Source organism: Poromitra crassiceps (assembly GCF_964638095.1).
Source record: "Poromitra crassiceps genome assembly, chromosome: 1".
In the NCBI taxonomy this organism is placed as follows: Eukaryota; Metazoa; Chordata; class Actinopteri; order Beryciformes; family Melamphaidae; genus Poromitra; species Poromitra crassiceps.
In genome coordinates, this window is record NC_139623.1 from 21053516 (window position 1) to 21197694 (window position 144179).

The following is a 144179-nucleotide window of genomic DNA, read 5'->3' on the forward strand; positions in this document are numbered from 1 at the left end:
GGTGAACATTCCACAATGCTTTTTTTAATATCCAATTTTAGAAATTAGTAGCCGCTTGTATCCAAATCCAATAGGCCTATGTATATAAGCAAAGATCTTAAATTGTAATAATAACTTTAATAACCATAATTTAGGCTCACATCGAACTCTTTAGGTTTGGATTAAAATATGCAGGGTAGAGCTATCCTACTACAGTATAGTAATTGATATATAGGTCTAATTATATATTTATTTATTATTTGTTATAGCCTATGTAGCCTATTTAGACAATATGTATGTAAACATTATTTGTTCCAACTTTAATTTGGAAAAAAAATTGTGGATAATTTGTGGATTACAGGAGGAACAAAGCCCCACCTTCCCCCATCACCCTGGGTGACTCCCCAGTCAACACTGTGGAGTCCTTCCGCTTCCTGGGGACCATCATCAGCCATGACCTAAAATGGGAGCTGAACATCCGAGCTCTCACCAAGAAGGCACAGCAGAGGATGTACTTTCTATGGCAGGTGAAGAAATTCAAAGTGCCAAAGGCCATGATGGTGCACTTCTACACCTCCATCGTAGAGTCCATCCTCACCTCCTCCATCACCGTCTGGTATGCTGCTGCCACTCTCAAAGACATTAACAGACTTCAGCGCATCATCTGCTGTGCTGAGAAGATAATCAGATGCAACCTGCCATCCCTCCAGTACCTGCAGTCTACCTCCAGTCTCGCAAGATCATGGCCAACCCCTCCCACCCTGGCCACAAACTCTTTAAGACACTCCCCCACCGCAAGAGGCTGAGGTCTGCCAAGACCAGAACCACTCGCCACAAGACAAGGGCTGCGTTCCAATACCCATACTTGTACTTCTTTCTTGTAGTATGTACTGCCGCTGCCCTCACAAAGTATGGATTGTAGTGTGTAGCATGCATGCAAAATGCATACTATTGGGACACACTACATCTGTCGTCACGTGAGCTTCCTGAACTCCGACCTCTTGCTCACTTCCGCCGACGTCCGCAGCGCCACATTTGAGTATTTTATTTTTTATTTTTTATTTTTTTATTCAATAAACAAAGTTTGGCAATAACAAACAGTAGCCTACATTATACAAAAAATTCAGACTAAGCATTTACAAAATTGGAACAGACAATCAAATAAACAAATTGCTGTTATATTGTAATGTATGTTGTTTCTAATAAACTGATGTGATGATACTTACATGCAGTCTCATTCTTAACAGTATAATAACGTGCATATTTCTGTCAGTGTTTTAATCATAGTTATTGACGTGTTCACGGCATCATGGAGGTGGGCGTGGATTATACATGCAGCTCAGTCAGTGCGACGTAACTCCAGTAGGTGGCGGCAATGCACAAAAAGTTGTTTGCCAACCACCATAAAACATTAGAAGAAGAAGAACTTCCGCTGCGCAAAGGATTGTGGGGAAGTTTGGCTGGAGCAGCATGCATCGATGCATACTCCGAAATAGGAGCTGATGTAGTACAACATCCTGGTACTCTTGGCATACTGCATCTGACATACTATGTATTGGGACATACTAATTCTTTTTTTGCCTACTAAATTGTATGGAAGTATGGGTATTGGAACGGGGCCCAGCTTCTTCCCAACCGCCATTAGCCTCATCAACAAGGCCCGGACCTCACCAACAACCCCCCGCCCCCACACACACACACACACACACACATACCCACTACCTCCTCCCAAACTCAGCTGATACCCCCCATAAAACATATCTAAATTCACCGCTTATTTAATGCCTATTTAACTTAGACTGTAAATGTCATGTACATTCAATGTAAACTCATATTTAACTCCGACTGTACATTCATGTAAATTCACTGCCTATATGCCTATTTAACTCAGTCTGTAAATCTAATGTAAATTCCATGTAAATTCATATTTATTATCCACGGAACACTTCTCCACTCATGTACATATTGTATAAATTATATTTACTCGATTTGATTGCACTTGCAACGTTTGATTTTAGCTAGCTTTCCTATAATTCTTCTCTCTTTGATCTGACCGATATGCTGCATACAGACACTAAGACAAATTCCTCGTATGTAACTTGCATACTGTGGCAATAAAAGTGATTCTGATTCTGATTCAGAGTCTATCTTAGGCACCTGGCACTGGAACAGCTAAACAGAATGGAAGCATAATTAATGGTATTTGCGTACAGCTGCTTTACTTCTTGCATTTACCACCTCAAAAGGGTTGCTGTGAAATGGGTCCATAAAGGTGGTCACTATTGGATACTGAAATGATTGGTGTGTTTCATTGACATTGCCTGCATGTGTAATGTGGTAATGGTTCATTGTTTTTGGCATTCAATAGACTATCATGAGTCTGATCGCTCGTTATCATATCGTTAAGATAAATAAATGGACATTAAGTAGCCTACCGCTATTCACATCCGCGCATAATATAACAGTCAGCCAATGTTTCAACAATTTACCCCTACTGGAAGCTGGATGCAGGCTGTGTCTGACGTCTGACCGGTCTCTGATGCTCCTCTGCTTGTTGTTATCATAGACATATATAAAGGCTAGATGGCTTAAGGCGGAGTCACCAGCGTCGTTGAAGCGCCGCCATCTTGCTACGGCAGGCTTTCTGGTACGTTCTATGGTAGCTGTTGGAGGGTGCACAGACAAAAATACTCATAACTCGCTGAAATCTTGACGGATTTACAAACGGTTTGGTTTATTACAAGCATATTCCGTTCCCGAGATATGGCAACAAAAAAAACTAAAAAACTAAAAACACTATTTTTTTGATGGGCTCCAAATTACACCAAAATTAAACCGAAGCATCTATGCCATGAGAGGGATTCAGGCACAAAGTTTCATGCAGTTTCATCCATTTCCCTAGGAGTTATGATCATCTGATGTGATAATACTAACCCAACAACAGATGCTCATAGCTCCTAGCAAAATGGATGAAACTGCATGAACTAGGTGCGTGAATTCATCTCATGATGATGATGCTTCGGTTTAAGTTTGGTGTAATTTGGAGCCAAAAATAATAATAAAATGTTAGCGTTTTTTTAACCCATAGATATATATAAAGCTGTGGTGCCGTAGCAAGATGGCCACCATGCGACGACGTCGCTCTCCATTGACCGGCAGCGCGGGTAAGCCATCTAGCCTTTATATATGTCTATGGTTGTTATAGTGCAGGGGTCCCCAAAATTTTCGGACCAAGTACCACTACGTACCAAACCAAATTTCCCAGGGACCAATCCCCACCCCCCATAAAATCACATTTGCTGATTTATGCAATAGCAGCCGAAAGGCTAAATAATATAAGGCTACTAGCTGGTTGAAAACGGACACACACACACACAAACACACACACACACACACACACACACACACACACACACACCTGCCAACAGGCTGTGAAAAATAGTTTAATGTTTTTTTTTCCCTCGCCAATTTAGCCTTAACCTTGCTTGCAAGATGGATAACCTCACGAGATCAAAAGAGATTCTCTCGACGTATCCATCTTGTCATGCACAGGCAGTTAAGATGATTGGTCGAACCATGCCGGCCCGACGAATCAGCGGCAGCCGTAGGCGGGCTCAGGCTCGTCTGGGCAAGTAGTGGGTACATGGTCTTTGTAGTTCTTTTCACTCGTCAACATGGCTGCCACCGCGGAAGTGACAGGCAGTCTGAATAAAATTGAATGTAACGTTCCCAATTCTATGTATTAAATTCTAAAAAACGACCCTCAACATTTGGGAAGGCTAAGCCACACAACTAGTTCGTTATAATCTAACTAAATGCTTCAAAGGTGACTTTACGACCGTGAGGACTCAATCAATGAATACCACGGAGATCAGACAGGCACAGGCACCTTCGGCGATCTGATTGGTTGAAGTTAACACCCACCAGCGGTGATAGACAGATGAGTCATCCAATCACCTGCCAAGTAGCTTGGAAAAAGTGCCCGCCTCCGTCAGCGGGTCTGGTTACTGCATTCCCAGATCGACTGGTTTAGTGAAATGTATGTGGAGCTATACCGTCCATCTGACATATATTATATTTTTAAATGTGTATGTGTGACAGGGAGTGGCAGCCTCCACTTCTCTGCACTGCGTGCCATATATGGTAACAGGAAAGCCCTTATATGGCAACACCAATCAACCAATTTGATGGGCACCAGGTGCTATAAATAGGAGTTCTCACAGAACCCCCATTCTCCTGGCTGCACTTGGTCGTTACCCTTGGTATGTAGACTGCTACAACTGACAGTTCATGTTTAATGTGTTTTATTGGTGTTTTAATGCTTGTTGTTTCTGCAGCCTCCTGCTGATTGTGCCCATGCTCCTGCCTCGTTGGTAGTACATCCGTTGCAGTGAGGTACTGTTTAATCTCAACATCAATCTGTAATGCAACTGTGACTGTGACTTAGCCATGCTACAATGCTTGTATTTTGTTAATTTGTTGTAGTCCTTGGCTGGTGGCCCTCTGCTCATTTGGCGGTTACCACTCCCTGATGTATGACTGTGGTCAGCTCAGTTATATCTGGTAAGCAGGGTGATTAAGTATCTCGAAGTAAGTTTCCTACTTTCGATCAAACATGGAACTTAACATCGTCCTCTTATACTTTGTAGGTTCTGCCATGCTGCTGTTTTGCCTATATTAGGAATTATCATGGTTACTATATTATTGCATTTCCTTGTTGTGGCCTTGTTGTAAACCAACTGGTGTTTGTCTTTTAGGAGCTCTTCCTCTAGTGGCCTGCAGTGGAGTGAGTGCCAACAAGTTAGGGGTTAGCTTTCCCCTCACTGCACGCTGAACACCCTAGTTTTCTCTGCCGTGGTTAAGTTTGCCGTGGGTTGTGTTTTTGCTGTGTTCCCTAGTGTGAGAATTGCACCCCCTGGGCTCTGCCTATTTATCTACCTCTTAACTACATTGGCCCTCACCCACTGCAGCGTTACACTATTTTATTTATGCTCCGTTCCTTGTGCTAGTTTTTATCCATTGTCCATTGTTAATCCCACTTTGGGAAATGATTAAAAAGAGTTTGTGCTGTAATAAATATAACGTTCTATAATCAGTTTATGACTGTTATTACATGCATAACTCTTTTTCCGCAGCTCCTTTTATTTCTGATCAAATAAATTCTTGGTTTTATGGAGAAACACGTCTCTGTCTTCCGTGGTAACTGAATCTGTGCTATTTGGTTTTAAGTCAGTGGTATTCCTGGGGTGCAACTCCCCAGGTGGCGTTGTCGAGTATATTGACCTGGTCACATATGTTATAGCCTATATGAGCAAAACGACTAATTAATAGGCTACTAATTCCAAAAGCATCAATTTTCATTATGAATCCGAACTGGTTCATCCTCCAATTCTCTCCTTCTCTTGTCCCCCCCCCCCTCTCTCTCCCTCTCTCTTTTCTCTCTCTCTCTCTCACTCTGTCACTCTGCTTGCACTGAGCAAGAAAGAAGCTGCTGTCACAGACGTGATGGCGGTGACGCTGTGGCTTTTAAGGGGAGTGATCTCACCTTGTGAATCCTGTTATGGGCATAAACATGCCTATGGAGGTTTGCGCCGAGATGACTTGAATCGCAGCAGGCCGACACGCCCACAATTGGCTTTGTGCGGCGCTATTCCAGCGCAAAACGGGCGCTAACGCAAAATTACCGCCATTGCAAAGATAGGGCCCATAGTGTGTGACCACAGCGGAAATATCTGAAACAGTGGCCGCCATGACAGTCTCCCCGCATCTCCGTAAAAAAAACCGTTAGTTTATAGCCACAATATTGTTTATCTATTATTTATATAATATCAACAACTACAGTAGCCATATCAAAGCTGGTGGGTTGGCTTTATGGAAAGAGCGTGACTCAAACTGGTCAACAGTTATTATCGGCCATGTTTTGAGCCTGGCAAACACGGCTAACAGCTAGCTAACGCCAGAGGCTGATGCTAGCTATTTACTGTACATACTATATTATCTGTCTATCATACATCAGTCGTCAGAACACTACAATGTCTGACGTCATCATCCGTTTTTACCAACAGCTTATTTTTAGGACTCAGTCTGAGCAGGCCGCCTCTGTATATTATGCTTCTTAGAGGTTTGGAGTAGAGCATGTTTACTTCATATGAAGCCAGACAGCGCTGCCTACAGAGACTCTCAAACAGGATAGAGTCCTGCAGCGGGCCACGCCTCCAGGTACTCTCAAATAGGATAGAGTCCTGCAGTGGGTCATGCCTCCAGAGACTCTCAAACAGGATGGAGTCCTGCGGCCCACGCCTCCAGAGACTCTCCAATGGCCCATTTCCACCGCTGGTATCAATGCGGCCCCGCACAGCTCGTCTCGCTTTTTTGTCTCATTCCACTGAACAAAAACGTGGACAGCCCGGGTTGAGTCTGGGTTGAGTCGTGCTGCTTTTGGTCCCTGCTCTGTTGAGGTTCTAGGGCTGTGGACCCGGTACCATACGGTGACGTGAAAACACTGCAGACGACTGATTGGTCAGGCAGAATCGTGTTTACTGTAGGCATCTACTGTCAATGCTGGATATCAGTTTAGTGGGGCTTACCTTCTCTTCTGTTATTTCCAGAAGTTATTTCTTTTGTGTTGCTGCCTTCGGCTATGGTGAAATAAAATCAATCTCCTTGCTCAGCTTTAACATGACGGTGGTTTTCAATTGTTTTGAGAGAGAAAAAGTCCGCTAGGCCGCAGGCGGGGGTTTAGCGAAGCCGCGGTCTTGCCTGGTGAGTTGCAGCTGGGGTTCTCCCCGTAGCGCCTCTCCCGTCCCCCGCGCAATGCATGCATGTGAGTTTGAGTAACAACAAAGTGATATCCATTCTCCTAGCCGATTGTCACATTTGCCCATGTACACTGTCATTTAGAGGCACCAGTATTTCATAATCAGTTCTGTGTATGGATTTAATTTTAACGTTTTATAGCCTACTTCGGCTATGGGCGGAGGGCAGATATGCGGTTACTATGACGACCAGGTGTGGGCGGAGGCGAGTAAACTTGCTATGGAAACAGAGTCTATATCAAGTAGAGCCGAGTAAGACCAGATCGAGTAGAGCTGTACTGTGCTGTTATATGTGGTGGAAATGAGCCAAAAGAGGATAGAGTCCTGCAGCGGGTCACGCCTCCAAAGCCTCTCAAACAGGATAGTCCTGCAGTGGCCCACACCTCCAGAGACTCTCAAACAGGATATAGTCCTGCAGCGGGCCATGCCTCCAGAGACCATCAAACAGGATATAGTCCTGCAGCGGGTCACGCCTCCAGAGACTCTTAAACAGGATAGTCCTGCAGCGGGCCACGCCTCCAGAGACTCTCAAACAGGATAGAGTCCTGCAGTGGGCCACGCCTCCAGAGACTCTGAAATAGGATAGTCTTGCAGCGGGCCATGCCTCCAGACGGGCCCGGCGCCACGAGGGGGCGCCAGGGGGCTTTGCACCCTCAGTTCAATTTTCTGCCCCCTCACTTAAAAAAAAAAAGAAGAATAGAATAGAATAGAATAGTTATAAAGTAATAAAGGCCAGTTAGGCAATGTTTGTACCTGGCATGTTTCGGTTGCTGTTTCTGCAGTGTTCATCAAATTTGATCAGTTTAAGTTGATGTAGGCTACCCCCTATGAACATAGCTCTGTTGTTTCAGAATTGGCAGGGAAGCGCTATTTGCTGTGCTTTGGTTGTCACAAGGTGTCAGAGATGTAGCTATTTATTAAATTTTAACCTCACTGCATGTTGTAGTGATCATGACGTGATTAAAACACACACACACACACACACACACACAGAGAGAGATAAATCAGCTGCACCCAAGCACACAGCATGCCATGAGCAGAAAGATGGAGACAACGCATCTGATCACTTTATTTCTTTAATTTAATGAACCTGGCACTGACTGGCTATTATTTTGTTTACTTTCTTGTCGATTTTTGCAGCAATTGTTTATTCTATGACTTTTCATAAAGACATATATGTTCAGAGTGCTCCAGACAGGTCCCGCATTTCACGTTATGCAAAGCTCAGCTCTATTAATGCCTTAAATGATGGCTTTACCGTGGTGAATATGAAGATCTATTAAATGTAATGCACCTATGGAGTTGGAATCCGTTGAAATTTTTAAAATTGGTCGTTTCTACACAGAGAAATCAAACAAAACCCACTCTGTGGGGTGGGGTGGGGGGGGGAGGGGCAGTTGCAGGAGGCAGAAATCCTCCACTTCCCACAATGCACTGGGCTCATGGTTTTCCAGTCCACGCCCAGCCCGCAGGCCCTGGGGGAAAACTCCTGTAGGTGGCGGTAATGCACAAAAAGCTGATTACCAACCGCCATAAAACAATAGAAGAAGAAGAAGAAGAAGAAGAAGAAGAAGAAGGCCCTGGGGGCGCTGGCTACAAAACAACATTATTCACGCAATCTTGCTACTACTCTACTTTACTTCGTTCATCAAACGATAATGGCAAGGGTTAAATGTGTAGTTAGCTCGTGCATGGCGAAAAAGAGGAGAGAAGCAGAGGAAACGGGCAAAGCGTTTGCATTGTTTCCCAAAAGATTGAGCGCTACGGCTAGCCTAGGTAGCTAGCATTAGCATAGGGCTCCATTAGCTGGGACTAGGCCCAGAGTTTGCAGTATTCATTTCAAAGAGGACTATCAACATTCTTTTCTAGCCGAAGACAGCTCAGAGTCGGAAAAGATTGGGGGAAGACTGCTTGCAATAAAAATCTACAGCTCTATGTCGATAGCTGCAATGTATATTTTTATTCATTTTGATTTCATTTTAAAATGCTTGATTTTACCTGTCTTGTCTTTTCACCATCATCGCTGGCCAGCCTCCCCTCGCTGTCTACATTTTCACTTTCCAGGACTTGGCATATATCGTCAATTTCAATTTGTGAATTATAAAGTTATATATATAGATATATATTTTTTCATCCATCACTTACCACAGCAAGTCAAGGATTTGAAATCATTCAAATATGTTTTCATTCAGATGTGAATTCAATCCATAAGTAACACAATGACAGAATGTGGCTATTTTAGTCATGGGTTTCATACACTTTCTGTAATAAAACATCTAAAGCAAAAATCTTATCAGATGGGGTGCTCTCGGACATAATCTTATCAAATGAGGGTCAATGGTCTAATTTGGCACCGTTTAGGGGTCCTTGACATGAAAAGTTTGAGAACCACTGTCTTAGAAAATGCAGTAGGATTTCTATTACAAATTTATGGAATGAAGACATTTTATAGGTTGGTGCAATCAACAGCTCTGCATCCCATGTGTTTATACTTTATTTTTTACAACAGTAAAAAGTTTGCGTTTCTTTGGTTAACACAGTAGTAAGTATTGATGCAGGTGCAGAATGAATAGATGCCAGCAATAACTGCTCAAAGACCTCTAATCTATTGCATCTAATGTAAATATCAACCTGGCTGCAGCTTTTACAACCCCATAGTGGCAAATAACCAAACTACAAGCAACATATATTTGAAATTGTAATACAAGTTCTGACAATATGTAAACACTATGTACAATGACAAATGGATGTTCAAAAAGCATAGTTCAAAGAGTTCTAATCTGCATTGTCCAAGATGTAGCCTACAGATAATGAAAAATGTATGCCTAATTTTAAGAGTTCAAATAGTTCTTCTGTGTCATGGATTGTTTGCTGGAAGCCACGGTATCCATCAGGTGAAGGGTACACAGATCGCCTGCACAGCACACGCTGGCAAAACAATAGGACGATGTCTCCCTCTCTCGCCGTGTAGAATAGGCTATCAGGCGACACTGTCAGCATAAAAACAAAAACAAACAGAAAAAACATTCGAACGAACGGCACGCCTATTTTCAGTGTAATGTTTGACGTTACATACAAATGTTCTGCTAAATAGTAGGATGCAAAAAACGATTGGTTATCATCATAATCTACTGCAAGCTATCAGGACTAACGTTACACAGACACCAAACCAGTATAGTAACGTATTTTTATTGTTACACGTATGGTTGTATCGCTATGAAAAACATCATCACATAATTATTTAATTTATTCCCAGATGCCACTATAAGACCAAAACAGTATAGTTACGTATTGTTACACGTATCATTGTATCGCTATGAAAAACATCATCACATAATTATTTAATTTATTCCCAGATGCAACTCTTCTAACACCAAAACAGTATAGTTACGTATTGTTACACGTTCTGCTATTACTTACTCGATGCTGCTGGCATGGCCTCGTTCCTCGGTATATTCAGCGACTTCTTCAAGAAGTAATTGGCCTCTCGCTGTAGCACAGCGATCCATCGGAGCACATTTGCAGCAGCGGCACGATGCAGAATGTCTCCCCGCACGGCGAGCCTCGGGGCCCCGGCCTCTGGTTCGTCTTCGGCGGCCTGTTCAACTGCCTCTCCTTCCATACAATTCCGCAATTCCTCTGCACTGGAGTCTGGCTCATATGGCATTCGGTAGCCCTGAATGTCAGAGTTTATTAGCACACTTTGGAAATCGTCTTGATCCATATCAAACTCTTCAATTTCACCAGAAATATTTCTTCTAGCCATGGTTCTTTGCAAGGAGCTAGGGGAGCTAACGTTAGCTAGCCTCGGCTATGTGGTGGAAAAAGATGGCTGCCCACTGTTTTGGTTTTGGAGCTGTGGAGGGGCGTGGAGGCCCTCTAGAGGCGGGACCATGGCGGCACACCCACACAAGACTTGTAGTTTAAAGCTGCTCATCTTCCGCAAGTGTGGTACACCGCGCAACTACTAACATTGTAATGACACAAATCTGGTTGAAAATCAGGAAAGCCGGCCTTTAATCTGCTGCTGCGAAATAAATGTTTTATTTGATTTTGAATAGTAGTCTTTCTTGTGTTGATATTGCGCTTTTCAGAGGTTATTATGGTTAAAAAGTCCAGAAATAGGCATAGCGGCTATATAACCTATGTTTTACGATATAAACATATCATATAAAAAATAAAAAATAAATGAAAAAAAGTGAAGAAAAAAAAATCTGCCCCATCCCCAGTTATAACCGCCCCCTAAGTCATTTCATCCTGGCGCAGGCCCTGCCTCCAGAGACTCTCAAACAGGATAGACAACTGAAGCGGGCGACACCTCCAGAGACCCCCAAACAGGATATAGTCCTGCAGCGGGCCACGCCGGCAGAGACTCTCAAACAGGATATAGTCCTGCAGCGGGCCACGCCTCCAGAGACTCTCAAACAGGATATAGTCCTGCAGCGGGTCACGCCCCCAGAGACTCTCAAACAGGATGGAGTCCTGGAGCGGGCCACGCCTCCAGAGACTCTCAAACAGGATGGAGTCCTGCAAAGCCACTAACCTAATGTGCTGGAAAACAAATAAGCATCCATGAGGTGAGGGGGGCATAAAAATGAATGAATTCCTTGTAGGGGTCACTGTGTGTGTGTGTGTGTGTGTGTGTGTGTGTGTGTGTGTGTGTGTGTGTGTGTGTGTGTGTGTGTGTGTGTGTGTGTGAGAGTGTGAGTGTGTGTGTGTGCGTGCGTGTCAGTTAATGAACCCTCCAGAGCTGTGGCAAGAGGCCATCACCACTCCTTTACAAGATCATTTTACAGCTGCTGTGAATCTCCAAGAAAGCCAATGTGTGTGTGTGTGTGTGTGTGTGTGTGTGTGTGTGTGTGTGTGTGTGTGTGTGTGTGTGTGTGTGTGTGTGCATGCATTTTTTATTTGTGCGATTCCCTGAGATAGAATAGTCTGCCTAGGTATGCTGTATTCAGAATGTGTGTGTGTGTGTGTGTGTGTGTGTGTGTGTGTGTGTGTGTGTGTGTGTGTGTGTGTGTGTGTGTGTGCGTGTGCGTGCGTGCGTGTGACCTGAGACTGTGTCCTCCCATTTTACTGTCTGCAGTGGTGCTTTCCAACAAAATTAACAACAACCCTAAAATAGGGTGTCAGGTGGGAGCAAATGAAATAGTCCAATCCTACGATCCTACTCTGTCCTCTGAAAGCCAATCCTATGATCCTACTCTGTACTCTGAAAGCCAATCCTATGATCCTACTCTGTACTCTGAAAGCCAACTAAATCACTCCAATGATATGGATTTTCCCTGAATATAAAGTTAAACATTTCTAGAATTGATTGAAATGGTATGGGTGTGGCTACATTCTGTAATGTTCTCAGTAAAAGTGAATAGTCTGACAAGATGGATTTGTTTCTAAATGTAGATTACTGTAAGCCATCCTGTCTTGAGAAAGCTTGAAAATAGTCAGTTACTGTAATTATGTCATCTGAATGAAGTATCCATCCATGAAGTAGAGTGCACATGGACACAAGTGAAAATTGTGATTAACGTATTACAGTCCCTCATGAAATAGTGTCGTGGGTCGAGACTGATTTGTGACTTTGGGTTGGGAATAGACTATGTAGCCAGAGGGAATTGATGGTGTATGGTGTACTGTGTCTGGGGGGGGCGCTGTATTTGACTAACCTTGACTCCTAGGTGATCCTCCCTCCGCCCCGTAGGAGAGGTGCCGCCATACCCATAAAAGGAGAACGCCGAGATGGCCCATTAGACCGGGGGAGAAGCAGACGTGACGGTGTGAACAACGGAGCCTGTGAGACGCTACTCAACGCTCGCTATGCTGCCCAAAAGGGACGGTCATATCCTGGATCATAATGAGAGTGGCGTGTCTATTACGCAGCTACGTTTTTGATTAGTTCCCTGCTCTGTGTCTCTAAAGCCCGTTGCTGGTGCCGCTGTGGGTTTCCTCCTGTGTGCCGGCCGCTCCTGCCAGCCGCCCACCACGGCGGACCTGTGGCTGTGACCTGCTGTCCCGGGACTGACGTTCTCCGCCTCGCATCCTGGTATCACGTGACCGGGTCCCTGCGCCTAGCCACTGCTGCTGCGGCCTCCTGTCCCGTCCTCGCGCCGCCGTGGGGGATTGGATAGCCAAAGCCTGCGGATAAAGCCTGACTCCTCGCTCATGTCCTGAAGAGGGATAAGTAGCATTTATATTCTCCCAACTCACCCGAGGAAGAAGAGAGCGCGCGCTCTCATAGCTGTGAGTTGGGACGGACGTTTTAATCTATGACTCTTTCTTTTGTTTCTTGTTAGTGATTGTCTCTATGTAAATGCAGCCACACTCATTATAGTGTGGTGATCCTGGGTTTTCGCTAGGAACTGAATGTGGGGTTGTTCCTGGGGAACGGTGGGTGAGTGGGACTTACTGTCTGAGTGTGATGCGAGTCAAGAATAAGCGAGGGAGCTGGGAAGCTGTGTGTGAAGCTAGGAGCGTAGCAACCGCCAAGAGTTGTGTGTGAAGCTGTGAATAAAAGCCTGTACCAACCATAAGTCTCCTGTTCCTTGACGATATCGGAGGTCGTAACATTGGTGTCAGAAGTAAAGCTTGAAGTATCGCCTCCGTGGTCGGCCAAGAGGGGAAAGAGCAAGAAGGAACGGAGGAGAGGTTGGAATTGACGGCTTGGAGGCTTGAGCTCGACCTGGCGGTAGCGGTTAGCTGTCTGTGTGCTAGCTGCTACGAACACCACGTGGGATGGTGGGCGACGGGGGACGCCCGTCGGTGAACGGAGGGGAAGAGGAGCTGACTCCGGAGTTCAGCTCGGTACTTGCTGGCGTGGAGGCCCGCCTGAAGCAGGAGTTCAGCTCGGTACTTGCCGGCGTGGAGGCCCGTCTGAAGCAGGATATCAGACGGGTGTTGGAGGTGGCGCCTGCCTGGGAAGAGGAGCTGATGCGGTTGCTGCGGGAGGTCACGCAGCATGGAGAACGGCGGACGGAGGAGCCGCAAAGACTGTGTTGGACTTGTTGAGGACATGGTCACCTGGCGAGGTGGTGCCACAGCATTCCCGGGGGGCAGACCAGGGACTCGGAGCAATGGTTCTGGGGGCGCCCGGGTGTCTGCTGGTCGTGTGGGGCATTCGGGCATCTAGCCAGGGAGTGTCGGGAGGCTGTCGAGGACCAGAGGACAGCGCAAGAGGAGAGACGTGCAGGCGGCTGTCAGGTGAGACTCTGCTGGTCATGTGGGAGGCCTGGGCATTTGGCCAGGAACTGCGCTGAGACTTTGGAAGACGGAGGATGGAGACGGGCTGGGGAGAGTGTGAGCAGTGGGAGGGAAGAGAACGTTAGTCGGGAGAGCGGTGCTCGTGTTTACAGGTGAGTGGGAGGGGTTAATGCCGGAGAAGCCGGCCCAGCCTAGCTGCTCTTCACCCCCCACGGTTGCTGTGCAGAAAACCGAGGTGGAGATCGCTATCGGTTGTGTTGTCCCCTCTGACCTGAACACGCCGCCCCCTGGGGGAGGGGGACGGGAGGACGAGCGAGTGCAAGAGGTGGAGGAAGAGGAGTACTGTTCAGATGTGGACCTGGAGGACGACGACATGACCATCATGGATGTTGACGTGGGTGAGTGGAAACGCAGGCAGGCGGACGACGCGGACATCGGTCCGGTGCTCGCGTGGGTGGCGGCCGGACGCCGGCCCCCTGTGGAGGAGATTCACGTGTGTTCCGGTGCCACGAAGGGACTGGGGAATATGTTTTCGGACCTGCATCTGTGTGAATATGGGATTTTGGAGAGAAAGGGGCACGGGAAAAGGGGCTTCCAGACGATTGTACCCAGCTACCTGCGGGGATTGGTGCTACGGTGGGCACACAGGGCCCCCAGATCCGGTCCCCCCGGATCCGGTCATTTCGGAGCTGAAGAGACACTCCGCCGTGTTTGTGACCTTTTCTACTGGGGCAAACACAAGGAGGATGTGCGGAGCTACTGCAGTGCGTGTGATGACAGTGGAGCACAGGGGGGGGGGGGGGGGCTGAAGAGAGTCACCCTGCGGAGGACTGACCCCACTGGGGGGTGAGAGGGACTAGTGTGCTGCTGGTGGGAAAGAAGCTTTGACGGTCTTGAGTTTAATTTAAATGTATGGGAAAGAACAGTTCCAGAATGTTATTGAAAAGTTGGATGATGTGAAGTAAGTGACGGTGGTGGTGGAAAGGAAAAAATGAAGTGGTGTGTTGAAAGAAAGAAAATACTATTTGGGGGGAATGTTGTTGGGGAATTGAAAGGGTCTGTGGGGGTTGAGGGGAATGGAATTTGATGTGGTGGTGACGGGAAAAAAGTTGATGTGTTATTGTTTGGTACAGGTGTATGTGTTTTGCCAGCGTGGGCGCTGGCTTTGAAGGGAGGGGGTAATGTGGTGATCCTGGGTTTTCGCTAGGAACTGATGTGTGGGGTTGTTCCTGGGGAACAGTGGGTGAGTGGGACTTCCTGTCTGAGTGTGATGCGAGTCGAGAATAAGCGAGGGAGCTGAGAAGCTGTGTGTGAAGCTAGGAGCGTAGCAACCGCCAAGAGTTGTGTGTGAAGCTGTGAATAAAAGCCTGTACCAACCGTAAGTCTCCTGTTCCTTGACGATATCGGAGGTCATTACAATAGCCTATTACAGGACATTGTATTCATTTAATCTATGGGGTTTGCTCTTCCTAAACCCACCTCCTCTTGTCACCTGTTTGCTGTGCCCGCCATAATTGATGTTGCAGTGATTTCTTTTGCAGCGTGGCTGCCGTAACCTAGCAGTGTGAAGTGATCTCCTGAGCAGTGTGTCTGCCATAATTATCGTGGTTTTCAATTGTTTTGAGAGAGAAAAAGTCCGCTCCTCGGGAAGCCGCTTGGCTTGGCTCCGCTAGGCCGGAGGCGGGGGTTTAGTGAAGCCGCGGTCTTGCCTGGTGAGAGGCCGCCGGGGTAGAGGCTTCTCTTCTCCCTGTACCGCAACTCCCGTCCCCCACGCAGTGCATGCATGTGAGTTTGAGTAACAACAAAGTGATATCCATTCTCCTAGCCGATTGTCACATTTGCCCATATACATTGTAGGTAATTTAGAGGCACCAGTATTTCATAAACAGTTTAAAAGTTCTGTGTATGGATTTAATTTTAACATTATACATTATAGCCTACTTCGGCTATGGGCGGAGGGCAGATATGCGGTCGCTATGACGACCAGGTGTGGGCGGAGGCGAGTAAACTTGCTATGTAAACAAGAGTCTATATCAACTAGAGCCGAGTAAGACCAGGTCGAGTATAGAGCTCTACTGTGCTGTTGTGGTGGAAATGAGCCATTAGAGTACGTCAGATAGCCTAGGTTGTGTTTGTTTGTAAAAATAAATAAATAAATAAATGTTTGTCTGTTTGCATAGGTACTGTATGTGAGAAGAGATGAGGAATTACTCCGTTTTACAGTAAATGTCAGGACTTTGACCTGGATTCATCAAGAACAGCAGAATTTCAGCAGAATAAAGTGGAAAAAGTGTTGAGTATCTCTTTGTAGTATTTAGTAGTTTAGGTTTAGTCTAGTAGTATGTCTGGTAGTACGTCAGATAGCCTAGGTTGTGTTTGTTTGTAAAAAATAACCCAGCAAACATTTTCACGTATAACGACCGTCTGCTGCACGTCAAACCACTACATCTAGTCAGGGTCTAAAAATATATCCGGAATGGAAATCGTAGCGACATAATTCGTCTACTTCCCCACTACGTTGAAATATGCCGCCCCCATAACGGCTATATTCAGATATTCAGATACAAAACTGCACAGTGTGCATGCAGCAGCGTTGCATATAGCCTACTGTATCTCCAGATTCAACGATTTTTGCTACATCGAAAGAAAAAAAAATACAATCTAATCAGGGATTCAATCCTGCGGCGCCCGCTTCAGAGTCCTGTGTCTTAACCAGTTGGCTACAGATTTAGTTAGAAATAATATGGATTTGGTCATATATAGAGATACTTAGCATTGAGAACTTGGCATTTTGACATGACGGTCCCTACTGGAAGTTGCATTGCTAGGCTAGCTGCCTCGCTAATTCTGTTTCATGATTTCAACCAGCGATGAGACAGGTATATTTATATCATTTACGATAATGTAACCAACGTGACTTGACCATTTTAGCAGACAGCATAGCACATCCAAAACCCACAACACTGCGTTTAGTTACGGCAAGAGAAATGGGACAATACACCAGGATTCAGGAAGTTTGTGACACTTGCTATGGGCACTTATATGACATAAACGTGTTTTCATATTAAAAAAAGAAAAGGGCGTTCAATAAAAGTCGTCATTGCACGTGGACTGCATGTCACACTGTGACTATCTGATCACACAACAGGTAAATTGTCAATCAAATGTAATTTTATTCAACAAAAACACAAAAGACACCTACTTGTGGTGTTTTCAAAGCAATATGAGATCAATATTTTTTAAGTGACAGTCTAAACGTTACTTTGGAGGAACGTGGAGAGAACGTCAGACTTTCTGGGTAGATGCCAAACCACAATTATATCGTCTGGTGACGTCGCGGTCAAGACGATGTTTGCTGGGAAATGTTCGTCTGTTTGTTCAGTTGAGTTTAGTGGCCAGTAGGGCAGCACCGGTGTCACGGCCACCACCAGCAATACGTTGTGTTTTATGTGAATATTTCGGCTGGTTAGAATGCATTTCAAGAAACTGCTCTAGCTAGCTTTCATTGCAAAACTTCGGCCAATGCTAATTAGCCGACTGTCTGCCTGCATCACGCTAGCATGTTAGCCAGGCTAATATGCTTGAGGCTAATTAGCCTCGAGCTACACTGAATAACACATATCCCGACAGCTTTGACTGGTGTTGGCTCACTCCCCAGTGGTCCCGACCATCCATATACTTCTACTACCTTCAGATAAAGGTTGTAAGTTCACCTGTAACTATCGGTGACAATAGGCTCATTTGAGTTGACTGCCGCCTCGCCTGGAAAGCAGACGAGAGCAGGCGAGCACAGTCAGGCGAGGCGTCAACAAGTCGAACACCCCCGCAGCACACTCACTACACTTTCACAACAATGAACAAGGCTCATTCAGGCTTAGTTTTATAACTTTTACCTGCTGCTTCTGCACATAACAGCACAGGCTAAATGATGCGACATAAATACATTATGTAAAGTCATTGCATAAATGTGTTTTTATTGAAAAAGTGGCATCAAGTAAGCAAGTCTTGTTGGAGTGGATATCACAGTGTGCAACCATGTTACGTTACATGTTACAAACTACCCATTTCACTATTCACGTTGTATTCGTGAGGATGTGTGCGGTGGATGTGGGTTTCTCTTAGGCTGGCTTTACACGGTGAAACTTGCACGCAACTAGTTGCAGGTTGCAAGTTGCATGCAACCCAATTTCCATGCAACTTCACAGTTACACAAAGCAATTAAAAAATAATCAAGTCTCGTGCAACTTGGCAGTTTCTTCCAGCAAAACTAGCTAGCTAGATTGGTCATTTTTCATCTATTGTATGGTTTTCTTCTTTTTTCAAGTGAGAATTGTCATTCTGCATCTTTGTATCGTATTTCATATCGTTTTCTCGCTGGAAAATATCAATTCGGACTCGGAGGTGTTGTATCGGTTTTTCTTCTGGCACTGGCTGGCTGGTTGGCTAGCTAGCTAGCTACTTTGTTAGATAAAATATGGCTGTCCCGGACCCCGAGAATAGGAAGAGAGCTATTAGTGCATTAATACTCATGGATATGTTGGAGGAGGAGGAGGAAAAAACACAACATGAAAAAAAAGTTAAACGTATGTGGGTGAAGGACTGGCTACTTAAAAGACATACCAGTGGATCGTTTCACACTCTTTTCAAGGAGCTTGATCCAATGAGCCTCCGGTGAGTGCATTGTTATTATTTTTCTCAAATTTATTGATTGATTCAAGGAAAATAAATAAATAAATAGCTCATTGTTGCCACCTTGTGACAACAGTATGAAATTGTAGCTTCATATATAGATAACTGATTATCATTAAAACATATATAGCATAGCATTGAACAGTTATGTGATCACTATACTTCACAACATGTTAATATTATTATTTTTAACCCATGTAGATCCTGGCTCCGCATGGATCAGAATACATTCAATGCTCTGGGACGCTCATCAAACATCTGAAGTTCGTTGCGGGTGTGACCATGTACGGCCGAGTTACAAACCGCTTTCTGTCTGGCCAGTAGGGGGCGATCTGCCTATCACTCCAAATTGTCATGTAGATGTGTTCCGGCTGGGATGGTCATCAAACATGTGAAGTTTGGTGCGCGTGTGAACATGTAGGGGCGAGTTACAAACCACTTTCTGTGTTGCCAGTAGGGGGCGCTATGACTATAAATGGATATTGACATATAGATGTCTACAGGCATGGACACTTATGCATGACACGTTTGGAGCAGATTGGACAATCTACAATAAAGTTACTCCAACTTCCTGTGTGGCCAGTAGGGGGCGCTCTGCCTATAACTCCAAATGGTCATCTAGATGTCTTCAGGCTGGGATGCTCATCAAACATGTGAAGTTTGGTGCACGTGTGAGCATGTAGGGCCAAGTTACAAACCACTTTCTGTGTTGCCAGTAGGGGGCGCTCTGCCTATAACTCTAAATGATCATCTAGATGTCTACAGGCATGGACACTTATCATGCATGACAAGTTTGGAGCAGATTGGACAATCTACAATGGAGTTACTCCAACTTCCTGTGTGGCCAGTAGGGGGCGCTCTGCCGATAACTCCAAATGGTCAACTAGATGTCTTCAGGCTGGGATGCTCATCAAACATGTGGATTTTGGTGCGCGTGGGACCATGTCCGGCCGAGTTACAAACCACTTTCTGTGTTGCCAGTAGGGGGCGCTATGACTATAAGGATATTGACATATAGATGTCTTCTGAGACTGCGCACTGATTCAGACAGCCAGAGCCTATGTGATCAGCTGACTGGTTCTCAGCATTTTGATTGGCTGTTGCATGAAACTAGTTCCACAAAGTTGAGCGCTTTGCAACTGTTGCGGCTGAGTTTCACAGAAGTTTCAAGTGAGTTGCAGAAGGATTTATACCATGCAATTCATTTGCAACTTGGTTTCACCTAAGTTTCATGCAACTAAAGTTGCGTGCAAGTTTCACCGTGTAAAGCCAGCCTTAGGGTTTCCATTTTATTTCATTTTATTTTGTCCAATATTCAAATATTCCAGAATTGCATTTTGTGTTACAAATAAGTATTATTTCTATCTAACTTTTTAGCCAGATTTGATGGTTTTCTTGTCAAAAGTCGGCCGCCTCAAAGCCTTCTGGGTAATATCAAACAATAGAGAGGCAAAGTGACCGCCTACTTCCTGCTTCAGCACTGTACCAGAGATTTTCATCTGCCATTTATTTTCCAATACACAAGCCAAACGGTACAGATATATTTAGAAACAGGGCAGATCGCATAACATCTCACTGGGACCAAAACGTAAAACACGTAAAGAAAATATTTTTACAATGTTTTTTAAAGTTTTGGTCGGAGTGAAATGTTCTATGGTCTCTCCCAATTATAGCGTTAGCTGAACCATTTGGTTCGATGAAGTAAAACGGTATGCTGGTGTTTGGACTGAGAGAGCCTGGTGATGCTTGCTGGGTATGCTGGCAGGTAGTCTCCCCAGACTCAAATATTAGATTGAATCGCTGCGCTCCGCATACTTAACTCATTCATCGCCAAAGACGTCTTTGACGTGTTATCAGGAATAGCCCTCCCCGCCAATGACGTGTTTGACCTGTTTTTGTTTTTATTAGTGCAGCGCGTAGTTCAAAGACTTCCCCAGCCTGTGACATTGTATCAGGTCCGTGGCCTCAAAGACAAAGCTGACAACACGTGAACAAACACATACCGCAGCTGTTGTTTTGAAATGGAGGAGGAGGAAAAACAGAAAACGGAGCAACGCTTCCTTGTGCAGAGAGGAGAAACGCCATTGAAACGCCCCTCGGCGCGCTGCACGAGCTGGTCGCCTTGCTGCAGGGCAGTGGACATGAATCAGTTGTTTGCGGTAGTCAAACCCGTGACCAACATGATCGATCCTGGTCCCTAGACCCCGTTCCTGTGTGCCAGCCCGAAAGAGACGAGACGGAGTCACAACTTTGTGAGGAGGAGAACAGCAGCCTCGCCACAGAAATTGCTTTCACACAGAGCCAAGCAGCACGGCCACTTTCCATGTGAGGGCGAGGAAGACTGGACTCTAATGCGACAGGACCCGGATGATCTCGCGGTAAGGAATGTGTGTGTGTGTGTGTGTGTGTGTGTGTGTGTGTGAGAGAGACTACACTGATCTCTGCATTCTATGATCGTATAGTTTACTGAGACACTAGTACACTACACTGTCTCTGTACTAAATGTGATTATATAGTTTACTGAGGATATGTTGCTTTTATTTCAGATGAGGAGCCGATTGTGAGCCCACATCTCAGAATGAGGTCAGGACGGTCATTTAGGTCTGGTAAATGACGAAATGTAATGTAATGTAAAGAGACACACATGGGCCCCGCGCACACACACACACATTCACACTCACTCACACTGAGTAAACTGTATTGTTGAATGTAAAAAAAGCACTTCATGTATATATATATATATATATATATATATATATATATATATATATATATATATATATATATATATATATATATTTTTTTTGTCACTTGTGTCATAACGAATAATATTTACATGTCTGATGTCAATACAGTTCAAAATAAAAGAATTGAGAGCGAGTTCTGCCTGAGATTGTGTCCTTTACAAAAATGCAATTTTCTGCAATTTCTCTTCTCAGAGAGACCTTTTTGGTGAAAACAGGGTGTATATAAATGGCTATAAGTAGAGTACAGAACATGCTAAAAGCTCACTTTTTTTTCTGGTGAACCCAGAGACGTACATCTTCATTTTGAGGTATTGCAAATCACTTTGGTGCTAATAGATAATTTACTGTGGGTTTTGAAAGATGACCAACAATTATGAAAATCTTTGGCCTGTGCTAAATATTGGCAGTCCTAAACTGGCCATGAATGAGTTAAGTGAGTCTGTGCCAGTTAACAGCCACTCCTGGTTTTGAAGGCGGGTTGACATTGAATGAGTGACAGGTCGTAGCACCGATGAGAGAGCGGTTCGAAAAATGGGCTGCGCCTCCCGTGTTGTCTGATCGCAAAGTCGTTACTGATTGGAGAGGACTGAAGCCATCACTGGCATATGACTGGCCAAGTGAACGGTTCCCTCCCATAACCAGCCCTGTGAGGGAAAGTGTCCCAGACCCAGAGAGAGATCTGCAGCATGCAGTATCAGTGTAAGAACTCTCATGGGTCTGGCGTTGAGACTAGCTGGCAGGGGGAAATCTTCCACCTCCAATGAGCCCTCTGAGGAGGTGTGTAAGCTGCCCTGACTTCATGACATTTTTCATGACGTCTTCTTATTTTGAAGCAGCGGGGACCACGATTTAGATGCGGGGGTGGGGGAGGTGGGGGTCACTGCTGCTAAATGTATAGGGGAAACCCTGACACAAAATCCATTCTCTGGGGATGATTTAAGTCATTGTATGATAGCTTCAGATGTTAGACCTTGTTAAGCCTTGCCCCAAATGATGTTTGAGGTACAGAAGCTTTTGTAGCAGACGGCAAGAAGGGATGAAAGGTGGCAGAGACGTGGAGAGAAGCACCCGCAGGCCCAGATGAGAGCCACTAATGCATGCCCAGAGCAGGGAACCCAGCTGAGGAACGTGTCACTTTACTTTACTTTCTTTTTCCTCACCTTCATATATCCATAGCCACTTTACTTTACTTTCTTTTTCTTCGCCTTCATATCCATAGCCACTTTACTTTAGTTTCTTTTTCCTCACCTTCATATATACATAGCCACTTTACTTTATTTTTCCTCACCTTCATATATCCATAGCCACTTTACTTTACTTTATTTTTCCTCACCTTCATATATCCATAGCCACTTTACTTTACTTTCTTTTTCCTCACCTTCATCTATCCATAGCCCCTCTACTTTACTTGCTTTTTCCTCACCTTCATCCATAGTCACTTTACTTTACTTTATTTTTCCTCGCCTTCATATATCCATAGCCACTTTACTTTACTTTTTTCCCTCACCTTCATATCCATAGCCACTTTACTTTAGTTTATTTTTCCTCACCTTATATACATAGCCACTTTACTTTCTTTTTCCTCACCTTCATATCCATAGCCACTTTACTTTCTTTTTCCTCACCTTCATATATCCATAGCCCCTCTACTTTACTTTCTTTTTCCTCACCTTCATATATCCATAGCCACTTTACTTTACTTGCTTTTTCCTCACCTTCATATCCATAGCCACTTTACTTTACTTTTTTTTCTCACCTTCATATATCCATAGCCACTTTACTTTACTTTCTTTTTCCTCACCTTCATATATCTATAGCCACTTTACTTTACTTGCTTTTTCCTCACCTTCGTATATCCATAGCCACTCTACTTGACTTTTTCCCCTCACCTTCATATATCCATAGCCACTTTACTTACTTTTTCCTCACCTTCACTTTACTTTTTCTTTTTGATCACCTTCATATATCCATAGCTTTAGCAGAGAACAAATGGCATTTTAAAGCAGTTTATGTCATTTTTTCAGCACTGCCCTGCGTCACATTCACACCCAGTTAAACACCTGGGCTTGGCAGTCAGCTACATGGAGCAGCTGGAGGTTGAGTACCTTGCTCAAGGGCACTTGATGCAAGCTTTTAAAGGAAGTGCAAAGAGTGGTACTTATTCTCTTTGCACATCTGAATTTCAATTTGAACCAGCACATTTCTGCTTATAGACCCATGTCTCACCTTGAAAAGCTTTCTTTTTAGCCTAGTCACCTGATGCTCCCTGCATCACACAGCCTGCGCTTCATATCATCCTCACAACCAATCTATTATCCATCTGACTGATCATGATCTTCAATAACAGTCATAACAAATTATCAGAGTTCATTATCAGAGAGTCATGTTACTCTCAGAGGTGGCAACGGCACTAATAATGTTCCCTAAATGATCGATCACTGAAAAAAATCCTGTATTCCTGATGATTTCAGTATAGAAACTTGGAAACTGCATGGCTGCGCTGGTCCCATTTCCACTTGGATGCGCGCGTGGATAGACAGGGCAGTGAGGGCGCACAGTGCAGACCTTTGCCGGTTTGTGATTTAATACACACACTCGCTCTCTCTCCCCCGACACACACACAGGTAGTGGCTGAGAGAAGAGGTCTTCTGTCATGTGTGTAAGTAGCACCTTGCATTTTCTGCATTGGACGTAGGCTATACGTCCAATATCCTACTGCTTGTCATCAGGCCATTATATATAGCCTAAAGCAGTAGGCTACAGTAGCGTAGCCTACTGGAATTATTGAATGATCAAAAACATTATTGTAATAAACCAGCCCGGAAAGGGCTCTGTCAGAGACCAAACAATACACAACACGGGAATATGGAAAATAGATAGGCCTACAGCTTTATTTTTTATTAATGTAACAAGGCTAAAATACGTGGAGGGAATCACAGGTGAATTACGGGGTTCGAAATGTCACTGAGGGTCTATCCCCCTGTCTCAATGCAAACCACTAGAAACTGATTAGGCGAACCACTACAAACGCAGATAGATCAAACAGTAATAGGATTACGCATAGCACAGCACACGTGAAAGGATGGCTCGCAAAGCATGCAATAAATACAGTCCACAGCAACTAAGATTCCATAGAGGGGCTCCCCAAAACGCCCGGGTTACACACATTCAACTGGGACAGTACCCACAGGTAAGTTGGCTGCCCACAGTAAAACCTACGACTCTTCTTCCTCTCCTTTTACGCACAATACAACAAATATAACATATATAACAAATACAGGGGCAGGGAGGGAATGATGCACGCAACATTTAACAAGAATGAAATTAGGGTTAAAACTGAACCCTTCCCCCCACGGTTGTGCACGGCGGCAGGGTGGACGGTGGACACAAGGAGAGCAGTGTAAGTCCTGGGCCCTGTCTGCAACGCCTTCCCCCTAAACATCTCCTCCCACAGCAGGTTTACTACATTATGTTCATGAGAGAGAGGAGTACGGCAACCATTTTAGGGCATCCTCCTACCTCAGAGTATTGGCTATCATTCCTCAGACTAAGCGTCAGCTCTTGTGTATCACAGTACACTGCAACGCGTGTGCTCTGAAATGCCTTCAGTCCTCACACGAAAACGCTGTCATTCCTCCTGCAACATGCCTCAGTTATCACTCAAACTAGCTGTCAGTCATCACTCCTCACGTCTCACACAAAAACGCTGTCATCCCTCCTGCAACATGCCTCAGTTATCATTCAAACTAGCTGCCAGTCATCACTCCTCACGTCTCACACAAAAACGCTGTCATTCCTCCTGCAACATGCCTCAGTTATCACTCAAACTAGCTGTCAGTCATCACTCCTCACGTCTCACACGAAAACGCATTCATTGTTTTTGTTCTTCCGTGTGTGATGGGGAAACCACAAGAACGCCTCCGTCAATTGAGCAACATTTTTTTTACAATTTCACTTCCAGTTATATTATATATATATATATACTGTATATAAATGTGTGTCCGTTTTTTCATGTGTGTGTCTGTGTGTGTTGGCCTGGCCTGGGTGGAGTCAAACTCCCGGCCTGAAAGATGGTCCCAAAAAAAAGAAAGAAAGAAGAAAGAGCATAGCTCTCAGTGAGACGCCCACTGTATAAATATATATATTGTAGCGAAGGGCTGCGCTCTAAAAGTGGACTGATGGGGGCAGTGTAGCGACGGCTGCACTCTGGAAGTGGGACTTCCTGTTTGTCTTGTGGTGGTGGGTTTGCTCTGCTGTTGTTGACTAAAAAAGCCGGTTGTAAAGCGCTGAGTTTTGTTGTCGTGTTTGAGTCAAATAAAGTGCGGTAAAAGAGAGAAGCCTAGCGTGTTGTGTTCCAACGCTACAGTGGTGTCAGAATCGGGATAAACAAGAAAATAAAACCCACGTCAGTATGGCTTCTCCAGGAAATAATTACGAGGAAAATCTACGAGATGTGGAAGAACAATTGCAGCGACTGGAGACAATAATCACCCAGCAATCTAGCCGCAAGCGGGGGAAGAAAAACGAAGACAGTGAGTACGATTCCAGCACTCCCCGGAGACGCTCGTTAGCCGCGGGAGCTAGCAGAGCCGGCGGTTTTGCTGTTGAAAGGCCGCCGCCAGGCGCCAGCCCTTTGTCGAGCGCCCTCGCGCCGCTACGGGCCGCCTCCACTATCATTCCTCTGCTGCCGGCCGCCACCGCCGTCGCTCAACCACCGCCAGCGGCAGCCACTGCTGTGCCTCTGCTGCCGGCAACCATGGCAGTCACCCCGCCGCCGGTGGCCGCCACTCGGTCACCCAGGACCACCTTCAAGCTGCCGCGTTATGGCGGTAGCACACCGTTAGAGCCATACCTGGCGCAAGTAAGACTGGCGGCGTTGAACAAGAACTGGAGTGCCCAGGAAACTGCTGTTCACGTTGCCCTAGCGCTAGAAAGTAACGCGCTGCAGGTGCTACTCGACCTAACGCCAACGGAGCAGCTGGACTACCAGACGTTAGCTGCAGCACTAGAACAGAGATTTGGTAAACAAGTTTCCACGGACAGCATGCGAGAGCAGATGAATCGCCGCCGTCGCCAAGAAGGGGAGACGTTGGGGAATTACGCAGCTGATGTGCGCCTATTCGCACACCGCGGTTACCCCACCTTCGATCCAGTGGCACGTGAGGAGTTAGCTTTAAGTGCCTTCATCCAGGGGGTCACCCCAGAGAGAGTGAGAGAGCACCTACGCATCATGGCACCGATAAACTTCAGTGCTGCACTGAAGGAGGCAGAAAGAGTGGAGGCGGTGATGGCACCACGCTATCAGCCAAGCCCTCGGGTGCGCCAAGCTGATGTCAGTGATGACGAAGGAGAAGGTGAGAGAAGGGCCGTCCGCCAAGCCCGTCCGTCCCCAGCTCAACCAGACTGCACACGACCGCCTTTCAGGGCCCGGACGCGCCGGTCCGACGGGCCATGCTACCGCTGTGGAGAAGCGGGGCACATAGCTCGTTACTGCATAGCACCGCAACACCCTAGCGCTCCACCGCAGGAAAACTAGGGTGGGGTGGCAACGTGGGGAGATTGCCACCCAACCTGACAAACTTTTCCCTTATTGAGAGACATCAGATTGGCAGAGTGGGCTGCGCACATGGCCTCTACCTCCTCTGCTCCATCGGAGGCCGTTCCTGCTGGGCTCTTGTGGACACCGGGTCCACCATCTCCATTGTGCGCCCTGGGCTTCTCCCAGGGACAGGGTGGACACCCACTGCCAGTAAGATCAGGACTGTGACGGGGGAACTTGCTGATATGCAGGGGAAGAGAGTACTGCCAGTAAAGGCAGGGAACACCACCACCACCCAAGAGTTCTGTTTGGCCGACATTCAGGATCCCTGTATCATCGGACTGGACCTACTGACTCGCTGGGGAGCCCTGGTAGATGTGTCAAGGAACGTCGTCCACCTCGGCACAGAGACCCTGGCCCTCCAGCGCCGTCGAGGGAAGAAGGTAGGGCGCATCCATGCCACGCCGCAGCCAGCCGCCATGGGGTCCGCCACGCAGCAGCCAGCCGCCATGGGGTCCGCCACGTCTCAGCCAGCCGCCATGGGGTCCGCCACCAGCCGCCAAGGGGTCCGCCACGCCACAGCCAGCCGCCATGGGGTCCGCCACACAGCAGCCAGCCGCCAGGGGGTCCGCCACGCAGCAGCCAGCCGCCATGGGGTCCGCCACGTCGCCACCAGCCGCCAGGGGGTCCGCCACGTCTCAGCCAACCGCCATGGGGTCCGCCACGTCGCCACCAGCCGCCAGGGGGTCCGCCACGCCGCAGCCAGCCGCCATGGGGTCCGCCACGTCGCCACCAGCCGCCAGGGGGTCCGCCACGTCTCAGCCAGCCTCCGTGTTGACACCATCAACAGACACGGTCATCGCTATCCAGAGCCTGTACCAGCGGAGCATTGAAGGGCTGGAGGCCCAGCAGAGCCAACAGTTGGGAGAGCTGCTCCAGCAGTTCAGACATTTTCGCTGCACGTGATGATGAGTGTGTACGGACCAACCTGGTACAACACACTATCGACACCGGCACAGCCAGGCCCATTCGGCTGCGACCCTACCGCTTGGCACTTGCCAAGCGCCAAGCGGCCGAGCAAATGGTTTCAGAGATGGCTGCAGCGGGGGTGATCGAGCCGTCTAACAGCCCCTGGGCTGCTCCTGCCATTCTTGTGAAAAAGAAAGATGGCACTTGGAGGTTCTGTGTGGATTATCGCCAACTTAACGACATCACATGCAAAGACTCCTATCCCATGCCACGCATCGACGACGCCCTAGATCACATCGCGGGTTCACAGTGGTTCAGCTCACTTGACCTACGGAGCGGTTACTGGCAAGTGGAGCTGGCGTCAGAGGCCAGGCCAAAGACGGCCTTTACCATCGGCCAAGGACTCTGGCAGTTCCGCGTAATGCCCTTCGGCCTCTGCAACGCCCCCGCCACATTCGAGCGATTGATGGACAGGGTGCTGGCCCGCATCCCCCGAAACCAGTGCGTGGTTTACCTAAACGACCTGTTGGTACACGCCACTGACTTTGAGCTGGCTTTGGAGAATCTCAGCCAAGTCTTCCAAGCCATCCGGGGGGCGGGCCTGCGCCTACACCCAAAGAAACGCCACCTGCTCTGGCGTGCGACAAAGTTCTTGGGCCACGTAGTGAGCGCAGAGGGCGTGTCGACCGACCCCGACAAGGTGGAGACGGTCAGGAGTTGGCCAGTTCCCCGGAATGTCAGCGAGGTGCGCAGTTTTGTAGGGCTCGCTTCCTACTACCGACGTTTTGTCCAAGACTTCGCCTCCATCGCCAGCCCCCTACATCGTCTCACTGACAAAGGACGGGAGTTAATTTGGAACGACAACTGTGCAGCCGCCTTTGCCCGACTCCGCGTCGCGTTGACGTCCACGCCCATCCTGGCCCTTCCAGAACCTGGACGCCGGTTCATAGTAGACACGGACGCCAGCAACGTGGGAGTGGGGGCAGTCCTGTCGCAGGAGGGGCCCGAGGGAGAGAGAGTGGTGGCCTATTACAGTCGCGCCTTAAACCGCTCCGAACGCAATTACTGCGTAACACGAAGAGAACTCCTGGCGGTGGTTAAGGCTTTCCGTCACTTTCGCCCCTACCTCTTATGGCCAGTCCTTCCTCCTGCGAACAGACCATGCTTCCCTGACTTGGCTGCTCAGCTTTAAGGAGCCAGAGGACCAGGTGGCCAGATGGATAGAGAAGCTTCAGAATTACGACTTCGAGATACAGCACCGCGCAGGGAGCCTCCACAGCAATGCAGACGCCCTCTCCCGACGTCCTTGCAAGGATTGCAAATATTGCCGGCGCCAAGAGGAGCGAGATGGGTGGAGTCACCATGTGGCCGCCACAGGAGACATTGAGCAGGGGGAGGATTGTTTGGTGGCAGTGGAAGAGTAGGAGTGGCAGGCAGCGCAGGAGAGTGATTCCACTCTGGCCAGGGTGGGAGAGTGGGTTGACGCGGGAACACGCCCCCCCTGGCAAGCTGTGTCCGCCTTGCCGGCGGAGGACAAGGCCTACTTTTCACAGTGGGCCACCTTGGCTCGGCATAACGGACTGCTGTACCGGGTCTGGCGGGCTCCGGGCCGGGCGAGAGACACAGGCAGTTGCTGGTGCCTAAGGAGTGGCACCAACGGGTGCTGCAGGCTGTCCACGGTGCGGTGGGGGCAGGTCATTACGGGTTGGCAAAGACCCTAAACAAGCTGCGCCAGCGCTTCTACTGGGCCGGATGTCGAAAAGACACTGAACTGTTTGTGCACTGCTGTGACGCCTGCACTGCCAAGAAGGGGCCGACCGGGCGTTCCCATGCCCCTCTACAGCAGTATCAGGTGGGGGCACCTATGGAGCGGGTCGGTGTGGACATTCTCAGGCCATTCCCCACCACGGACGGCGGGAACCGCTACGTCCTCGTCGCCATGGATTATTTCACTAAATGGCCGGAGGCGTATGCGGTTCCCGACCAGAGCGCTGTTACCACCGCGGAACGGCTGGTGTGCGAGATGTTCTGTCGATTCGGTGCGCCTGAAGAACTGCACAGCGACCAGGGGCGGAACTTTGAGGCACAGGTGTTCGCTGAGGTGTGCCAGCTTATGGGGGTGAAGAAGACTAGAACCACACCTCTCCACCCCCAGAGTGACGGATTAGTTGAGCGTTTCAACCGGACCCTCGCTACCCAACTGGCCATTGTCACCTCGCGGCACCAAAAAGATTGGGACTGCCACCTACCTCTGGTCTTGTGGGCATACCGATCGGCTGTACAGGAAAGTACGGGTTGCACACCGGCCGCTCTCATGTTCGGGAGAGAGCTGCGGACCCCTGTGGACTTAGCTTTCGGCACCCCCCCCAAGACTGACCTTCCCAGGGTCTCTGGGTTTGAGTACCTGCGGGACATTCGACACCGCTTGGCCGAGGCGCACGAGTTTGCCCGGCAACACCAAGAACAGGCAGGGGCAAAGCAAAAGCGAGCCTATGACACACGCCAGCAGGGCCGCCCCTTTGCGTCTGGAGAAAAGGTGTGGGTCTACAATCCCACCCGGAAGAAAGGGGTCTCACCCAAACTCACCAGCCAGTGGGTGGGGCCCTGTGATGTGTTGGAGCAGCTGTCGGACGTTGTGTACCGGGTGAAGCTGTGCGTCAGGGGGCGGGTGGTGGTCTTGCACCGGGACCGCTTGGCACCTTACCGCCCCTTGGCTGAGGGAGCTGCAGAACTATCCAGCTCGCCCGGTACGGCTCCTTCCACATCCACAAGCCTGCCAAATCAAACAGACACTGGGGAACAGAGACTGGGGGGACCACGGGTACGTAGAGGGCGGGGAAGGCTTCCCCCTCGCTATGACGACTTTGTTGTCGGCTGAGGACAGGCGACATACTGGTGGGGGCAGTGTAGCGAAGGGCTGCGCTCTAAAAGTAGACTGATGGGGGCAGTGTAGCGACGGCTGCACTCTGGAAGTGGGACTTCCTGTTTGTCTTGTGGTGGTGGGTTTGCTCTGCTGTTGTTGACTAAAAAAGCCGTTGTAAAGCGCTGAGTTTTGTCGTCGTGTTTGAGTCAAATAAAGTGCGGTAAAAGAGAGAAGCCTAGCGTGTTGTGTTCCAACGCTACAGTATATATATATATATATATATATATATATGCTCTTTTCTTTTATCTATTTTATGTAAACTTTGAATTGCCTCTGTGTATGAAATGTGTGTAACCAGGGCACTAAGGCCCGGACAAGAAGTAATTGCCAGACAACGCCACTCTGGGAGTTTCACCCAGAGAATACCACATCAACGTGTCAGAGAATACCCAACATCAGGTTTGATAAAAGAAAAGGGAGCAGAGACGTGCGTTTCCAGTTCAAAAGTATTTTTATTTTGATTCAGGGCAATTTCTTGATTTCAAATGATTGACCTGCAGGATACAACTTTAAAGGTTAAAATATATTTCTTTATTACAACAATGGTTAAAATGACAAAAAAAATGTCTAGAACCAGGTTAAAAGGCCATCAAACAGACCCTGTTACCAGGTACAGCAGGAGGGTGCCAGTGGAGTCCACAGGAGGTGGGATTGAGTGAGGGGAAGGGAGGGGGTCAGAGGGTTTCACCACCACGAGTAAACTGAGGCAAGCCCAAACTGCTTGCTTTCACACTGCAAGGCCGGAGCACATGTCACACTGCAAGGCAGAAGCACACAAAATTAATCAGGAACCACACAAAGCATGCACTAACCCCAGGAATGAGGCCTGCACCCAGTGACCCAAACCACCTGCAGAACTATGGCCCTCCCAACCATGCTGTAGCTGGCAAGCAGAAATCTTTTAAAATGCTAAAGCCCTTGGGAATCACTAAAATCAGATTACAGAATGAAATAAACAAAATAACCAAAACAAAATTAACAAAACGAAAAGACAAAAACTATGACAAAAACAGCAGCTGTAACCAGAGCCTCTCCTCCACCAAGTACAGCAATCTCGGCCATGTGAAAGGCCACCCAATCGTCAGGCCCCTTATTCCTTGGCCTACGAGCTACGGAGACAACCACATTCATGGTGTTGCATGATTAATCGTATCTTCTCAATATTATTGTTGTAAGGCTATTCACAGATGTATTGCAGTGTGTCATGATGATTGAGAGGCGCCGTTTACTTCCTCGGCAGTGTTAAATCTGGCCAATGAGACAGCAGATGTTAATAATGACTAATAACCACTGCATTCATCTCACTTGTTGGGGACGGTGACCATTTCATCCTATTGTAATTGCTCTATTAAAATTCAGCCGTTGGAACACATCAAGCAGTATTTTATTGTAATTACATTATAACCGCAAAAAAGTGGGACAAATCACATTTTTAATTTACAGTGATGTCTTTCCGCTTGTTGCAAAATTGCGATTGACAGTCCAATTCCATAGATGGTGGGAACCATCATTCCTAATTCTAATGCAACAGTGTATTAAAGGTATTGCTTTTATGACCACCTCAAACACGAGGTGAATATCTGATGCCTTCTCTGCTTTGCACTTTCCTCTCTTTGCCTCTTCTTTCTTTTCATTTCCTCTCTGATGGTGGTCAGGTTAGTCAAGCTTAATTTACAATTCCAATATAAGCCAAGTGGCATAAGAGTGCAGACCGTCATCTTCTCATCAAGCTTCAATACTATCTGATGAATAATCTAAGAGTGGAGCAGCCTGGCACACCTCAGACTGTACTGTAGCAGCCGTGCATTTTACTGCATGCTACTGCATACAGTGCTTCATTGCAGCACTCATTTCACACTCTGTCTACCACTTTTCTTCTTCCTTGACATTTGTGGGAAAGACTGAGTTAGAACAACGGTGCTGGAACCCCGGTGCGGTGGGTGCTGCAGCACCCCCTGGTGGCAAGAGATGAAATTTTCGAAATTGTTGAATTTGGCTCGAGTGTACTGTGTTTCTCTGCATGAGTCTGTGATGTGTAGTGGATATCTTCTCTATAGACGATCTTTGCTCAACGCAGTGGTTCTTGGGTAAATATAGGATCCACACAATAGCTGTGTCCCATTTCAGGTGCTAGACCATCTCGTTTTGCTCAACGTCTCAAGGCTGCGCACTCCCCTGACTGGTCCACGGAGAACAGACCTCTGTAGACCGCAGCTGACGGAGGCCGTGGCCGCTGAATTGGGACACAGCTAATGTGAAGCCTGCACTCCGGCCGGAAATGCTGAAGTTTTGTTTATTTAGCCTCACGTTGAAACTAGTGTTTACATAGCTGTGTTTACTTTGTTCACGGAGTCGGAGACACGCTTTGTGAAGAGAAAGAGATACGAGATGACAAGAAAAAAAGAAAGAGAAGATGGGAGGAATAGGAGGTAGGCTATCAATGTCCCTGATTCCTGAGGCTAAATTGAGTAATGCTGCAGAGAAGAGGAGAAGATACTGAATAATGACATCACAACAGTATAATCCTAATGTTAATTTAAAATGAAATATTCCTCTAAATATGGCTAAAAGTCCAAAAAACGTCAAATTTTCTTCTGCGCTGCCCTTGCAGGTAGCACCGAGAGTCCCTTCCTCACAGCACCCACTACTTAAAAGTACTTCCAGCGTGGCTGAGTTACAATGAATCAAGCAGGTAAATAATAAAATGTGGATTGATTCAACAAACTGCCTGGCTGCAACGATGATAGTGAGGGTTTAGTTTAATGAGTTTATTTATAACGGGGACCATGTACAAAATGCATTCATTTCAAACAAAGAGAAAATATGGTTGTGCTTCAACAATGGGCTTCTCAGTGGAGTGCTAAACCCAAAATCCAAAGGTCAAGGCCAAGGCCAAACGTCAAAGTCAAGCAGGACAACATACCGTACTCACATTTCACTCATTGATTTGGCTCACATCACAATAGAAAAGTGTAATTGTTGGGGCACAGAGCCACAGAACTACCAAACCTCCATAACATCTTCACCACTCGCTGTAAAAAGAAAGTCGAAAACATTATCAAAGACACCAGCTCATACCCTGTTCTCACTCCTCCCTTCCAAAAAACTTGTAAAGTTACATGCACCGGTCCAAACATAAAAACAACATAAAAACATTGGTGTGAACATACTCACGGCTTCTCTCTTCAATCTGTGGTTATAACTGGCGCTGAAATGGCATGGAGATTCCTTCAGGAAATACTTCCGTTCAAGTGCCCGCCCTCCGCCTTGTCTCATACTGGATTGCATGTTGCCAAGCTATCACTCCGATCGACACTGGCCAATAGGGACGTGCGTTACTTCTTTCTGCTGTAGCTCCCGCCCTTATTGTAACAGAAAAAGTTTTGCAAAACTCAGGTTTTGCAAACAAAACTTTTCATTTAGCAAAAGACAAGTTGAGCTTTGTAAGCAAAGGTAATGGTTTCGCAAACAAATGTTTTGGAGTTGAGAACAAAATGTTTGTGTTTGCATGCAACTTTTTTTTATTCACATTAACTCATTGAGTGCCAGCCACTTTTGGAAAACGGATGCTCCCAGTGCCAGCCCTTTCAGAGCGTTTTCAGTGATTTCTCAAGACCCACAGAATATTGTGTGATATTACTATGTAAACACCGAACACGCCCAAAGAACGATGAGAGTCTCTTGTATCATCAGAAAAAAAAAGTTTATTGATATCATTTTCCGTTCTTTAGTTATGAGCAGTAGAAGATAGGTTGGTTTCACTAAAAACAGACGTTTCAAACTAGAGCTGAGATAATGAGCCTTTTGTGAAATGAAGCATTTCAAGCACATCACTGACTCTGAAGCTAATATTTTCTGATGTAGTGACACCTCAAAAATTATTTCCTTCAATAAAACAGCGAAAACAAAGGAATTTTGATTACAAAATAATATTTTTTAGCTGCAACCAGCAGCGCTGGCCCCTGTGTGCGCAGACCCTACACCTACTTGCTGGTCTTGATTTACAGTTGGTGGGCATCAGGTATTCTAGCTTGTTTGCCAATCTGTCCATCGAGCCTGCTGTCTGGGTCGGTGTTGTATGGTGCCCTGCGTGCCCCACCCCCCTCATCTGCAAACTCCTCCGTGGGAGTGTCTCTGGTGGCTCTCTGCTGCTCTGCTCGCTCTGCTGCACGTTTTAAAGTGCGCTACACCCAGCTCTATTTTCACAGCGTTCCGCCGTTTTTGACGCTGGCTCCCAGCGCTTCCAGCTGAGAATGATTTGGCTTTTCAGAAAGACGCTGGTGTCGGGTTGTCCTTTTCTGGCAACTAATCATGTGGAGGGGCTATGCAGCGGAGACGGAGGGGCTCAATTGTGGGAGCAGATTGGCTGCTGTTCACAGCTAACGTTACAGCAATTCCGTTTCCTCACACGGCTTCTTCTACTCTTTTTTCTCATCTTTCTCTAATCCGGAGAGCACTGTCGCCACCTAATGGGTCCGTAAAATAGCTTATACACCTTCAACATCCCCCATACTTTTACAGGAGATGCATCAGGCTTTGATCCACGTCCCACCGTCAAAAAACGCAATTGACGACTTTAGTCGTCATTGGCACTCTACGTTACTATTTGAATTGATGACTTTAGTCGTCATTGGCACTCAATGAGTTAATGAAAAATCTAAAAACATTTATTTTATTTTATTTTTAAATTTTTCTTTGATTGGATTGTTGATAGTTTTGTTTTCAAATCTATGTTTTTGCTTACGGATCTATTTTTTGATTACAAAGTGGATTAATTTTCTCAGATACAGTCTTTGGTTACTGGATGTAAACTTTCAGTCACAGAATAAAGACACATATACCTCTCCATAGGAAATGGGCTGCCTCATGTTTCTCACGTGCAGCATGATCGGCTATGCAATCGGCAAAAATAAAGCAATATCTCCAATCAGCCGATCACATATTTGAGGTCAAAATCGGCCGATACAGATTGCGTGCAGATCGATCGGAGCCCCTCCAAACTGGACAAAATTATTTAGGAGTCTTTGGCCCCTATCTTCCAATCGCTATTAGGCGATAGCGCCTGTTTGCGCCGTCCACCAGGTGTTCTGCCGAGTTTTGCTCCCCCGCCCAGCATGAAAAAAGAAGCATCCCCACCTCACGGGAGCTACTTGTAATGATTTATACAGAAATGTAACTGTTTAAAAGTGATATAATTGTCTGGTAGACGTGACCTCCCTGATTTCTAAGTTAAATCAAAAGTTGGGGATGCAATTCTCGGCCGGGATGCGGAAAGGTTCACGGCACCTGTCGCAAGCGCAAATTAGAGCCATGCCAAAATCATCTGCGCCCCAAAATGCCTGCGCAAACAGGATTTGAGCGGTCTTAACTACCAGAATTATTCACAGGCGTGGCCAGGCAACAGGGGCGGAGCGACCCTATCATCCCAGAGGGGGCGAAGCTCTTAGGGGGGCCCCATCAAAAAAAAATTTTTTTTTTTTTTTGCGCCAAGAAAAATTTGCCTTTTTTGCATGTTTGAATCGGTTTTAGCCATATTTCGTGGAATATCTCATTTTAAACACACCAATGTTATTGTCTATTGATTGAATTCCTCTCACACTCACACCACTGACTTTATTAAATAAAATGAAGCCTGCGTTAGTTCATTCAAGACATGATGTCATAGGCTACGCCCCAGCTGTACCAGCTGACAGCTTCTGTTTGGTTCACCGTTTAACCAATTCTCCAATCACAGTCATTCTCACAACAAGGCGGTCCGTTTAAATATGGCAGCCTCTCACTCACTAATCTGTTCCCCACCTTGCTGATCGTTGCGGCTGCTGGCAACGCTTTGCTAATCTCACGCTGTTACTTTCATTGCTGCCGTGCTGAGTTTGGATGTCAAATCTAGCCAGGTATGAAGTTCAGTAGGATTCTTATGCTTGTTCATTGCACTTACTGTCTCTGGAGGAAGGATCTCTCATCGTAGCTCCCGCTTGGCTAGTAGCTCCTCCATTGATAAAACCGGGCAGGCATTAAGATCCTCAAAGCGTTTAGCCAATATCTCCGCATCCTGACTGGGGGCAGCCACGAAGAGCTGTTAAGTTGTGCAAAACTTTCCATCTCCAAGCACAAGTTTCAAGGAAGAACTGCACTTGCTCTGCTATTTCTCTTAGCTCCCCTGCTAAAGAGCAAGACTCCCATCATAAACGTTACGCCGGATGAAGACCAGTCTGTTCTTGCCGTGCCGATCGTCCAGTGAGAGGCATGTCCGCCTGCAGGTTTTGGAAACTCTGTCTCTCTTCCACAAAGAACAGCTTCAGGCCATGGCTGCTGGCTATGCTACTGCTAGCACGCTAATCACAACGGCAGCCGGAGTGTGCCCCTGAGTGATGTCACTTCACCGATAAGGACGCTGGGAAATGTAGTCCCATCGCTGCGTTTCTTCATTAAAAGCTGAGTATTCAGTTGTGTATGCTATCATAGGTTCAAGCATTCAGCATGTACTGTTCCAGCTGGTGGCCGAGCGCCTATATTCTTGTAGTGGTTTAAGCTATTATGTTGATGTCGTGTTTGTTCTGACTGTTTCTCAAACAGCAAAGCCAAGCCAGGGCTGTCGGCTACTGCTGCTAGCAGCTAACGTTAGCTAGCATCAACGTCAGGTGTGCGGGGGCCCTCCTGAGTGACGTCACCTCACCGACAAGGACGCTGGGAAATGGAGTTGCATGGCTCTCCATGGCTGCGTTGTTCTAAAACCTCTCTTTTGCGTCCACTGCCTCCTGCCTCTCCTGGCAGTAATATAGCTACCAACCGTAAGCATATTCATTTTGGGTTCATCAATATTAGATCGATTGCCAGTAAAGCCCTGCTTGTTAATGACATTATCTTAGAACACAATATCGACGCACTTGGTCTCTGCGAAACCTGGCTTAAGCCGAGTGATGTCTCCCCTCTTGTTGAGGCTTCCCCTCCCAACTTTACCAACTTTCACATCGCTAGAACGTCAAAGAAAGGTGGGGGGGTTGGCCTTATATCAAATTCGATTCTGGGTCTCTCTCCGGATTATAAACTTCAGCTCTCATCTTGCGAGATACTTGTTTTGCGGCCTCCTGATCTGGGTGGCCCCGGGCCCTCTTATTTAATTATGCTCTATCGCCCGCCTGGGCCCTATTCATCCTTTCTTGATGAATTTTCCAACTTTCTTTCTGATCTAATTACCCGCGCCGACAATATCATAATTTTCGGTGACTTCAACATTCGCATCAATTGCAAAACTGACCCGCTCAGCAAAGCCTTTCTGTCCCTTGTTGACACCCTAGGTTTCGCTCAGCTGGTCAATGATCAAACGCACTCTAATGGCAACACGCTTGATCTCGTCCTCGCTCGTGGTTTTATCGTGTCTGATCTTTCAGTTTTACCCTACCCCCCTGCACTGTCTGACCACTATCTAATTAAATTCAAAATTGATCAGCCTCGTCGGCAGTCAAACCCACCAGATATCTATACCGCTCGCCGTATCGATGGTTCCACGACCACGAAACTTGCTGATTTACTACCGATAACGCTTGCCTCTCTCTCAGCGCAAACTGACTCTCTTAATGATTTCACAAACAACTTCAACTCAATCCTACTCGCCTCAATTGATTCTGTTGCACCTCTTTGCACTAAGACCCGTCGCCCTAAAAAACCCACGCCTTGGTTTACTGACGACACTAGAGCCCAAAAGCAAGCTTCCAGAAAGCTTGAACGTAAATGGCGCTCAACAAAGCTTGAAGTCTATCGTCTTGCCTGGAGCGATAGCCTAATAAAGTATAAACGCATGCTATCGGCTGCTAGAGCCTCCTACTTTTCTAACCTCATTAGCTCCAATAAAGACAACCCAAAATTTTTATTTGACACCTTAGCAAGTCTGACTCGTAATCCTACCGCTACTACTGACTCCCCATTTACCGCCAACGTTTTTCTTGACTTCTTTAATTCCAAAATCAACCGTATTAGAGACAATATCAGTAACCATTTATTTGCTATGGGCCCGAACCCTCTACCCCCTGTCTCTGCTGCCCTAGCTGTCACCCCCGTACTCTCGCACTTCGAAACTATTTCATTAGATGCACTCTCCAAATTAGTACTTTCTTCCAAACCTACTTCCTGTCTATTCGACCCTCTCCCGGCTAAGCTCATTAAGGAACTTTTTTTAATACTAGGCCCCCTCGTTCTTACTATTATCAACTCTTCATTATCCACCGGTGTTGTGCCTGCCTCCTTTAAAACCGCAGTAATTAAACCACTACTCAAAAAACCAACTCTTGACCCCGAGGTTCTCAACAACTTTAGACCGATTTCCAACCTCCCCTTTCTTTCCAAGGTTCTTGAGCGAGCCGTCTCTAGTCAATTAACCGACTATTTCTCCCATAACTGTCTTCTCGATCCCTTTCAATCCGGCTTTAGATCACACCACAGCACCGAAACTGCACTCGCAAGGGTTACTAACGATCTCCTTCTTGCCCTAGACTCTAACTCCTCCTCTCTCCTAGTCTTATTGGATCTAAGCGCAGCCTTCGACACAGTTGATCATGGCATTCTTCTGCACCGCTTAGAAAACCACGTTGGTATCCGAGGTACTGCGCTCAGCTGGTTACAATCTTATCTATCCAACAGAACCCAGTGTGTCTCCTATAAAAACATTATGTCCATATTTTCCCTAGTGAAATATGGAGTTCCGCAGGGATCAGTACTCGGTCCTTTGCTCTTCGCTGTCTACCTACTGCCTCTTGGCGATATCTTCCGTAGGTTTGGCATCAGCTACCATTGCTACGCCGATGATACGCAAATTTATATCCCAATTAAACCAGATGATCACTCCCACATTTCAAATCTTGAGTCATGCCTCACTGATGTTACTGAATGGATGTCTCAAAACTTTCTGCAACTTAATGCCAATAAAACTGAATTTATAGTCATTGGGCCTAAAACCCATCTACCTCTCCTCACGGATCTTAGCCTTAACATTGATGGCTGTGTAATCACCCCAAACCTGACCATAAAAAACCTTGGTGTGACTTTCGATCCTACTCTCTCGTTTGATGTTCACATAATTGTTAAGATAGCTTTTTTTCATTTACGCAATATTTCAAAGGCCCGTTCCATGCTTAGTACATGACGAGTACTGACGCTGAAACCTTGATACATGCTTTCGTTTCAGCTAGACTTGATTACTGTAATGTCTTGTTCTCTGGCCTACCACTTTGTGGCACTAAGAAACTACAGCTTGTACAAAATGCTGCCGCCAGGATTCTGTCTAGATCTAGAAAATTTGATCATATTACTCCTGTCTTACTCTCCCTCCATTGGCTTCCTATCCATGTAAGAGCTGATTTCAAAGTTATTCTGCTAACCTACAAGTCCTTACACGGGCTCGCACCCCTGTATTTGGCGGAGCTGCTCGCCCGTTATGTTCCCACGCGAACCCTCCGCTCGCGTGACAGTGGTAACCTTATTGTCCCCAGAGTTGCCAAAAAATCAGCAGGTGGCAGGGCCTTCTCTGCCCGTGCCCCTTTTTTATGGAACCGACTTCCTTTTTTGGTCAAGGAAGCCGGTTCCATCGAAGTCTTTAAATCTTTTTTTTTTTTGAATTTCGAATTTCAATAATAAAAGTCGACCTTGATAATAACAACGATTATTCGAAAATTCGAAATTCGATGCCCATCCCTAATTGTAACTGCATCAATGCAAATCACTCAGTGCTTTCAGTGGTTGTAAATCAAGCGCAGCTCAATTTCAGCGATTAAGTTGGAAATGCTTGATCTTAACCATGTTCAGGAATATGCTTTATCAATATATTTATTGGAAGTGCTTGATTTTCATAATTGTTTTTTTCAAATGAAACTTTGAAAATAACTTCTGTCTATAAAAGGATAGATGAATGGATGGATAAAGTGCTTTGTTATGTATTCTGGAAATTAGTAAGCATTAAATAATTATGATCAAACCATTTCATCAAAGTAATATGAAGCAGCTGGTAATATATAAAGTAATGACTTGCATCATTGCTGCGGGTATAAGGGATATAAGCTTTATTTTCACATTGAATTTATAGTAATAATTAAGATGTGTCGATATAGTCTTTGAGTCTGTAAAATTTGGTTGGTACTTTTTATATTATTATAAAAAATAAAATAAAAAAGCTGCATGAACCTTTGAGAAATAATTGTGAGGATTATCGAGTTCAATAATCTCTCAGCTTCATCCAAGTTCTTGTAAGGATGATTGCCTAAGCATATGCGGCTGAATTTCACGTGAAGCTCGATAAACTTTACATCTTGGGCTATGGCAGTTAGTCCGACACAAGGGTGCGTGTTGAGCACAAGAAGCTCAATACTCTAAGGTATAACTATGTCATCAGTTTTATATTACAAGACAAGTAAGGGGTGATTCATGTCTAAGCTCGAGAAGGATTTTGGGATAATTAATATTGCTGAGTATGGCAACAGCATTTTAGTACATTGTCTCATCTGTCTAAGCAAATAATATCAAGAATCGTAACAAAGTCAGTCTGCAGGTGTAGGTTAGCTGAAAGTGATTTTAGAGGTCGGTAAAATAATTGTCTATCGTCACCTATTTTGCTGTATCAGTAAGATCAAATAAAGCTAAAAGCAGATACTTTGCAATTCTCGACTAAAATCTCATCTTCATCATGTTAAGTCCTAAATCCACTGTCATTTATGAGTCTCCTCATATAGGAGGGGTTACACCTGTAGGTGACATGTATTTCTCCACGCGACATCTCTGGACGGCCAGTCTGTTATAGAGTTCCTTGTCTGGTGAGTCCTCCTCCCTGAGGAGTATGAACAAGATATTCAACAACAAAGCTAGCGGCTAGTCCATTCTGCTGGAACACATTCATGTTGAGGATGGCTCCTCTCCTTGCTATTGTTTACTAGTTACATCATAGCATGCTGTCATGAAGGTCAAAGCTGGTAAAGTAACTTGGACATCTATAGGCCATTGTTTGGCCAGCATATGTTAAAGTTAGAAGGGATTCTGCTGGATAGGATAAAACAGTGGAACTTCTCAGATAACCATCTTGGTTTAAGTTAATCATGACTCTGCCGCTGACCTCTATCCTTAGTTATTTTCTGTATGTTTAATCATTGAAGACAGCTGTCAATCAGGAGGAAGTCAAGTCAGTTTTCTCAGTATTATTATAGGTAATAGGGCTATCATCACAAACATTCAATTAGCAGTTGATATTCATGGTTCTCATCTGCGGTCATCGCTGTCAGTTGCAAGAAATAAGATATTTAAGAATCTATTTTCAATTCAGGATGTTCCATGAGCCAGAGCGTGCATTGCGAAGTGCCAAAGACGGGATGCCGGCTGCCGCCTCAGTGAAAGCTAAGCTTGATATTTCTGCACATGGAGTATAGTTAATTAATATCAAATATATTAAATGCAGCTCATTGTTTATAGTTTAGTTTAATTCAATATCTAATATGGAAATCGCAGCTCATTATGTTCTGCCATCGGAGAAAGTGTTCAGCTTATATCTGTGCCAGGCTTATCTCTTCATAGGTAAAGTCATTTAATGTGTAAAATATTTCTCTTGGATAAAGATGCTGTGTCTTTCCGATGTTCATTCAAGGGGTAGGTCATGCTCGCTTAGCTCTCACTTGAACAAGGAAGGCTCTCAGTACCCAATGAGAATAGCAGAATGCTTGTTGCTTCTCATAGGTAAAGTGCATTTAGGGTATGCAACAGGCTAGGCTAGGCATACAGTATGGTTACTCTTGGGATGACCCTGCTGGTGCAGTACTGCTGCTGTTCCAGCAAGTAGCACCTGCTGGTGCAGTACTGCCGCTGATCCAGCAGGAAGCAAGTGTGTTTTGGGGGATTTATTTTATTTGACATAATAAAATATTCCATTGCTGTCCCAACCAGTGACAAAATACTAATTTTCTTATTCACTTTATTTTTAAACAGACAGGGATGCTAAAGGCTCATCTGTTATCTCTCAAACTAATACTTGATCTGTCTATCCTCTAAGATCCATACCACATGAGATCCTGATGTGGGGCAGGATTAACTCTGTTCCTGACTTGAGTTCGAAGGGAAGGCGACCTCCCGCTGCCGTCTCCTCTGCAAATGACGAGGACTCCCTCGTCAGCTGCTCTCTTCACTCCTGCACTGGCACGTCTACCTCTGCAGCTGAGACATCTCAGCATCTATTCTCAAAGCAATGGGACATTGGTCTTCTGCACCATACAAACGTCATATTCGGTCAATGACATCATCTCAGCTCAAAAGGCCATGAGCACTAAACACCTGAGGAGACAGCCATTATGTTAATTGCTGCATTTGGAAGTGGTTGGCTGAGTTCATCGTACTGACGTAGGTAGTATGACCTCAGGGGTTGCAGGCTTGCTTCTCTCCCAAGCGGGACGCAGCTGAGGTCGCAGCAGGTGTGCTGCTTCACTTACATAGGTAGTTCATATAATCGTAGTATGGGCCTCTTTTGAGTTACTCTGTCCTATCTCTTTTCAAGGTGATCCGAGGTCCGCAGCATGCTGCTGCTACACATAGGTTCATTTAATTGTACTGTAGTATGGCCTCTCTAGATACAGTACATGCATGTATAGAGGTCTGCAGCATGCTGCTGCTACACATAGCTTCTATAGTCTGGCTGATGCATTGCACTCATAGCTCAGGGTCGCAGGTTTGCTTTCCCCTATCTCATTGCACTCATAGCTCAGGGTCGCATGCTTGCTTCCCCCTATCTCATTGCACTCATGGCTCAGGGTCGCAGGCTTGCTTCCCCCTATCTCATTGCACTCATGGCTCAGGGTCGCAGGCTTGCTTCCCCCTATCTGCAGCATCCATGCTGCTTCTCTTAACACTTTGAGTGCCACGGCCCTTGGGCAAAAGGTGCTGTACTGTGCCACATAGGCCGCAATGCATTTTAATATAGCCATATCATTTTTTGTGTTCCTCTTATATGGACAACCAATAGCCTCAATGAAACTTTGAACCCTTCTGTTTCATTTAAAAAAAAAACTGTGTTTATAAACCGTTCCATTTTGGAAATACACCCCTCTGAAAAAGAGTGTTTTCGACCGAAAAGAGCATGCTGAAATTAGTTTCTGAGATAATCACATCTTTATGTTAGAAAGGCGACAGAATGAATTCTGCTTTGAGTTCGAGCCTGCTGCTGCCTGGGTGTGTGTGTACTGTCAATGGTTGTATGCTGTTAGTGCCCTGCGTGCCCCACCCCCTCCTCCCCCTCCTCCGTGGTGGGAGGAGTCGAGTGTCTCTGCTGCGGTTTGCTCTGAGTTTGATCTGCACTGAAAAGTCCGCTGCCTGCATCCCCCGCTTTTTTACAGCGTGTCCTCGGCTCCCAGCTGAGAATAATGTAACTTTTCAGAAAGACGCTGGTGTCGCCGTGTCGGCAACTAAATCATATGGATGGACTATCGCAGCGGACACGGATGGGGCTCAATTGTGGCAGCAGATGACTGCTGTTCACAGGCACAGCTAAGTAACGTTATGCTTCAAGCATATCAATGGCGATTTCCGTTTCCTCATGACTTCTTCTCTCTTTTCTCCTGGCCTTTGTCTAATCGGGAGGGCACTGTCGCCACCTAAGGGTTCTGTAAAATAGGTTAGACACATTCAATAGCTCCCATATTGTAAGAGGCGATGTAAGAGGCTTAGATCGACATCCCCCCGTCAAAATATGAATTTGGAGTTATTGACGCCATTTGGCGTCGCTGGCAGCCTACGGTAAATTTATCTTGACGCCATATGGCGTCGCTGGCACTCAATGTGTTAAAATGGTTCACTAATGCTAGAATGACCTTTGGTTGTAAGCTTACATCCTATTTAATTGAAAGGTCGGCAGCGGCATACTGCCTCACATAGGTAATCCACTTAATCATAGTATGGGCCTCTTTTGAGTTACTCGGTGTATCTCTTTTCAAGGTGACCCGAGGTCCGCAGCATGCTGCTGCTACACATAGCTTCTATAGTCTGGCTGATGCATTCGCATGGGCGTTTCATGCTTGGCGTTGTCGAGTTCCGTTGTTTGGGGGATTCTGCTTTCTCTCCCTGCTCGGCGTAGCATGCTTGCTGAGCCGAGTTCAGGGAGAATTTAATTAATTAAATATTAAATTAAATATTAAATTAATTCTAAGAGCGGAGCCTTCAACGCCAAACATAATTGTATGCATTGTATTCATAATACAATAAATGGTTAATTCTATGACTTGAGTGTTCTTGAATGAAGTCATTTTAAGTCACAACTGGAAAATAGCTTATAGCCCCTATATCCGAAAACACAATTTGTCACTCATTGAGCCAAGTAATATTATGTCCAAGAAAGCTTACAGTGAAGCCACTTTACAGACAAGCTTGTTCTGAAGAAGAAAAAGAAAAACACAGGTTGCCAGCCGGGCCCGGTGGCCTGGCCTGGCCTGGCCTGGCCTGCAAAAAAAAAAAAAAAAATTATGGGCCCCCCCCCTGACGAGTGGGCCCCGGGGCGGGTGCACCCTCTGCCCCGGTGTACGCTCCGCTACTGCCAGGCAAGGCTGGTCATTACATCAATCAAAACCAATCAGATTCCCGTCTGGCAATGACTGTTTGCGCGAGGCTGCTCGCCGAGGTTGAGGCATGCAATATGCTGTAATTATCTCCATGCGTAATAGAGTGTACTCACCCGTGCGAGAACAGAGAGAGCTTATTGACAGATCGTTTGTGGTGCCAACAACCCTCTGGGTGGTTATGAAGGTAAATAGCCTATGTCCATTGTCCAACAAGTTTTCTCAATTAATTTCCCTCTTTGCGATGTGATAAAAGTTTTTCAGTGAGTTATAGTTGATTGCCTCACTGAATTATCTGCTAATACCCAATTTTAGCAGTATAATTTGATGTCCTGGCATGGCAAGCCTGTGCTTAATGACATATCCAAAAGGGATTTTACTTGCACTGCGCTGCGCTGCATGGAGATTATGGTGCACAGAGAGATATTTAAGATAATGTAAGAGGTCCTTTTCAAAGCTCTTAGCGCAAAGTAATTGCGCGCTGCTGACGATAGCATAATGGCATCTATCACCACATTTTAGCGCTGAAACGCCTGCTTTGGCTTGTGGCAGCCGATGCCCAGTACAATTATCACAGGCATGCGCTTGTGTCCGCCCCCAATTTGCATTGCGCACGGCGTTAAACGAGCGCAAACGCTAAATTAGCGCTTTTGGGAAGATAGAGGCATTCACCTTCACCCACGATTCTGGATATAAGGACCGATCACAGCAGGAAGCTTCACAAAGCATTGTTTCTGGCATCACTATTAAGACCATAAGTGTGGTGCCGCGTCTATGTGCCAACAGTCCGCAATGCCGATAGCCCATGTAGTATATGAAAACACATTGGTCTAACCCCAATTTATCCTAATCCATATTAAATCATATTCAAACCATGCAGGATCCTCGGGCCTTGTCGCCGGAAGTTTTGGAGAGCAGAATGGCAGTCCTTGTTCGATCACGTCAGGGTCACCACTTCTGTCGTGTCTCAAGGTGTTTGGAAATGGTGGAAAAGCAGTAGATGAAGGAAATGCAGCCAGAGTCAAGTGCAGGTCTGACCTCAGCTTTGTGTAAGGTGACATCTTCCTGTTCTAACAACCTATCATAATCCCTGATCCTTGGCATAGTCAAAGTATGCTTGCCATGATTCAAAAGATTCCTAAGGCTATGGTGTGTCAGAATCGTCACAGGATATCCCATAGTCAAAGTCGACGCTTTCTCATACATCAAATAAACTCCTGCCATAGCCCGGTAACAGGGTGCCATACCCATTTCAACCTCTGAATATGCTACAGAGTAGTACGCTACTGGCTGGGGACTGGTACCCGTACCTGTAGGTTGTGCAAGAACAGCACAGGCATACTTCCCACCGGCTGACGATGATGGTCCCATTGCAACCTATGCTACAGAGTAGTACGCTACTGGCTGGGGACTGGTACCCGTACCTGTAGGTTGTGCAACAACAGCACAGGCATACTTCCCACCGGCTGACGATGATGGTGATGATACACGACACCCACAAGCAGAACCAGCTGACCGAGGCGGTGTGCAGCATGTCAGGGGACCGGCTGGAGCTAACCTCTCCCAGCCCCCACGCCTAAACCTAACCTCTCCCACCCCCCAGCCTAACCTAACCTCTCCCAGCCCCCACACCTAAACCTAACCTCCCGCAGACCCTAACCCTAAACCTAACCTCTCCCACCCCCCACGCCTAAACCTAACCTCCCCCAGACCCTAACCTCCCCCCCCCCTTCCCGCCTAAACCTAACGTTGGCATTGCGGGCTGTCGGCACTGCGGGTGGTCGGCATAGCGGGTGGACACCATAAGTATATGGATGACAAAAAAGGGGACATCAATTAAACAGTTTTAACCCGAAAATCAAACCCCCCAAAAACATAGTATTGAGTGTCCAGAACACGAAAAAGAAAAGATGCTTTGTACCAGATTTAGCTGAGCAGGTGAACAGAAACAATAAAACACAGGGGTGGCTGTGGCTCAGGTGGTAGAGCGTCCACTAATCAGAGGCTCGGTGGTTCGATCCCCGGCTCCTCCGGTTCACATGTCAAAGTGTCCTTGGGCAAAATACTGAACCCCAAATTGCTCCCGGTAGTTGTACCAGCAACCTCCGTAGCTTGCCGTCATTGGTGTGTGAATGGGTGAATGTAGGCGTGTGTTGTAAAGCACTTTGAGTAGTCGGTAGAGTAGAAAACGCTGTATAAATGCAGTCAATTTCACATTGACACAGCTAAACTAATTAACACATAAACTTACACAGCAAAAGCACAGAATGTCAAAAAAAGATGGACGAAGTGAGTTTGATGTAACCTGTAAAGTATTAGGGCATTTACGTCATATCTACTGTGAGTATATTGTACTGTTCAGTGTATTACGGTAAGATTCTCATAGGAGATGACGTCACCACACAATGTACACTGCTTCCTGTTTCACATACAGACAAGAAAAAGGAAAGCTTGACTCAAGGTGTGACCAAGGTGCTTTTGTAGGCTATGACAAGAACAGCCCAGCCTATTTAGTGTATTACCCAAATATGGAGAGGGTACAGAAACACAGGTTGGTAAAATTTACGACCAAGACAGCTCAGGAAAAAGAAACTCAAATACAAGAGTCATGGTGATGAGGAGGTACACCTTAGGGCGAGCAGCGCCGAAGACAATACTGCTAATGAGAATGTAGAAAATGTACAGGAGCAAAGTGTACAGGGTCAAGGTGCTCAGAGTGGTACTTATATGGCTGTGCCCGAACGGACTGGCCAAGCGCAGCCGGACATGGTCAGCAGTGATACTGTGACTAGAAGGAACCCACCTAGAAGCAAGAAAAAGCCACCTTACCTGGACGATTTCATGACTGAGGACTTTGGGGATAAACTACAAACATGCGTTGATTTCTGTTATAGAGCCGTATGTGATGTCCCTCAAACCTACCAGGACGCTATAACATCAGTCGAGTCAAAACAGTGGAAACACGCTATGGACGAGGACATCAAGTCACTGGAGGAAAACGAGACATTTGCTCTTACCACTTTGCCACCCGGCAAAAGGCCAGTGGGGGGTAGATGGGTCTACGCTGTAAAAAGTGACATTGATGGGTCAGACAAATTCAAAGCAAGATTTGTGGCCAAAGGTTATAGCCAGAAAAAGGGGATTGATTATGAGGAGACATTCTCACCCACAGCTGACATGACCAGCGTGAGAGTAGTCATACAAAAAGCAGTACAGGAGAATCTCATTCTACACCAAATGGACGCCAAGACAGCTTACTTGCATGCGCCAATAGACTGTGAGATCTATATTGAGCAACCAGAAGGTTATAAGAAAAAGTCTAATACATGTGAAGAGTTGGTATGTAGATTACAGAAATCACTGTATGGCTTAAAACAATCTGGCAGGAACTGGAATGCGATCTTGCATACATGCTTAACTTTAAGCAAAATCCTGCAGACCACTGTGTATATGCAAGGGAGAAACAAGGTGAAAAGATGATAATAATCATATGGGATGATATAATACTAGCAGCCAGTGATGAGAAAGTTCTGAAGGATGTAAAAGAGATGCTTACTGCTAGATTTAAAATGAAAGACTTAGGGAAACTGAAATATTTCCTAGGTATTGACTTTAACCAGACAGATGATTGTATCAAAATGTCTCAGGGAAGATATGTGACCAAAGTACTTGAAAGGTTTGACATGCAGAACTGCAAACCAAGGGAAACTCCCTGTGAACAAAAGCTAGAATACACAGAGAATGCTGTAAAAATGGAAGATCCCAAAAGGTACAGGGAGGCAGTAGGGAGCTTGATCTACCTATCTACTTGCACTCGACCTGACTTAAGCTTTGTAGTGAGCAAATTATCTCAACACTTCTCTGAGCCAACTGAAGAACATTGGCTCACAGTAAAACATGTATTGAGGTAACTAAAAGGGACAGCAGAGAAAGAATTGTGCTTCAGAAGAAATGATAAAGAAGGACTAGGCCTACGGGTATACACAGATGCTGATTGGGCAGCTGATGTGACAGACAGTCTAAGTGGAAACACCTCTTTGATCTCGTGGAAGACAAGAAAACAGCCAACAGTGGCTCTTTCCACCTGTGAAGCTGAATACATGTCTCTAGCTTCAGCCTTGCAAGAATATCTCTACTTAGAGCAATTAATCAAAGGTATTGATAAATATCACTATGTGAAAACAAAAGTGTATGAGGATAACCAAGGTGCCATAGCTCTAGAACCCTGTGAGTCGGCAGAGATGCAAACACATAGCTATACGGTACCATTTCATAAGGGAAATTGTCAATGGAGGAGATGTGATTCTGGAGTATTGTCCTACTGAGCAAATTATTGCAGATGTTTTGAAAACCTGTAACCAAGCTAAAGCTAAACACATTTGCCAAAGACATGTTTGGTAGTTAAAATAATTAACAGCAAGTTCATACTGTTGCGGCATGTAAAGAAAAGAAAGAAATCATTTTTTTTTTTTTTTTAAGAGCCCAGTAGACTATGAATGAGTGGGGGTGTTAAGTATTAGGGCATTTACGTCCTTATATCTACTGTGAGTATATTGTACTGTTCAGTGTATTACAGTAAGATTCTCATAGGAGATGACGTCACCACACAATGTACACTGCTTCCTGATGCCGCGCAGTCGCAGTCTGTCTGTTGTCATGTCATGGCTCTGTTCATGGGAGCTTATTCTATTCTTGAATAGCTTTAAAAGAGAAAGCAGATTGTGCAAAGGCAGAGCCTAGTTTAGGGACACTACAGTCTCCCCTTGAAGCTACAGCTGGTGAAAATTGTGTTTTCAAAACGTCAGCTTCTTTGGAATTTAGAAATGGCGTCTTGTTTTCAAACTCTTACTTTATGATGGGTTTTGGACAGGTGTCAGAATGCAAATTGATGTAGCCAATATTAGCTACAAGGCATGTCTGACAGCAGCAAATGGAGTCCCCCTACCTGCAGCTGCCATAACTTAATGAGATACTGAGATATTAACTTCATGAGACATTGAGGAAGGTCGTTATTATATAACTGCTGGCTTGCATAATGGCTGTGAATATATAAAACACCATCTCAAGTTCTCTGACCAAACTCAGATTCTTCCTATCTAAAGCAACTATGTGCTTGGTTAGGCTTACTGTAATGTGGAAGTGGCAAATCATTTGATGGGTCATTATGATCCTAAGGTTTGGGAATGTTTGTGTTTTACTCTAAACAGTATACACTTTAATGTAAAAGGGGTTTTCATGTGGAAGTTAAAGTGCACACTTTTTAAGCTCCACTAGAGCAGTGGTTCTCAAACTTTTTCACTTCAAGGACCCCTAAACTGACACAGACCCCCATTTGATAATATTTTGTCCCAGGGTTCCCCATTTGATACGATTTTTGCTTTTAGATGTTTTATTATTATGCATTATATAAATCCCATGACCAAAATAGTCATACATTCTGCCATTGTGTTATTTACAATATATGGATATAATTGCAGTGAAAATAAATGATTCCCCTTTTTGCTGAGGACCCTCTGGAGGTCCCTGGACCCCACTTTGAGAACCGCTGCACTGTATATGTACTGTACTGTACCGTACTATTACATGTTACCCTCAAACTGGAATGAGTAACTACTTGCTGTCTACCTCTGCTCCCCGGTGCGACAGTCTGGGGACAGTGAGGCTAAAGGCAGCCTCCATCATTTGGACATGCATGAAGGACGGTTGCAACTCCATAAAGCTCACAGGACTCTGCTGAGCTCCAGAACCTCCACGCAGCGTCCCCAAAGCTCACAGGACGCACGACAAAGACAGATTACCATTGAGCTTAATGTGGCGCTCATCCCGCCAACCCACAGGAACAGACACTACCCCCCCTCTTGCATCCCCTCCCCCCTTGTCACTGCCACCTAGCCCACATCCCCACATTATATACTGTTAGCTTTTATGACACGCGGCCAGCTGATGGATGGGCCTGCTTCACACGGAGCAATGAAACTATGATGTTGCAGCTCCATCTCTGTCAGGACTCCGTTTCACTCCAAGTTCACTGTGCAGAGAGAGCAGGGCACACTTCTCACAGGAGCCATCATCTAAATAAACGAGGCGGGCACAGGTGTGCAGTTTCATCTTTTAGGGCATTCATCTCTCGTTAAAAAACAAAAGAGAGAAAAAAAAATTAGGGGGGGGGGGGGGGGGTTCAGCCATGTACCTTCTGCTAAAGTGCTGATATCAGCAGATATTCAGCAGAAGATTTCTCTTTGATTAACACTGCAGCTGGAGTGCAGCTGTGTTGACCACGCAGAACCCCTGACAGTCATCCATTATTGTTAATGAACAAAAGCTGTAACTGTGGAAGCTTTCCCACAGTTATAGGTGAGGGCCTCAATGTTTATAATGAGGGGGAGGGGCCAAGCCACCACACACAAATCACAAGGTGATGTTGGAAATAAATTGCCTTTGGTTTTAGGGGTGATCAGTTACAAGGGGAGAAAACACATCCAATGATTCATTCATTCATTCATGATTTGCTTGCTACAGTTGGGATATTGAAGTCACACTGAAATGCAAAATTACTTGTTTTTGCCTTTTTAGCTCATTCAAACTATTATACCATTGACCATTTATACCAACAACTTTGTCTCAAAATCTATCGTTACGTCCTGGAAAACAAAATCTTTGGTGGTGACATCATCGTGTAGCAGGAGGTGACATAAAAGCTCCAACCAATAAAACATCACAGATCTTTGAACAGTCCCGCCCCTCCACCCTCTGCATCCTACAAAACTGCCTCAATCTAACTGATCGCATTGGTTTGCACTTCTGAATGGTACCTCCCCTATGTCCTGTCACACACCAATATCCTGTTTAAACCAGAAGTACCAACACATGCTCACTCCCCACCTGTCAAAAACTGATGTTTGGTCAGGACCCCTTGCCCTCACCTGACAGTAAATCATAATTAACACACACTTGTTTTGATCACCAACAGCTGAGAGTAATTCATAATTAACACATACAATTGTTTTGACCACCACCACCTGACAGTAATTCATAATTAACACGTAAACTTGACCACCAACACGGGACAGAAATTCATAATTAACACATAAACTTGACCACCAGCACCTTACAGTAATTCATAATTAACACATACACTTGACCACCAGCACCTGACAGTCATTCATAATTAACACATAAACTTGACCACCAACACCTGTCATTCATAATTAACACATCAACTTGACCACCAACACCTGACTACGTTATAATTAACACATAAACTTGCTGTTTTGACCACCACAACCTGACAGTAATTCATAATTAACACAAACATGCTGTTTTGACCACCACCACCTGGTCATTCATAATTAACACATAAACCTCACCACCACACCTGACAGTAATTCATAATTAACACATAAATTTGCTGTTTTGACCACCACCACCTGACAGTCATTCATAATTAACACATAAACCTGACCACCAACACCTGACAGTAATTCATAATTAACTCATTCTCTGCCAAAGACGTACCCGGACGTACTTTTAACAATGGCGTTCTGTGCCAAAGACGTACTCGGACGTACTTTCATGTTTTGGCTGTTTACATTACATCAGACACTTTCCCAGCCTGTGACATTGTTTCAAGTCAAACTGATAAAAGGAACCCGCTAGTTTAGTATTTATGGGTGGAGCCTGTGGTCGAAACAGAGTCCGATCCAGAGTTCTCGGCTGGCGACGATGGCGAGGAAGACGCCAGCGTTTTTGTTATTGCTCCACGACGGAGCGCCATGGCGACGAAGGCTCCCCTTCACAGCGTTCTGGTCTGACACAGATGAATCGGAGGAGGAGAAATGAGTGCCACTTGGAGAGAGCGATGACGATGGTAAAAAGTAGCCTATTTTTTGTATCGCGTTTGAGATGAAATGATCACACACACAACATTCGAGTATAATTGTCACGCATTGTTTATAACTTATGCCGCCGGCACTCGCTTCACGTTTCCTCTTGCCAGCTTTCCCTCTCAAGGGAGAGCTCCCTTCACACTCAAGGGAGGGGGAATCACATGGATACGTCAAACGCGTCAAACCGCGTCACACACCCGTCCCCAGCAACCAAGGCGAAACATGTGTCACATAAACATTTCAAAGTTTACAGCACTAACGTAGCTATTGTGTGATCTTCTGTGCTAACGTTAGTTATGAGAGGTAACGTGACAGCAGGTAACGTTACAGCACTCGTTATTCCTGTGTGTGTGTGTGTGTGTGTGTGTGTGTGTGTGTGTGTGTGTGTGTGTGAGAGAGAGAGAGAGAGTGTGTGAGTGTGACCACATAAGGGTTCGTTCCATTTGTTTATGCTTTTATCAAGCTAAGCTAAAAATCCACATGGCAACTGTAAAATACATTCTCTTATTTTTTATTTATTTATTTGGGAAAACAAATACTGTATATGTCTGATGTGTCACTGAGGCAAAAAATAAAAGGCTCAAAAGAGAGTTCTGCTTGAAACGGTGTCCTTCACTAAAAACGTCTTTTTCTCATATTTCTGTCCAAAGGAGGGCATTTTTAGTGAAAACAAGCTAACTAAACAAGGAAACATGGGAGAGTTTCAGTTTTTTACAAGGGGTAAGAAGAGAGTCTCTGCTTTATTCTGAGATATGTTGTGTAATTTTATTCCTAGCACAGAATATTCTGTGGGTCCTGGAAGATCAGGAAATATGCTCAAAATCCTGGCACTGGGAGCACACAGACCGAAATGACCCTGGCAGAGAATGAGTTAACAAATAAACGTGTTGTTTTGACCACCACCACCATTCATAATACACATACACCTGACCACCAACACCTGACAGTAATCCATAATTAACACATAAAACTGACCACCACCACCTGACAGTAATTCATAATTAACACATACAATTGCTGTTTGACCACCAACAACTGACAGTAATTCATAATTAACACATAGACTTGCTGTTTAGCCCACCAACACTTGACAGTAATACCACCACCTGACAGTCATTCATAATTAACACATAAACCTCACCACCACCACCTGACAGTAATTCATAATTAATACACAAACTTGCTGTTTTGACCACCACCACATGACAGTAATTCATAATTAACATATAAACTTGCTGTTTGACCACCAACACCTGACAGTAATTCATAATTAACACATAGACTTGCTGTTTAGCCCACCAACACCTGACAGTAATACCACCACCTGACAGTCATTCATAATTAACACATAAACCTGACCACCACCACCTGACAGTAATTCACAACACATAAACTTGCTGTTTTGACCACCACCACCTGACACCACCTATCGTTGTAGCTGCCTTTGCGCTGCTTTTGCGCGCCTCTTATTGCTATCGTCTGCCTCCACCATCCAGTTTTGCGCTATGATGACACAGGTGTAGGCGTGGCCCAGGCGTGTCGGTGGGCGTCTAGCCTATCATGTGTCTCGCGCAAGTGTCATTTAGCGATGTGGGGAAGATACCGTCGGTATGTGGCGAGCGCAAAGAGAGGTTTGGGAGTTGCCCGTTCCAAAATAGGCGTTCCAGTGCAATGTGTTAGAAAAAATCGCCTTGGGTGCTCTCAATTTTAACGCCAGGAAATAGCTGGTCTTAGCGCAAACGCAGACATACGCCTGAGCGCAGACAGTCTCCACATCTCCCTGGAGTGCAGGAAATCCTTGATTGGATCCATTACGCACAGCATGGATGTCACTCCACTCGTGCCTGCACACAGTCTTCTCTCCTCGGAATGCCATGTTGATTTTCAACTATTGCCTACATTGCAGAAAAAACACACCTTGATTTAAAATGAGAATTCGTTTGTCATGGTTTTATTAGACTACATAATTCCCGACCATACAGGTCTGTGGTGTAACATTCATGGCCGTAACTAGCTATGAGGCCGGGGAGGTCCGGACCTCCCCTAATATTTCAGAGGATTTTTTTTTTTTTTTTTTTTTTTTTTATAAAACAATCTGCATGGAAAAGCATGAAAAACACGGGATCGCTTTTATTTTGAAACGAAAGGCAGGTCAGGCAGGAAGTCATCTGACGCCGCGTCCGCGGTAACTTGATTCCGAGAGAGCAGCAGCATGGTGGTGAGTGATGACTGTCTGTCTGCCTGGCGAGATAATTGAAGGTGAGCGAGCTGCGAGACAGTGAGCGAGTGAACGACAGACAGTGAGTGACACTGACAGATTTTTTAGCAACAACCAAGAAAGTAAGTGTCTAGTCTGTCTCTTAAGTAATGTTACCTGTGTGACACGTTGGGATGCTACTGGCTAATCATGCATGATGCCAATTGCCAAGCTCCCGAAGTCAGGTATGCAGGTGGCTATATGCATGGTTTCAGTTTCATGACCCAATAAGTAACAAAAAGAGGTGGTGTATAGTTAAAAACAACATAATATATTTTATTTTATTTTTCAATCGTTCCTATCAGGAATAAATAAATGTCCCTCTGTATGTTTTTTTTTATTATCGATGATGACTTTGTGTGTTGTGTACGGCTTGGGTTGTGTACCTGTGTTTGTAGGTGTCATTTTGATATGAATTTGGCTAAAACAGTTTGTGTTTGTTAGTTACAATTATGTTGACAGGAGAGCTGAGCAGGTGGTGACATGAAAGAGAATATACTGAATAATGACATCACAACAGTATAATCCTATATATATCCTATTATATATTACTCTAAATATGGCTAAAAAAGGGGGAAAAAAACCCTCAAAACCTTCAAAAACCCTCAAAAATTTTTCCCTTGCGGGCGCCACCGAATCCGCCTCCCCTTGCTGGACCTCCCCTATTTCGGAACCCTGGTTACGGCCCTGGTAACATTAGATTACTTTAGGTAGGAGAGGGTAGGAGAAAATAAAAAGCAAATGTTGATCTTTTCCAACCATTCCAACCATTAATAGCACCGCAATAGCCCTCTCCACTTCCATCGTTGGGCGAGAGAGAGAGAGACACCCTCTCCCCATCAAGCAGACTGTGACGGAAGCATGTGTCTTTATGTGCGCCAAGGAGAAAATTATGGGCTAAATTGGTGGGATTCGATGTATATATATTAATAGAAACGAATAGAAAATAGCTGATTAATAAAATGTGTGCTGGTGGAACGAAATTCAACTTCAAATAGAGCAGCATCACTCATCGCTGGCTCTCAGTACGCTGTGCAATTACGCATGCAGTATATGCCCGCAACGGAGATGCAGGAGAAGAGAGCCGGAAAAGGAATAGGCTAAGCATACGTCCATACAGTCAGACGTTTGGGCAGCAGCCCTTTTTCAGCGTGTGAAATGGCAATAATACACAGGTGATTCACAGGTGGGCATGAGCGCGTTCTTTGATTTCTATGACAGCCTCACATCTCTCTCTCTCCCTCTCCCCATCTAGGCTATCTTTTCTCATGTCCCTCTTTCTCACTCTCCCTCTGAGTGAGGAGGAAGCTGCTGACGTGACGCTGTGGTTTTATGGGCATGACCACACCTCCACAATGCTTTTGGGCATAAACACGCCTATACGGAGATGTGTAGTAATTCATAATTAACACATAAACTTGCTGTTTTGACCACCACCAACGACAGTAATTCACAATTACTTGTTGTTTTGTCCACCACCACCTAGTTGCGCTGGCTCGCCGCACGGTCGCACCCTCGCTGCATACAGCTCAGCTGCCCTATTGGCATGTGCAATTGTTCAACGTCGCATCACTGATGACATCACTGTCACTGATGATGTCACAATGCCTATGACATCACTGATGATGTCACAATGCAGAGTTATTACGCTGATACACTACGTTACGGCATGCTGCAGAGCTCTCTAATGGGTCTGGGATGCTTCCCGCCAGCCGGCTGGTAATGGGAGGGAACCGTTCACTTGGCCAGTGCCAGTGATGGATACAGTCCTGCCCAATCAGTAACGACTTTTCGATCAGACAACACGGGAGGCGCAGCCCATTTTTCGAACCACTCTCTTATTGGTGCTACGACCTGTCACTCATTCAATTTCACCCCCATAGACGCGCCCTCAAACCCCAGCAGTGGCTGTGAAGTGGTCCAGACTCATTTATGTAGTATGCGGAGCGCAGCGATTCAACGTAATATTTGAGTCTGGGGAGAGACTACCCAATAAGTAAGCTTAAACTGTACTGTAAAAGGAAGCCTGGTTTGTTTCCAAGATATTACCATGTTCTTACTGTACCATATCCTTTGGAATAGAATATCCCATTGTCACTGCTATCAACACAAACTTGTACCATGTACCATGTAGATTTTGGTGGTCAAAGGTCAAAGTTCAAGGTCACTGTGACCTCAGGAACGCCATTTTCTAGTTAATTAACGGAATATCAGGAATGCCTTGCAGAATTCCTTCAAATTTGCCTCAAACATCCACTTGGACTCGAGGATGTATTGATTTGATTTTGGTGGTCAAAGGTCAAAGTTCAAGGTCACTGTGACCTTACGAATGCCAATTTCTAGCTCGTTAACCCGATATCTCAGGAATGCCTTGACCGAATTTTAGCACATTTGGCACAAACATCCACTTGTTAATGGCCGGGCCAGCCGGGCCAGCGAAGCGGTAGGGCCACTTATTTGCGTGTATTATTCTTCTTCATGCATGAAAACTAACCAAACTTTGCACAAAGGTCCAGTCCCATGGCAAACGTCTTTGACGCAAATTTGGCGCCAATAGTCCTAACAGCGGAACTACAGCGACCGTCTAAAGTTTCAAACTTTGAAAATTCAGGCATACGTGCTACAGCTTTGCAACTTTCACCGAAATGTGGGCCCAAATGAGGAGAAACTTTTGTACAATGCAACCTATGGCCAATTATGAAGTCTAAAGACCGCAAAACTGCAAAAACTGTAAAACTAATTAAACCCTACTCCTCCAACATTTTTTCTTCAAACGACACCAAACTTCAGCATCTGCATCGTTAGACTGTCCTACACAAAAGTCTCAAACAGATTTTCGATTGGTCAAAAATTGAGCCCACAGTGCATCAAAACGTTGAATTCTGCCCCCATGTACAGTATAGCCTAATTGCCTTAATTACCTAGTCAAGTCAAGTCAAGTCAAATTTTATTTATATAGCACCTTTCATACACAAAGGCAATTCAAGGTGCTTTACAAAAAAATAATCGAAAAAACAAGCAGCAAAGCAATGCACATGTAAAAAACACATAAAAAACACAGCCGACAGTTTTAGTTAAAATATATACTCAAATTTCTGTTTTAAATAAGTTACAAGGCATTCTTCAGTATTATTATTACATGCACAGTCCATTTGTTGGAAATGTACAGGAATCTTTTTTTTTTTAAATTACAGGCCGAGAGAGGCAGTAGTTTAGTAGCAGTTAAAAGCAAGAGTAAACATAAAGGTCTTTAGCTTGGATTTAAAAATAGGCAGAGTAGGGGCAGATCTAATGTGTTCAGGGAGTTTGTTCCAGTTATGAGAGGCATAGTGGGAGAACGCGGCTTCACCATGTTTTGATTTGGTCCTCGGGACAATTAGTAGACCAGTGCCTGAAGATCTCAGGGATCTGGATGGTTCATAGTGTAGAAGCATTTCAGAGATGTAGTGTGGGCCTGACCCGTTGAGAGATTTGTAAACTATTAGCAGAATTTTAAAGTCTATTCTAAGATTTACTGGCAGCCAATGCAGGGATTTGAGAACTGGTGTAATGTGTTCAGCTTTCTTGGTTCTTGTTAGAACTAGGGCAATTAGGTTGTATTTGTGATGTCATCAGTCGCTCAAGCAATTGTGATGCCATCACTGATGTCACTCGAGCAATTTTGATGTCATAATAGCTCAAAGCCTTGAGCTATTATTGCTCAAGGGTCATTGCTCCGCAGCAGCTATAATTTAATTGTTGTTATTGAGTCGATTTCTGCAATAACTGCACTTGGCTGTTTTGTCGTTTAAACTGGACAAACTTTTTTTTTTTTACAAAATAAGAATTGAATTTTGATTAAAAAATCAACGACAACTCACAGACAGAAACAAGTTGAAAGTGGAAAGTTATTGTATCGTTTAATTACTGGGTAAATACCAGTTAATTACCCGGTAAATACCTGGTAGTTATCAGGTTAATATCTGGTAAATACAGGCCGGGTAAATATCTGGTTATTACCGGGTAAATACCTGGCCATTGTCGGGTAAATACCTGGTAATTACCTGGTAAATATCTGAGTTATTATCAACCTAACACGGTCACATTTACACAAATTGATAGGTAATAGTGGAGGTTTATAATAATAATAATCTATAATTACTGGGTAAATACTAGGTAATTACTGGGTAAATACCTGGTAGTTGTCAATAAAATATCTAGTAATTACCTGGTAATTACCAGGTAAATACCCAGTAAATACTTGTAATTACCGGGTAATTTACCGGACTGTAAAATGAAGGGTTACCGAATCGGGACCCTGCTTTCGGTTCGATGATGGAAATGGAACGCTCATTTCGATCGATTTCTCGACCTGAATCGAGATTGTGACATCCCTAACACACGCACACATGCGCACACACACACACACACACACACACACACACACACACACACACACAGACACACACACACACAGTTCTTAGACCTGAGTGCATGAGGGATAGTGAGTCTATTTAAAAGCAATGGAGTTGCATCCTCCTGCCATGCTTGAGGTTGGCTCAGCAAACACAGTTCTTATGAGTGATTAGCTTTTTGCTATGGTGAAGCTTTTTCATTCTCTTAAAGCCATTTTGACCTCATGTAAAAGCTACTGCTTAAATGCTTGAAGTGTGTTTCTTAGACAAATATAAATAATGAAGTTGATCCTGCATGAATTTCTTTCCAAAGCCTTTCCATTAAGGCAAAGGATGGCTACTTTAAAATACTAGATTATCAGGGTGCTACACACCCTTCAAATCTAGTTTGGTTGGATTCCGGCCTGGTGTTGTGTTTGTTTTGTGTGTGATGTCTGTGTGTGTTTTGGGTGGAACAGCCAGACCTAAAACCACGTAAAAGCCTGACCTAAAACCAAGTAACAGCCAGACCTAAGACCATGTAACAGCCAAAACAATGTAACAGCCAGACCTAAAACATACAAGATACAAGATACAAGATACTTTATTAATGCCACAGAACAATGTTGGTGGTAATTTTTTGGTACAGCATGGTAGCTCAGCTTCAGTGCAAGAAGTAGACAAACAGACACAACACCATAAACATTACAGTACACACAGAGAAAACATACAGCAGCAGAGAAAAGTAAAAGTACAGTTTGGAGTTCTGATTGCTGTTGGGAAGAAGCTGTTTTTAAACCGGGTGGTTTTGGTGGATATGGCCCTGTAGCGTCTTCCAGATGGAAGGAGTTGGAAGAGGTGGTGAGCTGGATGGGAGGGGTCTCTGATGATTTTTGCTGCCCGGTTGGAGGTGCGTGTTTAGTGAGCTGATTGGGGGGAGGTCACGGCCGATGATTTTGGAGGCCTTGGTGACGATCCAGTCCAGTTTCTTTTTGGTGTGGGTGTTTGAGTTCAAACATGTAACAGCCTGACATAAAACCACGTTAAGAGCCAGACATAAAACCACATAAGAGCCAGACGTAAAACCACATAAGGGCCAGACGTAAAACCACGTAAGAGCCATATTTAAAACCACATACAGTATGAGCCAGACGTAAAACCATGTAGGAGCCAGACATAAAACCACGTAAGAGCCATACGTAAAACCCCGTATGAACCAGACATGAAACCATGTAACAGCCAGACGTAAAACCACATAAGAACCAGACGTAAAACCACATAAGAGCCAGACGTAAATCCACGTAAGAAACAGACGTGAAACCACGTAAGAGACACGTGTATAACCACGTAAGAGTCTGACCTAAAACCATGTAAGAGCAAGCGTAAAACCAGATAATAGCCAGACGTAAAACCACATAAGAGCCAGACGTAAAACCACATAAGAGCCAGACGTAAAACCACATAAGAGCCAGACGTAAAACCACGTAAGAACCAGACGTAAAACCACATAAGAGCCAGACATAAAACCACGTAAGAACCAGACGTAAAAACACATAAGAACCAGACATGAAACCACGTAAGAGCCAGATGTAAAACCACATAAGAGCCAGATGTAAAACCACGTAAGAGCCAGATCTAAGACCACGTAAGAGCCAGACGTAAAACCACGTAACAGTCAGACCTAAAACCACGTAAGATCATGTAAGAGCCAGACGTAAAACCATCTAAGAGCCATACTTAACAACGTAACAGAAGGCATCTGGGTAGTGTAGCGGTATATTCTCTGCCTACCAACGCGAGTGGCGCAGGTTCGCATCCTCGTGTTACCTCCGGCTTGGTTGGGTGTCCATACAGGCACGATTGGCTGGTGTCTGCAGGTGGGAAGCCGGATTGAGCAACCCAATCTCCCAAAAATTTGTAAAATAGCAACGTTTTTGGACCAACGTTACAATTTCGGCTCCGAGATTGTAAAATGGTAACACACGTTTATCCAGGGGTGGGTGTGGTTTCCGGATATTTTCTGTTTCTAACCCCTCCCCCTACCCTAACTCCTAAAATCTCAGAACGTTACCATTTTACAATTTTAGAGCCGAAATTGTAACATAGCAACGTTGGTCCAAAATGCTATTTTACAATTGTCTGTGAGACTGTTGGATTGAGTGTATCTGTCCTGGTCGCTGCACTAGCGCCTCCTCTGGTCAGTCAGGGCGCCTGTTCGGGGGGAAGGGAACTGTGCCTGAACGCCGCACCATTATAGAGGAGAGACAGAGTGACACAGCAGCTGCCTGTCAATCAAAATGCACAGAACAGAAGCCATCACGATTGCATTTCCAAAAAGGAAAGACGTCTGCTGACGTTATGTAAACATAAACAACAGTTACGTTTCTTATAAATTGCTTCTAAATTCTACAAAAGCCTGTCCATTCCCATCATGATGTCAGATCCATGGACATCGCATGCAGCAGCGCATATAGGGAGCACATGTTGTTAATTGACTGTGCAGTGTGCAGTGAGAAGGCTAAAGTGGAGTTACCCTTAATTTGTTTGCCTTCATGAAACCATGTAAGTCCTTTCACATGTCGTTTTAATGGTTATTAGTTTTCAGCAATGTTCATGATCTTTGTAATTATGGAGATATTGACACTTCAGTTTTCAACATTTTAGCGTTGCGCAAAGCCGCATTGGCTTAATTATTGGTTAATTGGCAGTTGCTTTTACATGCGGGTCGACGAGAGAGAGAGAGAGAGAGAGAGAGAGAGAGAGAGATTGATTTTACGCATGGTTTCATGACGCCTCCGATGCGTAAAAGTCCTTCATCGTTCATCCAGGAATGTTTTCAAGATGGCATTTGATTGTCTTGTCTGCCCGGTGCCCAATTCGGTGTCTGCTCTTTGATTCCTGGTGAGAATCTTTTGCCTTGGATAAGGATTTCTCTACTGACTGCATGGATTTCTTCTGTGCACAATCTACTGTGCTTTTTTCCTCTGTGCCTCCTGCATTATGAAAAGCTTTATAAATCCAAGCAGTAGGCAAATTCTCAGTAATTTACTTAGGTTACTGTATACATATTCACCTTCCAGACGGCTTCTAGAAGAAAAAAATGCTTTTAAATTAGCTGTTTGATAAAACTATTTCTAAACCTATTAATAAAAATGCTTATAAATGAGCCATTTAAATTAAATGAATTAAATTGACAAATGGAAGACTGATGCATGAATGCTGATTTGCAAAATGCAAAGTAAAATGTGCCTTTTTTAATCAATTTTCATATTCTTGCTTATTCATTTTCATATTATTTGTCCTTTCCTGTTCTCCCAGAGGGGTAGGTGTTACGTCACAACGCGACTTTAGCATACTGCGCGCGATCTCTCTCACACAAACTATCTGCGCCATTTTGTCTATTCTTTGCCATAGCAAGCTGTTTCAGGGCGAGATTCATCATGACCTGTTGGTCTGTGCTAACCATTTCAGCCCAGAATGTTTCAACAATCTGGGGCAGTACAATCAAGGTTTAGCCACAAAATTAACACTTCTAGCTGGAGTGACGCCAACTGTACGTGATCCAGCAACTGCGGAGGTGCATTCGGTAAGTCTAGGCATTTTGAGATGTCCTGTTTAGCGTAGCAACCGTTAAGTTAGCGATAGCTCGTTGCTAATATTAGTTGTGGACACAACCTAGCGTGCTGGTCCACGGACGCTAATCTGATTGGCCGTTGGGAGCCTGGGGCGGGCTCTCCCCCAGCGGCCAATGGGAACTGTTAGTTCTGAATATATTATAGAAACAGACCATTCCTGGGAAGCGACGAGATAAGGAAGTGAGAACAGCGTCAGAACGAACGGGTTTGCTATATTTTCGACAAATTAAGTCAGAATCATGTTTTATGGACCAGAGACACACGTTTTTAAGAGGTTACAGCTGCACGAATTGGGACCTTTAAAGCACAAGCAGAATTGTGCCAGACTGTATACAGGTTAATTAAGTAGGCTACTAACTTGCACAATAAATAATTAAAAAAATAATTTGCTATAGACTACATGATGTAAAAAATATGCGTGTTCAGGGACGCATGAAGCTGGGGCGGGAGGAGAACAATGACGTGATGAAGGTTGGAGTAGTAGTACCGGCAAGAATTTCAATCCACTTTCACCCCTGCACGTAAGAGCCAGACATAAAACCATGTAACAGCCTGGGCTCGGGCCACAAAATGTGACCAACACCGTCCGCCCGCCCACCTAGGCAATTTTAGAATAAAGGAGGATAGGATAAGATTGATTTGTTTCACACTTTTTTGTCACAGCAAATGTCCAGTTGTGTTATTCACCTTATGTAGCCCTGCCCACTTGACCCATTGTGTCATTACTTCCTGTTCAAAACCCGGGCTATTTTACCTGCTCAAACTACTCACCTGGTCAAACCTAGTTTGTCAAGTCACATAGGAGTGAGACTAGGTTTATGCAGTCACAGGAAGTGCAAACACAATCATAACTCCCGACTCTCTACCACCTTTCTATCCCTATAGCTATGCCCCCTTTTCCCTCACCACCACCATGCATTCCTGTGAGTGAGTCAAAGAGTGATTGAGTGAGTCAGAGAGTGAGTGAGTGAGTGTCCTGACTTTGCCATCTTCTGACGCCGGTGGGGTCTGCTCCTTGCACAAAATCGTGGTGTGTCCAAACTTGTGACTGGCAGAGTACTGGGATTGTACATTCTCCCCCTGCTCGCCTTCGACTCTTTTTCAGCCAACACTGCTTTGCACTCGTGCAGTTGCGCACATTCACACTTGGAAGTTGCCCAGTAGGAGCACAGCCATCGACCACTGGCTACTGATCAGCTCCACTGAGGCAGTCGGGGGGTTAACTTCTTTGCTCCAGGGAAAACCTCAGCCATAATTGCTGAGCGAGGGGACAGAGTGTTTCATGAACTGGTGTCCCTACAGTCACAAACCTGCTTCTCTAACCAGCAGACTCCGTCCTGCAAACTTCCAGCAAAGTTCTACAAGGATAATTAGGGCGATGTTTACCACCACCAGCGATATCAACAAAACACCAAACGGACATCAGCGATATCAACAACATACCGAATGGACATCAGCGATACCAACATACCAAACGGACATCAGCGATATCAACAACATAACAAACGGACATCAACGATATCAACAACATACCAAACTGATTAATTTTATGGAACAGCGGCTTCACGTCGCTTCAAGGTGCTTCACAGAGTAAAAAACATAAAGTAAAAACAAGCAATAATAGTAACAGTAAAAGCACATAAAACAGATCAGCTAAAAACAAGATCAGTTCACATAAAAGCAACAAATTAAAAGGCACATAAAACGGGCAATAAAAGCACAGAACATGGTAAAACTAGGGGAAAGCACAGTGGAACAGGTGAGTCTTCATCAGTTGTGATTTAAAAACAGCGAGTGAGTCTGATGCCCTAATCGTTTCTGGGAGCTGGTTCCACAGCCGTGGACCCAGAGATGAAAATGCACGGTCTCCCATGCTGGCCAGCTTTGTTCTCGGCACAGCAAGGAGGTTTGAGCTGGTGGACCTGAGTGACCGGGGTGATGATTGAGGGGTGAGGAGTTCTTGGAGATATGTTGGACCGGTACAGTTTATGGCTTTGAACACAAGGAGGAGTAGTTTGAAGGTGATCCGACTTTTTTATTGGGAGCCAGTGAAGGGAGTGTAAGACTGGGGTTATGTGTTGTGATTTGCGGTTTTGGTAAGAACCCGGGCAGCACTGTTCTGAACATACTGTAACCTCTGGATGGTTTTGGCTGGTAGACCAGCGAGGAGGGCGTTACAGTAGTCAATGCGGGAGCTGATAAAGGCATGGACCAGTTTTTCTGTGTCACGTTTACTGAGGGAAGATCAAAGTTTTGAGATGTTTCTCAAATGGAAGAATGAGGTTTGGCAGACAGATTTGATGTGTGCATCAAAAGACAAGGATGAGTCCAGTTTGACACCCAGGTTTGTGACAAGTGAGGAGAGGGGGGTAGCGTGACCATTGATGGTGATGTGGGTAATGCCGGCCTTTTTTGTCTGATGGGGGGTTCCAATGAGGATGGCTTCAGACTTGGTGCCATTTAGCTGCAGGGAGTTATTGTTCATCCAGTGATGGATGTCATCGAGGCATTTTGTAATCCGGGATAGTGCAATTTGTTTGTCAGGGGAGGTTTGTAGGTAGATTTTTGTGTCATCTGCGTATGAGTGAAATTTGATGTTGTGGCTCTTTAGTAGTTTTCCCAGGGGCAGCATGTAGAGTAGGAAGAGCAAGGGCCCCAAGACCGACCCCTGGGGGATGCCAGAGATGACATCCCTCATGGTGGAGGTAAAATTGCCACGAACAACATATTCCTGTCTTCCTGTCAAGTAGGAGTGAAAAAAGTCAAGGGCAGTTCCTGTGACTCCCACCTCCTGGAGGCGCTGATACAAGATGCCATGGTCCACCGTGTCAAAAGCAGCACTTAAGTCCAACAAGATTAGTATGCTGGGGGAGCCTGAGTCCGCAGCTATCAAAAGGTCATTTACAACCCCAGAGCAGTTTCAGTGCTGTGTGAGGGTCTGAAGCCAGATTGGAAAGTTTCATGGAGCTGGTGGGAGTGGAGATGTTCATGGAGCTGGGTGGTGATGACCTTTTCCAGGACCTTTGCTAGAAAAGGCAGATTCGAGATGGGACGGTATAGTTGAGGGAGCCTCAGGATCAAGGTTATGTTTTTTAAGTATGGGTTTGATGGCTGCCAGTTTAAGGGAGGTACTTCACCAGTAGTCAGTTTACTATGTAGGTTGCAGTGGGGATGATGGCTGGGAGACATGCTTTCAAGAGTGCTGTAGGGATAGGATCCAAGGAGCTGCTGGAGGAGTTCATTTTTAGAACAGTTTTAGAGAGCTCAGCTTGAGTGACCTCAGCAAAGCAGTTTAGGGTTGGGCCATCGTAGGGGGTATGGTCAGAGAGAGGGCCAGGTTGGTTTGGGGCAGCCAGTGCGATATTGTGGGTGATGTTTTCAATTTTCTGGTGAAAGAAGTCCATAAAACGGTTGCATTCAGCAGTGGAGGGATTGGTGGGGGAGAAGTCACTGGGCTTGAGCAACTGGTTTATTGTGGAGAAAAGGTGCCTGGGATTCTTGTGACCAGACTCAATGAGATTGGAGTAGTATGTTGACCTGGCAGCTCTCAGTGCAGAGGAGTATGATTTCTGGTGTTCTCTGAAGGAGAGTTGGTGGACAGTTAGGCCAGTTTGCCTGAGTCTGCGCTCTATTTTCCGGCCCTCAGTTTTTAGGGCTCTTAGCTGGTCAGTGTACCAGGGGGCGGAGTGGTGGAAAGACAGCAGTCGCGTTTTTTCAGGGGCAAACCTGTCTAGGCCATCACACAGAGTGCTATTGTAATGGCAGACATGCTCTTCAAGTGAGAGTGCAGCAGAGGGCTCAGGCAGCTAGGGCAGAGGACAGAGCAGATGATAGCAGGGCATGGTCAATGTCCTTTGTCTTACAGAAGGTGATGCTGCGTTTGTTGCTAGGGGCAGGTGGAAAAAAGGTTGTGTCCAATAGCACCATCCGGTGGTCAGAGAAGCCAAGATCTAGAATGTGAGAGTTGGTCACTGGAACATCACCAGTGATGGCGAGATCAAGAGTATGGCCATGGTTATGGGTGGGACCTTGTACATGTTGTGTAAGTGGGAGGCAGTCCAAAAGGTTGAGAAAGTCAGTGGCCAGGGAGCACTTGGGGGCATCCACATGAATGTTAAAATCACCAAGAACCACCAGCCTGGAAAAGGTGGGGCACAGGGTAGAGAGGAGATTTGAAAAATCACTTATGAAGGTTGCATTTGTCTTATAGGTGGTCTATAGATGGACACAATTAACAGGGGTTCTGGGATTAGGCATCTAGCAGCTAAACATTCAAACGATGGGGAATCAGGGACCTGCAACTCAGCCAAGCTGAAGGTGTGCCAATAAAACACTGCCAGACCCCCACCACGCCCAGAGCTGCGTGCCTTTTCAATATACTTGTAGCCAGGGGGAGTGGTCTCATTTAGTGTGAGATAGTCACCACTACGATGCCAGGTCTCACTAAGGCATAAAAAGTCAATGTCCTGATCACACATAAAATCATTTAAAATTAGTGTTTTGTTAGTGAGAGACTGAATGTTCAGGGAGGCAAATTTTACATGCTGCTGTTGGGGCAGAGTTTCAGTTTTTTTTAGGTAGCGGAGATTGCTACTAATTCTAGGAGAGACTGTGCTCTGATGACGTCTTGGGATGCGCCAGTGCGTCGTGCGTCACTCCAGAGAGACGGGATGGTGCTTGCAGAGTAAACACACCGGCGTCCTGAACCTCTGTGAATATAGCGTGGACGATTCACAATACCACGTGTTTTATTGGCATCAAAATATCCAGAGACATTGTGACAGGTGCGTGTGAGGAATTTCGATGCGGTACTATGTGTGATTCTGAAAGCCATGTTGAGCAGGCAGCAGGTTGTTGGTGAGCTAGCCGGCCGGCTAGCGTTAGGTGGCTAAAGAGGCAGCGGTCCCAGCCAACCAGGGCTATCCAGGGGAAATCCTCTTTAGCAGTGGATAACAGCAGCACTTGGCGGAGACGGGGAGATCCAGCAATGTTATGGAGGTTGATGTGATTGTTGAACTGAAGAGCTGTTTGTCCTCAATCCCAGCCAACGAGGGCTAGCGTTCGACGAGGCCAGGGGCACAGTCACGGACCGCAGGCCAGCTTCAGGCCGATTGGAAGTTACTAGGGAGCCCAGTACAACTCACTGAATATCCGATATCAGCGTTGGCTGTAGATGGTTGACTACAGCGTAGCAGGTATGTAACATTGTTTAATCTTTACTGTGTCACAGGTGATGAACTGTTTAAAAAAAAAAAAAAACTAACAGCTAAAACCGACACAACTTGTTGTACAACTATAGCTGAGCTAAGTTAAAAGTTGAACTCAACTAAGAGTAAATCACAGACGGAGAAGCGGTGCCAGCATCCTCTCCCTCCTTGTGTACTGGTGCAAAGCGCACCAGGACATTTGAATGCAGCAGCAAGTCTGATCTTTTCATGTTCTCAAACTTTGTCCCTGCTGGCCACCATACACTCTATCTGGCTGTGAGCCAATCAAATCAAAGCAAAACAATGGCTTGGTATCATCAAGCCATTGATGATTCCTTTCCAAAACCCTCGAACGCGCAGCGTCCGACCAACTTTCTCTCTATCTCTCCCAGAATGACCTCCTGGACCCTCTACAGTCCGGTTTCAAGGCTTCTCACTCGACTGAGACAGCTCTTCTTGCAGTCACAGAGGCCCTTCACACTGCTAAGGCCTCATCCCTCTCCTCTGTCCTTGTCCTCCTTGACCTGTCTGCTGCTTTCGATACAGTCAACCACCAAATCCTTCTCTCCACTCTGTCTGACCTCGGCATCTCAGGTTCTGCACACTCCTGGTTTGCTTCCTATCTCTCTAACTGCTCATACCGGGTCTTATGGAGAGGGTCCCTCTCCAGATCCTGCCCTCTTATCACCGGTGTCCCCCAGGGCTCAGCCCTGGGCCCCTTGCTTTTCCTTCTCTATATCAGATCTCTTGGCCATGTGATCTCATCTCATGGCTTTTCTTATCACTGCTATGCTGATGACACCCAGCTTGTCCTTTCCTTCCCCCCCTCCGACACCCAAATCGAGGCTCGCATCTCTGCATGCCTCAAAGACATCGGTGACTGGATGTCTGCCCACCACCTCAAGCTCAATCTTGGTAAGACAGAGCTACTCTTCCTCCCAGGGAAAGACAGCCCTCTTGCAGATCTCTCCATCTCCATTGACATTACCACTGTGCTTCCCTCCCAAACAGCTAAGAACCTTGGGGTGATCCTTGACAACCAGCTGTCTTGCTCGGCCAACATTGCTGCAACAGAACGCTCCTGTAGGTTCTCCCTCAACAACATCCACAAAATCTGTTCCTTTCTCAACTCCTGGTCCAATCACTTATCATCTCCAGCCTGGACTACTGCAACGTGCTCGTGGCCGGCCTACCTGCCACTGACATCCGACTGCTTCAGGTCATTCAGAACGCTGCAGCCCGTCTGGTATTCAACCAACCCAAATTCTCTCATGTCACTCCCCTCTTCCGGGACCTTCACTGGCTTCCCATCTCGGCTTGCATCAAATTCAAGACACTGGTACTGGCCTACAGGGCAGTACACCAGACAGCTCCTCTGTACCTGCAATCTATGGCCAGGTTCCAAACCTCTCACTGTTCCCTCTGCTCCTCCACCAGTGCAGGACGCCTCACCCCTCCTTCGCTACGGGGGCTCAAAAGTCGCTCATCCCGATCACGACTCTTCTCGTCCCTGGCACCACAATGGTGGAACGAGCTCCCTCCTATGGTCAGGACGGCCGCTTCACTGCCAATCTTTCCGCAAAAACTTAAAACAGACCTTTTTAGGCTCCATCTGGGCCCTTCTTGAACTAACATCTCTCTCCCTCTCTCTCTCAAAAACAACTAAACTAAACTTTACCACTATTCCTTCAGAAGGTGTAGCTGTCATAGACTGTGTTGCATAGTTGATTGCTCTATTGCTGACAAAATGTGATGTTGTAAGTCGCTTTGGATAAAAGTGTCTGCCAAATGACTGTAATGTAATGTAATGTAATGGCTGCCTGTTTCACTGCTCTACACAAAACGGGATCTTCTAAACTTGTGTTCTTCTGTTGCCTGGACAGTTAACTAGCCCAATACATGTTGGGTAAAAGTAAAAAAAACTTTACTTGCAACATTATTCAGATGTTGCAACACCAAGCAGGTGTGAGGCCCATAAACACACAAAGACACAGAAAGATTGTATCTGTGAGTGAGCAAGTTTGAAATTAAAACTATGAATCTGCTCCGTTTCATTATTGAAAACAAACCTGATTCTGCACATACTGAAATTGGGTAGGGTGATGTATTTTTTACAAAAACAAAATATTCATTACTTTGGAGAGTAAAAGGTATTCTAAGCAGATAAAATCTAATATATCTACAAATCTGTATTATTGAAGCTCTGCTTACAGCATGTGTAATCCATCACCTCATCATGGTACTTTTACAGTATATTCGTACTTGCTCTATTTTGTCAGTGACCTGCGTTTTGGTTTGTTGCCTCATCTCTGAGCACTGGCTGTTGGCTCTCCACTCGCTGAAAAACACCTTTTATTTTTCTATCTATTTAAAAATGGCATCCTGGTCCGGCAGCCGTGTCTAACGCTCATGAGGGAGACCCAATCCCCCTCGCCAATCAGCCCGAGCGCACATGTGCACAGACAGGCTTGGCCAAGGGCCGAACGAGGGAGCAAGATGGAGAGAGAGAGAGAGAGAGAGAGAGTGTGTGTGTGTGTGTGTGTGTGTGTGTGTGTGTGTGTGTGTGTGTGTATGTGTGTGTGTGTGTGTGTCACCCACAATAAAACCATCAAGTAATGTCACAGAACGACGATCACTGACATGATTTGTGGACAGCTTTACAAGAACTTTTCTGGTCAGGTGTCCAACTTTGTCTGGCTTGGTAAGCAAAATAGTTCCATATTTGGGTCCTAGCACCAGTTTTATCAACCAGATAGGTGGCCTGGGACTCAGTTCAAGACTTTTTGTGTTGTTGCCATTTTTCAGCTGTTTGGTTGTTGAATTTTGTGCTGATGCTGCAGTCCGCTGCCCAGAGCCAGACTGCAGCTTGTAACACGCGTGAAAGAGTATGGATTGCTTACTCTACAAAAAGTTGTCACTTATGGTATTGATTTCTTTCTTAAATATTAAATATTATATATGAATTATGTGCTATAAGTGCTATAAATATAACATTACAACAGAAATAGAATAGATCATCATACAATAGAAAATGGTGGAAGCGCTGTGAAAATTAGCACTACATAATACAGCGAAGAGCAACCAAACTGATTCCAGGGCTGGATGAGAAATCATATGAAGAGAGGTTAAGATATTTACAATTACCAACTCTAGTATACAGGAGACATAGAGGTGATATGATCGAGGTCTACAAACTTGTTCATAAAATATATGATTTCACAGCCGAGCCTATTATCCTTTTTTGGAACAATAAATATGTGTTAAGAGGGAATTCCCTGAAGCTATTTCCAACAAACTGTCGCTCTGAAAGGAGGAAAAACTTTTTTACAGTTTGTGCTGTAAGAGAATGGAATGAACTTCCAGACGAGGTGGTGCAGGCCCCTTCAGTTAACACATTCAAAAACAGATTAGATAAACACTGGTTAACAAAGGATTTCTTGTATAACTATAGGGCAGGCTGTTGACCACGTATTTGGCTCTGGTACTTTGTTAATGTATGTTATATGTTGTTGTGTTGTTTTGTTTTTTAACTGTATATTATAACGTGACTTCTTTTTATTATTGTACTGAGTGTGAGTCTGGTGTAGAGGACTATAGTCCTGTACCAGAAACTTTCAATAAACTTCAATAAACTTCATAGGAGGGATATGAGAAAGAGGAGAAATGCCCAGCCGTATATGTGTTAACGTGCTTCATATTAGCATTAACAACACAGGAGCTCGTACACTATGATATGATGTGTAAATGTGCTTTCATATTAGCATTAACAACACAGGTGCTCGTACACTATGATATGATGTGTAAACGTGCTTTCATATTAGCATTAACAACACAGGAGGTCGTACACTATGATATGTGTAAACGTGCTTTCATATTAGCATTAACAACACAAGAGGCTATGATATGTGTAAACGTGCTTTCATATTAGCATTAACAACACAAGAGGCTATGATATGTGTAAATGTGCTTTCATATTAGCATTAACAACACAGGAGGTGGTACACTATGATATGATGTGTAAATGTGCTGCATATTGGCATTAACATCACAGGAGGTTGTACACTATGTTCAGGACATGTTGAGGTGTGCTCTGGAAGAAATAACCAGATCAGAACAAGGCTTGACTTTTACAAACATCCTCTGGGAGGAGGAGTGAAAAGTGCAGCAGCCCTCTGTATCCCTAGTGGGCATCCCTGTATCCGTAGTGGGCATAGTATTGTACATTGGCCTTGTACAAATACTACATTGGCTGAAGACAGTGATATAAAGTTGGTTTGATTACTGTTATACTTTATACAAAAGCATCTGCTAATTAAGATCATGTAATGTAATGTATAATGTATTATGTATAATGTATGTATCATGTCAGTCTTGCAATCCTTCGGTGCGATCTCGGGCTACAAACTAAACATTCAAAAAAGCGAGTGCCTCCCTATTAATCAACCGGCCGACATAATTCCATCTACGTCAATACCTTTTAGATTATGCTATTCTAGTTTTAAATCAATTCAAATCACACGATCCATCCGCACATTACAGGATAAGAATCTGACTAACCTTACAGCCTCAGTTAAAGCAGATCTCCAAAGGTGGGATCGCCTGCCTCTTTCTCTGCGAGTCGAGTCCAAACAGTTAAAATTAACATACTTCCTAGATATTTATATATTTTTCAGTGCCTGCCTATTTTTCTTCCTAAATCCTTTTTCATTACCATCGATGGTATTTTCTCTTCTTTCATCTGGGCGGGTAAGCACGCAAGAGCGGGCAAGTTGTTACTACAGGGGAACAGGTCCCATGGCGGACTGGGCTTACCAAACCTCATGGGCTACTACGGGGGCGGCCAACGTGTATAAGATCATGCTCTGGTTCACCTCCCCCCAAAGTAGTTGGTGTCAGATTGAGGCCATGTCATGCCCTTCTGCATCGCTTCAGGCTCTTGCGTGTAGCACCTTACCCGTATCTTTCTCACAATTCACTTCTAATCCCATCGTGATAAGCTCTCAAGATCTGGGCACAGGTCAGGCGTCATTTCGGTTGGTCTTCTTTACCTCAGGCGACTCCGGTTTGCAACAACCACCTATTTCTGCCTGCTAAGTCAGACCCTTACTATTCACTTTTAGAGGGAAGAGGTCTCCGCCGCCTGGGATACTTGTATATAGACGGTGTGTTTGCCAGCTTCGACCAACTTCATACTGTTTTTAACCTACCCCGTTCAGATTTTCTTCGATACTTTCAGCTACGAAACTTTGGTAGAACTCACTCCCCTCTGTTTCCTCAAATCCCGTCTCCCAGTGGAATAGATCTACTGCTTAAGGCAGACGCCTTATCCAGGGGCCATGTCTCCTATTTCTATGATCTCCTCTCTCAGTGATTGTGGTGGCCATCAATAAAAGCAGAGAGAGCTGGGAAAGAGAACTGCAGACCTCCTTCTCAGACAACTTCTGGAAGGAAGCTTTGCGAGCCGTCAACTCTTCTTCTAGTTCTGCCAGACTTAGCCTGATACAGTTTAAAGTACACAGACTCCACTATAGTAAGGCCAAACTGGCTAAACTCTACCCAGATAAAGTGGTTGATGAATGTGATAGATGCTCACAAGCACCTTGTAACTTGACTCATATGTTTTGGACCTGTCCCAAACTATCTGGTTTCTGGCACTCCTTTTTTGATATGTGTTCGGACATTCTGAAGGTGAGAATCTGTCCATCCCCTCATATTGCAATCTTTGGTAGACCACCGGACGAGCTCGATATGTCGGTCACCCAATCCAATGTTATCGCTTTTGCCTCGTTAATTGCCCAGAGGAAAATTATTTTTCTTTGGAAATCCTCTCAGCCACCTTCATTTAAAGCTTGGCTTGAAGACATTTTATTTTTGCTTAAATTGGAAAAAATTAAATTCACCCTGCGGGGCTCCTCTGGCAAATTTTACTCACATTGGAGACCGCTGATCGAATATGTAAATGGCCTTCCCCCAGACGACGTGGCTCCATAGAACAAGGGCCTGGGCCCTCCCAGGGATGGACGAGTACCTCGCTGCCTGCCCACCACACTCACAGCCGCGCATTATCCTTCTAACCTCATGAGACCTAAATAGGCCAATATGACCCAGATGCTTGCAAGTATAAACCCCGATAACTTGAGTATACTGTTTTCACTGTTTTCACTGTTATACTACCTCCTACTGTATGTACGTATGTATATGCGTATATATATGTATATGTTTATGTATGTATATTATTATTCTTTTATTTTATTTTATTTTACTGTCTTATTTTATGTATTTTTGTTTCTGTTGGAATGGGATTGGGTTGTGGGGAGGCAAATGAGGGTAGATGTGTTGGTTGGGATGTTTCAACGTAAAAAAAAAAGAAAAAGAAAATTACACTTGTTATTGTATTGTAACGCCAATGCTCCCTGCTCAAAAAAATATATTAAAAAAAAATATGTATAATGTATTGCCAGCCAACTTGAATTGCCACTCTCAGCCGGATTCCAGCCAGCTGCCATACCAAATACTTGAACTTTGTTACACCATGAGACATGCTTTAGAGAAACAATGTTGTTTATTAAGAGGTTGAATTGGTTTAAGTTATGTTATGTAAGTTAAGTTTAAGTAGTTATGTTATGTGTTAGCAATTCAAGGTTGTTGCATCTGTAGTAGTACTCGCTCTCTGCACCTTCACCATCCTCACTCCCCAAAAGTCCCATATTAATTACAAAGAAGCAAGGAGTAAATAAAAATGTTTACCGTAAGGAAATGGACTCATTTACTTTGCCTGAAGGAGTTTTTTCTCTCTCTATCCCTAATGGCTGAAGTGTTTTCAACATGGCATTTTTTTTTAAACTTTCCAATAGTGTCATTAAGCGATCCTAAATTGCTCTGTTAACTAATTAAGTGACTGCAGCAGCAATTAGTGCCACTAAAGCAAAGGCTCTCCCAATGAAGTCCCATGTATGCCTGCATTATTGAATGACTGACTCCACTTTCTTCTTTTTAACTGTCAAAAGTTACAAAGAATGGTCGGGTGACTAGCTGTTTGGTCAGGTGACTAGCTGTTTGGTTGGGTGACTAGCTGTTTGGCCAGGTGACTAGCTGTTTGGGAGACATTTGTCATTTGGTTCTGCAGTGCAACACTAAGGAACAAACTGACGCAGGATACATGCATAAAGTCAGTGTTGTACAAGTACAATGCACGACTCCAACTGTGAAACTATCAAACACAGAGAGACAACACACAACTCCAACTGTGAAACTATCAAACACAGAGAGACAATGCACCACCCAACTGTGAAACTATCAAACACAGAGAACAAGGAGAAAACTGAACTCTATTCTTTCTTTTGAAGGCCATCCTTTGTTTAATGTATTTAATGCCCTGCGCAGTTCGTTTACTAATAGGCTTTTGATGCCTCGGTGCTCTACTGAGCGATTTAGAAGGTATTTTGTTCCTGCTTCTGTAAACTTCTTTAATGAACACTGCTAGCTCTGCATTGTGTTATTGTTATTGTGCTGTATGTTACTGTTTCTTGTTTGTATCTGTACTCGCTCTGGTGGCAAACCATGTTTCCCCTCAGGGATTAAGAATAAACACCATACCATACCAAACTATCAAACACAGAGACAACACATGAGTCCAACTGCATGTGAAACTATCAAGCACAGAGACAATGCACGACTCCAACTGTGAAACTATCAAACACAGAGACAACGCACGACCCAACTATGAAACTATCAAACACAGAGACAATGCACGACCCAACTGTGAAACTATCAAACACAGAGAGACAACGCATGAGTCCAACTGTGAAACTATCAAACACAGAGACAACACATGACTCCAACTCTGAAACTATCAAACACAGAGACAAGGCACAAGTCCAACTGTGAAACTATAAAACACAGAGAGACAACGCACAACTCCAGCTGTGAAACTATCAAACACAGAGACAACACATGAGTCCAACTGCATGTGAAACTATCAAGCACAGAGACAATGCACGACTCCAACTGTGAAACTATCAAACACAGAGACAATGCACGACCCAACTGTGAAACTATCAAACACAGAGACAACGCACGACCCAACTATCAAACTATCAAACACAGAGACAATGCACGACTCCAACTGTGAAACTATCAAACACAAACAGACAACGCACGACTCCCACTGTGAAACTATCAAACACAGAGACAACGCACGACCCCAACTGTGAAAGTATCAACCACAGAGAGACAATGCATGACCCAACTGTGAAACTATCAAAAACAGAGACAACGCACAAGTCCAACTGTGAAACTATCAAACACAGAGAGACAACGCATGACTGAACTGTGAAACTATCAAAAACAGACAACGCACGACCCAACTGTGAAACTATCACATACAGAGTCAACGCACAAGTCCAACTGTGAAACTATCAAACACAGAGAGACAACACACGACTCCAACTGTGAAACTATCAAACACAGAGCCAACGCATGACCCAACTGTGAAACTATCACATACAGAGACAACGCACGAGTCCAACTGTGAAACTATCAAACACAGAGAGACAACGCATGACTCCAACTGTGAAACTATCAAACACAGAGCCAACGCATGACCCAACTGTCAAACTATCAAACATAGAGACAACGCACGACTCCAACTGTGAAACTATCAAACACAGACACAATGCACAAGTCCAACTGTGAAACTATCAAACACAGAGAGACAATGGACGACTCCAACTGTGAAACTATCAAACACAGAGACAACGCACAAGTCCAACTGTGAAACTATCAAACACAGAGACAATGCACAAGTCCAACTGTGAAACTATCAAACACAGAGACAATGCACAAGTCCAAATGTGAAACTATCAAACACAGAGACAACGCACAAGTCCAACTGTGAAACTATCAAACACAGAGAGACAACGCATGACTCCAACTGTGAAACTATCAAACACAGAGCCAACGCATGACCCAACTGTCAAACTATCAAACATAGAGACAACGCACAACTCCAACTGTGAAACTATCAAACACAGAGACAATGCACAAGTCCAACTGTGAAACTATCAAACACAGAGAGACAACGGACGACTCCAACTGTGAAACTATCAAACACAGAGACAACGCGCAAGTCCAACTGTGAAACTATCAAACACAGAGACAATGCACAAGTCCAACTGTGAAACTATCAAACACAGAGACAACGCACAAGTCCAACTGTGAAACTATCAAACACAGAGAGACAATGCATGACCCAACTGTGAAACTATCAAACACAGAGAGACAACGGACGACTCCAACTGTGAAACTATCAAACACAGAGACAATGCACAAGTCCAACTGTGAAACTATCAAACACAGAGACAATGCACAAGTCCAACTGTGAAACTATCAAACACAGAGAGACAATGGACGACTCTGTAGCCCATGCTATCTCACGGCCGCTATTTCTGACACCCCCTGAAGGCAACACTGGTGCGACGGGCAGTGATGTCATCAGGACACGCGACAGAAGAGACAGACCGGCCTGTTTGAGTCCGTTTGTTTTGGTGCAAGTCACAGTGAAGAAGAGATAAATTTGTTGAGAAGTAAAATATAGATGCTTGAGAAGAGAAACGGAGGGATATCAGGAGAGAAATAAAAACATAGATACAAGAAGAAGATCCGGACCGGAGACGGAGAAAGACGATACAAAGGAGGATTGACGCTAGTCTACCTGACAGAAAAAAACAAGAGGATTCCGGTGAGTCAGTCTTCGCGGCTTTTATTGAGCGCGGGGCGAACGAATAGTGCAAATAAACCAGTCAGGATATCGGAGGACTATTCATAATTTATTCATGTTTGCCACATAGCTCCGAAGTGGAAACGGGAGGAGAAGATCGCTCATCTCGTGGCACGAGAGGAGAGAGAGAAGAGTCCTGGTGAGTTAGCACCTAGCAACCTAGCTCCGTCTGAATTACATTTGGGATAATGCAAGACCATTCGTAATTCTTTATGTCTGCCACGTAGCTTCGAGGTGGGAACTGGAGAAGAAGACTGCTGCTCATCTCTTGGTATGAGAGGAGAGAGAGAAGAGTCCTGGTGAGTTAGCACCTAGCAAACTAGCTCCGTCTGAATTAACAATTTGATGCATTCACGGGGAAGGGGGAGAAGAATGTTTAATGGCATGACAATATGAATGTATTCCACTGTGTAAACAATACTAAACTACGCAGTTGTAATTCAGCAGATACAGTGCAATAATTTTATGGTGCTCTATTGAATGTTGCTGATGGAATAACATATTTTTGTATTATTATTTTATTGATTTATATTGAATGTTATGGGTGTTCTGCACATTTCCCAAGCAGATGCAGTTACTGTAAATGTATGCTGCTGTATTGAATGTTAACATAGTTAACAGTTTTATTACGGTTAAGTCATGATGATTTATTGGTCGTTCTGTACATTTTCTATGCAGACTGGTTTTTTGTACACCCCATTCTGAACTGAGAGAGCATGGATCCACGCCCAACTACACCAACCACCTGTCGTCGCCCATACCAACCCCCCCCCCCCCCCCCCCCTTCCTGCCCATGAACATTGATCCCTGGTAGTAGTGGTAGGAGTGGAACAATTATTATTTTATTGAACTGAGTGCACACAAAGAAAAAAGGTTTGGATATCCATTTTATTTGTTTATTATTTTCCTTTCTGGCCTCTGTTAGGTCAGTGTTGTACAAATTTCCTGTGCATATCACCACCATTAATCCTTTAGATAAAGGGGAAAACGTGGCTCATTGGATCTTGTCTTATTCCTTCCATCAGAGTGTTTAAATAAAAGTACAGCCAGTCTCCATAACCTAGAATTGATGTACCACTGCAATTCGACATTCTTGCATTCAAATACAGTGGGTTACAAAAGTGGCGAGCCTAGCCAGGAGACTGGTTATACACTCTGATTAGAGGAATTCATATATTTCTGAATATTCATCATTACAATATTTCTCATGCTAAACGGAGCCTCAAAATGGAATATTGCAACTACCATGAAATGCATGGGCCAAGCTGCCTTTTGGTCTCTGGCATTGATGACTCATACTCCATAGAGTTTATTTTTGACATCTTTAAGGTACATGGTGACGTACTGAAATGTGTAAGAATCCCTAATGAATCAGATAAACCGAATGGGAGGGTTTTGGTAAATTACAAAGATGAAAGATCTGTGGCTCGCATAGATCCAGACTTCTTCAAAACACAATTTAGTCCTGATGATAAAGCAGCATGGCATGTCTCCACCATACAAGAACAAGAGAACGTGGACGAGCAAAAGTTTGCTGCAGCAATAGCAGGCATTAGCAAGGCCAGCCTGATCCAGATGCTCCAAACTCAACTCTGCAACCTTAAAATGAGTGGTGATGATACAGTAAATGACGAGCATGTAAACAACAAAGTGCTAAGCCGCCTCACAACTCATCTTTCCTAGATGAGAGCCTCATCAACCCTCCCAGTGTTCAGAGAGTAATTGTCGAGCATGTAATAAAAACCGAATCTCAGCCCTCCTATGTCAGCAAAATCCGCACCTTCTCGGGAAGAACGCCAAAGCCAAATGGAGAAATTGACTATGAGACATGGCACACCCAAGTAGAACTTTTATTGAGTGACCCTTCAAGCCCAGATACCCAGAAGGTCAGAAAGATCTTGGAGAGCTTATTGAGCCCAGCTAGTGACCTTGTCAAAAGCCTTGGCATCGACTCCCCACCCACGCTGTACCTTTCCCAGCTTGATGCAGCTTTTGGGGCAGTAGCAGATGGAGAAGAGCTGTATGCAGCATTCCTAAGCGCAAATCAAAACTCCGGGGAGAAACCTTCAGACTACTTGAATCGCCTACACCTGATGCTCGACAAAGCTATTACCGGGGGAGGCGTGTCTGCTGAAGGTTCACACAAGCAACTCATCGGACAATTCTGCAGGGGTTGCTGGGATCAGACAATGCTCATTGAACTCCAGCTTGAGCACAAGAAAACTAACCCCCCGTCCTTCCCTGAGTTGTTGCTGCTCCTCAGAAAGCAGGAAGACAGACGGTTGACAAAATTGAACAGAATGAAGAAGCACCTTGGAAGCGCCAAAGCTATGTCTCACATGCACACAGTATATGGCCTACCCCATGGTGAAGAGGAGTTAGAAGAAACTGAAACTGATATAAGCCAAAAGGCAACCAAAAAGAGTCTAACTGAGACTCAGAAACTCGCCCAGGAAGTGGCTGAACTAAAGAAACAAGTTGCTTCCTACAAGCCAGCTTCAAGGCCCAACGAGCTTTGTCATGTAGAGATCCCCATTGAAAATGCTGTTAGGGGAAACTGCATGGTCTCAAATGTGACAAACCACAGGGTGAATATGAACCCCTCCAACATGAACCCCTCCAACATGCCCCGAGCCTGGTTCTGTTTTAAATGTGGGGAAGACGGCCACATTGCCGCCCTATGTTTGAATGAACCAAACCCTGCTGCCGTACGGAAGAAAAGAACCTTGAGCTCAGAGAAAGGCGTGATCAATGGAGGCTGCAGCACCAGGGCCAGCCAGAGTTCTCTTTAAACATGTAGTGGCTCCTGCTGTGGGACATTCAGAAGCCATGCACTCTTCTTCATCTAGTCCCTCGTCAGCTAACCCAAAAACAAATGTAGTGAGGGCCGGACAGTATGCCCAAAACAGCTCACCCCTCGACTATAAACCCTTACCCCATGGTCTCGTAGGGCCACGTTGCACCACGACAGTCCTTATTGAAGGTAACCAGTGTAAATGTATTTTAGATACCGGGTCACAGGTCACCACAGTCTCCGAGAGCTTCTACACAGACCATCTCTCATCCCTTCCTGTTGAACCTATCACCGCTCTACTTGAGATTGTGGGCGCTGGGGGTCAGCGTGTCCCTTATATAGGTTACACCCAAGTCCTAATAACACTTCCAAAGAATGTCACTGGCATAGAAGAAAATATTTCCTCCCTGATTCTTATCGTCCCTAATTGCGACTCTAACTGTGAAATCCCCCTACTGATTGGAACCAATGTACTCGACAGATTGTACCAAGATGGAGTTAAACGAGAAGGGCTGAAATTTCTACAGGGGTGTGAACTCAGTGCTGAATGCCACATGCTATTTCAGTACATTGCTCAGACTCACAGTGAAGAAGAGGAGGCAAGGACAGTGAAATTGTTTGGAAGTCGCCCAGTCCTCATTCCAGCCGGACAAAGAGTGTGTGTAATGGGAGGTGTTAGAACGAAGGCATCCACACCTCTTCCGTCATACGCAATGGAGCCCCCTACAACTTCCCCTCTGCCAGGGGGCATCTTCCTGGTACCAACACTAGTGGACGTCCCTTATCAGTCTTTCAGCAAAGTCCCTGTTCTTCTTTGCAATGTGAGTTCACACGACATCACACTACGCCCAAACTGTGTGATAGCGGAGATGACGACTGCTCACTGTGTGACGCCTGTAAAACCCGACGTCGCTCCTATATCCTGTGGTGTTCAGACAGTGAATATGGAACCCCCTCCAAGTGACATAGTATCATGCAACCTGGAGAATTCTCCCATCCCAGCAGAGTGGAGGAAACGCATCATAGCCAAGTTGAACACCATACCTGAAGTGTTCGCAGTTGACGACTTAACCCATGGTCGCACCTCTGCAGTCAAACACAGGATACGTCTTAATGATGAAACCCCCTTCAAGGAGAGGCCCCGGCCAATTCATCCATGTGATAGAGAAGCTGTTAAGCAGCACCTCCGAGAGCTATTGGAGGCAGGAATCATAAGGGAATCAGAGAGTCCATTTGCTTCCCCTATAGTAGTGGTGAAAAAGAAAAATGGGAAGATCAGACTATGTGTGGACTACCGGAAGCTGAACATGCGTACTATTAAAGATGCCTACGCCCTGCCCAACATTGAAGAAACCTTCTCAGCCCTTAGCGGAGCTAAGTGGTTCTCTGTTATGGACCTCAAGTCAGGTTATTATCAGGTTGAACTCGCTGAGGAAGACAAACACAAGACTGCATTCACTTGCCCGCTGGGTTTTTTCGAGTTCAACCGCATGCCACAGGGTGTTACCAATGCACCGTCCACATTCCAGCGGTTAATGGAGAGATGTGTGGGAGATCTGCACCTAGACGAAGTGTTGGTGTTCCTGGATGATTTGATTGTCTTCTCAGACACATTGGAGGAGCATGAAACCAGGTTGATGAAGGTGCTGAACAGACTCAGGGACTACGGGCTGAAATTGTCCCCCGACAAATGTAATTTCTTCCAGTCATCGATGAAGTACTTGGGCCACATTGTGGATGCTAATGGCGTCCACACTGACCCTGAGAAGATATCAGCCTTAAAAAGTTGGCCTAGACCCACCAATCGTGCAGAGCTTAAGTGCTTCTTAGGCTTTGCAGGCTACTACAGGCGCTTCGTACAAGGCTACTCAAAAATAGCAAAGCCGTTGAATAGCCTCACTGCTGGCTACGTGGCTCCAAGGAAAAGGGGAAGGGCCTATAAAAAGAAAAGGGCTCCCACTTCAGAAAGCCCCAACCAGCCTTTTGGAAGGGAATGGACGCAGGACTGCGAAACCGCTTTCAGAACACTCATAGACAGGCTGACCTCAGCACCTGTATTGGCTTTTGCTGACCCCAACCTCCCTTATGTTCTCCACACAGATGCCTGTGGAGAAGGCCTTGGTGCAGCCATTTATCAAGAGCAAGAAGGGAAACTCAGGCCCATAGCCTATGCTAGTCGAGGGTTATCCAGAAGTGAACGCAACTACCCGACGCACAAGCTTGAGTACTTGGCACTGAAGTGGGCTGTGTGTGAAAAGTTCCATGACTTTTTGTATGGCACAGACTTCACGGTTCTCACTGACAATAATCCTCTCACTTACGTGTTGACATCTGCCAAACTCGATGCAGCAGGCCACCGCTGGCTAGCGGCGCTGTCAACATACCGGTTCGATATAAAGTACCGGCCTGGTAACACAAATCAAGATGCAGACGGGCTGTCAAGGCGCCCCCAGGAACCCTCACAGGAAGATGATGCTTTTCTCAAGGAAAAAGAGAGGATTGAGGAGCTTCGTCAACGTGTTTTGGATGCGAATCACCAAGTGCTCTCAGAGGATACCTTTACTGCCCTCTGCCAAAGACACTCAGTGAGACTGGAGCCCTGTGGATATCCAGAGGGACTCCCTGCCTTAGCAGAATCCCTAGCGGTCAGCCCCTCCGCCATTCCCCAGAGTTACACCTGCCTTGCACAAGGGACTATTCCAGGAATGACGCAAGGAGATTGGCATAAGTAACAGAGGGCAGACCCATCCATAAGGCGTGTCATCCAACTCATTGAGGGAGGCATTAAACTCTCGTTCAGAGAGGTTAGGCTGGAGGTACCGGAGGTGAGGACCTTCCTCAGAGAGTGGAACCGACTCGAACTCAAAGATGGAGTCCTATTCAGGAGATATATCGACAGAGGAACAGAAGGCTACCAGTTAGTCTTGCCAGAGAAATACAGAACCAAGGCACTAGAAGGTGTTCATGATGAAGTGGGGCACCTTGGCTTTTACTGGCCAAATATGGCTCGAGCAATCGATATGAGGTGCCGCACATGCGAAAGGTGCTTCAGAAGAAAAACAAACCCAGAGAGGGCTGCTCCAATGATGAACATCAGTACAAGTTACCCCCTTGAATTGGTCTGTATGGACTATTTGTCTATTGAGCCCGACAACAGAGATACGCGAAATGTATTGGTGATCACAGACCATTTCACCAAGTTTGCCGTGGCAATTCCCACAAAAGACCAAAAAGCAAGAACGGTAGCTAAAGCGCTTTGGGAGAATTTCATCGTCCACTACGGGTTCCCTGCCCGCCTTCATAGCGATCAGGGGAGGGATTTTGAAAGTCACACCATCAAAGAGCTATGTTCCCTGATCGGAGCAGAAAAAGTGAGGACTACCCCCTATCATCCCCGCGGGAACCCAGTTGAGAGGTTCAACAGGACCCTGCTCGGCATGCTTGGAACTCTGGAGGACAAAGACAAGTATCACTGGAGGGACTTTGTGAAGCCCCTTGTCCACGCATATAATTGCACGAGGAACGACACCACGGGCTACTCGCCGTATGAACTCATGTTTGGCAGGCAACCAACCCTCCCCATAGATCTCATTTTGGGAGTCAAGCCACAGGGGAATCATGCCACGACCCACTCTGAGTATGTGAAGAGTCTTCGGGAGCGGCTGTGAGAAAGCTATGCTCTAGCTGCAGAGAGTGCACGGAAAATGGGAGAGAAGAACAAGACAAGGTTCAATGCCAAGGTTAGAGCAGCAGAACTGATGGCAGGTGACAGAGTCTTAGTGCAAAATGTCAACATCAGAGGGAAACACAAGCTTGCGGACAAATGGGAGAGGGACATCTACATAGTAGAGAAGAGGATGGGAGATGGACCAGTTTATGTTGTTAAGCCGGAAAAAGGTGGCGGCCCTCTACGCACCCTCCACAGGGACCTCCTTTTACCATGTGGGTTCCTACCTCTCACCAATGTGAAGGGACCGGAGAGAAAGGCGCCCTCTAAGGCGATGAAGTTGAGATCCGGAGAGTGGTCAACAATGGGTACGAGAGGCAACACACTGAGCCATGAAGAGGAGGTTGACTGCAGCAGCAGTGATGAAGAGGAGCCCGTGGTGGTACACAGGCCTGAAGTGGCTGTGAGGGAACCCTTCATCCAGAATGTGGAACGGAGAATCGAAAGGAGGCCCCACCGGCTCAGATCAAACTCAGATCAGACTCCTACTGCTGAGAACTTAAAAGCCGTCATTGACAGTGTCCGCCATACCCTGGACCACTCCCTCCATGGAGAGCTTCAGGAGTATGTGGACACGGATCAACTACATGAGTGTGATGACGGATCGGACCTTACAGCGGTAGAGGATGAAGTAGCCGCGCCCATCAACCCTCCGTCTCAATATGAACAGTCAGAATACATAGCTCCACAAGCTGAAATCAGGAGGTCGAGCAGACCACGACATCCACCTGATAGGCTGCACTACGACAGCCTTGGGAGGCCCTTGATTCTGGCTATTTCTGCATTCTGCAAGAGTCTGGAAGGCCTCCTCCAGGGACCTGCCCAGTGGCAGACGCATGAAGAGACTCATGCGTTCTAGGGGGGGAGTATGTAGCCCATGCTATCTCACGGCCGCTATTTCTGACACCCCCTGAAGGCAACACTGGTGCGACGGGCAGTGATGTCATCAGGACACGCGACAGAAGAGACAGACCGGCCTGTTTGAGTCCGTTTGTTTTGGTGCAAGTCACAGTGAAGAAGAGAGAAATTAGTTGAGAAGTAAAATATAGATGCTTGAGAAGAGAAACGGAGGGATATCAGGAGAGAAATAAAAACATAGATACAAGAAGAAGATCCGGACCGGAGACGGAGAAAGACGATACAAAGGAGGATTGACGCTAGTCTACCTGACAGAAAAAAACAAGAGGATTCCGGTGAGTCAGTCTTCACGGCTTTTATTGAGCGCGGGGCGAACGAATAGTGCAAATAAACCAGTCAGGATATCCGAGGACTATTCATAATTTATTCATGTTTGCCACATAGCTCCGAAGTGGAAACGGGAGGAGAAGATCGCTCATCTCGTGGCACGAGAGGAGAGAGAGAAGAGTCCTGGTGAGTTAGCACCTAGCAACCTAGCTCCGTCTGAATTACATTTGGGATAATGCAAGACCATTCGTAATTCTTTATGTCTGCCACGTAGCTTCGAGGTGGGAACTGGAGAAGAAGACTGCTGCTCATCTCTTGGTATGAGAGGAGAGAGAGAAGAGTCCTGGTGAGTTAGCACCTAGCAAACTAGCTCCGTCTGAATTAACAATTTGATGCATTCACGGGGAAGGGGGAGAAGAATGTTTAATGGCATGACAATATGAATGTATTCCACTGTGTAAACAATACTAAACTACGCAGTTGTAATTCAGCAGATACAGTGCAATGATTTTATGGTGCTCTATTGAATGTTGCTGATGGAATAACATATTTTTGTATTATTATTTTATTGATTTATATTGAATGTTATGGGTGTTCTGCACATTTCTGAAGCAGATGCAGTTACTGTAAATGTATGCTGCTGTATTGAATGTTAACATAGTTAACAGTTTTATTACGGTTAAGTCATGATGATTTATTGGTCGTTCTGTACATTTTCTATGCAGACTGGTTTTTTGTACACCCCATTCTGAACTGAGAGAGCACGGATCCACGCCCAACTACACCAACCACCTGTCGTCGCCCATACCAACACCCCCCCCCCCCCTTCCTGCCCATGAACATTGATCCCTGGTAGTAGTGGTAGGAGTGGAACAATTATTATTTTATTGAACTGAGTGCACACAAAGAAAAAAGGTTTGGATATCCATTTTATTTGTTTATTATTTTCCTTTCTGGCTTCTGTTAGGTCAGTGTTGTACAAATTTCCTGTGCATATCACCACCATTAATCCTTTAGATAAAGGGTAAAACGTGGCTCATTGGATCTTGTCTTATTCCTTCCATCAGAGTGTTTAAATAAAAGTACAGCCAGTCTCCATAACCTAGAATTGATGTACCACTGCAATTCGACATTCTTGCATTCAAATACAGTGGGTTACAACTCCAACTGTGAAACTATCAAACACAGAGACAACGCACAAGTCCAACTGTGAAACTATCAAACACAGAGACAATGCACAAGTCCAACTGTGAAACTATCAAACACAGAGACAATGCACAAGTCCAACTGTGAAACTATCAAACACAGAGACAACGCACAAGTCCAACTGTGAAACTATCAAACACAGAGAGACAACGCATGACTCCAACTGTGAAACTATCAAACACAGAGCCAACGCATGACCCAACTGTCAAACTATCAAACATAGAGACAACGCACAACTCCAACTGTGAAACTATCAAACACAGACACAATGCACAAGTCCAACTGTGAAACTATCAAACACAGACACAATGCACAACTCCAACTGTGAAACTATCAAACACAGACACAATGCACAAGTCCAACTGTCAAACTATCAAACACAGAGCCAACGCATGACCCAACTGTCAAACTATCAAACATAGAGACAATGCACAAGTCCAACTGTGAAACTATCAAACACAGAGAGACAACGGACGACTCCAACTGTGAAACTATCAAACACAGAGACAACGCGCAAGTCCAACTGTGAAACTATCAAACACCGAGACAATGCACAAGTCCAACTGTGAAACTATCAAACACAGAGACAACGCACAAGTCCAACTGTGAAACTATCAAACACAGAGAGACAATGCATGACCCAACTGTGAAACTATCAAACACAGAGAGACAACGGACGACTCCAACTGTGAAACTATCAAACACAGAGACAATGCACAAGTCCAACTGTGAAACTATCAAACACAGAGACAATGCACAAGTCCAACTGTGAAACTATCAAACACAGAGACAACGCACAAGTCCAACTGTGAAACTATCAAACACAGAGACAATGCACAAGTCCAACTGTGAAACTATCAAACACAGAGACAACGCACAAGTCCAACTGTGAAACTAATCGAACACAGAGAGGCCGGGAAGAAGATTGTGATGAGACAAACTCGGAGGAAGGCGGCGTTGGAAGGAGATTGTGATGAGACAAACTGGAGGAAGGCGGCATTGGAAGGAGATTGTGATGAGACAAACTAGGAGGAAGGCGGCGTTGGAAGGAGATTGTGATGAGACAAACTAGGAGGAAGGCGGCGTTGGAAGGAGATTGTGATGAGACAAACTAGGAGGAAGGCGGCGTTGGAAGGAGATTGTGATGAGACAAACTAGGAGGAAGGCGGCGTTGGAAGGAGATTGTGATGAAACAAACTAGGAGGAAGGCGGCGTTGGAAGGAAATTGTGATGAGACAAACTAGGAGGAAGGCGGCGTTGGAAGGAGATTGTGATGAGAGCAGTTAGGAGGAAGGCGGCGTTGGAACTTGGAAGAAAGTAGACGCCGAAACAGAGCTGCAGGAACCTTGTAGGGAAATGCCTCGTGTTCATTTCTGCTCTAATCCTGTTAGCTTGTGGAACCGACTTTCATTACAGGAACATTATCAGCCTCTCCACACATTCTAAATAAATAAATAGATACATACATAAATACAACTTTGCCTTTACAGTGAGGAACTAGATTCTTCTCGTTTCTGTTATAGTGGCGAGCATTTGGATCAGAGTCCATCTTTGAAAGCAGCACATTTCCCCACCCCACTCCGACTTTAGTGAATGTCAGGTGCTTTCGGAGACAAACCTAATCTATGCCTGACTGAAAAGATGCTTGTGGGAAGTCAGCTCTTTGTGACTTTTGTTGTTGTTTGTATATTGAAAGCTTGTTTGAAGCGTGGCACTCTTATCCTCAAAGTTGATGTATTTTTTAACTCCTGTGCTGTGAGTGCTCAAAATATGGCGAGCTCTCAGAGGCCAGTCTGAAGAGCGGGCAGCCTTATTCTTTCCTTTCAGTTCTGTTTGCCTGATGCCAATACAAATAAACTAGTGATAAAGTAAATTTACTGGATATAGCACTTCTATCCAAAGCGCTTTACAATATATTCACCCATTCACACAATCATTCATGTACCGATGGTGGCAAGCTTCCATGCAGGTTGCTGGCACAGCCATCAGGAGCAATTAAGGGCTCAGTATCTTCTAGTTCATTCATCAAGAGTCCATTCATAACAGTCATCTACAGTTTGCTGACGCCAGGTAGTACCACATTTCTACCCCATGCATTTCAACCAATAATATCATGACATGACAGCTGTCAATCAATCTTCAGGCTAGGAGAAAATTCTGAGAAGGCAACATTGCTGCCTAAATGGGCAGACTTTTCTAGCCCATAAATGTTAATTGGCAAATATGTATGTAACATACAAAATAAAATGAATGGTAATGTCTTCATTTAATGTAGACATGTAATTGGCTTCTTAAACTCGCATTCCAGGAATATCATTATTTACTGCAGCTCTTACCACGGCTCGTCGGACACTTCAAGGCCAGCACTCTTCATCGGCTTGGAAACAGATCTGCCCTGAGGCAGCCAGCTGCCCGGTTCTCTGCTCTGGAGCAGACTCCTTCAGGCAAAGTAAATGAGTCCATTCCCTTACGGTAAACATTTTTATTTACTCCTTGCTTCTTTGTAATTAATATGGGACTTTTGGGGAGTGAGGATGGTGAAGGTGCAGAGAGCGAGTACTACTACAGATGCAACAACCTTGAATTGCTAACACATAACATAACTACTTAAGCTCTGCAGCCAATGAGTACGCACTCCACAGCGCTGTATCTACATTATATTGTGTTTGTACATAGACTGTTATAGAGACACTGCATGAAATAGGCCAAGCCCATCACGGGGGATAGCGCTCCATTCACTCCCACACACCAGCGTCATTTTCCTTGAATTAAACATAGCTAAAAGCTGTTGTGTGGTGGGCTGCGCACACAACAAATGTAAAAAATCACCAATTAAAGTTTTGTTGTACTCCCGAGCAAAACAAGGAAGCCGTTGAGAAGAAAAATGTGGATCCAGCTGTCAATGAAGTAAGTTGGAGTGTTCATCTTCCGTATATAAGATCTTTGTGTGCAATATGCGACATAGGAGAACGCCAGGATTGGGGGGGAGTTTTAGCAGAAAGTCAGCAGACAAACGTTGTGATCAGCTCACGTCTCGTTCGCAGTTCAAATGAATGAAGTAAACGCACACAATGTCTCATTATTTGACACTAGCCAATTCCTCCTATATCTGCAAAACTATCTGTATCTGACGAGAGTTCCTTTGTTCGCCCGGTTAGCCAGGGTTTGTTTTGCTAGAAGTTGGCACGATAGTTGGTCCTTTGTGTTTTCCCCCGTGTTGGGCGTGGTTTCTGAATGATGCCGCGTTCCGCAGTGTCTCTATTGAAACATGACCAGTAGGTTTCAGAATTGTCTGGTAAAATGCTCCTCAGAGGCACAGAGATCACTCACCTGCTCACATTCAGTCAGTCAACTCCAGTCACTAATCCCAGACACGCCCACTTTCCAACAGTCAAATCAAACTCCTCCACATGCTACAGTATGTCCCGCCTATCTACGCTGTTTCAGTTGGAATATGTCACACAGACCCTCTCAGACCCATTTCATCTCGACTAACTAACCCCCAAAACACTTTTTTCAGCTTTTAACCAATATATATGAGGGTGGGGTGGTGTGTGAAGATTTCTGGTCAAAATCTCCACATTTGAGACCAAACTGTTACCATTGTACCATTTGTATCATATTCAGCCGCATAAGTGCCCTCTGTGGGTTCAAACTTGCTTTTTTTGCCCTCAAAAATGCCCAAAATGTGGTACAACCTGACGTCACTATGAATGAAAGACTATGGGATTTCAAGATAGTAACTCCCCTACTCCCCCTGTACCATTTCCCGGCTCATCCCAACTCCAAGCCTATTCATAGTATTCCCATGATGTCAGAAGCATTTTCCTACCAATATCGCGCTATAATACACACAGCTCATTGGCTGTTTGTGTCACTTGCTTGTAATCACCTGTTAATTGATTACAATCCCTTGTTATTTTCCTACCAAGATGGCCGTGTGGTGATGTAACAGAATACTATCAATAAAAGCCACTATAATCATAAATAGAAATAAAAGGAAGGAAATGGCATTGTGTTGCTGTAAATCATTCCCAACCTTTTTCATATTAAGGAGCCCTAATTTAGTTCACATTGGACGCCCATATATTAGGTTGAGAGATAACAGAGAATCCTGGAATCCTCTCAAGGACCACTGGTGGTCCCCTGACCCCACATTGAGAACCGAGAGAGAGAGGAGGAGGGAGGGAGGAGAATGTGTTTGTACTGCGGCCCAGCTGCAGCTCCGCTCTGGTCTCGCGCTCGAGAGGAAAAAGCAGAGGGTGATTTTTACACGGCGCACTGCACCTTTGGCCAATAATCACACAAAAAACTTGTGACTTCATATCGTTCTAGAGGACAAGTTGGTGAACAATTTAACGTGTTTACCTCAATGCAGAAATCTCCCATTGTGATTATATTAGAGTGTGTTCAGAGCGGGGGGTTTGTCCTGCCTATTGTGCTCTGCTGTGGCCGGCTAACGATAACCTCGCGTCACTAGGCTCTTTTAACGATAGTACATGGGAGTCAATGGTAGTAAAGTACTTTGCCAATGAATGACCAAATTGATATAACTTTCAAACATTTTGAGCAACGCTGATTCTCATACAGGTCACCAGCGTTGGCTAGTTGTTGATATTTATAGAGATGTTGTAGCTCTCAAGGTTTTTCTTGATGCGGTGGGCAAACTGTCATGGCGTCGCTTTCCGGTAAAAAAGAATTCTGAAGTTTCCTGTCTGAGCACAGCCAAAGGGTATAGTGAGACAAGAGGAGACGACCTTCGCCTTCATTTCTTGGTTTTTCCCATAGGTTTTTTCAAATCAAGCAACATGCCCTTTTGTCACATATCTGGGGGGGTAAGTCCCCCTTTAAAGGCCCATTCCGTCAATACTCACTCTTACTGACGCCGGTGGCCATTAGAGCAACTGCAGGCAGCGTGTGAACGAGCTGACGCGCGGGCACCATACTCGCACGCGCACAAGCAGTTGCCTGGAAACAGCAGAGCTGTTGGTTGCTTTGTAACGTTAACTCATAAAAGTCACTTGAAAACGGCAATCTGGACAATTTATCGGTCAGATCAGCCTCGAGATTCCCAGGAAGGATTCTGGATGAATTAGGGGACGTTATTGTGGCATGTTTGGCCGTGTTTTGGCTTGCGTTGGCTGCGGGGAAGTGGATACTCATGTTAGCACAAGCCAGGAAATAGCCTGCTCCCCCTGTATGTACGGTACCGTGAGTTGACCAAACTGAACAATCAAACAATGTTTCATAAGCATAGCAGTAACGTTAGGCATATTTACGACTGTTAAATTCATTATCCACACAAGACGGTAACGTTATTAGTGGGGCTGGTGGTAATTTCTATAAATGTAAATTAATATTAGTTAGCCGCGATTAGCATCAAGCCAACGTTACTATGTGCAGTCCCACTGCAGCTAACTGCAGTCAGAGCCTGCTGGCTGCGGGGAAGTGGATACTCACGTTAGCACAAGCCAGGAAATAGCCTGCTCCCCCTGTATGTACGGTACCGTGTAATGCCTGGAGTTGACCAAACTGAACAGTCAAACAATGTACCGTAAGCATAACAGACAGTAGGCTAACGTTAGGCATATTTCCGACTGTTAGATTCATTATCAACACAAGACAGTAACGTTATTAGTGGGGCTGGTGGTAATTTCTATAAATATAGCTAAATCTATTAGTTAGCCGCGTATAGCATCAAGCTAACATTATGGTTATAATAGGCACTCACCACCACAGCTAACTGCAGTCAAACAATAATGTTCCATGACCATAAGCATAACGGTAGTAACGTTAGGGTTGCATTACTTCACACAAGACGGTAATGTTAGCAGAGTTTCTGACCAGGTGGTCAGATACTTGTACTACGGAGTGACAATAAAAATCTTGAATCTTGAACCCATTAGCAAGCAGCTAACGTTATCTGGTCAAAACCACATTACAGTAGCTACAAGCAGCAAGTTCCCTTCATGAACCGAAAACACAGTCCTGACTCTAGTTTCCCCCTGATGTCGGTCACATTGCTGCTGTCTGGCCAGACGGGCTTCATTAGATAAATATTTATTTATTTAGTGTGGACTTTTTCTGGAGTCTGTGTTGTTGTTTCCTTTTGCTAGCAGCTAGCGACAAACATAACGTTAAAAGCTACTTTAGCCATTTCACCGTCTAGGACAAGAGGCAAGCTCATGAAGGCGCGCAGACGTCACATCCTCTAGCTGTGGCGGGAAATGCTAACCCCTTCGAAACTGAGGTATTTCCATGTATCTTCTGAACGGCTGGTCGGAGAGAAACACCCTTGGTCGCCATTTTTAAGTTACGTCAAGGCGCATTCACTCATTGCCAATAAAAAACACTTTGTGCACATTTATTTCTTGCCAGAACCGACGGAATGGGCCTTTAAGTATTTTTCAACTTTCAGAAAGCTCATTTAGTCACTTCAGCTCAAGTGATGGAAATGCACCCAATTCATATCTTATCTGTATTTCAGTTTAAACGTTCATTTAAGTTATCTTGACAGTTGGACAGAAACATAGCTAGTGTCTGTATTGGTTTTTGTGTGGGTCTGTGTTAGTCTGTCTGACTGTGTGTGTGTGTGTGTGTGTGTGTGTGTGTGTGTGTGTGTGTGTGTGCGTGCACACGCGCGTGTTCATGCGTGTTAAAAGGTAATAGCTGTTTATTAGAGGCCCATTAGCGCAAGCCCACAGCCAAAAGGGTCTAAACGAGCAGGTCGTAGTGAGCTTGTGGTATTGATTCTCATCAGTCCACCTCACTCTGTTTACTGCCACTCCACCTGATTACTTTGTCCCTCATGATCATCAACAAGCTGCACTGCTCTCCTGCACGGCATGCGACACCTTATTTGCATTTTAAGTGCTCATTTCAGGAAATTTCTTGAGGCCAGTCTGGTTTATAAAGTACGAGAAGATGGAGAGCTCAGCTGGTTAAGATGGGCAACACATTCTCACAACATGCTGGGTTTGAATCCAGCTCATGTTGTCTGTGTTGATGGACACTTTGGCTGTTTGACTAGATGGCAGTCTCTCGGTCTAACCAGTTGTCTGTGTAGACTCCATGTTTCAAGCAAGCGGCAACCTCTGGTTCTGAAAAATGAAGCCAATGTGGAAGTTGCATTCTTCCTAATGGACAGCAGGGGGCGACTCCACTGGTTCAAAAAATAAGTCAGATTGTATGGAAGCATGGGGAAATGACCGTAGGCTACTTCTCACTTGATTTATTACCTCAGTAAACACTTTTCTAATGAGTTTGGTGCAGCATGATGTTAATTCGTAAATTATGGTCCCATTTAGAGTAAAATAGACGATTAACAGATTATCGTTTGGGGCGTGATTGACAGGTCACCTGCCTGGCACCGGGCCACGTACCCACGGCTACCTGCAAAAAAAGGTAGTGTAACAGGTTAAAAAAAATATACACTGAGTAGGTGTGTCTGTCAGCTGGTCTGAGCTCTGAGGCAGGCAGAGGGAAGAGAGGAAAAGCTTCTGACGCACGTTTTCCACTTTGTTTACATAACCGGCATAATTTCAAGTATGCATTGTGTGATGCTATGGACTGCACAAAACAAACATTACAAACACAAACTCTGCCGTGGGGTCAAGGTGATTGATTGGAGACAATACGAGACAATACGAGGGACAGTTTCTTCCCGCAGGCCTCGAGACTCCTTAACACACACAAATAAACAATCATGTAGCAGCTGCTACCATTACATATGATAATTATGCCTATGTTATTGCACCTGTGCAAACAGAATGTTTAATCATGTTTTTAAGGTGTCTACGCTAGAAAAGAAAATGAAAAGTTTACTGTTATTGCTTGTTGTTCTCTTGTTTTACATACGCCCTGTTTTTGCACTGTAACGCTGGGATTGCACTGCTTGCATTTGTGTTGCGTTGCGGCTGTTCTCCGGTTTTGCTCCGTGCTCTGTGCTCCGCCAACACTAACCGGCTGCATGCAGAGCACGTCACGGCTCCGCTCCGTCAGACAGCTGGAGTGACGAGACCGACAGGTTCTCATGGTAAAATCGCGTGAGACAATTTGTATGTGGGATAAATACAACGACAAACAGGCAGAAGATCATTGTTCCCAACTGGAGAAGCAGAGGAGGGGTGGACTTGCTTGGTGTTGTCCTTGTAAAAAGGATGGGTCGTGTCATAAATTATTTTGTGGTTTTCCACTTCAATTATGAACTTTTCCTCATACATGTTTGTCCTCTGGCTTGATATTGAATGCTGTAAACACCTCTGCCCTGTTGATTTCATGCCTGGCTCCGCCCAACTTGCTGCAGCTCTGCTCCGTCATCCGTGAAAAATAGAAGCCTTGCGTATCTTTTTCGGAGAGCTCCGGATCGTCGGAGCTGGGACGGAGTAGACACGCAACGCAGCGGAGTAGGTGGGAGTTGACACAATGATTAGAGTGGAAACGTATCGGCTCCGATGCCGTACCGCAGCGCAGACGGAACGAACATGGACCTAGTGGAATGTAGGCGTCGCGCCGGGATTGCACTGGTTGCATTTGCGTTGCGTTGCAGCTGTTCTCCGGTTTTGCTCCGTGCTCTGTGCTCCGCCAACACTGCGTGCAGAGCACGTCACGGCTCCTCTCCGCCAGACAGCTGGAGTGACGAGACCCACAGGTTATCACGGTAAAATCGCGCGAGACAATTTGTATGTTGGATAAATACAACAACAAACAGGCAGAAGATCGTTGTTCCCAACTGGAGAAGCAGAGGAGGGGTGGACTTGCTTGGTGTTGTCCTTGTAAAAAGGATGTGTTGTGTCATATATTATTTTGTGGTTTTCCACTTCAATTATGAACTTTTCCTCATACATGTTGTCCTCTGGCTTGATATTGAATGATGTAAACACCTCTGCCCTGTTGATTTCATGCCTGGCTCCGCCCAACTTGCTGCGGCTTTGCTCCGTCATCCGTGAAAAATAGAACCCTTGCGTATCTTTTTCGGAGAGCTCCGGATCGTCGGAGCTGGGACGGAGTAGACACGCAACGCAGCGGAGTAGGTGGGAGTTGACACAATTAGAGTGGAAACGTATCGGCTCCGATGCCGTACCGCAGCGCAGACGGACCGAACACGGACCTAGTGGAATGTAGGCTTACTGTTATTTGCACTATGTTGTAACGGAGCCTACAGCACAAGAATTTCACATGTGATACTTGTACTACGGAGTGACAATAAAAATCTTGAATCTTGAATCTTGAATCTTGAGATACTGTAGACTAATGTTAGCCTCGTCCACTACGACCATACACACTGGCTGTTTTCATAGCAACAGGCAACAACATGGATACCGTGAAAGTGGAGAGTTTGGACGTTGTAAAAGTGGATTTACATTACTGCAACAGCGATCATAAAGGCAGTATGGATACCAGACATATTCGAAATAGCTGGTAAGTCACTTTGCTTGTTGTACAACACTGTCTGTAGTGTCTGAGCAGAGCTAACCAGCTGGTTAGTGAGCTAGCAGCTGCTAAAAGCTAATTATCATACATCAGCTCATGAGTCTCGACCAGAAAGACTGCTATTCGCCTTCTGTGTGAAACGGTGGCGGTTTGGTTAGGTTTGCTACTAAATGTTTGCACTGCAGATTAACGTTATTACAGGTATATATGCGGTTCCGGGTCAGGGGCGGGGTGGGTTGCGGTACTGATTGGGCATATGTGTGGGTTGTGGGAGCGGGGACGGTATTGCAAGACACGGGGCCAGGTCTTGAAAATCAGACCCACGCAGGACTCTGTAGGAGGGTGCTGCAGCTCTATGGGAAACCCCTGGTCTTGTGCTATATAGCTGCTTCTGGCTCCCAATAACCAAGATGGCGACGGTCAAAATATCAAACCTGAGTCCATAAACCATTGGCTGATGTCATGGTGGCCATGTACATATTTATGGTCTATGGTTTGTCATCCCGACCTGACCCGACCGCGCCCCCCCCCCTGTAGAGCTGTATAGTTATGTGACTCAAAGACCAAATCAAAATATATCTTTGAAGTGCTGCTGTTCATTCTTTGGTAAGCCTCAGCGTGAACACAGCACACACGTCATATCATCAATTGAAGCGTATGTGATCACTTATTAGCTCACGTTGCAAAACTCTGTGAAGTCTTCTTTGTTAGTGTGCAAGTCACGCAATCCTGCTTTATTCTTCATCTGGCGGTAATTGAAAAACTGTTGGACAGCATGTCGAAGAGAGAAACAAACCCGTCATCACCTTATTGAACAGTAATTGTCAGTGGCGGACTAGTAAAGTAATTACCGTAAATTCCGGACTATAAGACGCACCGGTCTATAAGCCGCGGGACCAAAATTGACTATTTTTTTCTTCTATAAGCCGCACCGGACTATAAGCCGCGGGTGTTTTGATGTTTAATTACCATGTGAAAGGGTTCGTGCACAGAGAGGAATGTCGGGAAAGAGATCGCTGTTTGGGGAAGCTCCCATTTATTAACATTTCAACAAAACAAAACAAAAGTCAGGTCACTAATCCCCAGACAAAATCACACAACAATAGGCTACCGTATATGTGCAGCAAACCTGTAACCAGAGAAGTCAAGTCACTAATCCTCGTCTTCCTCTTCTTCCTGCGTACTGAAACCACCAAAGTCCTCATCTTCAGTGTCGGAAACGAACAGGTTCAGGGTGGCTTCGTCAACCACTCTCCTCTCTCCTTCATTGTCACTCAAAACCAACGAACTCCTCTTCATCACTGTCGGCATCGAACAGCCTCTGAAGCCTCTGACGGCCCTCAGCGCCAGCTGTGGCGGCGTCATCCTTTTCATCCCGCAGCAGTCCAGCGTTTTGGAACCCGTTGGTGATTGTGGATGTTTTCACACTCCTATAATATTCCGTGATCTTCCTTTGTGTGAATTCGCCGAAGTTTGTGATTTTCTCCTGGTAGTCGGGAGGGAGTTGTTCAGTAGTTCTCCCCCGGACGGACAGTCCCTTTCGTCTCATGAATCGGTAGCACCAAGATGGCCCACCTCTGAAATGTTCAATTTTCATCTCGGTGGCGATTGTTTTGGCCTTCAGTCGGATCTGCACCGTGGAAACGTCTCGGCCGTCTCCTCTCTGGGTCAACACCCAGTCCTCAAGGGAATCTTCAAGTTCCGGCCATCTGCTTTTGTGGCCTCTGAAGGACTTTTTTGTCTTATTACACTGAGACAGTTCCTGCTGCTGCTGCTTCCAACGTCTCACCATTGACTCATCGATGCCCAGGATACGCGCTGCTGCTCTGTTTGTTTCTTTTAGTGCGAGTTCGACTGCTTTCAGCTTGAAAGCTGCGTCGTGTGACTTTCTGCGTACCTTCCCCATGGTAAGTGAGAGAGAGACTGCTTGTCTTGTTGTGATTCCGGGCTGATGAACTTTGCTTACCGTAATTACCATATGTAAGGGTTCACGCACAGAGGGGATTGTTGGCTGTTTGAGGAAGCTCCCATTTACCGTATTACCGTAACATTTCAACAAAACAACATAACACAACACCTTTGTTTATTTCGACAGTGCACACAGTGTCCGCGGTGTGGTGAAAAGAGGGCAAGAGAGGAAATTAAAACAGAAGTGGATTTATAGTTAGAAAGAGTGCTAAAAAAGAGAGATTTTTTTTTTTTTTTTTTTTTTTTTTTCTGAAAAAATCCATAGATAAGACGCACCGTTATATAAGCCGCAGGGGCCAAAAAACGGGAAAAAAGCCGCGGCTTATAGTCCGGAATTTACGGTACTTGTTGCACTGACAAAGGGGAATTACAATCTGTGATTATTTGACAGTGTAGAGATACATGGACGACAGGACATTGATTATACTGCTTGGCCTTTTATATCCGTTTTTCCTACTAGCAATACCATCACACAATGTTTGTGGACCAACTCATACGCACACACTAGCATGCATGGACAGAAAGAGATTGATCTGAAAAAATATTGAACTTTTATCTCAATGCTTTGGAAACGTCTGACGGCTGCAGAGTCTAGATCAGGGGTCACCAACCTTTTTGAGGTCGAGGGCTACCTGAAGGGTAGAGAGTCATGTGGGGGGCTACCTGTTGAAATTTGCTCGATTTACCTTTAAATAATGAGTATTATGCATTTAATCGAGACATACACTCTTTTCTTTCACTGTTGTGAAGAAGAACTCTTCCTCCCACTCCTCTTGAAATTGGTAATGTTTTTTCTTTCGCTTTTCTGCCATTGTTCTTGCTTTCCATCATTTAGCTTAGCCAACTGATATAATCATTGGCAGCTGGCAGTCGCACTGTCGCAGAGTAAATGACGTAGTGACGTAACGTAAAACTAAACTTTGACCCCAGCCCAGGTGGATCAAAATAGTTAATCAATAATTAATTATACACAGACAATAAATTATACACAGACAATAAACGTTTTTAAAACGTATGCATTGTTAAACCAATTATTTTCTACATTTGTGTGTTATTGTGGGAAGGGAGGAGAAAAACAAATAAAAAATAATTTTTTCTGATTATATTTTTTTGTTTTGTTTCTTTGTTTTGTTTTTCCTTTCTTTCCCCTGTGTCTGAGCCTGTTTGTCTGTTTTGTCTTGTTTGTGTAATTTTTTTATTTTTTTTTTACGTGGCCTGCGGGCGCCACAGCGCCACCCCGCGGGCGACCAGGTGCCCGCGGGCACCGTGTTGGCTACCACTGGTCTAGATATACCGTATTGTGAAAAAAGGAAAAATAATTTCAACACTACAAGCAGCATTGTGCATGCTTACTGTAATTGCTCTACAAGTACCCTCTGATGCTGTCAACATTGTTATACCCTCATACACTTGAACATGCAGTATTTTCTCACACACCACCAGCACCAACAAAAAAGACAATAACAGAACAAAATGCAGTAAAATAATGTCATATATTTCTCAGTGGGTGAATGACTTTAATATTTATTTTAAGCATTATGAGGCTCTTACTGCTCCACAGGGCTTTCTTTTATAACTGTAAAACCACAAACAAACTGCTGAACACCCAATAGCTACACAATTACATATTTCTCTCTCTACTCTCAAACTGGCAATTAGGATATGAAAAATTGTAATATTGCACAAATAAAAGTGCTGGAAAAATGGCAAAGTGGAGCTTCAGCCTTGAATTGGAGCAGGGCTGTAAGCAATGGAAGAGTCTGGAGCGGTATTAAAATAATTAGTTATTGGGGGTGGGGGGTGCTTTGCCTCAGGAAGAAACCCAAGCTAACTCCTCAACGAACAGCTTCATTTGCCCCTCTGTAAAACTACAATGATTTCAGTGCTCCATCCAAGATAGCCAATGCTATTCCAGATTCTACGGCACTACCCTCTCAACCCTTTTCACATCAAGGACCCCTAATTTAGTCCATATTAGAGCCACAGAGCTCATTTTGATTAGATGTTGTCCCTCGGACCCAAATCTGACAATATCTATATTGTTTGATATGATTGTCTCCATAATTCCATGACTCTCCGTATTGTAGGTAGAGAGATAACAGTGAAACTATAATCAAAATAGTCATTCTTCGACATTCTCTAATTATTAACTGTAAATAAATTAACGCTGAACAATTCATCAATTTACTGGGAACCCCCTGCAATCCACTCAAAGAACCCTGGTGGTGAATCACTGTTCTGCAGCACCCTGTCCCAACATTGTTAAATGTCTGGAAAGGAAGATGAGAATGTTAAATGGGATGTCAAACTTGGACATAATAGCTTGGCTGCCGTAATGTATTACAGCACCATCTAATCATCAGTAACATGTACATCAGAAAGTAAAAATGGCTGCTAAGTGGTGCAATTTATTCGATCCAGTCACGTTCAACTCTTACTTTACACATTTTTCCATGTACTAGTTAGGGATGGCACGATACCACTTTTTCCATATCCGATCCGAAACCGATACCACAATCTTGAGTATCTGCCGATACCGATATCAATCAGATCCGATCTTTTCCCCTTGATTATACAACTAAGCTGTTCATAATACATTTGCCAATGCACTTTGCTCAACCCATGAGCCATCTAAACAGGATGTTCAATATGTGGAACAATATTTATTCCTTAAATGAAAGTCTAAATAGCCCAGAACATAGACTCAGTAATGCACTAATGCTGCTTCTTTCTAAGCCTTCACACACACACACACACACACACACACACACACACACACACACACACACACACACACACACACACACACACACACACACACACACACACACACACACACACACACACACACACGTCCTTGTTATAACTGTCCCTGGTCTCCCCTACTTTTGTGTTGTGTGAAACAAGGGGCGGAGCGCATTTCACGCATTATGGTGTTTGTAAACATGGCCTAATCTAGTTTTATTTGGCATTTTCAAGGAAGATTTTGACTTTTGGGATTATCGCTGCTGAGGAAAGTTGGGTGAGTGTTCATTAGCGTTAATCTGCTGCTATAGTTATGCAGAAAGTGCGTAGATTTGACTTCACTTCTGGGAATGGTAATGTAGTAGCCTATTATTGATTGTGATATTGTGGCATGCTGTGCTGTGGAATTGACGTGGCTGGCGGTGTGTTTTGAGGCTCACTGGTGACTAGTTGGAGTGGATCTGCATCTGATCTCCTCTCACTCTCTTTCTCTGTAACGTTGCTGTCACGTTGTTTGTGTGTGATACAGTGACCATTGTATCAGACAGGCAGGCAGTCTGCAGTGCTTTAAGTTAAAACACTTGCATCGTATTGCAGGCGGCTTTTTTCTTCCATGATCAACACAGCTGTCGTGACAACACAGTGCAATCTCACTCTGTTCAGGTTAGGGTTAAATTAAGCATTTAAACAAAGCTATACGATACAAATTATGTTTCTGTATGACAATAACTGTTCCAATAACATTGTATCTAAACAGATAAATGCTGTTCACTGGACTGGATAGCCTTAACAAATTGGACACTGCACACCCCCGTGTCCAAGATGTCAGCACAAACAATATATGCACAGACTCGGGGAGACCTCCTCTAGACATCCCACTCTCAGCTAAGGCCAGTAGGAGTAAAAAAAATATGGCGGCCCGTCAAACCCACCCAAACACACTAACATTTCCAACACAGTCTCACAGAAAATTGTATAATACCAACATTTTGGACCAACGTTGCTATTTTACAATTTCGGCTCGAAAATTGTAAAATAGTAACGTTCTGAGATTTTAGGGTTAGGATTAGAGTAGGGGGGGGGGTTAGAAACAGAAAATCTCCGTAAACCACGCCCAAACCACGCCCACCGCTGTAGACACATACGTTACCATTTTACAATTTCTTAGCCGAAATTGTAAAATAGCAACGTTTGTCCACAAACGTTGCTATTTTACAATTTTTTTGGAGATCCGGTTGACATTTCTGGACAGCTACTGGACACTGGACACCCCCGTGTCCAAGATGTCAGAACAAACAATATGCACGCACTTGGGGAGACCTCCTCTATGACATCCCACTCTCAGCTAAGGCCAGTAGGAGTAAAACAAGGCCAGGTCGACACCTGGCATAGGGCCGGTGCATGGTATCGTCACGCATGTATACCCATGAGGTCCCCAGCTTTAGCTGTGGTGGGGCATTCCTGTCCGTGTTGGAAATTAACTTTTGCATAGAGGCAACATGATTTCCGAACCAGTTTAAAAGCTACATGTATGGATTTAAAGTGGAGATGAAGCATTGATTTGAACAATACAAGTGTGGTTTGTTTGCTTTGTACCTTGGAAATTTGGGCATTTTCAAGCCAGATTTAGAGGAATATTAAGATAGGACCATATAACCTCCTTTTCGCACTCATTAATAGCAGGTAGAAGCAGTCAATTAAATTGTATATTTTGGCGACATGTAAAACCACTTTGGTATCTCAAAAGTCTCACCTACTTTTTCCAAAGAGTGTTCTACTCGGGAAAGAATGCAAGTTTGGTTGGCATGCAGGTTCGTCTACTGCAGAGAGATCTGTAGCGTTACGCTTAGTTCACACAGACAATCTATGCCTTGCCTTGCCTCAACCCACGCCTACGCCAAGCTGGGCGTGAACCTGTTACACGCTTTTGCGATCACACCGCACGCCTTTTGCACGCCGAACCTGGAGCCGAGTCACAAGCGCCTCTCCTCTCTCCCGACTGTATTTTTTCACGTGTTGTCCAGAATTGTCATGGGTAGCCTCTAGGTAAAATAAATCTGATATATTTAATGTTCTATTGATGCTGGATATGTATAACCAGGTCTGACTATAGTCGGACATTTTAGAGAGGTAATCTTGCAAGAATATGTGCTGGCACAACAACATTGTCCATCTTGCTTCTTTGGTCGCTATTCTCTCTCATGAAGATTTGTTTGCCGACGGGGAGAAAGCCCCACGTGATAGCCACCCGTCAATCTCTCTCTCTCTTTCTCTCTCTCTGCTCAACACTGTTGTAACTCCATTTTATTTTGAAATTCAGTTGAATTTGCCATTTCCCACGGATATTGTCGCGTTTTTCTTTCATGGCTTGACAGAAAAGCCTGCCTGCACGCGCCTTGTCGGCTTCAAAATAGAACTCACGCCTATTCGATAAAATCGGCAAGGCACAGGCAAGGCGTGGGTACACGCAGGGTTCACGCTCAGGCGGCCGGTGTACACAGCCTCGTTGACTAAAACGGACGGCTATTAAAAAGCGTGGGTAAAGGCAAGGCATAGGCAAGGCTTGGGTCGTCGGTGTGAACCCAGCCTTAGTGTCCTCTGGCTCTGCTGCTGCAAACCACCGGTGTGTTTTTGGCTGCGTCCCCCGCTGTTATTAACGTCATTGTTTCGGCTGAATCATCTTCATCATCGTCTGTCTCTCCACTCTCCACCACCAATACAGGTGCGGGAACGGATGCACTACAAGCCGTGAAGCCGCACTTGTTGAGGGGGAGGGCGACGAGTCATCTTCCTCGTCAATGCGATGTTTCTTGCCTTTGTCGAAAAAGCTTAAAAGCGAGCTCTGTTTCATGTCTTGCACAGAGGCATAGGTCAGCGGACAGTCGGACACTTGACAGCTGATGTGTTTTGCAGACAAACAAACAAAAAACTTTAATTCCCCCCCGTTTTTTTTGGGTGTGCCTGCTGCCTCTTTGGGTGGCACAGGCATAGACATATATAAAGGCTAGATGGCTTAAGGCGGAGTCACCAGCGTCGTTGAAGCGCCGCCATCTTGCTACGGCAGGCTTTCTGGTACGTTCTATGGTAGCTGTTGGAGGGTGCACAGACAAAAATACTCATAACTCGCTGAAATCTTGACGGATTTACAAACGGTTTGGTTTATTACAAGCATATTCCGTTCCCGAGATATGGCAACAACAACAAAAAAAACACTAAAAACACTATTTTTTTGATGGGCTCCAAATTACACCAAAATTAAACCGAAGCATCTATGCCATGAGAGGGATTCAGGCACAAAGTTTCATGCAGTTTCATCCATTTCCCTAGGAGTTATGATCATCTGATGTGATAATACTAACCCAACAACAGATGCTCATAGCTCCTAGCAAAATGGATGAAACTGCATGAAACTAGGTGAGTGAATTCATCTCATGATGATGATGCTTCAGTTTAAGTTTGGTGTAATTTGGAGCCAAAAATAATAATAAAATGTTAGCGTTTTTTTAACCCATAGATATATATAAAGCTGTGGTGCCGTAGCAAGATGGCCACCATGCGACGACGTCGCTCTCCATTGACCGGCAGCGCGGGTAAGCCATCTAGCCTTTATATATGTCTATGGGCACAGGCACTCCCTGGCACACCCGTGGCTATGCCATAGCACCAACACCACCGTTAGCATCAGCGTTAGCTTCTGTGACTTCATCTGTTACTGCAGTCAAACAATGTTAGCTACATAAGTGTAACCGTTCAAGTGAATTTATGTCATATTCATGGTAAACACGAGCCCTCTTGCACGCAGCAACACCTATGGTTACTTTTAGTAGAGGGGAGTGAGCATTGAGAAGAAGTGACAACTAGTCCATTGTTCCATTGCAACAGCACACAAGAGACCGCCATTTTGGGGGGCAACAAACCTCTCTGTGCTATTGTCCCGTTGTTTTCCGCGCCAAAATGGCCGCGGTGCTGTTGTAAATTTTCACTTCTTTCCTTCCATACTCTTTGTTACTGTTCGACTATCAGAACGCGATAAAACATAGTAAAACGCACGTCCAACCATAACGTTAGGGTTGTGCTACAAACCGGGTTTTACGAGTGAGAACGAGAGCTCTCACTCTAGTGCCATCTTCGCTGCGCACGCAGCCACTGGAAAAACCAAACCACCCACGAACAGGTGGCGTGGTACTCCTGGGACTGAGGCGGCCACCCACATCCCTCTCCCCGTGACTACGTCACGTCCACTCAGACCCCAGGAGGCCACTCCTTCTTCCAGCTCGCCTGCGCAACGACGCATCGATGCAGCAAGGCTGGGTAGTGAGAGATCTCGTTCTCACTCGTAAAACCCGGGTTGTAGCACAACCCTAACGTTTTACTTCATTTCGAACTCAAGCTCTCACTCTAGTGCCAAATTCAACCGCCCTTGCTGCCGGGAGCACTCCTCAGAACGGCTGCATGGCGAATCGCCCATGCCCAACCGTGTGGCATTTGGAGAGGCAATGACACTACCTTCTTTCTATTGACAGTACCGTATGCGCGAAACGCGAACCGGACACGTCAAGACTGTAGTATCTAACAAACGTGTGATGAGAGGACCATGATTGATTGATTGATTTTTATTTAGTACAAGGATATTACATATCGTATGTAACAAAAAAGTAGTACAAGGATAAAAACACAGACAGTTGTCAAACTGATTTCCACTGTGGTCCCAAGAAGGATACAAAGAACATTTAAGACATCTGTAGCCTACAATATAAAAAGTACATATGAAGAGTCAGATGCACACAGAGACAAAAGTACCTGTTCTTCAGGAAAGACGCAAAGCCCCCAAGGACACAATTCCTTGCAAATGACGCTTCACGGCCTTCCTGAAGCCTGTAACAGTGGGAGAACTTTGAATTGTCCTAGGCAAGGCATTCCACAGCCGGCAGGCCGTATACATAAAGCCACTCTGTGAATAGGAGCCTTTTTTGGGCTCATAAACTGAGAGTGGTCCAGACCGTAGCTGCCGTCCGTGGACCTGGTTGCGAAGGACAATGCCAGAGCATAGATAACTGGGAGCAGTTCCATTTATCATTTGAGGCCACAGCGCACATGTCCTCCACCGATACACCGCGCAACAACGTGGAAGACGTCGCAATTAGAATGCGCCTTGATACCCTCCGGGGGTACCTTACCCACGGCAGAGTATGCCAAAGCAAACGCCTCCACTATCCAGTGTGATAAGCGATCCTTGGAAAGGGGTCCGCCCTGGGCCCTCTGCCCGAAACAGACCAACAACTGGTTTGAAGTGCGTAATGAACGCGTCCTGGCCACGGAGGCCGAGAGCGCCCTTACGGGACACAGCATGTGCAGACATCTCTCCTCGTCCGAACTGAACGGCGGAGGACAGAATGCTGACAAGTCTATGACCATAGACCTAAAGCTGCCATTAATATTCTTAGGTTGATAGGCCGGGTTAGGTTGCAACGTAACCCTGCGCCCATCATCCACGAAAACCATACAGGACTGCTGCACCGAAAGGGCAATCAGGTCACCAACCCTCTTTCCTGATGACAAGGCCAGCAGCAGCGCGGTCTTCAAAGACAGAAACTTCCAAGGGCTCAAACGGATGACCCGCGAGCCTGTCCAGCACCGTAACCAAGTCCCATTTGGGAAAGACGCACTGCGACGGTGGGCGCAACCTACGCGCTCCCTTCATGAAGCGCAAGACCAGAGGGGCCGCCCCCACGGGGCTCCTCTCAATTCCCATGTGGCAAGCAGAAATCGCGGCTACGTACACCTTATTATTGATTCCGATCTCAACTTTAACTCCCACATTAAGTCAATCAGAAAATCAGCTTTTTATCATCTTAAGAATCTAGCAAGAATTAGGGGCTACATGTCCAGACATTATCTAGAAAAACTAATTCACGCCTTCATCTATAGTAGGTTAGACTACTGCAATAGCCTTTTCTCTGGTCTCTCCAAAAAATAACTTTGGCAACTTCAGCTCATTCAGAATGCTGCTACTAGAGTTCTAACGAAGACTAAGAAAGCTGATCATATCACTCCAGTCCTTAAGTCCTTACACTGGTTGCCAGTGTGTCATAGAATAGATTTTAAAATACTGTTATTAGTCTATAAATCACTTAAAAATACAAAATACGGGAGGTACGGTGGTGCAGTGGTAAGCACTATCGCCTCACAGCTCGAAGGTCGTGGGTTTGATTCCGACCTGGGATGAGGTGAATGCTGAAGGAATGCGTGCCCGTCCGCATGTCCTCGAGTGCCCACCGCCCGGGTGGGGTCGGCAAAAGGGCCTTTCTGTGTGGAGTTTGCATGTTCTCCCCATGCCTCCCGGGGGTTTCCTTCATATAGGAACCCCCTTCACAAAAACATGCAATATCCTGGTTGCTAATGTGGTTCCTCCTCTGGTCGTTAAGGGCGCCTGTTCAGAGGGAGGGGAACTGGTTGGAATAGCGTGAACCTCCCACGTGCTATGTCCTACCGGTGAAGCTTCCTCTGTCAGGTGAAAAGAAGCGGCTGGCTGACTGCCCATGTCTCGGAGGAAGCATGGAGCCAGTCTCGGCTCTCCCCAGATCGGCAGAGGATGGAGTAGCAACCAGGATTGAGAAATCAAGTGAGCACTAATGGGGGATAAAATGGGATAAAAAAAATTGGGGAAAAAAAAAAAATACAAAATACAAAATACAAAATACATCGCTGAATTGCTCCCACGCTACGCTAGATTAAACTAGATGTTCCTCTTAGTGTTACTATGTTAATTCTCCTCCCACACAGAATTAACATAGTAACACTAAGAGGAACATCTAGTTTAATGTTTGATTATTAAACTAGATGTTCCTCTTAGTGTTACGATGTTAATTATGTTGGGTCTCATGGATTACTACTTTAATCTATTGTAAATAATAATAAAAATGCGCTTTTATTTTGAAGGCAAAATCACTCAACCGGAAGTGAAGTTGTAAGAAATTGTTGCTCATTTCACAGAGGCATTCTTGCGGTTTCCCCATCACACACGGAAGAACAACCAAAAACAACGAATGACAGCGTTTTCATGTGATGACTGACAGCTAGTTTGAGTGATGCCTGACAGCTAGTCTGCAGGAGGATCGACAACGTTTTTGTGTGAGACGTGAGGAGTGATGCAGCTAGTCTGCAGGAGGATCGACAACATTTTTGTGTGAGACGTGAGGAGTGATGCCTGACAGCTAGTCTGCAGGAGGATCGACAACGTTTTTGTGTGAGACGTGAGGAGTGATGCCTGACAGCTAGTTTGAGTGATAAGTGAGGCAGGAGGAATGACAACGTTTTCGTGTGAGATGTGAGGAGTGATGCCTGACGAGTGAGGACTGATGATTGACGAGTGACGCCGTATTGTGAGATGACTGACGCGTGAGGAGTGAAACAGTAATGCAGGAAGAATGACAGCGTTTTCGTGTGAGGACTGAAGGTGTTTCAGAGCACACTGGATATAGTTTACTAGGAGACATGACAACTGACAACGCTTACTCTGACGGAGGAAGATGCCCTAAAATGGTTGCCGTACTTGCGAGTCATGTCAAGTGTGTTAGTTAAAATACATATGGAAACTTGCGAGTCATGTCAAGTGTGTTAGTTAAAATACATATGGAAGCTTGCGAGTCATGTCAAGTGTGTTAGTTAAAATAGTATGCGGATCACAGAAGTTCATATAAGCAGAACCTTGATTTTCTTGATAACCTTGATAAGTCAGATGGTCTGAACTGCCTGGACATGTCAACATATTCAATATGAACTGAACGCTGTTTGAGTGGACATATGGACTGAAAGCGGCTTGAAGGGCCAATGACTTCCCTTTGTGTTTTAAAAATGTAATGCACATACTGTATTCGCCCTATCAGCAACCCTCTTTACCAAGGCAATTTCTCAGACATACCCAGGGCAGAAGACATTTATCAGAAAAGCAAGACAAAGACATATTTCTTTGTACCTAGCCACACACCAAGGGCCCTCTTAAACACTGTTCGGATGGCATTAGTTTTTTAATGTGTGTAAAGGAATTGTTAACAAAGGAAGGACATATGTAATGATGATTACCAATTCACATGGGACACGGGATCTCTGTAATCAGTCTTTACATGGGACACGGGATCTCTGTAATCAGTCTTCACGTGGGACACGGGATCTCTGTAATCAGTCTTCACATGGGACAAGGGATCACTGAATCTCGCAATTGCACTGATGTCCAGCATGATGACTGGTGACTGAGGGAAACATGAGTTTGTTTACTGCGTCACATGTTAACGAGGAGATCCCACAACTTTCTTTTAAGGGGGCACCGTGGCCAGTTCAAAAATGCCAAACTGGTCTTGTGGAGAGTTAATTTTAGAAGGGGCATTACTAAACTGCGGGGCATCCACTGCACTGTCTGTTTGACCGTGGTATTCCTGCTCTGGATGATGCCCTAGGCGACACTTGGTGCACTACGCTCAGCGCGTTGTGCGCGTGTAGGGAGCGGCGGCCCTGATGACACCTTAGAGAAAAGGTCATCAACCACACAGATTATAGCTCAATACCTCCCCCCCCCCCGCCAGTAAAACACAAAATATGAGTAACTATATTCCCGTTACAGTGAAATTGGTGGTATTCTGAATAAAGTTACTGTCTTTAAAATAGATTACTTTAAGGTATTACTTTGTTTGTTTTATTTATATTTTCTCTAAAATGTATGAGACACACATTTCCCATAAACAGACTCAAGAACTCTTACTTAAATTTATTCTGTATCACCTGGTATATAATATTTATAGTACACAATTAACACAAAGTATGATAGGTTTTAAAAGTTATTCACTAAGTTCCTGAATTGACAACATTTTTAGTATTTTGTATTGTCCCCCATTCAATTTGACCCAAAATAAAAGGTTTTCCCATCAGAAATCTGATTTTCATCCATCAAATTGCCAGAAAGTCACATTCAATACTATGCCCTTCACAAATAAAATTAATTTTAACTAATTTTATTTTATTTTATTCCAGTTTTATTCCAAATGAATTGAATAAATTATTATCCTGTTGTCCTCCCGGGTCAAAATAACCCGGTCTGGTTTGACAGTTTATAAAAGCACCATGAAGTGATAAAGTCACCCATTTCTGTGTTGTACCTTTTAACAACTCCATTCCAAACCATTACCACCATTTGTAAGCTTTCTATTGGAATTTATGGTCAATAGAGCTCATTTACATAAGATTACATCTTTTTGTGTGATTGCTGAGTCGACATTATTCTTTGCACTCTTTATTTTTAGTGAAATGAGCAGAAATTATGAGTTTTTTGTATTATAGAATGGTATACTGTATGTCAAATATTAGCCAGCAGAGCAAACAAAGAGCAAAACAATTTTATTTACAGTCGATCATTTTGATGACATCATCATCACCATGGAAATGATGTCATCAAAATGATGTCAGTAATGTAATCTCCAGTCAAATCTTAAAAATGGAAGCCTTACTTACAAAAAACCTGGAGAAAGTAATAAAATGCATGCTTTTCGTAAAATAAAATAAAATCGCTGGTGTTTTTGGGCTTTATAATGGGGGATTTTCTTTAAATTTGTCACTGCACACAAAAAATCAAAATCTATCAAACTCAATGTTGCATGGTGCTAATATTTTACATTATACCACACTGTGAGAATCCCCCCACCCCCCCAAAAATCACTTTGCATTATGTTATTTTGAGGACAATATGAGGGTTAAGATTCGAGAATCCGCAAGAGCTATTGAGTGATTAACTTTGGGTAATGAGCCTTTTCATTTAATACTCTCTAATACACAAGGTTCCACTTTGCTGTGAAAGGAGGTTTCAAGGGTACCAAAATGTTAAGATATGGAAATTGTATTAAGAGACAGGAACTTGGAACAAAAGCCTTCATAAATTATACTGCCCTCCAAATCAAAACCGCAGTAACTACAATTTTGGTCAAAATTGAGTTATTATTGAAATTGAACTTTTAGATATCTGTTTTATCATGTGACAAATTTTCTAAGTTCAGTCTTGCTCTATATTTGAGAAAACAGAGTATAAAAGTTGCAGTAACTACGAAATCCAACCAAAAACCAGACAAAACTGCAGTAACTACACTTACTGCAGTTTGATTTGCTTTCACAGAGCTTCAGCCGGACTTAAACAGAGATAAACGCAGTAACTACACTTTGAGGTGTAGTTACTGCAGTTCAGACTGGTTTTTGGTTGGATTTTGTAGATACTGCAATTTTCCCGCTCTTTCCATAACAAAGCCCAACATATCAATCACTCATAATGGCACAATCTGTTTAGTTAATCCAGTCAATTCCCAATATGAGAGCGCACTGACAGCTGTAAATGCTGTATTCCTAGCTAATAATCCATAAGAGATCATCCAATAAAGAAGGGAATTGTGTTCTCCACTGGGAAGTGTTAATCTGGCATCAGATAGTGATAATTGTTTGGTATCACTACCTAGCTCATCAGGACAATATTTTTCATTGCTGCATAAATTATCAGCATTCAGACTCAGGCTGTAATTCATTTTATTCAAAAACATTGTAATATGCTATGTAATATACTGTATATGTTCTTGTATGAATTATCAATCTGAAAAGCTGATCTGATTTGTAAAGAAAACCGGCTCTAAATTAAGAAAATAAAACAACTGTGCTCATTAATTAATTGTGTCAGAATGATGACCAAAAAGCAACACCAGTGGTGAAGATTACATCAACTGACTTAAGGATTCCCTGAATTTATCTGTTACTTATCCATTTAAATGTTTTAAACATGTAAACAATAAAACAATTAAATACAGATATGATGTGGTATCGAAATCAAAACCGATTACAATTGTCTCATGAAAAACAAGACAGGAGAAGCACATTAGATTGTAGTTACTGCGCTTTTCCCTTGTACTACCTACACATCTGTTTAAGGTAATACACAGACAGAGTGCAGTATCTGCATTTCTGGGGTCATAGGTCAAGTAATTGATAATTGTTTTGCCCCAAAAAAATACTTTAACCTATACATATTTAATAAGCGCATTGCCACTTTTCAACCTATATCTCATTTGGCTGGACAGTCAAAAAACTTTAAAGCCATTTTTCTCAGTTTCAGTGTTGGCGTAGTTACTGCGGTTATGATTTGTAGGGCAGTATAGTTGCTTAAAATGCAAATTATTTGCATTGGAAAAAAGACCAAATGCACTCCTTTGGCCACACCCAGCTGAAATGCAAACAGGGCAAGGGCAGCAAAACAGCCGATCTCAGGAATCCGCATGGCTCATACATAAGCATAATATGGTTTGAGTTGGGTCAGATTAGCCTACTTTATAAATGTAATCTATTGCAGGTCAGGGGCGTCGCTAGACCCTGGCTTCCGGGGCTAGAGCCCCGGATGTTTTTTTCCTAGCCCCGGATGTTTTTTTTTTTTTTTTTTTTTTTTCCAATAAACAAAGTCTGGCATTAATAATCAGTACATTATACAAAAAAATCAGACTAAACATTTACAAAATTGGAACAGACAATCAAATAAACAACAAAATAAAATAAATAAAGCAAAATCATTAAGTCAGAGTTCTAAACAGTTTTCTAAAAAAAACAAACAGAAAATATCCGTAGGCTATGCAGGACCAAATTATCAGTTACTATTGTCATAAGCCCTTTTCCCACATGCGTACCGGAAAATTACCTGTAAGTCAATATCGGACATTTCCCTTCACACTTCGGCTCGCGCATGTGGGAATCTATCAGCGAAATTGCCTGTATGGGGGGGGGGGGGGGGGGGGCGGCACTGCAGAGCGAGTGGGGGAGTGACGTGTCGGCAAAACTCTGAATGGTGAAATAAGTTTGCTTGTTTATCCGTTCACCTGCATCGCGTTGAAGCACTTTTTACAGACTGGCTTCATTTGATGTGTCCGGGCTTGCCTTCGCTGTCGGCAACGTAAGCAAAATACTTCCACTTTCGCTTCATGCATTTGCCCTGTCGGGCTGTGCTTGAAGGAGGAGGACGGACTGTGGCCAGAGAGCGAGCAGAGAGGAGAGGGGAAAATCAGCACAGGACACCCACACATGAAGCTGACATAGGCTACTGCTCTTATTATCACAAGATCATTTCGCCAGTTTGCTTTAATGTGCACGAATGATTAGATCATGCCCGCTGGAACATTAAGCAACGTGTGTACACCTCGCCCATGAGAGTGTCGCGGAAAATGACTGCACCCGTTTCTCACTAGTATCCGCTAAAGCGCATACCGCTCTTCTGACAGGCTGGAAAGTGGTGAAATCTCCGCGACGACGGGGTCGCGCTTATACCGGCACGGCGCCTTTCTCACATGCAGGCATTAGACCACGTACCGGTCATTTTGCGGTACAAAGCGCATGTGGGAAAAGGGCTATAGTGTGTCATTACATAATGTTTCTGCTTCACTCCTCACCACCTCCTCTCCACACGAGCTCATCATCTCACTATGAAATTATTCAAACAAATGACATGCGCCAACATGCACAGCATCACAGTAGCTACAACTATGAAATTATCTTATGTTATTTAGTTGTTTAGTTGTGAAGATATTTTCTGAGATAAATGGGCCTTGATGCTCAAGGCCCATTTATCTCAGAAAATATCTTCACACAGAATATTATTAACCATACAACCTACAACGCTAGCATCAGCATGAAGCCACAGCCATCCACTCCAATGTCTATAGAAGCTAACGTTAGCATGACTGTCACAATAACAATGCCTTCACTTCACAGTTACATTAAACAAAACCACACATCACTGCTTCATTAAACCATTACAACAAACAATACGTTGTTCCCAATTCCAGCTAGGCGCTTTTGATTAGATAGAACCGTAGGTTAAAGAGCGACATGTGTTTTGCGACCGGCCGGTGAGCACACCTTACGTCAAGTAGCGTAGATATAACATCACTACGTCCGCTCTAAGTTTCAAAATAAAAGTACCATATGATACAAAAACGGCACCATCAGAATTTAGGTTTACAGGAAGCGTGTACCTTAACACATTCAGTGCCAGCGACGCCATATGGCGTCATTAGAAATTTACCGTAGAGTGCCAGCGACGCCAAATGGCGTCAATAACTCGAATTTTTTTTTTTGACGGGGGGGTGTCGATCTATGCCTCTTACATCGCCTCTTACAATATCAGAGGTATTGAATGTGTCTAACCTATTTTACAGAACCCTTAGGTGGCGACAGCGCTCTCCAGATGAGAGAACGTGGAGTGAAACACACAGAAGAAGTCCCCATGTCGTTGGGGAAAAGCAGGAAATCGCATCGCATCCGTCCGTATGCAGCTGCTTCATTGAAGCAACGTTTAGCTGTGCCCCTGCAGCAGCCAATCTGCTATCACAATTGAGCACCTCGGTGTCCGCTGCAACAGCCTCCGTGTCCGCTGCAACACCCATTTGCATGATCAGCCGTGGATTTGTTATTATTCTCAACTTGAAGCATGGGAGCTGGTACACGCGGCTGTAAAAAAGCAGGATCTAGCGGACTTTTTCAGTGCTGAGCACAGGCAGAGAAAACAGCAGAGCAGAGAGACACTCCTCCCACAACGGGGGGGGGGGGGGAGGAGGAGGGGGGGAGGTGGGCACGCAGAGCCAAGTACACAACACAGACCCAGACAGCAGGACAGGGTTGGCAAACGCAAGCCAGAATATCCGATGCCCACCAGCAGCAAAAGATCAGCAAGAAGCTGCAACCAGCAGCGCATGCAGGCGCCAGCGCTGCTGGTTTCAGCTAAAAATATTATTCTTCCAAACAAAATTCCCTTGCCTTCACTGTTTTATTGAAGGAAATTATTTTTGAGGTGTGACTACATCAGAAAATTAGCTTCAGAGTCAGTGATGTGCTTGAAATGTTTAATTTCACAAAAGGCTCATTATCTCAGCTCGTAGAAAAAAAGCTCTGTTTTTCGTTCAATCAAGCTATCTTCTCCGGCTCATAACTAAAGAACGGAAAATGGGATCAATAAACTTTTTTTTGCAGGTGATAGAAGAGAGTCTCATCGTTATTTGTGCGTGTTCAGTGTTTACATAGTAATTATTAAAGAAATTATATGACTGTTTTAAAATGCATTGCGGCCTATGTGGCACAGCAAGCAACCTTTTGCCCAAGGGCCGTGGCACTTAAAGTGTTAATAAAATACCTTCACAGGAGTTACTGGGGGGGTTCGTACCATTGAGATATAATATTTAATAAAATAAAATATGTAAATTTGCTAAGTGGACTCCCGCCAGAACCCTATCAAGGACCTCTGGTGGTCCCTGGACCTCGAGACCCACTAATCTTGTTCTTCTGTATCCATCTCAAATGACTCACAACATGGGTATTTACGGATTGGAAAAAACAAAATTTTTGGAGAGGGGAGCCCCCTCCCCCCTTACCCCCCCTCCCCGAGAGGGGGGGGGGGGGGGAGCCCCCTCCCCCCTTACCCCCCCTCCCCGTCGGGGTACCTGGCTAAAGCCCCCAATGTCTTCAGGACCTAGAAACGCCCCTGTTGCAGGTGTCTAGTTAACGTACCTGCTTAACCCAATGACTAGCGTAATCCAGTGGGATACTACCAACTTGTCAATATATTTTTATTTTTTTCCCCTTCAAAATCCTGATCAAATCTGCAGGATAGTAACTTTGCTTTCCAATCTAGAAACTGTAATTGTTACTGTCTCGAACTACTACAAATTAGTGTGAATTCACCACATCTAAATATATTTTTCCTTTAAACGTTTTTTTTTTTTAGTAATACACGTTTTTAAGTATAGGCTATCTAGAATCTGATGAATACATTTTTATAATCAGATTCCTGTAATCCCTTTGATGTAATCCATTACTACCCAAACTCTACAGTACATATGAGCTATTCTACAAAATGCATAATAGGTGAAGGGAAAAGCTATAGATTAAGCCACTGCATTAGTACAAAGCACTGCCGCGGTTTATCCACAAGAGGAGGTGTTTGGATAAATCCGGGTTGGCATTCTTGTCAGATAAAAGGAAAGTTCAGAGTGAGAAGCATCCATATTGTTTCACTGTATATTAGTGTGCATCTGCTACAGTGTGTAACACACAAGAAAGGGTTGTCTGTAGTACTAGGGCTGAAGAGAATGAATGCATGCCAACATACAAATGTTTTATCATGGCTGCCAATGCATCGGAGGAGGATTAAGCCTGTAATTAGGGACGGGGTTTGTGTGTGAGTGTTTGATGTTGGGGGAGGGGGGCTCCAACACTGCAAGTAGCATCCAAAACATATGTCAAATGATAAACCTCTGTTGTTGCCTGCTGTGCAGATAATAAAGTCAAACTGTGACTAAATTATCTTGACCTTTTTTCCTTTTGCATACTGGATACTGTATCTGCATAATGCCAAAAATATACTCTGCATTATAGTGCTGCAAACCCTGAGGAACATGATAATAATGCTTCACATAATGCAGGAGAGAGAAAGAGAGAGAGAGGAAGAAAGAAAAGAAAAATGTGGGAGAAAGGGCCAAAAGCGAGTAAACCAACCTAAACCCAGTACAGGCCGACATGATGCATTATGATCCATATTCATAGTACACAATCATAGTTAAATTGGGTTAGGGTTAAAAATGGAATGTGTTGGGACGCTACATGTCAGCAAGCTACAGTATTTCAATATCACACTGTCGTTACATTTTAAAGACTTTGGTGTATGCACTGCACGCATGCACTTACCCACACAACGGCTAGAGTTAGCATTCGTTAACATTGGTTGTTTTAACCACGAGAGGGCACGGTGGCGCAGTGGTAGCACTCTCGCCTCCCCTCAGAGCAAGAAAGTCCTGGGTTCGATTCCCACCTGAGACGCTGTTGGTACTGAGGTATGTCTCCCTATGCCTTCGGTGCCTGGTGCCCAGGTGGGCTATCTCGTGAAAGTTCTGTGTGGAGTTTGCATGTTCTCCTTCATAACATTTGTGTGGAGTTTGCATGTTCTCCTCCATAACATCGATATAATGTATGACCCACCCCCACGCTACATGCAGAAAATGGTCGTCTGACCAGCCGTGGTTGGAAGAAGTTGCCCTGGGGAGGACAAATTTCACTGCGCCTGTGAAGCATGTGTGTGTGTACTAGCCACCATGCACGTGTGCATGCACTGATGTGTGTCTGTGACAAATAGAGACGGGGGCCCCTATTCTCCCCAACCCGATCTCCCAAAAAATTGTAAAATAGCAACGTTTGTGGACAAACGTTGCTATTTTACAATTTCGGCTAAGAAATTGTAAAATGGTAACGTATGTCTACAGCGGTGGGCGTGGTTTACGGAGATTTTCTGTAAAATAGCAACGTTGGTCCAAAACGTTGGTATTATACAATTTTCTGTGAGACTGTGTTGATTCTCCCACAGGCCTTCGGCGCTAAAACGGGCCTTCGGCGCTAAAAAACGTGCCTTGCGCCTGTCTCGGGAAGATATCAACAGGGCTTTAGGCTGGTAAATGCGCTTTACGCTGAATGGGCGTGGCGCACTCCCTGAATGGGCGAGAATGGGCGTTTCGGCCTTAAATATCGGCCTAATGATATCTTCCCAACTGGCGTAAATTTAGCGCTTTGTGCTTTTGAAAACCAGGCCTATTCAGTGCGCTGGTTGCGCAGAGCACTCCTCTGGCTCTCCTCTGTCACCCTTCTCTGTGTCACTCCCTCTCTCTCCTCAGTCTGACAGGCACAATACGACTCTCTCTCTCTGACCCCCTCGCTCAGACAGACACAACACAGTCCCATAGGAAAAATAAGTTGTAAGTTCACTGCCTGTATAATCTCCCAGCATGCATTGTGCTACTCCATTTCGCTACTAAATAGCAACCAAATGAGCCGATATATATAAAGGTAGATCTAAATAATGTGTAATGGTAACACAACCTGCAATTGTAGAACATTTCAATATTGGACCAAATAAAACATCGAAATGAAAACACCACCCTATGTGAAACTCCTGGGCCTATATATATCCCTTGTCGATTTAACGTGATTTAGATAAGTGACAGCGGAATGCGCTTCTACTGTCATGTGCTATACTGTGATGTCCGCTCCAATAACTTGGCCCTACTTAACATTTAGTTTTACAATAAAAACACATTTATGCAATGATGTAGGCTATATTTATGTGCATCATTCTACCTGCAGCAGGGGAGAGAAAACGATATCTTTCTGGACAAACTTTCACCAATCTAATTAATCTCATCATATAGGGATAGGCTATATTTTTCTAGCTGATGCATTTAGAACATTCTTTTCACTTTGATCTTGCTATAGTGTAGCGTATTTACATGCTTGCTGTATTTAAACTGCAGTTAGATTGGTTTGAGAAGCATAATAATATGGAATAATAGCCTATATATGGAGACAGACAGACGGGATGAAGGGAGGGGGGGGGGGCAGAGGCTTGGCTTTGTCTGGTTTTACCGGATTTCTCCTGGAATTGGAGCTTAAAAGGCAAGCGTACTGCACTTCTCCAATGAGCGGACTGTGCATAATCTTACGCTTAAAGGTCCCAATTCGTGCAGCTGTAACCTCTTAAAAACGTGTGTCTCTGGTCCATAAAACATGATTCTGGATTGATTTGTCGAAAATATAGCAACCCCGTTTGTTGTGACGGAGTTCTCACTTCCTCATCTCGTCGCTTCCCAAGAACGGTCTGTTTCTATAATATATTCAGAACTAACAGTTCCCATTGGCCGCTGAGGGAGAGCCCGCCCCAGGCTCCCAGCGGCCAATCAGATTAGCGTCTGTGGACCAGCACGCTAGGTTGCGAGTTATCGTTAACTTAACGGTTACTACGCTAAAGAGGACATCTCAAAATGCCTAGACTTACCGAATGCACCTCTGCAGTTGCTGGATCACGTACAGTTGGCGTCGCTCCAGCTAGAAGTGTTAATTTTGTGGCTATAGACAAAATGGTGCAGGTAGCTTGTGTGAGAGAGACCCGCGCAGTATGCGTGAGGAAGCTCGTGATGTCCCAAATCCCCCTCTGGGCAAACGAAGCGTTTGGGGGTGTGGCTTGGAGGAGACTGCAGGGGGAAGCTGGATAAGGACAAATCCAACTGTGGCAGTTCTGAGCTTGTGACAACTCATTACAGGGAGGGCTGACAGCCGTATATATGCATTTACAAGTAAAAACAGCTTTTGCACGGAATGGGACCTTTAAAAGGCGTGGTTATAATGGTTGAGGCTGCGTGTAGCGCCGATACCAAGATAGCGAGTGCGCTGGTCCACACCCACTAACTGCGCTAGGCCAGGCCTTAAACGCAGTTTCTACGCCGATTGCAACGATAGGGCCCGGGGTCTGTCCGTCCTGTTAATTAATTAAACTCAACCCATGTTGCCGTGTTCCTTGTGACGGGCTGCAGATTACAGACTGGAGGCCATAGTTTGCCCTCCTTGCCCGAAATACACACAGGACATGTCTGTTTCAGATCAGAACGCTTTGGAAATAATGTCGAGAGCACTTCCAATGTTCACAGACCACAGCCACGGAGCGTTTGTGTGTGTGTGTATGTGTGTGTGTGTGTGTGTGTGTGTGTGTGTGTTTGTTTTTCCCTGCCTAGGCGCACAGTACAGTTCAGGACGCAATGATCACATGGACGGTAGCCAGCTAGTTTCCTCTTATTGTTGTTGTTGATTGTTCGCACTGTAAACATGAAAGCCAGATTATTGGCATTTCTGGCAGGAGCGGCGTTTGAAGATCCCCCTGTCAGGAGAAGAGGTAGGAGGAGTGACATTGAAGAGCAGTGTGCTTTTCCTCCAAATGTTCATCTTTTTTCAGCTTGAGACGCCCAGAGCGCTCCGCCCAAAACACCTGCCGCCAAGAGTGCTTAAATGCCAGGTGCGGTCCTTGAAAGAGGAGCGCTCATAGCACATCCTTACCATAGACTCTATGGTATTCTATTCTATTCTATTCTATTCTATTCTCTATGGCATAGAGAGTGAATTGCAGAAAGGCGCTGGCTTACACACGTCCTGTATGAACAGGCCCTAAGACAGATAGTGAGGAGTGTAAACAAGCTAGGAAACCAGGGAGGGTGAAAAAATTTAAATGAGAGAGACAGCGTAAAAATATAGAAATATAACAGTGTAGGTGATAGAAAGAGAGACAGGCCACAGCGAGGGATATCTATATTTACACTGTAGAATTTATAGTGTCTGTCCAGCCTACGCTGTGTGGCATGGGAGCAGTCTCCTCCTGGCCAGGGGAAGCAACATCATTTCAGGCTCGAGTGCCCGCTGCAGCGTCAAGTGTCCTGCGAAGACGCGCATGGCTGCAGAATACCAACAAAACCTCATGACCTTTCCCCAGCATCTGCCATGTTCATTTGAACATTTGACAGAGGCTCCTCTCTGCACACTGGAGCCTCTGTCTCCCCTCTGACGCAAAACCCCACAACAGCCAACACCCCTCCTCCATCACACCCGAGCAGGGGCGTCATGCAAGCCAAGAATCTGAGGGATGCGAACTCTGAATTTTTGGCGGCGCACGAAGTGCGGTAGCAAAGTGTAACCATAAGGCTCAGCCTCCTGGAAAGATCCATAATCACCAGACTAAGTACATTGCCACTGCCCAGGCTCAATGGACTTGACAAAAAAGGGAGACCACATGTTTCAAAGCAATGTAACACAATGTTTATTTTGGCTGGTATTGACTTTTCAGAAGGTAGAAATATTTTCTCTTCCATTAGTCAAGTCAAGTCAAGTCAAGTCAAGTTTATTTATATAGCCCTAATTCACAAGCATGTCTCAGAGGGCTTCACAGAAAGTATGTCTAGCTGATTCTAGCTAACACAACAGTAACAAGAATATACAGAATAAAGATAACATTTGAACAATTGATAATATAGAAAATATAGAAATGAAGAGAGAGCAGAGGAGAGAGCAGGAGAAGGGGGGAGAGCAGGGGGAATGTGAGAGAGTGATGGGGTGGGGAGGGAATGGGAGATGTTGGAGGGTATTACCGATTAGTCTCATCTAGTGTCCTCTAGAGCAGGGGTTCCCAACCTTTTTTGTGCCAAGGACCGGTTGATACATGGAAAAAAAAGTAGCGGAACGGTTGTCAATTTGAATGGTTTTAGTTACATATATATTTACTCACCAGGTGGCGACAAAGGGTAACAGCCTTTTGTGTTGTACTGTATGTAGCCTATTAGTATTTATGTTTTTGTTTTAACTACAAACATAAATAAACATCAACTTGAAACTATGTTTCAACTACCATACACAGTCTATAATATTATAGCCTATGTTTATTATTATTATTATTATTATTATTATTATTATTTTTTTTTTATTATTTTTTCCCCTCTCAAAAATCTGCTGGCTTTTTGCACCTTTTACCCAAATGAACAGCAAACATTATATTACATGTAGCCTAATGTGAATATTACCTTCCTTCACCACAAAGGATTGTGGTTTTTACTTGTTTGCGGCGTGAAAAGGTTAGCTAACAGCTAAAGGCACTATCGGTAATATGGACTCATTAGTAAGATCCAATGGCGGCCAAATTACAACATCGGCCATAGTGTTTGCTATAGTTATTCAGTAGCTGCGCTGCAGTTGGAAATGCACATTTTTGTAGGCTTCGTTACAGTTTGTTTTTCCATGGCTGCGCAAATGAAACCGAAAGACATTCAGCAGCAAGGGGGGTGGGGGGGGGGACTTTTCACGAGTTCAATTAATTCGGTGTCAAACTACTTTTTAGTTGTCTTTCCTCAGTACATATTGGCATTTTAAGACATTGTGCTTATTTTGAGAAATTTTAGGAAGCCAGGCTGGAGGGCCAGCTACAGAAATGCATCAGCGCTGGTCAAGATTAATTTCACATTTCAGCAGGACGGATGTTTGAACCCTGTTCCCTATCTGGAGGACAGTCTCCCCACTACGCCACCATGCTGCTTATTTCTGTATGAGATGTGGAAGGGAATTGCCAGACAGATTGTGGCCCCTATCGTTGCATCGGCGTAGTTTCTAGGCCGAGCGCCTGGCGCAGCGCTGATCAGTGGGCGTGGACCAGCGCACTTGATATCTTGGTGCTGACGCTCCACTCAGCCTAACGCATTACAACCACGCCTTTTAAGCGTAAAATTATGCACCTTCAGTTCATTGAATAAGTGCAATAAACGAATCACAAGCTTGCCTTTTAAGCTCCAATTCCAGTGGTCCAGTAAAACCAGACAAACCCAAGCCTCTGCTTCCCCCCACCCCTCCCTTCATCCCGTCTGTCTGTCTCCATATATCGGCTATTATTCCATATTATGATGCTTCTCAAACCAATCTAACTGCAGTTTAAATACTGCAAGCATGTAAATACCCTCACTAGCAAGATCAAAGTGAAAAGACTGTTCTAAATGCATCAGCTAGAAAAATATAGCCTATTAGATTGGTGAAAGTTTGTCCAGAAAGATATCATTTTCTCTCGCCTGCTGCAGGAAGGATGATGCACATAAATATATCCTACATTATGTAAAGTCATTGCATAAATGTGTTTTTATTGTAAAACTAAATGTGAAGTAGGGCCAAGTTATTGGAGCGGACATCACAGTATAGCACATGACAGTAGAAGCGCGTTCCGAAGCGCGTTCCGCTAACACTTATCTAAATCACGTTAAATCTACAAGAGATATATAGGCCCAGGAGGACATACATGTTTCACTTAGGGTGGTGTTTTAATTTCGATGTTTTATTTGGTCCAATATTGAAATGTTCTACAATTGCAGGCTGTGTTACCATTACACATTATTTTAGATCGACCTTTTATATCTATTTCGCCTCATTTGGTTGCTATTTAGTAGCGAAATGGAGTACCCAATTGCATGCTGGGACATTCACAGGCAGTGAACTTACAACTGCTATTTCCTATAGGACGTGTGTTGTGTCTGTTTGAGCGAGGGAGTCAGAGAGAGACAGTCGTATTGTGCCTGTCAGACTGAGGAGAGAGGGAGAGAGTGACACAGAGAAGGGTGACAGAGGAGAGAGCCAGAGGGGAGGGAGAGAGCCAGAGGGGAGCGCTCCGCGCAACTGGCGCACTGAATAGGCCTGGTTTTCAAAAGCGCAAAACGCAAAATTTACGCCAGGTGGGAAGATATCATTACGCCGAGATTTAAGGCCGACACGCCCACTCTGGCCCATTCTGGGACTGCGCCACGCCCATTCGGCCTAAAGCGCATTTGGCAGCGTAAAGCCATATTGATATCTTCCCGAAGCAGGCGCAAGGCACGGTTTTTTGCGTTTAAGGCCCGTTTTAGCGCCGAAGGCCTGTGGGAGAATAGGGCCCAATATGTTTATTAGCCTACTTCCCCCCCCATGACAAAGTCAGTGCATTTTCTAATTTTGTTACATAATGCGGCCACTTATTACATTTCCAACCAGAAAAAATGCAACCGCCGCAATATGTAATAATCTGCGCAATATGTAATACATTTATTACAAAATGCGTTAAACGCTATTACATATTGCGTTGAGGCGATTTATTACATATTGCGCATTTTATTACATAATGCGCCGTTATTACATATTGAAAGTGAGATGTTATTACATTTTGGCATTTTATTACATAATGTGCAGTTATTACATAATGCGTCGTTACAACCCCTCCTGTCCAAACTGTTTGGTATGTCCCGGTGCATTGTTTCTCTTTGGCGGTCCTATCTGTCGATCTTTGTGCTTGGCCTATCCAGACAGTAGGCGTGTACAGTATCTGGCGAATCAGTGGAGCTTTTCTGGTGATAATATGGAAGTACATTTCCAGCGCGAATAACCCACTGTCTGGAACAAAGTCGAGCAAACAAACAGACATGGCATGACAAAATATATATGGGCTCTATCGTTGCATCGCCTATATACTGCGCCCAGCACCCAGTCTTGGGAAGTCACAGTAGGGCGAGTTACGGCTCACTAATCACCTGAATTACATTACGTCTGCGAGGGATATTTATACCACCAGGATGACATATATGTTTCACATAGTGTTTGGATTTCGAGATTTAATTTTGTCCAATATTGAAATGTTCTACAATTGCATGTTGTGTAATACACATTATTTCTATCCACCTTTCTATATATGTAGGCTAATTTGGATGCTATTTATTATCGAAATGTATTAGCCCAATGCATGCTGGGAGATTTGTAGCGACTGGAGGAGGCGGTTGCTCTGATTGGTGACAGTTCTGCTCTAAGAAGCGCAAAGGATTATGGGAGTTCATGTTCTTGTGGGAAGCTTGTTACTGTTAGTTAAAAACGTGGTTTAGTGATGTTGTGCTCATGTTTTGATTCCATTATGTGGTAATGGCAATGTTTGTGTGGCCAGGATAATGTTTAGTTTTACTATCAATGTAGCCACCACGACTGACACTGTTAGTGTGTTCGATCACCTCTGGCCGGAGTTTCTGCAAATGTTGAATGATTCTGATATGGAATAAATAGCACTCTCTGCGGTCACGCGTTGCAGCAGTGCCGTGCCGTCCATTAGGCGAACTAGGCAAATGCTAGGGGCGCTTGAGCCGTTAGGGGCGCCAGAGAGAGTAAAAAAAAAAATATATATATATATATATATATATATATATATATATTTTTTACAAATACTTTTTCATGATAATAGGCCTACTATTATTTTGCAATAGTAGACAAAAAATAAGCACAACGTCTTAAGTCTTTAAATAATAGTGAAATACTTTTTCTAATTCTGGCTTTCTGGCTGCCTGGCCCGTAGCTACCATTGAGGACACCGAGGTCATGCCCCCCCCCCCCCCCCCCCCAAAAAAAAGGAAAAATAGCCCCGGCCCCCAGATCTATTCATCTGTCATTGATGTTTTAATGTGACAGTTTTGATCAGAAATGCAACAATTTGCTTCCTCTCTGTGTGCTATAGAAAGAAGAAAGATAACTCACAACATTCAGATTTTGCATTGAGGCTAGATTGGGGCTAGACTTTGGGGACAGTTCTATTGAAGTGAATGGGTAAGTAACTACCCTGTAAGTGATGTTTGTGTAGATGGGCCATTCTATTTAATTGAGCAGTATTCTGCCATGTGACCTGTATGCAGAATATAAATTATATTATATGGGGAGACATTTATTTTTTGTATCATTTTAAAGCAACAATCTAACACCAACTTGGTCGGGCACGCCACTGCTTCTAGGGCTCGCATTTATGCTTCAAAACTCATGAAAGTGGTCCTCATGTGTGAAGATTATCCGGCAGAACACTGGTTTGCGTTTGATTAAGCTTGCATTGAGACCTTATTTGAAGCATCGCGGCAAAAACACATTCAAAAATCCCATAGGCAGAAACAGTGAAGAGCCAGGAAGTCCGGGACTTCCGCGTTCCGACTACAAAAATACGTCATCCCTGGGGCTCTCTATTCGCCTCCCATGTGAAGCCTAAATTTAAAACAAAATGACCCTCCCCTATTTTCCTCCAGTGGACCCTTCCCTAAATAACGAATAATAATAACGAACGTACAGGCATGCACAGGTACCTCCAGGCGGCTCCTCCAGCAGCGACCTCGAGCCTGCTCCCACGCCAAATTAGAGGCACCGTCTCGGGGGAACACAACCCAGGGTCCTGCACGGGTCTGATTTTCAAGACCCGGCCCCGCGACGTGTAATACCGCCCCCGCCCCGCAACCCGTACATAATTATGACCAACCAGTACTGCAACCCACCCCGCCCCGCAGACATGAGACCCACGCCCCGCCCCGGAGCCGCATATATATTATAATAACGTTAATCTGCAGTGCAAACATTTTGTAGTGACCCTAATGAAACTGCCACCATTTCACATGGGAGGCGAATAGAGAGCCCCAGGGATGACGTATTTTTGTAGTCGGAACGGAGTTGGATTAGCTTAACTCGAGCTTTTTACTTCTAGGGCTCGCATTTATGCTTCAAAACTCATGAAAGTGGTCCTCATGTGTCAAGATTATCCTACTGAACACTGGTTCACGTTTGATTAAGCTTGCGTTGCCCAGAGACCTTATTAGAAGCATCGCGCCAAAAACCCATTCAAAAATCCCATAGGCGAAAACAGTGAAGAACCAGGAGTGTTAGCATCGATGATTTCCGGACTCGTTCCTGGGGCTCTCTATAGTAGTCTTTCTGGCTGAGACTCGTCAGCTGATGCATGTTAATTAGCTTTTAGCCGCTGCTAACTGACTAACCAGCAGGTTAGCTCTGCTATCAGACACTAGAGACAGTTGTACAGCAAGTAAAGTGACTTACCAGCTATTTCCGATATGTCCGGTATAATCCATACTGCCTTTATGATCGCTGTTGCAGTAACGTAAATCCACGGAGCTGTGGAAGTTCTGCTGGAGAGGCAGAATCTGCTCCGAGGGCAGCTGTTATTGTTTATAAAAAAAAAATTATGTATGCACACATCCACGGAGAATTGCATGGAGAGACTTAACAAGCCTTAATGACTTGCAGCTGGTGGGTGTGGAGTTTCTGCAGGCAGTAGCAGGCGCATTTTCTCCATGAGGTAAACAGAGAGAGAAGGTAAAACACTGCCCATGTGCTTACATTACCGAGATTATATATGATACAAAGTGGTTTGATTACCAGTAAAGCCATCCTTTAATAAACCTTGAAATTCAAACTTGGGTGAAATGATTACCACTTTTTGAAATGATAGTCCTAATCTAATCCCTTCATGCTGTCTTGGCCACTCATTGTCATACCTCGACAATAAGAGCAGATATGTGCATGTCACCGTGCCCCAATGCAGACGCACCGCTCTCATGACCAGATCATTGCACAGCAAGGAAGTGGTCACCGTGCTGCTTGTACTCATTTCATATTCTGAGAAGCGTTGCAGACATTAGTTCAACCACAGCTGCAGATCTGATTTGATGTTTGGGGAGTAATCTTAAACTCCTCTAAATGGAAGAGAGAGTGGCTTTGGCTCGGTGACTGCTTTCACAGGGCCTTTTAAAAAGCTTTATCACAGCAGGCTCAGATTCAAAGTGGATTAGCACACGTGCCCTGCATCTGAGAGGAACACCCACAGACAATAGAGTCACACCTGCCCTGCATGTGAGAGGTACACCCACAGACAATAGAGTCACACACACACACGCAGCAGCGGCTTCTGTGGAAATGTGATTGGGGTGCTGTCCTGTAGGGACGTCAGTACATTGGAATCCTATAAGGCCAACAGCTAAGACCCTGTTGGCATCTCAACAAATCCATAGGCTTACATGGGCTGCCTTTGAGTGGATAGAAAACAACAGGGCAGTGTTGGAGCAAAGTTAAGCAGCCATTGTAAGGTCTTTCTGAATGCACTCACCCTTCAGAGATCCTGGATTTGCACTGCCTTTCAAGCCTTTCTTTAAAGTTATACAGCAGGAGATTCTATATCCAAACTCAAAGCCCATGGCACATCAATCAAACATTCTCCAACAAACACAAAGAAACACAGATGTTTGTTTGGTGTGCCATGGCTGTCTGTCCTTATTTGGAGATGTTTGGTCAGATTCGACATGTTCAATCCTTTGTGTTTGCCAATGGCATGCCAATCAAACATTTTCCAACAACTGCCCACATTCTTGTTGGCAGTTTTTGGAAAATATTTGTTTGGTTTGCCATTGGGTTTAAAACCAACCAACATATCCCTTTATGATGCAGGAATAATGTTCACTGGGAGAAGATGCTTCCAGCTTTGCAGGCTATTCATCTGCACTGTTAAATGTTCACTGGGAGAAGATGCTTCCAGCTTTGCAGGCTACTCATCTCCACTGTTAAAAATAATGTTCACTGGTAGAAGATGCTTCCACCTTTGCAGGCTACTCATCTGCACTGTTAAAGGAAAATTCAGTTTTTTTACACCCCGGACCATATATTTCCAGCTTAAAATATGATGTTTTACTCACCCAGAGAACTTTGGTTTCATTCTGATCGCCATAGAAGAAATGTTGATATGCAAGACATTTTTTTCTTCACAAACATCGAGACTCAACAAACTGTATCCCTGGTTTGCAGAAGCATGAAATACCCATTTTCTTCTCTCTCTCTCTCTCTCTCTCTCTCTCTCTCTCTCTCTATCTCTCTCTCTCTCTTTCTCTCTCTTTCTGTTAGGGTTAGTTCCGTTCTGAGGGAGGGCCACCGCTCGACCCAGCCAAGTCTCGGCCAAGGTGCTGGAAAAATAACTAGAGTTACAAATATAAAAGGAATTTCCGCACACTTGAATCTGTACAGATTTCACATTTATTAAGCTTTCGGTCGACTAGACCTTCATCAGAGCATGGGTTAGTTCCGTTGAAAGTTCCGTTCCGTTTCGCTGTAGCAGCTTCATCAGGTTTGCTCATACGAGCAAACCTGATGAAGCTGCTACAGCGAAACGCGTCGTTTGCTGAATAAATCACAGTAAAGCTTCAGTCTGCGGTGGTACCTTCTTTTGTTTTATATGTATATATATATATATATATATATATATATATATATATATATATATTTTAAGAAACACAAACAAAACAAAAAGACAGGCTCAGACACAAGAAAATAAACGAAACAGAAACATACGTACATAATGAACATTCAATATTACAGTGGTGCTACCAGCCACCTAAGGTGCTAATGTGCTTGTAAGTGATGTACTTGAGATCTCACGCAAGGGGTCTATAGGAAACCAGCCGGACGAGTTACCCGTTGCCCCTAACCTCATCGAGGTAGGCTAAAAACGGGTCCCATATAGTTAAACATTTTCTAAGTGAGTTTGTTCTCAGGAAGCGAGTTCTCAGGAAGCGAGTATTCAAGATTCAAGATTCAAGATTTTTATTGTCACTCCATAGTACAAGTACAGTGGTGTGCCTGACCAAGTTGGTGCCCTAGGCAAGATATTTGCTGGTGCCCCCCCCCCCCCCCCCCCAAAGAAAATATAATAAAAATGATATCGCAGCTAATTCCACCACTGCAGTGCAGGCTCAGAATCGCCCTTCCCCAGTGGCGCTGGAAGTACTTTTAGGTAGGGGGTGCTGTAAGGAAGGGACTCTCGGTGCTGGCCGCAAGGGCAGCGCCGAAGAAAATTTGACGTTTTTTGGACTTTCATCCATATTTAGAAGAATATTTAATTTTAAATTAACATTAGGATTATACTGTTGTGATGTCATTATTCAGTATCTTCTCATTTTCTCACTCACTTTCATATAAGCACCTGCTCTCCCTTTAGTCGTTTTACACTACAACAGACAGCAACACAGGCATAAACACTGAACTTATTATTATTATTATGGAAAACCAGATTATGATGAAAATCAAACACTTTTGAAGAGAGAGCATATGAAATAAGATTAGAGCTGGGAATCACAAACTGTTTTTCAATGCATTTTGTTGGTGGTATAAACACAAGACAGCCAAATCCAACAACTTCGAAAATCCCATTTCCTGCCACCAGGGGGTGCTGCAGCACCCTCAGCACCCTCAGGGTGGGGGAGGAGGCAGGATGCTCCAGTGGAGCTGCTCAGTGGCTAGCAGATCAGAGTGGGTTTGTACTGGTCAGCTTCCAGGTGTGTGTGTGTGTGTGAAAGTGAACAGGGCGCTCCTGAAAAAGAGGATTGCTCTCAGTGAGACTCCCCCTATATAAATAAAGGTTAAAATAATAAAAACATAAAATATTTGAATGTCTCTCCTAATATGGCGAAAGATTGTCAGCCTCAGTAATAAATAATAAAAAGAAAAATGCCACACTAGCTGTTTACAAATTCTTTCCAAACATCTCTTCACTCCAAATAAGCCATTTGTCAGAAACCGATATGCTGAGGATTACTGAATGTGTATGGGACCGATTTGGTGTAGGGAAACCACAAGGTATTCATGTGGTGCATGTGTGTGTAATACATTTGAGTGAGATTGCATTGTCACCACCAGAATTGGATCTAAATAGGCTTAGTACTATTAACATTAATAACCATCAGATACTAAATATATTTCCCTCTTATGATAGCGGCCCTATGGGGATTAAATTATTCATAAAGCCTTTTTGCAGACAGGAAGAGAAATGCTTGGTGTGAAGGAAAATAAAAATTCAGCTAAAATAGGGAAAAGGCTGGGGGTAAAAATTGTGTTAGAAGCTAAGTCACATGCTGGTGTCAAATTTGCACTAATGGGGGATAAAATGGGATAAAATAATCAGGGGGGGGAGGGATTCAAGAAGAAGCTAAATCATTGCTTATGTATTTCCCATGTGAAACATTCCAGAGTTTTGAGAATGGCTGATGAAATCATACTTATATGCATCAACAGCCCCCCCATTGTCTCCGTTTGCCTGCACTTACCAACCACTCTTATCTGCACAAATCTCCCAGTGTTCCCCCAGTTACTCTCACACAACTGTATATATCTCAGACAGCATTAACACCAAAATTTCATGACTTCATGAAAACTCATGCGGAAGTCTCAAAGTCTCGCCTGGATGTCTAGAGCCAGATAAAGGCAGGGGTAAAGGGAAAAGGTGTGAATTGTCGGGGAAGGTTGGGAACGCTGCATAACGGCGGTGCATGACCTTTTACTAAGTCTGAGTTCTTGAAGTTTTTAGCCACAGCACACACATTAAATCTCATCACAGGCTCATTTAAATCACTCTTAATAAAAAAGAAAAGGAAAGCCTCTCTGATTCAACAAATGCTGCTTATTGCTATAGGCCTTGCTGATGAAGACATACTATGTACCCTTATATGCTCTTGTCATTTGGGGATCCACAAACAACAAACCAATGATATATTTCAGCCCATACGTTAAGTAAACTGATAGCACAATATGGATATTGATTTATTATTGATTGAAACCTGTGTTTAGCTAATGTCGGTCTTACCATTGCCTCTCGACTTGCAGGGACACTCCACTGCAATGTTTTCTGAGAGATGAGAAAACATGTCACAACATTTCACAATATCCACAATATTCTTGTTGTCGTTAACGAGCATGAAACGGACGGTTGTGAGGTCACAGTGACGTGCTTAAACTTTGACCACCAAAATCCAATCAGTTCATCATTGAGTCCAAGTGGATGTTTGAGCCAAACGGACAACCTGGAAACATAATGCCTCCGGACACGCGGTTATCGCTGACGGAGGCATACAAATATGGTGCATAACGGTAGCCGTATAGTGCTGTGCAGTGACTAACCCTCACTCCCCGAGACCTCAAGTGGTACTCAACCTTGCCCTACTCAGGAGACACAAAAAAGACGCAAAAAAAGAGAGCCACAATCCAAAAAAAGTCCCTTTCCTCCCATTATTTTAGTACATTTTGATTTATTTATTTATTTTCAGTAGGACTTAAAAGAGCCACAAATCGAGCACTGCGGTAGTTCAGGCAGGCCACAAATGTCAAGCTCATACCCAGCCCACATCAGCTGACTGCTTAGCTGATGCATTCAATTGGCTCAACTCAAACAGGGCAAGGGCACCCTCTTTAATTCTGCTTTAGTCTGCTGCCTAAAATGGCTGCTTCATCTGCAAGCTGTTTCAGAATCAGAATCAGAATCAGAAAGACTTTAATCATCCCCGGGGGGAAATTGGGACAAGTTACAGCTGCTCGCACTCAGGCATGAATATCCACATAACACACATAGCATAACACAGTATCACACAGTATCTCCCTAAACGTAAACAGTCAATACAATAAAGTAAAATGCAGTAAAATGCAATAGAGTAAACCAAAATAAAGTAGAGTAAAGTAGAATAAAGTAGAATAAAGTATAACAAAGTAGAATGTACAGTACGTGTCAAATTGCAGTTATTGCACACTGGAATTATATTCAGTCAACTTGCACATTACATGTGGCTTACGGCGGGTTCACACATACGCCTAGAGCGACGCTTTAAGCAACGCATAAGCAACGCATAAAATTTAGGTGTCCTTGTTAACAGATGAGAGCGTTCACACAGACCGCTGCCACGCTGCGCTGAAGCCATTTATCGTTTAGGCGTCTGTTCTATTTTTCAGCGTCTAGGCGCGCTGAACTGTCACTGTGTGAACCCGCCGTTAGCTAAGGCACAGTTAACCTATCGGCTGACTCAGTCTCAGGGAGACTGAGTGTCTCTGAGGTGCTCGTCTTACGCCTCGTGCACATCTACAATGGCAAAATCGCTTTTCCGCTGTGACGCAGCATTTTGTGGGCGTGGAAACCAGCTTCCAGCTTGGAGCTGTAGCCTGTAGAAACGTTTTCAGGTAGATGTACACAGAAGGGTGGTTGGACGAATTGTGTAGGAAGAGCTGTCATTGGGTAGCTTTAACGAAAGGTCCCGCCCTAGTCCCGCCCCGCGAGCGTGAAGCCGCTCGGAGACAAGCCGCTAGTCTCAAGCCTCTAGTCTGCCTCAGCGAAACGCTGGGCGGTTCCAGCGGCAGGGGGCGCGAGGTTGAAATGGACCAATCAGACGCGGAAATAGAGCAAGACAGCCTATCAAGATGCAGCGTCAAAGCGGCTTTCGCGCTCTGCATGCCGCCGAGCGTTTCATGGTGTGCCAGAGCCGTTGAGTTAAAGAGTCCAATGGCCACAGGCAGGAATTATTTCCTATGCCTCTCTTTGCAACCCACCTCCTCCCCAGCTCCTCCTTTCATGCTGTGTCTGACTTAAACAATGTCATTTCTGTTGTCATTGTTGCTTGCTCTGTTCTGTACCTGGGGGTCTTTTGTTGCTATCCTTGCCTTAAGGCTATTCCATGTTGCTCATGGAGGGGCAAGGAGCTCCCAGAATCTGCTGCTGCCGCTCTCCATGCCTTAGCTTTTCCATGTATGTGCATGGAAGGGCAGAGAGCCTCCAGAACAGAGCCATACCGCCAAATATAACTCATGCTAATGAAAGCTTTAAATTGATCTAAGTGGTCTTGTGTTTTTGACTAAAGTGGTCCTGACTGAACTACCCATAAAGGAGCTGCATGTGGCGCTAGAGCCTCGGGTTGAGTATATCTTGAGGCTCAAGAGGTGCAAAACAATTTATAGAACATTTGAAAGAAGCCACTCTGCTGTTTTAATAGCAGGTAACGAAGGTCCTTGGTTGAAATAAAATCACGTCTTATTGATATCTAAAAATATAATAATGATACATTTATATTTACTGGGTATGGCTGTTTCTGCAAGTGTGTGTGTGTGTGTGTGTGTGTATATATATATATATATTTCAATCATGAGAGACTCGTAATATAATTTTAACAAACTTTATTGAATCAGAATAGACAGTTTGAGTATGGCGTATGACTCCATGATGTGACTGGTGGTGATCTGGGGAGGTGGTGGGATGAAGCTTTTTGCTCTGGAGATGCTGGATGAATGCGTGATGCTGACACAAGGTGAGTGATGACTGCACAAGTGTGATTTAAGCTGTGGTGATGGGGGCTTTATATAGTACCAGGAGAAGGGCATTTATGATGTCATAACTGATGTCATTTATGATGTCATAACTGATGTCATTTGGGAGAAGGGCATTTATGATGTCATAACTGATGTCATTTATGATGTCATTTATGATGTCATAACTGATGTCATTTGGGACGTCATGGAGAAGGTGACGTCGGAGATGGTGACGTCATTTAGTGACGTCATTTGGGCTGAGGGGTATGACAGCATGGGGTGCTCTATTAATGCCTTATTTGGTCTTCCATGATTGAACTACAGTCTGCGACTACACTTCAATCATGGGAGACTCGTAATATAATTTTAACAAACTTTATTGAATCAGAATAGACAGTTTGAGTATGGCGTATGACTCCATGATGTGACGCTCCTCTTGCTTATGAGAGAGGGGCGTCAGTGCTGTATGAGATAGGACATCCCCCAAAGGAATTTAAAGTTATTTCAGGAACTGGGAGAGTGAAAACGGGGGTCATGGAGCTCGCCTGGGGTATGCTTTAGTCAGGTCGTGGGCTGACGGGGGGAGAATTTAGGCATGTCGGGAGATGAGGGGCTGACCGGGGTTTTTTAAGGCAAAGCGGGGTTGCAAGGGCGTGGATGTGGATAGCCCGGGCATGGGCGCATTGATGAGGAAAAGGAGAGTTTGATCACCACCAACGAAGTGCTTGTTGCCTCTTTAGTCATGGAAGGAGGGATCTTTGGGCTGATAATATGGTGTCTTGCTCTGGTCGAATGAAAGATGCATAGGCGGATGAGGACCAGCGCCCCAGTTGTTGAAGGGAGGCGGAGGACGCCCCCTGCATGGCTGCTGATGTGGCTGCTCCGATCCTGAAGGAGTGACTGGAATAGTTCTCTGCAGGGATGTTGCATTTCTGGAGTGTGGTCTTGAAGTGAAGGATGAACCAGGATCCTGTCATGTGATGATAGGGAGAGATGAGGAAAAGGGGGCCAAGGGCTGATTGAGGTTTATGCAAATGCCGGAATGATGGGTTATGCAGATTGTCGGGACATTGGCTGACTTGTCAGGACGTGGGCTGACTGAAGTTTAAGCAGGATGCAGGGATAATGGGTTGAGCAAGTTGTCAGGATGTGGACTGACTTCTCGGGACGTGGGCTGACAGGTTTAAGCAGAATGCAGAGATAATGGGTTGAGCAAATTGTCAGGACGGGGGCTGACTTGTCAGGACATGGGCTGACTGATGTTTAAGCAGAATGCAGGGATGATGGGTTGTGCAAATTGTCAGGACGTGGGCTGTCTGAGGTTAAGCAATGGCAAGGACACTTATGGGGTTATATGCAAATTGCCCGGGCATGGGCACCAAACGGGGATTGGGAGAGAAGACCGCCACCAACGAAATGCATTAATACTTCCTACCAATCATGGAAGGAGGCATCTTTGGGCTGATGATATAGCAGCTTGCTCTGGATGGATGTAGGACGCATGGCTGATGAGGACAGCAGCCCAGTTGTTGAAGGGAGGACCCCCCCGGGAGGGGACCACCCCCCCCAAAAGAAAAAGGTCAGCGATGACCTGCATTTTTTAAGGTCAGTAATGACCAAGGTCGCAACAACCTGCATGAGCATAGCCAGCAATGGCTTAAAGATGCAATATTTAACCTTTAGCATTATATTATTATGGCATGAAAATGTCTAAAAATGAGTAGACATAATGTTATATTCTTTAGTTGTGCACTTACTTTATCCCAAATTGTATGAGGCAAAGATAGGCTTGATATTTTTCTCATAGTTTTCCTATCTATCCGTTCTATTCCTAATAGATGCACGTTCTGATTTGTGCATTTTGACATTTGGAATATTAAAGGTGGGCTGACCATTGTTAATAAGTACGTTTTCCCCTTGGATTTGACTTTAAGTTGCGTGTCTACAGTATGTCTATTATGGGCCTTTTTCATTTCTTTTGACAGTCGTGTACTGTCACTTCGGGAGAGTTGCACCCGCACCCTCGGCTGAGCTGTTGTACGGTGGACTTAGTTCAGTTGAGGCAGAGACTGGCTGTGGAGACACGCGGTTTTCGTGCCATGACCTTTTTGATTAGTTTTGACGTCCAGCGGGAGGGGGAGCAGTGAATGTGCTGCATCTGTAGAAAGTTTTAAGTCGTCGGCAGACGAGACGATTTCGTCGTACAAAAATGAGATTCCGTTCCAATTTTCTAAGAGGTGTGCCCAGGGGGTATACTTTTGCTGAAGCCACTGTGCTGTGCCCGGCTATATGCTTTGCTGGAGCCACTGTGCTGTGACCAGGGAGGAGCTCTGCTGAAGCCACTGTGCTGTGACCGGGGATATGCTTTGCTGAAGCCACTGTGCTGTGACCAGGGAGGAGCTCTGCTGAAACCACTGTGCTGTGACCAGGGATATGCTTTGCTGAAGCCACTGTGCTGTGACCGGGGAGGAGCTCTGCTGAAGCCACTGAGCTGTGCCCAGGGATATGCTCTGCTGAGCCACTGCTGTGACCGGGATACAGTGTTGCCAGATGGCAAATGTTGAATTATCGTACCAGAGGGTCAAAATTATCGTTTTTGGAGTGAAATTATCGTACGCCCCCTCCCCAGCGCGCGTGCCTTCGGCGCGCCTATGTCGGGGGGCTGCGCTGATCACAGGCTACTTTTTGGACTTGGCATGATTTTTCAACACTGTGGTCTCAGCCTGCGTTGCAACAACAACAAAACACCCTGCACGTATTAGCTGCAAATATGTTTGTTTGAAGAGATGATTGTATAAACAGATAGAGTGATAGACGTAGGATTCGTCTAAATGATGAGATTCTCGTACGTTTGGGGGATTTGGGGATTATTGATCGTACATCGTACAGAGGTCAAAATTATCGTACGGGTACGATAATTATCGTACGTCTGGCAACGCTGCCGGGATATGCTCTGCTGTAGCCACTGTGCTGTGACCAGGGATGTGCTCTGCTGAATCTACTGCGCCGTGACCGGGGAATGAGCTCTGCTGACCTGACGAGTTATGCATAACGGAAAGCCGGGTGATGCTGCACTGCACATTAAAGCCGTGGTGGACTGGGAGGAGCACCTTTTGTTTATGATCGAGACTGAAGCTTCGTATGCATTTGCAATACCAGAGTAAATCTCGTAGAGGAAGATCGATTCCCTACTGGGAGAAAGTAGGGAACTCATGGTGCCTCTTTTCTGCAACCATTCACCTCTAGAACTTAATTCAAGCATATGCTGAAGCCAGAACCACCCGCGAGCATTTTTCGGTTGAAAAGACGTTTAAATTTGAAAGTGAAAGTTTTTTCACCCACTATTTGCAGACGTTTATTGAACTTTCAGATTTAGACCATATTTCACCAGGATCTTAAATTAAAATATCAGCGCGCACACGGGATTCGAACCCCGCTTTCCCACATTCAAGCCAGTCCGCTCTAGCGCTGAGCTATACATTTTCTTATATTTTGAAGGACGGCAACAGCAGAACTGATGATTATCGCCATTTTGCCTGAAGCATGCGACGGGAGACGATAGTGTCGCATCTTGCATTTGCAATGCGCATCTTTGGCAACGCTAGACCAGCCACGCGCATGCGCAGTATAGCATGGAAGGCCGGTGGCTAGCCAGGTAGCTAGCGCGCTACTCAGCATGGCCGGAAAAGTTTACAAGGGTTATACTTTATCTAAATGACTGGGATTGGATCGATGGATTGGATGCGTAAGAGAGGAACCATGCTATGAAAAAGAAAAGGTTGACTGGAACCTGGGACTAGAGGCATGTTGTTAAAACCCGAATGGACACGGGAGAGGGAAGCGGCCGTATGCCGTATGCCGTATGCTAAGGGATTGGCACCCGGCCTGAAATGAGTGCAGCAGCAATGCCGCAACGTTGACTGAAACCAGGGACTAAATGCATGTTTGATAATACCCGACCGGACGCGGGAGAGGGAAGCGGCCGTATGCAACAGGGCAGAGTTGCTCGGGGATTGGCACCCGGCCTGCAATGAGTGCGGCCGCCGGAAGAGATGCCGGCTGAAAAGGGGGGATACGACCTGAAACCTGGGGCAGGGCTGTTTGGGCTGCTGCCGTGGGGAGCGTGGGGCTCGCGAGCGTCCTCGGCCGGGCATCGATGTCGATGAGGGACCCGACCAGTGAAGACATCGTTGCGATCAGGGGATCTTGGAGGCCTGGAGGGGCTGGAGCCTTGGCGCGTCCGCCGAGGAGCCGGCGGTCGTGGTGCGCTTCGCTGGGCCTTTCTTGGAGGTGGACTTCTGGGCTCTTTTGCTGCGGCCACGGCCTCCGGAGTGCTGTGCGGACTGAGATCCGGGGGAGGTGGACTTCTGGGCTCTTTTGCCGCGGCCGCGGCCTCCGGAGTGCTGTGCGGACTGAGATCCAGGCGAGACGAGGACCTCCTTGACGTTGGATCTTCTTTTGCGGCCGCGGCCCCTGGTGAGGGGAGCGTCCCATGAGACGCCTGTGACGCCCGGAGATGGAGCCTGGGGATTGGGGATTTGCCCGAGGCTGGCCGGGGCGTTGAATGTGCTCTGGAGGAAAGCGTCCACGGTGGAGCTGAAACTTTGCTGCTCGTTTTCGGACTCGGACATGGTGCTGGACTGAATGAAGCTTTTTGCTCTGGAGATGCTGGATGAATGCGTGATGCTGACACAAGGTGAGTGATGACTGCACAAGTGTGATTTAAGCTGTGGTGATGGGGGCTTTATATAGTACCAGGAGAAGGGCATTTATGATGTCATAACTGATGTCATTTATGATGTCATAACTGATGTCATTTGGGAGAAGGGCATTTATGATGTCATAACTGATGTCATTTATGATGTCATTTATGATGTCATAACTGATGTCATTTGGGACGTCATGGAGAAGGTGACGTCGGAGATGGTGACGTCATTTAGTGACGTCATTTGGGCTGAGGGGTATGACAGCATGGGGTGCTCTATTAATGCCTTATTTGGTCTTCCATGATTGAACTACAGTCTGCGACTACACATATATATATATATATATATATATATATATATATATACAGTGGAGGGAACCCAATAGAAAATCTTTGGAGGGAGCTGAAAGTCTGTGTTGCCCAGCGACAGCACCGAAACCTGAAGGATCTGGAGAAGATCTGTATGGAGGAGTGGGCCAAAATCCCTGCTGCAATGTGTGCAAACCTGTTCAAGAACTACAGGAAACGTCTGATCTCTGTAATTGCAAACAAAGGTTTCTTTACGAAATATTAAGTTCTGTTTTTCTCATGTATCAAAATTTCATGCAATAAAATGCAAATTAATTACTTAAAAATCATACAATGTGATTTTCTGGATTTTTATTTTAGACTCCGTCTCTCACAGTTGAAGTGTACCTATGATAAAAATTACAGACCTACATGCTTTGTAAGTGGGAAAACCTGCAAAATCGGCAGTGTATCAAATACTTGTTCTCCCCACTATATATATATATATATATATATATATTAGACACTGCCTTTTTTGTCTTGGGAACCAACATCAATGGCGTTACTACTTCAGGGACCCCTGCATTGAAAAGACAATGATATTTTTATGTAATAGCTGTCAATCGATTAAAATATTTAATCGCGATTAATCGCATGATTGTCCATAGTTAATCACGATTAATCGCGTTTTTTTTTTTTTTTTAATCTGTTCTAAATCTACACCGAGGTACCTTAAACCTGAGAGCTTTCTGCAAAGATGCACTGTTGCATTAATATGGGTAGTCACTATTATCATTAGTATGGGTAGGTATTTGGTAAATGTTAAATGGCCTGCATTTATATAGCGCTTTTATCCAAAGCGCTTTACAATCAGTAGGTACATTCACCCATTAATACACAAAATTGGTTGTTGATTGGTAGATTGGTAAGATTGACATTGTGTTCATCCAATGATGAATGAGTCTCAAAATCTCAACTTCAACACTTCCATCCACCTCTCTACTGTAAACCAGTAAGTGATGACTCCACTGACAGTAAAATTGATAGATTTACCCAACAGTAGCATATTATATCTTCCCCCTTTTTTTTATCAAGCAGTAAGTTAGCTCACAAGCCAGGCAGTAGTTGCAACACAAAACACAAGTTTCACTTTCCAAACAGATTTTGTGCGGGGCGCACGAGGACACGGAAATCTCCGCAGACACTGGGATACTGTACGTCTCGGCTGCCCCTGGTTACAGACGGCATGTATGTGCAAGTAAGTTAATTAAGTTCACGTTATCCAGGTCTTCTAGTAAATTCGGCGTGCAAATGGTCCACCAAGCAGCGATATTTTTTCGTATTAACTCATTCACCGCCAATGACGTCTTTGACGTGTTATCAGAAATAGCCCTCCCCGCCAATGACGTGTTTGACGTGTTTTTGTTTTTATTACTGCAGGGCGTAGTTTAAACACTTCCCCAGCCTGTCACATGGTATCAGGTCCCTATCATCTAAGACAACACGTGAACAAACACATACCGCAGCTGTTGTTTTGAAATTGAGCAGGAGGAAAAGCAGAAAACTGGTAACGCTTCCTTGTGCAGACAGGAGAAACGCCATTGAAACGCGCCTCGGCGCGCTGCACGAGCTGGAGTCGACTTCCTCTGTGCCAGCCGGGAGAAAGTAATCAAGAGATGTGTTTGATCATCGGAGGAATGAGGAAATGATCGATCAGTTTGCGAGGGCGGTGAGGACGTGTTGAATAGCCGAGGGGAAAACGGGAACGATCAGATAGCAGGGAAGATATGACAGGGAGACATGGACGAGGACGGGTGCAAAATAAACACACAACAGCAAGGCACAAGGCAGAAGCGGGAGTCAGAGCAGCCCGCTGTCCTTTCTCAAGAGCTATTCAGTTGGTTCATGTAATCGCTGGGCTGCGTGCCCTCCAGTGTTGCTCCTGGCCAATCCCAGCGCCACAGGGCGTGGTTATTGCTTATCCTATGTGGGGTTAGAAATCTAAAAGGGGGATCGTGTGTGTGTGTGTGTGTGTGTGTGTGTGTGTCTGTCTGTCTGTCTGTCTGTCTGTCTGTCGGTGTGTCTGTCTGTCTGTCTGTCTGTCTGTCTGTCTGTCTGTCTGCACACTCACTCACACCGAGTAAACTGTATTGTTGAATGTAAAAAAAAAGCACTTCATGTGTATATATATATATATATTTTTTTTTTTTTGTCATTTGTGTCCTAACAAATAATATTTACATGTCTGATGTCAATACAGTTCAAAATAAAAGAATTGAGAGCGAGTTCTGCATGAGATTGTGTGCATAAATACATAAATGCCATTTTCTGCAATTTCTTTTCTCAGAGAGACATTTTGGGGGAAAACAGGGTGTATATAAATGGCTATAAGTAGAGTACAGAACATGCTAAAAGCTCACTTTTTTTTTCCTGGTGAACCCAGAGACGTACATCTTCATTTTGAGGTATTGCAAATCACTCTGGTGCTAATAGATAATTTACTGTGGGTCTTGAAAGATGACCAACAATTATGAAAATCTTTGGCCTGTGCTAAATATTGGCAGTCCTAAACTGGCGGTGAATGAGTTAATATGTTTCATGCCTGTCATTTTGCTAATAAAAAGGGCGAGCTTAAACTCCCACATTTTTCAAATGAATTTGGCCCTGAATCTGTGGCTGATAGCGGGCTCAGTTTTAAAGCTAGAGTGAGGATCCTTATACACTTATACACTTATATATACACTTATATATATATATACTTATATATGAAATTAGAAGAAATAAGGAATTGATTGGGACCGAGCATGTCGGGAAGGGGCAGTGGCGTGCCGTCCATTAGGTGAACTAGGCAAATGCTAGGGGCGCTTGAGCCGTTATAGGGGCGCCAGAGAGAGTGATTTTTTTTTTTTTTTTTACAAATACTTTTTCATGATAATAGGCCTATTATTATTTTACAATAGTAGACAAAAAATAAGCACAACAATGTCTTAAGTCTTTAAATAATAGTGAAATCATTTCTCTAATTCTGGCTTTCTGGCTGCCTGGGCTGCAGCACTTTCACCATGGTCCCTAATCCATACCACCCCACCCCCTGTGTTGCTGTCTGTTGTAGTGTAAAACGACTAAAGGGAGAGCAGGTGCTTACATGAAAGTAAGTGAGAAAAGGAGAAGATACTCAATAATGACCTCACAACAGTATAATCCTAATGTTAATTTAAAATTAAATATTCTTCTAAATATGGATGAAAGTCGAAAAAACATCAAATTTTCTTCGCCGCTGCCCTTGCGGGCAGCACCGAGGGTCCCTTCCTTACAGAACCCCCTACCTAAAAGTACTTCCAGCGCCACTGGGTTAGGCCAATTCTGAGCCTGCACTGCAGTGGTGGAATTAGCTGCAATATCATTTTAATTATATTTTCATTGGGGGGGGGGGGGGGGGGGGGGGCGCACCAGCAAAAATCTTGGCACGCCACTGGGAAGGGGGGTAAATAATGCTCCAAAGTGGATGAATTTGGCATAACTATTGCTCCATGCAATGGAATGTAACTAAACGAGTAGTTGAGTTGTACTGATGACAGTAGCTGATAGTCACTCCCCCTGTCTTTATGACAGCTACTGTCATCAGAACAGTAGTGGAGTGGTTTTGATTGATTTATTCATCAAACATTTTACTGTCAGACTAACTAGCTTACTTTATTGCATTGCTCAGCAGAAATTACCCCCCACCTCAAGTTCACTCTGTCTCTCCTGTGCCTATATAACGTGAAAATGCAGAGGACAGCTGTTTCATCCATGGTTATTTTTCCTTGATCATCTGCAAATGTGGTGATGATTTATTTTCACTATAATTCCATCCATAAGTAACACAATGACAGAATGTATGATTATTTTGGTCATTTTCAGTCAATCGTGTTGTTTGTAAGATCGTATAAGCCATTAGTTTACTGCCTAATTTTTCCTTGAACAGAAGTAGAAGAAAGTTGCAAAATAGATAGATAGATAGATAGATAGATAGATAGATAGATAGATAGATAGATACGAGTATTTTATTCATCCCTGGAGGGAAATTCTGGCGTTACAGCATCAGCAACATCAATGACAGTCTTTATCTTTATCTTTATTTAAGATCCCCATTAGCTACAGCACAGCTGCAGCTATTCTTCCTGGGGTCAAACAACTTGCATAGTTTCAAGATATCACATACACAATTTACATTCTGTATAAAAATACATTCTGTACAAACGGTACAACTTCAGATATTACATACATACATACATACATACTGTACCTTTCATGATATTGCATAGTCAGAATTACCTACATACCATTACAGATGTGTAGAATACACATAAAACTACATCACATATGATGTATACACCATTACCATATCTTATATATATAAGTATACATATAACTATTACCATCACCAGATATATTAGCTATGTACATGCTTCAATATGCTCTATATACATATGTATACACATACATACATACACACATACACACACATATATATATATATATATATATATATATATATATATATGTATATATATATATATATATATATATATATATATATATATATATATATATATATATACACACATTATACACACATACATAGCATTATCACAGTAGTAAGTGCTGTTTTACCAAGAATTTAAAATGTTTTTTGCTTTTCTTTTGTGTAATATGTGGGAAGGGTGTTCCATTCCTGCATACCTCTAAACATGACAGTTCTTTTCATCACATTTGTTCGAACTACTGGAAGTGTAAAACCTCCTGCAGTAGCATGTCTAGTTGAGTATGTGTGCCTGTTATGACTTAGAGATACATTTTCATACAGAGATAAGGGGCTCTATTCTCCCACAGGCCATCGGCGCTATTACGGGCCTTAACCGCAAAAAAACGTGCCTTGCGCCTGTTTCGGCAAGATAGCAATAGGCTTTAGGCTGCCAAATGCGCTTTAGGCCGAATGGGTGTGGCGCAGTCCCAAAGTGGGCGTGTCGGCGCTAAATACCAGCCTAGTGATATCTTGGGACCTGGCGTACATTAAGCGCTTTGCGCTTTTGAAAAGCAGGCCTATTCTGTGCCTTCACTGCCTCTTCTCTGTCACCCTTCTCTCTCTCTCTCTCTGAGTTCCCAGCATGCATTGTGTTTCTCCATTTCGCTACTAAATAGCAACCAAATGAGCCAAAATAGATATAAAAGGTAGTTCTAAATTA